Source organism: Phyllostomus discolor, chromosome 1, assembly GCF_004126475.2.
Source record: "Phyllostomus discolor isolate MPI-MPIP mPhyDis1 chromosome 1, mPhyDis1.pri.v3, whole genome shotgun sequence".
Lineage (NCBI taxonomy): Eukaryota > Metazoa > Chordata > Mammalia > Chiroptera > Phyllostomidae > Phyllostomus > Phyllostomus discolor.
The window spans coordinates 81763319-81889334 of NC_040903.2; the positions used below are offsets into that span (position 1 = coordinate 81763319).

The window sequence follows — 126016 nt, forward strand, 5'->3', positions numbered from 1 at the left end:
AAACCTACTTTTGCCCCTCCCTGTATGTATGTCAACATGTACACACCTAAAATTACCTGTGTATTCATAAATATACATATATTTGAGTTTATATTGATGTTTTCACTTGAATCCTGTGCCATGGGGCATATATTTAGATTTTAAGAATGGTATTTTCCCTATCCACAGAATAAATTCATTTAAAGAAAGCAAAAAAATTTTTTTTAAGATTTTAATTACTTCTTTTCAGAAAGAGGGGAAGGGAGAGAGAGGAACACTGATGTGTGAGAGAAACATCGATCGTTGCCTCTGGCATGGCCCCAACCAGTGACCTGGCCCATAACTCAGGCCTGTGTACTGACCAGGAATCAAACTGGTGACCTTTTGTTTCTGAGGCCAGTGCTCAATCCACTGAGCCACACGAGCCAGGAAAAAAAGCCAAAAAGTTTTTAAAGCCAACCCCCAAAACTAGTTTTAGCAAATCTTTGTAAGAAATGTGATACTGATATTTTAAAATAATAAAACTACATTGCTTTCAAATAATGTATGTCTCTTCAGAATCTTTTGACACACTTCTTCCAGGAACAGATATGGCTGTATTCATTTCATTATGAGGTCAAAAGCAAATTAAGCACATTTTAGGGAGCAGTCTTTCCTTCACAGAAGCCCTAACTAGACTGGTAATACTAATTAAGAAGTTTTTGTAACTTATAACTAATTCTTCCTAATTAAGTACAAAGTGCTATTTCTGTCAGTATTTATAGAAGTACAAGATTACAGGGTCATTATTTTATCCTGGTACAAAACAAGAATAACATTTAATAAAATGAAGACAGTGGAGTCTTTGTGTAAAAATCTGTTTAGCAGACTGACTAAAGGAACTCTGTGGAGTAGAATGAGATGGATCAGGTAAGAGCCACCCACACGCACTATATAGCTCTGTTCTAAAATTTGTAGATATTACCTGCTGTATATTTATTCAAGCTTGTGTAATGACTGGCTGTACTTGAAGTCCCTTCAATTTGCGATTTTTTTCTCTCTGCTTAACCTTACAAATGGCCACCTGCTCAAATCGTAAGTAAAAGTGTGAGAATGAACCAGTGCTATAAACACATGAAAAATAATTTTTAATAAAAAATAATGAAACCTGGATCAATAGTATCATCTTTGCAGACAAGCCACAGTTAAGTTTGTTTGTTTGTTTGTTTGTTTGTTTGCCACAGCCTTATTAGGTTTCCCCAAAATTTTTTAAAGCCTTGCTGGCAACTTTTCAAACATTTCTTTGTTGGCTCTCAAGTTTTAAGTGTAAGAATTAGAATCATAGAAATTTATTATTTCTATAATTTATGTAGGAAAAAGCTGAAGGTTTAGTGAGGTAACATTGAAAAAAAGACCAAAGTTTAACGTTTTAAAATTACCTCTGAATTTAATTTTGGTCCATAGATTTCACTCCTAGGATAGGTGACAGTTGGCCTTCGGTTTCAGTGCCTTCCATAAAATTGATTGCTTGTATTATGGGAAGAATCAAACCATCCAGTTAACATTTGTGAACCCTGAGAAAGAAGATACCTACTAGGAATGGCTCCTGGCATTTAACTGGGTTTAAATTTTTTTAAAAACAAGCAAAAACACAGTCTAGTGGCCTTTCTACACAGGGGTCTTTCAGGCACACTGCAGTTCAGGGAGAAGCCTGCCCTAAACTGCCGTCCTGCAGTTTCTTCCTTGGAAGCCAGTCCTTATAAAGGAGTTCCTGGAGTCCTATTTCACCCAATAGGACTGAGGCTTTCCCAATCCAATTAGAGTTGTTGCTATATCCGCACCCCCTCTCCTTTTAAGCTTCTTCACTGTAACATTTGTTACAGTGGAGCTGCAATAAAAGTAGCTCCATTGTAACGAAGCAGAACAGTGCCTTTTGGATCAGTCACACTGCGTGAGGATTTGGAGTCTCATTTGCTTGAGGACAGACAAATCAGGGACCAGGGGCAGGGATGTCTGTCCATTAAGCTCCCCTTTGGCAATGAGAGGCACTTTCCCTTTCCGGCAGGAACTGAAGACTGGTGTCTCCCCGGCTGAGATAAAATACGGAGGATGCCTTGCGGGAGCAGAGTGGAACAGCCAGCACTGCGAGAAAGCAGGCCTGCACAGGGCAGAGCAGGGCGCACCTTGGAAAAGCGGAGGTGTCTAGCCAGAGAGGGGCCTTGCCCCAGGGCTGCTTCACATCCATGCTGTTTTCATAGCTGTGTGGTATGTTACAGTTGAGCTGTTTTGCACTGAATAAAGTTTCCTTCCTCACTGCACCCCAAATTGGGCATTTTTGTTGGCATTGAATTGGCAAAACAACCATTGGTTGACACTTTCAATCTTTAGTATATCTTAATTATTTTAATACTATGGATTTTGGAGTGGGGTCTTCTTTGAGAAGGAAGAGAACTTGGTAGGATTCTAATTATTTCAGGGGTTCGCAAACATGAGCATTTAGCAGAATCCCTGGAGAGCTTGTTGAAATGTGCTGCTTGGTAATAGGGAAACCAAAAGAAGGCAAATCGTGCCTTCAGTTATAGTAAGGTAGTAATAAAAATAATTTATGGAGCTCTCCACAAGCCAGGCACTGTTCTGAGTACAGTCATTTAACTCAATTGTCACAACCACCAGATAAGGGAGATATCGATCCTCTATGCCTTAACTGAAGAATTAGTAGCTAAGATAATGATTTCTGGGGAAAAAGTTTAAACCCTCACATGAGGACATGTTTATTGATTTTATAGAGAGAGGAAGGGGGGGGGAGAGAGAAACATTGATATAGGAAACATTGATCAGTTACTGCCCATATGTGCCCAGACCAGGGATCGAACCCCCAACCTAGGTATGTGCCCTGACCAGGGATGGAACCTGCAACCTTTTTTTGGTGTACAGGACAACACTCCAACCCACTTAACCACCCAGCCTGGGCAATTTTTGGAAATATTTTATGCGTTTAATGAAATGAACAGTAAAGAGCATGGGGTGAGTAAAATCCTTCTCCTTTGATTTCATAGTCCATGTAATGAGCAAGCATGATTTTTGAACCACAAGCACATATGATTATCAAGTTAGATTTTTTCTCCCTAATAATGTGGTAACATAGAGGACAGACTGACCCCTTACTTATTTCTTAAATATCCCTTATAGTTATTTTAACATATTAGAAATCGTGCCTTAACACATTTTTTCCCAGTGTGAAATTGGTTACTTTTTAAATGATAAGGCCCAAAAGACTTAACAAAAGACCACTTTTTCATTTGGTCTTAAGGAGTTTTAATTGAAACAAATTTACACAATAACTAGTCACCCAAGGAGGTGCTCGATTGAAGGCAACATTGAGTTCTTCATCACACCGATTTGCACACTGAGCAGCATTTTATGTGTGAGGACAACATGCTTTGACTCAAGGCAATCCATAATCTATAGAACCCCAAAGTTCTGGCTCCTAGTTTCTGCATGATCCCTTCCCCAAATTAGCTTTTTCAAAAATGATGACAGAGACTTAACCAGGCAGTTAATCACAAGGGTTTGTGTGAGGAGCCAGGGCTAACAGAAGTTGTGTACTCTGTCATCTCATAACCCTACAGGAAGAACTTTGTTTGTAAAGAGCTCTATGGTTGTAACAGCCCCTCTCCCTAACTTTCTCTTCTCTAAGTTCCTTCTCCGTCTTGGTCCAATCCAGAATGTGCCTGTGGCTCACCATGTCTGTATGCCTCAGACTGAATTTCTTTATTTTTCCCAAATAAAATCTTTTGGTGACAGGATAGTCAACAGCTTGTTCACTTAAAAATAATAACTCAAAGTGAGAGGCAACAAGCATTTATTTGAGATCATAGAATTGCAATCAGGAGCATAGATTCAGTCGGAAACCCAAATTGTGTTCCAATTTCAGGACAAAGGCAATGGCATTTTTATGAGAAAAAGGAAGAAAAATAATTATATGAATAGAAGGAAGGACTTTTCTATTGGTGTTACCAAGCTGTATTACTTGTTAGCTACATAGGCGGTCTTCATTTTATTGCACTTTGTGTTACTGTGCTTCGCAGATACTGTTTCCATCAACATCAAGGCAAGACACTCCACTAGCGAAAAGATTATGACTCACCATTTCTCTGGTTATGGATTTTAAGGAATGTCCGTAACCATCAGTCTTCATGGTCAGGATACCTGCTTTCCTGGTAGCTTTACAGTTGTTTATAAGACAATATTATTTTGCCTAGTTCAAACTTTGCAAAGGTTGTAGGAGCAAGACATGAAAACCGCTCCTCTGGAATGGTTGCTCTGTTCTATTTTAAAATGATTGCCCTTACGTTTGGCAGCTTTTCACTAGCTTTACCTACAAGAGCCAGATGTGAAAATCCTGGCCTCTAGTTTACTTTGGCCCACATCCCCTATGCAAGCAGCGTTTAACATGAATTATTATAAATCCTATAAAATAACTTGCTAGTGAAAGACCTACACGTTGTCAGCACACGGTCAGTGCCAATTCAAATGCCAACAAGATCAGTGTGGTGAAGAAGGAATCTTTAGTGCAAACAGCACAACAGTTATACAACATGTCACTGCTGTGAAACATCTCAATAGTGCAAGAGCACCTCTGTGAAAACAGAAGGGCTGCGAGGAGTCTGAGGTCTGCACCGCCCTACTCCATCACTGCCTTCTGTTTCAGCCAAGGCAACACAGCCTCAGGTCTTTGGTGTAATGCCAAACACCTGAACCAGCTGCTGGGAGATGGCTTACATAGACAGAAGTCCCCACCTCTAGCCCCTGATTGGTCAAACCTGTGAGCTCCAATTGGATGAGCAAAGCCTCTGTCCTGTTGGTTTAAACAGGACGCCTGCTGGCTCTTGCTGCTCTTTGCTACAGGCAGGTTACTTAGCAGGGGTGTACGACCTGAGGCATTGCGGGGGCCCACGCTACTCAAGAGGGCTTTGAATGTGGCCCAACACAAAATCATAAATTTATTTAAAACCTTTTTTTTTTGCTCATCAGTTTCATTAGTGTTTGTGTATTTAATGTGTGGCCCTAGACAACTCTTCCAGTGTGGCACAGAGACGCCCAAATGTTGGACACCCCTGGGAGGCCTCGGCAGAAATGGCTGCTGGGCTCTGTTGTTTGGGCGCAGTTAACCACCAGGAGCCCTTCTTAGTCCTAAGGGTTCACAATCTGAAACACGAAGACACACAACATCCTTCACCCTTATGTGAGTCAGGAAGAGCAAATGTTTGGGGTGGGCTTGAGGGAGCCTCAGCTCCTTGCAGAGGATCTGACGTCGCCTGGGGCTTTCTGCTTGGGCCGCCCTAGGTCCTCCGGGTGGTGGCTGGACTTGCCCGAAAGCAAGTCCGTAGTCTCTCTGGCCCCAGGCACCCCGGACTGCGCAACCCGGCCCCGCCCCGCGGAGCTCTAGGCCCCGCGGGCTCCCGAGGGAGGGAAGGGCAGTAACCTTGCGGAGGCACCGGCGGGGGCGGAGAGGGTGGAGGAAGGGGCGGTGCTGCGGTCCGGCTCTAGGAAGCGGAGCCCTCGCGGGTGTGGACGCTGCGTTCGGGCTGCGATGAGCTTGGTACCTGGGCTCCGAGAGGCTGGCCTGGCAGGTAGGGGTTCCCTGGGGCGCGGGGTTTCCTGGCTTCGCTGGGCAGCCGGAGGAAGTGCGGGTCCTGGCAGGGAAGCGCTCAGGTCCCGTGGGGACCGAGGAGCTTTTTGCTGAGGAAAACAACGGGGGCACCTTGCCGCCGCCTCTTTGCTGGGCGGGCCCCGCCTCTTTTGTCCCACGAAGGGGAGCGCTTTCGGGGCCCGGAGCCACGTAAGCAGCAACGGGCCGATCCCTGGGTCCTGGCTTCCCCGCGCCTGGCCAGGGAAAGTTAACTCTTGGAGATTGGATCTGGTTTTGTTTTCTTACTTATAAGGAAAAGTTAAAGAGGAGGTTGCGTGCAGTAGTAGTGGAAGCCCGCCCCACAGGCCGGCCCCTGTTGTGGCTGGGCTAACCTGGAGACAAAGCCAGGCCTTGACGGGTATTGAACCCAGAATCGGAACTGTCTCCTGCATCCAGAAAACCTTCAGCTGTGGGTCTGAGTTAAAGCCACAGCTGTTTGTCTCTACAAAAGAATCAACTGCTGAACGTGTACTTTAGAAGGTTCTCCCCAGTCGCTTATTAAGTAAATTACTGATAAGGTTTATTTTTATTTTAAGTTTGTGGGGCTACCAGTTCATTCAGAATGCCTTTATTTCATAGCTTTTTATTGTTTGCTGCACAGAACAAGCCTTGCCCCAAAGGCAAGTTGTAGAAAGTCATAATAAGGTCACTCAAGGAGTGGCTTTGCCCTAGGCAGGCAGTGCAGGGTCCAGTGGCCATTTCCATTTTGGAACCTGTGGTGGAGGGTGGAAAACCAGGGCAGGGATCCCCGATGCCCAACTATTAGGCAGAGCACCTCCTCATCGGTTCTTCTGATCACATTCCTTCTTCAACCTCCTCCCTACCCCCGCCTTTTTTTGTTCACCCCATCCTTTTCCAGTTTGTTCTAGGCTGATGGGGATTACCCATTATAGGATTATTTGTTCATAGGGAGTATGGGTAAAATTTCCTAAGTATCCCAGTAAATAAAGGCAGTGGCAATAGATGATGAAGTTTGGAGAAATGGACGCTTAGTTTAGAAAGGTAGAGATGGTCTGTCTCTGGTGGCAGAGGGTTTAATGCAGTGACAGAGTGCAGAGACTGGAATCCACAGGCGACCTGGCTTTCAATGCCAACTCCACTGCATGTTCTCAGGCTTCAGGGGGCTGTGGAGCCCAAGGAGAGAAGGCATCAAAAGGCCAGGCCATCAACAGGTGGAAGCTAGTAGGATTATGTGGAAAGATATCAAATAAAGAAGAGAAAGGAGTGACTTGTTTTGTAAAATTTAAATTAAGGAGCAAAGAAATGTGAAGAGGTGAAGAGTCAGGTTTAAACAGAATGCAGATGAATAGGAAGCTATAAATATAGGTTATCTCCTTTATTAAAATTTATTTTCTCACCCTGGCTGGTGGTGCTCAGTGGGTTGAATGCCAGCCTTTTAACCAAAGGGTCACCAGTCTGATTCCTTATCAGGTCACATGCCTGGGTTTCTAGCTAGGTCCCCACTAGGGGGCCCTCAAGAGGCAGCCACACATTGATGTTTTTCTCCCTCCTTTTCCCTTTCTAAAAATAAATAAATAAATTTTTAAATAAAAAATTATTTTCTCCATGTCAACAAAGCCATTTACTCTTGACTAATTTATTTGTGTTCGTGCAGTATGGTACTTCTTAAAGTACAACCTTCCTGAGAGCTTGTCCTCTTGGTACATACAGCTTAGAGTGACTGACAGAGTCATGATGTATTATATCTGAAACCTGGATAAAGTTTATCAACTCCAGTAAAGTATTGGAACTTAGGTTCTGTCTCCATGGCTTTCTGTTCTGATTCAACAGATTGCTAGATTAGACTGGCAGCTGGAACTGGTCATTAAGTAGTATTGCAGGATTCAGGGTGTATGTTTATATTAGAGGGAAGGTTGGTGTTGGCTAGGATCAGGACTAAAGTTTTTAGACTCCAAAATAACAATAACAGCAAAACGCTTTTCAAAAATTCCTCACTGAGAATGCCTGATCTGTTAACTTTGAATGTCATTTTAAACAGATTATCTTGAGCTACTTAAAACTAGCTATCAAGTGTCGCAGGTTTGATTCCCAGTCAGGGTACATGCCTGGGTTGCAGGCCATGACCCCCAGCAACCGCACATTGATGTTTCTCTCTCTCTCTCTTTCTCCCTCCCTTCCCTCTCTAAAAATAAATAAATAAATAAATAATCTAAAAAAAAAAAAACCCTAGCTATCACTCCTGAAAACTAGCTATCATTCCTAAATTGACAGGACTTGATTACGCAAGGGTAGTATTTGGTGACAACCCAAATGCACTCTGGAATTATACCTGGCTAGGAGGAACTGTAAAGCTCCTTCCTGGGACCATAAAAAAACAAACTTTAAAGACCTAATTGAGTGTATATCTCCACCAATACTTTCATTTTCAAAGGCTTGATTTAGTTTGGTGAATGGCCATTTGTCATAGCTTCTGACAGGCTCACTTCAAGCTGCCTTAGGCTTACTAGCCAGTTTGGTGCAAAAGCTAGAAGAGGTAAGCTCCCGGTCTGCTACTACATCTTTGTGCAGCACAGAAGAGACTCAGTGCTCTCCAAATTGTGCAGGCTTTTGAGGGGCCAAAGTAGTGATTGGCTCGCAGACAAGGATTTCATGTGTTTAGGTTATTCTGTTTCTTTTTAATATAATTACTTTAAAGTTAAGGTGATGAAGTTATTAAAAGGAGTGAGATTGTGGAATGCTTTTGAAAACAAAGAGAGAAAATCGCTCTGCTGCCTCAGCAGAGCAGTATGGGGAGTAGGAAGTAACCCCACAGCACAGTGTGTGGAGTAGGAAGTATTCCAGGCAGGAGAGTTGATGGGTTAAAGAGGTGTCTTGGATACAGCAGTATGTGGCATAGGAAGTAACCTGCAGTGCAGTATGTGGAGAAAGAAGTACCCTGTTGGATCAGTTTATGGCGTGGGAAGTATCCTGGTAGATAGGAAGTATATATAGTATATATATGTAGAGCAGCATTTGAGTAGGATGTGTTCCTGATAGAGCGGTAAGTGAAGAGAAGTGTCCCATTAGACCAGTGTGTGCTACAGGATGTATCCGTAGCAGAGCAGTGGGGAGTAGGATATCTATAGTAGAGTATGTGTGGAGTGGCAGTATCCATGAAGTGCAGAGTGTGTAGTAGGAAGTATTACTCATAGAGCAGCGTGTGGAGGAGGAAGTGTCCCTGGTAAGCACTGTATAGAACATGGAGTATCCTGGTAAGAGCAGTGAGGAGAGGGATGTGTCCAGTTAGACCAGTGTGTGAAGTGGGAAGTATTCTGGATAGAGCAGTTTTTTTGTAGAGTAGAGCTGTGTGTGAAGTAGGAAGCATCCCAGTGGAACACTGTGTGGAGTAGGAAGTATCTGCCTTAGAGCAGATTGTGGATTGGAAAGTGTCCCGGTAGGGCAGTTTCTGGAGTAGGAAGCATGCTCAGTAGAGCAGTGTGTGGTGTAGGAGCAGTTTGTGGATGGTGTAGGACAGTGGGACGGTAGACTGTATGAGGTAAGTCATGTGGGAGTTGGGAAGAATGCTGGGTATGCTGTGGACAAAAGCAGATAGAGCAGTGGGGAAAGTGAGAAGTATCCTTGGTATAGCACTGTGTGTGAAAGGAAGATATTTCCGAGTAGAGCACTGTCTAGTGGGAAGAATTTGTGCAGAGTAGTGTGTGCAGTTGAGAAGTATCCTTGGGTAGAGCACTGACTGATATTAATCATCTCTATAGAAGGGTATGTGCTGTATGGAAATATCTCCAGGTAGAGCATTGTCTTAGTATGAAGTCTCCCAAAAGAGTAGTGTGTGGAGTAGAAAGTATTCCAGTAGAGCTGAGTACGGAGTAGGAAATACCTCCCATAGAGTGGTGTATGTGGAGTAGGAAGAATCCCAGTAGAGCAGGGCGGAGGGTAGGAAGTGTTTCAGTAGAACAATGTGTGCAGAACAGTGCGTGGAAACCTTGGGAAATGGAGACCATACATTAGAGGGGTTGCTGTCGACTTCCACTCGGTGGTGTGAGTGAAAATTGCCTTGTCAGAAATGTAGATTGTCACCTCTCCCAGGACTCTCTTTCTCTAAATCTGGCTTAGGATCCAGGGATCTCATTTTATCACCCAGGCTAGGAATTGATGCAGAGGTGGAGAAAAACTGATTTAGGGGCTATTGGACGGGAGGATGCCTTAGTGGGGTCTTGCCTGGCTCTGAATGCTGGGTGAATTCCAGGAGGAATGGGCTGAGCGCGACTGGTGAGAGGCACTTGGGTTGGATTCCACACCTCACCCTCACTCCCAGGGTGGATTTTGCTGGTGAGGAAATAAGAGGTTAGAATAGTCAAGTGTCAGGGAGGGGGTATGGAGCAGGAAGGAACACTCTTGGCTAGGAGGTAATGGTAGAAGCCTATATTGTAGGGCCCATCCTTCTTCCTGAAAGACCTCAACCGAGGTGCATCCCGCTGTACTGTTAGTACTTTTGTTTATTCTTTACTTTCTCTCTCCCCTCCAAACTGTTGAGTTTATCAAGTGAAAACAAATTATGGGTATATGGAACATTATTGTCGAAGATGCTAGACTTGCTGTGCTGCCCATCAGCCATGCGTGGTTATTTAAATTTCAATTAACTGAAATGAAATAAAATTAAAAATTGAGGCCCTGGCTGGTGTAGCTCAGTGGATTGAGTGCAGGCTGTGAACCAAAGGGTCGCCAGTTTGATTCCCAGTCAGGCCACATGCCTGGGTTGCAGGCCGGTCCCCAGTGGGGGCCATGTGAGAGGCAACCACATGTTGATGTTTCTCTCCCTCTCTTTCTCCCTCCCTTCCCCTCTCTCTAAAAAATAAAAAAATTTTCTTAAAAAAAAATTGAGTCTCTCAGTTGCAATAGCCACATTTCAGGTGTTCAAGAGCTTTATGTGGCCAGTGGCTACCATATGGGACAGCGCAGTTATAGAACAATTCCACGATCACAGAAAGTTCTATTGCACAGCACCGTTCTAGGGAATGGAGATGGATTCAGTGAAAGGTTGTCCAGAGGGCGAGGAAGTCTGATCGCAAGTCGGGAGCAGAGGGTCTCCAGTATAGGGTTGTAAGTGCAAATGTGTTAATCAGGAGATTGAAAGTCTAAGCCTTTGCCCTGCCCCTTCCCTTCCTCCACCCAGACTTCAGCCTCTTCCCATAATATCCATGCAGTGTGTTTCAGTTCTCCTGAATGACTTAATTTCTTCTGTTTCAGAGAACATTTACAAAAACATTTTGATTTGAGTTCCATAACCAAAAAAACTGTTACTCTAGGCTTATTTTGCAAAGACTGCATTTGCATATATTCTCCATTTCTGTTTAATGTTCTTTGCTATTTTTGCAGGTAAGAGTTGGAGGTGAGAAGGAATTAGGCCATTACTTTTTAGTTCATTTGTTTATTATTAAGCAGTTCCCTTCCTTTTCCCTTACTCTACTTTTTATATGCCAGAACAGAGAGTCTTAGGCATCCAGATGGGAGTCTTTGTTGTGTTTCATGACCATAAGTCAAAAAGTAAATTAATTAACACAAATGAACTTTTTTTTAATAGGTGAGGAACAAAATATAACCGAAACAGATGCCTTCTATAAAAGGTAAAAATATGTTCTTTTCTAATAAAAGTCTCTTCCTATGGAGGTCATCATCAGATTATAAAAATCAAAGCAAGAAAGGGGCCAGGAACTGGAAGGTGGAACTGAATATGTCAGGCTCTAGCGTTTGGAGAGTTAATTTGAAGATAATACAGATTATTTCCTGCCCTGGTTGTGAAAGGACCAAGAGTGATGTTCAGAATATTTAAGGGTTGGTGTGGCATGGGCCCTAGTGCTAGAGGTGGGCCCCGAGCAGGCTGCTGTCCTTGGTGGCCGGATCAGGGAGACCTGGGGGAGAGATACCCCTGTAGGTGGATTGTGGTGGGTGCTCACAATGGCTGCTGTTTACCAGCTGGTGCGGGAATACTTCAGGGCTGTCCCTGCTGGCGTGGCGAGAGGCTTCCCTGGTGCACACCAGCGCCGTGGCAACCTGGCAGAGGAGGAGGCAGCAGCAGGCCTCCCTGAGCTGTGAGGAGCTCATCATTTAATATGACTTACACTGATTGTTTTTTAAATTTTTCATTAACAGTGAAATGTTTGATCCAGCGGAAAAGTACAAAATGGACCACAAGAGGAGAGGACTTGCGTTAATCTTCAATCATGAGAGGTTCTTCTGGCACTTAACGCTGCCGGAGAGGCGGGGCACCAACGCGGACAGGGACAATCTCCTGCGCAGGTAGTAGTTTTATCTGCAGGTCAAGGTGATGAGATATTTAAGTGATAACTGCTTATGGAAGCTTGTCTATGCTGGAGAAATAACAGAGCAAGAGTATTTGAGGTTGAGCCTCAGTTGGGCACAGCCTCCACCCCTAAGAACTTGCCTGAGTTTTTTTCCTGACCCTGTTCTATTCAGTGTTGACAAGCTCTGTATTGTTACAGATACACAGTTGACTTGAAAACTCAGGGGTTAGGGGTGCCGACCGCCCACACAGTCAAAAATCCACGTCTAACTTTTGACTCCTCCAAACCTAAGTTGTCCCTCAGTATCCACAGGGGATCAGTTCCAGGACCCCTTTGGATACTAAAATGTACAGATGCTCAGGTCCCTTGTATAAAATGGTGCAGAATGTAGATCAACTCTTAGTCAGCCCTCTGCATCTGCAGACTCTCAACCACAGATCGAAAACAGTACAGGTAGTTATTGAAAAAAATCTGTGTAACCTGCATCCTTGCAGTTCAAACCCTTGTTGTTCAAGGGTCACTTGATTTGCATAGTAGACCCAATATTCTAACTTGAGTCAGTCGTCATTACTAGTCAGTCCTTTCTTATCATGGGTGATCCGGGAAAACCGTCATTGTCATATTTGATTTTTCTTTTCCCCTAAAGAAAAGACAGCTTCTGTGTTATAAAATGCATATAAATTCCTCAAGTAGGATATGTGACAGCTTTCAGTAACTCATAAGCTAATACACAATTTAATCTATCACCAGGTTGTCAGATCTGGGATTTGAAGTGAAATGCTTTAATGATCTTAAAGCAGAAGAACTGTTGCTCACAATTCATGAGGGTAAGTAGTTTTCCTGTTCATTGACCTCTGATGGGATTGAGTATTTTAATTATCCTATCTGAAAAGACAGGTTGAAATAGTTAACTGTGCTGTGAAAAGTCTTACCAATTAATTTGGTGTGGGTTAGAGGTTTTTGGTTGTGCCTGTCTGCTTATATGTCACCCACCAGATTTAGAGATCCTTGCAAAGTATTATGCTTCCAAAGTGTATATTTAGCATACCATGAGTTGTAGCCCATTATTCTAGAAATGAATGAAATGACCTTTTCATTTGTCAATTTAAAGTCTAAAATGCAAACACTACATATGCTGGGCAGTGATTTTTTAATTGACTCCTTCCACACCCAAGATTTTTACTGACTTCAAAATACTGTTGATTTACATACATTATCTCCTGATTTCTACATCACCATGCAGTCGGTATTTTAACAATTTATGTTTATCATAATAATCACTGCATGCCATAGATTTTCAAGTCTTTTGCTGATGGACTATTATAGTATTTATACAATTTAAACTTTCTTCAGAACTCTTTTTTTAGGTATAATTGCTATGTAACATATTAGTTTCAGGTATACCACATAATTGCGAAATGTCTAGTTCCCCATAAGTCTAGTTACCACCCTTTTCCATACATTGTTACAGCATTTGTTTTCTTATGATGAAGACTTTTTTCTAAAAAATTTGATCCTGAAAGAGGACTTACTCTCTCAGCAGTTTTCAAGTATGCAACACGGTATTACGAACTGTTGCTCCCATGCTGTACATGACACCCCCATGACATTTTATATCTGGAAGTTTGTGCCTTCTGACCCCCTCCCCCGTCTTGCCCACTTCCACCCTCCTGTTTCCTCTGGCAGCTGCAGTCTGTGCTTCATGTCTCTGAGCTTGGATTTCTGTTTAGTTGGTGGTTGGGTTTTTGAGATTTCAAATATAAGTGAAATCATGTGGTATTTGTCTTTCTCTGATTTATTTCACTGAGCATATTTATTTCATTTTACCCTGTAGCTCCATACATATTGTTGCAATGGCAAGATTTTATTCTTTTTTTATGATTGAATAACATTCCATTGCACATATATATACACCACAATTTCTTTATCTGTCCAATCATCGATGGCCACTTACATTGTTTACATGTGTAAGTTGTTATAAGTAATGCTGCATGAACACAGAGGTGCATATATGTCTTTTCAAGTTTGTGTTTTCATTCTCTCTGGATAAAGACCCAAACATGGAATTGCTAGATCACATAGTACTTCTATTTTTAATTTTTGGGGGGACCTCCACACCAGCATTCTTTTTTAATCTGTTTATGATTTTAATTTTAACTGGTTGCTTACCAAGGTTTTTTATCTTACTTGCTCATAAGCTTTTGAGGACATCAGTCTCATGTCTTAATACTCTTTTGGAAGCTCCAGCTGCTGTATACACATATTAAAGGTGCTGCATTCATTGCAGGTGCAGCGACACATAGGGAATTGTTAAGTAGCAGTTTCTGGGTCTCTCCGGGCTGCTCTGAGAAGCTCTCTGCTAGTTTCAGACAACTTTTATTGCCAAAATGACTTGGATGTTGAAGGGGGGTCCCCATAATATCCCTTAATGTTTTACATGTCATTTTTCTGTGTTTTAGAAAAACTAATGAAATCTGTTCAAACTCTCTTACTTTGAACTTTAATAGTTTTGATTTAAAAAACATCATGTACAGTATGGTATAAATTATTTGACTAAAATAAGTTGTGTTCCATTATAGCCATTTTACATTTACTATAAGAATAACTAATTTTCTCCCTCCCCCAACAATATGTATTACTTTACTATCACTCAATAGAATTTTAATATGCAGATAATAAGCATCTTATTTTAATTTCTGTATGAATTTTGGGGCCTTTATAGCATCAACGTCTAGCCACCTAGATGCCGATTGCTTTTTGTGTGTTTTCCTGAGTCATGGCGAAGGCAATCACATTTACGCATATGATGCCAAAATCGAAATTCAGACACTGACTGGCTTGTTCAAAGGAGACAAATGTCAGAGCCTGGTTGGAAAACCCAAGATATTTATCATTCAGGTAAGACTGATGATGTTGTAATCTTAATTATAAAGCCCAGGGTCTGTACATGTGATCATTAACAACTAAATCTAATTTCAAAAGTAACTTTCTCTAGTACTAGAAAGGCCCTGATTTCTAGCAATTTGAATTATTAGTAGTAATTCTTTCTTAACATAGAGAATAAATAAAGATTCTTGGTGTCTTTATTGCCAGAGTTGACATTTGAAATGACTCAAAATTACTATACCAGTGCGCTACTGCCTGGCCCAGCATGGTGTCAAGGTGGAGCCACCAGAGAAAGTACCTGCTGAGTGGAGAGTACAGTGCAGGGCTGCCGGCCCAGGCTGGGGGAGGTTCTCTGGGAGCTGCAGGGCGTGTAAGCCGGTGGGAGGGATGCAGGCATGGAGAGGGCTAGTCCTAGCTCGCTTCATCCTTTCACATCCTCCCTTAAACAGAGATGCTCTTTCCCCCTGCCAAACTGGTATTGGGATAAAAACATCTTTATATCTAAATAACATCACCTAGTACATCATAAGAATTTTGAACAAAAAAGAAAATTCTTGAAGTTCTGATGTTGGAGTTTGGTATTTCCATGAATGGCATAGAGCACCACGACCACATTCCACTTCCTGGTGTAGAACATTAAGGGGAAGGGAGTAGGGGGTCTACAAGAAAAGTTATGGATAATTCTGTGGTTTCTTGTTTGGACAACTGCACTGGGCTGTCCATGGGACATGCTGTGGAGGGACAGGCCTGGGACCTAAGAGGGGCAGCCTGGGTTGGAGAAGTAAATTTGAGAGTAGTGAGGAGAGGGGTGGTGACGGAGCCATGGGAGCGAATGGGTTTTCCCACGGCAAGTGGAGCCTGAACAGTGAGTGTAAAACAGAACTGAGGGACGCCGGTGAGGAACGAGCAGAGGACGGTTGCTGAGGAGCGTGGCCCAGAGAAGTAGAAAAATAACATGATTGCGTCATGAAAAAGGGAGGGGGCAACACTGTCAAAGACAGAGGATTGGAAATTACTAATGAGCCCCTCTGGAGGAAGGCCACAAGGGAGGGAGATGTTTTGCTAAGTTATTTCTCTGCCTCAGACTCTTCATCTTTGAGACGGGGATAAAATAGCACAGCCCCATGGAGTGGTTCTGAGGATAAATGAGCCGGCCTACAAACGAAAAACACTAAGAACAGTGCTTAAGCACATGGCAAGCCCTCAGGGGCTGGGTCTTACTCTTATTGCAATTTGGTAAATGACGGCCTAGGTTCCAGGTGTTATACGTTATATTTAGGAAGACAGTAGAAAGTAAAGTCTGAAAATAAGCCTGATAATTCTTTTTTTACAAAATATATTTTATTAGCCCTGGCTAGCGTAGCTCAGTGGATTGAGTGTGGGCTGGGAACCAAAGTGTCTCAGGTTCGATTCCCAGCCAGGGTACATTCCTGGGTTGCAGGCCATAACCCCCAGCAACCGCACATTGATGTTTCTCTCTATCTCTATCTCCCTCCCTTCCCTCCCTAAAAATAAATAAATAAAATCTTTAAAAAAGTATATATATATTTTTTATTGATTATGCTATTACAGTTGTCCCAATTTTTCCACCTTTGCTCCCCTCTGCCTGGTAGCCACCTTCCTTCCAGCAGTCCTGCCCCCTTCATGCATGTCCATGGGTTGTGCATGTAAGTTCTTTGGTGTCTCTGTTTCCTGTACTATTCTTAACCTCCCTTGTCTATTTTGTACCTATCAATTATGCTTCTTACTCCCTATACCTTTTCCCCACATTCTCTCCTTTCCCCATCACAGCTGCAAATGATCTTCATATCTATGATTCTGTTCCTGTTATGGTTGTTTGCTTAGTTTGTTTTTGAGGATAGTTGTTGATAGCTGTGAGTTTGTTGTCATTTTACTGTTCATAGTTTTTGATCTTCTTCTTTTTCTTAGATAAGTCCCTTTAACATTTCATGTAATAATGGCTTGGTGATGATGAACCATTAATTTCTTTAGCTTTACCTTGTCTGGGAAGCACTTTATCTGCCCTTCCATTCTAAATGATAGCTTTGTTGGATAGAGTAATCTAGGTTGTAAGTCGTTGCTTTTCATCACTTTGAATACTTCTTGCCAGTCCCTTGTAGCCTGCAAAGTTTCTTTTGAGAAATCAGCTAATGGTCTTATGGGAACTCTTTTGTAGGTAACTTTGCTTTTCTTTTGCTGCTTTTAAGATTCTTTCTTTTATCTTTAACCTTTGGCATTTTAATTATGATGTGTCTTGGTGTGGGCCTCTTTGGGTCCAACTTGTTTAGGACTCTCTGTGCTTCCTGGACTTGTATGTTTATTTCTGTTGCCAATCCCTTTGCCAAATGAGGGAAGTTTTCTTTTATTATTCTTTCTTTTTCTTTAAAGGTTTTATTTATTTATTTATCTTTAGAGAGGGAAAGGGAAGGAGAAAGAGAGGGAGAGAAGCACCAATGTGTGGTTGCCTCTCACCCACCCCCTACTAGAAACCTGGCCCACAACCCAGGCATATGTCCTAGACTGGGACTCGAACCCATGACCCTTTGGTTTGCAGGCTGGCACTCAATCCACTGAGCCACATAAGCCAGGGTTCTTTCATTATTTTTTCAAATAATTTTTCAATTTCTTGCTCAGCCTCTTCTCGTTCTGGCACCCCTGTGATTTAGATGTTAGTACATTTGGAGATGGTCCAGAGGCTTCTTATCCTATCCTCATTTTTTTGGATTTTTGTTTCTTTTTGCTGTTCTGGTTGAATGCTTATTTCTTCCTCATGTTCAAAATCATTGATTTGAATCCTGGCTTCCTCCTCGTCACTGTTGGTTACCTGTAGATTTTTTCTTAATTTCACTTAGTGTAACCTTCATTTCTTCCTTTATGTTGTTGCCATACTCAAAGAGTTCTCTGAGCATCCTGATCACCAGTGCTTTGAACTCTGCATCTGATAGGTTGGTTATCTCCATTTTGTTTAGTTCTTTTTCTGGGATTTGTTATGTTCTTTCATTTGTGCCTTATTTCTTTGTTTCCTCAATTTGGCAGCCTCCCTGTGTTTGCTTCTGTGTTTTAGGTGGAGCTGCTTTGACTCTTTGTATTAGTAGCATGGCCTATTGTAGAAAACAACCATAAGTTGTGTGGGGCGGAGCCTTAGGTAAATGCCAGGGTGGGGCGACCTGCTTCACCACTTTGTGGCTCTGTGTGGGGGGCAGGGCTGGGAAAGGGGACAGTGATACTGCCTGGCTTCTGGAGGTTTGCCTGGCACTTGCCCGATTTCCAGTCACTTCACCCACTCCCTATATGCTGACTGGTGCCCTTCCAGCTGTTGCCGTGGTGCTGAATCCTAGAGGGGGTGGGTTTCTGTACACTCTAAGACCATGTGAGCCCTTTAAGTAGAATCTCCTGAAAATCAGGCAGTTTCTTCCACCACCCTAACCCCCACTGGTTTTTACAGCCAGAAGTTTGGGGGATTTATCTTCCCAGTGCTGGAACCCTGGGCTGTGTGGTCTGGCCTGGGTCTGGGATTGTGCTCTCCCAAGGTATCCCTCCCGATTTTTATTTACCACACATGAATTTGGGACCACCCATCTCCAAGTCTGCACCCCTCCTACCTGTCTGGATGAATGTGGCTTCTTTAAGTCCTTGTTGTCAGACTTCCATACAGTTTGATTTTCTGACAGTCCTGGGTGTTGTTTGTTTTGGGGTTTAGTTGTAATTTTCTCTGTGGTTTCGTGAGGAGGAGAAGCAGGTCTGCCTACACCTCCACTGGATGAGAAGTCTGAGCGTTTTAAATGAGATTAAAATCTCCCTGTAAAAATAGGATAGTAGTGGCCTTGTGTTTATCTGATAACTGAAATCATTCAGGATTTCTTTGTTCCTTATAGAGCTTGTAATTCTTTCATCATTTCATAACTGATGGATGTGCTTATAATACTGAGCAGTCTGTGAGGTCACTGTGTTCAGTTTACTACGGCTCACAGAACAATGTGTGCAGATTGGGTGCTTGAACAACAGAAATTTATTTTCTTACAAGTTTTGGAGACGTCTGAGATCATGGTGTTAACAGGGTTGGTTTCTACTGTGGCCTCTCCCCTTGGCTCATAGTTAACTGTCTTATCCTTCTGTCTCCTCCTGGTCTTTCCCATATGTGTGTCTGTCCTAATCCCTTCTTATAAGGACACTGGTCACAGTGGATTAGGGGCCACCCTGATGCCCTCATTTTACCTTAATTATGTCTTTAAACACCAAATCTCTGAATACAGTCACATTTGAGGTACTGGGTGTTAGAACTTCATTGTATACATTTTAGAAAGGGAGGGACAGAGTTGACATTAGCCTTTGTGTGAGTCAGAATTAGCAGATAAGAATGAGACCTCACTTCCAAGTAGGAGCAAAAGGAAGAAGGCGCATTGATGTTTGTCTTCTCATGTCAAGTGTCGTCATTCTGATGTGTATGGCAGCAGGTAGGCAAGGAAAACCCAATCTGGGAACCTCTCCGATTAAACAGAAACATTTAGGCAAATACCATAGCTTTTTAAAAGAAAGGGTGACTCTTGGTGCTATGATATCCTTTATCTATAAGGAGTTTTTAAACTACAGAAGCTTTGTCCTCTATGGTGTACCTTTCAAACAACAGGATTTAGTTTACAGTTGAGGATGCCAATATTTTTAAAACATTGAAAAATGTAAGTAGGAAAAAACTGTCAGCTTTAGTCTTAACCTGAATGCTTCGTTTTTAAAGTGCCTATAAACTGGCTTCTGTGGATGTTAACACAGAGGTGGACTGAATTACACATCCGCTGTAAGCGGTAGGCGTCAGGAAGAAGAGTAGGTGCGTAAAGGAGTGGCTTCTCTCCCTGTCTCGTAGGCTTGTCGGGGGAGCCAGCATGACGTGCCAGTCATTCCCTTGGATGTCGTGGATCATTGCACCAAGCCGGAGGCCAACGTCACCGAGGTGGACGCAGCCTCAGTTTACACACTGCCTGCTGGAGCAGACTTCCTCATGTGTTACTCTGTTGCAGAAGGTGTGTGGGTGTCCAGTACACACATGGAATGGGCTTTCCCAGCCAAATTCCTGTAGGTTTCACCTGGGCTCCATGTGGAGCCGGTCTTTCTATTAGGACATGGTGATTTGGTCCGGAAGCTGACAGGCTTAGAATAGATCCCTTGGATCAGACAGCACAGAGAGAAACGTGAAGATGTGAAAATACCTTATAGAGAAATCACCCTTGAGAACTAAAAGTTTAAAACTACAAGTCTAATTGTACTGAATATTAGCAGCCTACTAGGAATTACTGATGGTGATAGTGTCATCATTGTCATACTCGTGGGAAGCTTTGTTGAAAAGATTTGATGATGATTGTTCTTTGTTTTTTTTTGCAGTAAGTAATTTTATGTTTTCATTCTTTCTGTTCTCTTCTCAAAATCATTACTTGGCTACAATTATCTTAGAAACTTTTAGGTAGTGGAGAAAACTAAATAAAATTAACCCCATTTTTATTGAACTCTATAGAATGAATCCCCTTTCCCGTGATAGCAGTCAGCAGAGGAAGATGTGAAAACTGTATCTTGCATAGCCCTTAGTCTTCTCCGAGGCTTTATGAGAATGTATACTTCTGTAACAGTGAATTGTACAGGTGTTTCCAGTCTCAGTGACTGAAAGCCAGAAAACTTCACTCTCCTTTTTCCTCCTGTCTTTTTTAGGTTATTATTCTCATCGGGAAACTGTGAATGGCTCTTGGTACATTCAAGATTTGTGTGAGATGCTGAGAAAATTTGGCTCCTCCTTAGAGTTCACAGAACTCCTCACGCTAGTGAATAGGAAAGTTTCTCAGCGCCGAGTGGACTTCTGCAAAGACCTAAGTGCAATTGGAAAGAAGCAGGTCCCCTGCTTTGCCTCCATGCTGACTAAAAAGCTGCATTTCTTTCCGAAATCATCATAAGGCTATTTTGTTAGATGTATTTCTATTCAAAATAGATTTCCCTTTTTTAAAACAATATAAATATCACTAGATTAAAGCTTATGGTATAGCAATTTAAAATGTTTTAAGGTTTATTGAAAACTTTTTTTAAAACAAGTTCACATTGGACATGGTGAAAGGGTGTGATAGATATAGAAACAAAATCCTCAGGGAATTACTATTAAAAAAAATCTGTAAGCATTTTAATACTTGATTTTTGTAAGTTGTGAGATTACAGTAAATATCTGGCTGATTTAACTTGTCTTTTGTAAAATTTTTAATAAAAGTTTTTTTAAACCCAAGAAATCGTTTTCCTTTTATAATTAATATTTTACCAAATTTTCCTAATTCATATCTTTATTCATTATGTGATTTACAGACTTGTTTTTGTCATAAATTCATCTACATATGAATTGTCATTTTCATATGACTTTAACTCTGACTTAAAATAATCAGCCTTTAACAACTATTACATGGCATTCCAAAGAAGAAATAGAATAATAAATTCTTCATCCGATAGGCTAAACACTGGCGACATTTCATTCTACCGGGATCTTTTACGTTAGGTCACTGCTTGGTGCCCAGCGGCCATCACGCCCACTCTCAGACTGTCCTGCTCATGGAAAGGTAGGTGCCCCTTGTAAGGCTGTGGCGGGGGCTCTGCTGCCGGTGGAACACTTCACCTTCCTTTACCTCTCCACAGATGTCACTGCTGCCGTGCCTCTACCTTTAAGAACTAATGACGACAAAAACTCTCCCATTCAACTTCGGAACATTGGCCTGGACTTTTAGGTAGAGGTTATACAGTTCTGATGAGCTAAGAGAAATTAGCTGATGTTGTTAAAAAGCTCTAAGCAAAGTGTTTTTTTCCTTGAATGTGGTCAAAGGGTGTATTTGAATAAAATCCTCTTGTTCAGATGTAGTGACCTTGCTATCTACGAATATGGGCACCAAAATGACATCATATCTGAGACTGGAAACAATGGGGACACAGTCGAATCCTGCATAAAACAGGTGTCTCAGAATAATACAATCCTTTTGTAATTAACGTGGAATGTGTTTGGATTCCTTTAATTTTATTTTCAATCCATTTGGACTTACAGTTTGGAACATGAATAGAAAATCATATGCTGTTCATTTTAAAATAACTGATCTCTGAAGTTTCAATGTAAATGGCATGTGCCATTAGAAGAAACTACATTTTAAATCTTAAGAAGGTCAGAGTGTCCTACCTGTTATCGCTGAGTCATTGTCCCCTCAGTACTCAGAAATCAGTTTGTCATAAAGTACAGTGTGACACACAGCTCCTTCTCTGAAGAATAAGAATTAAACTTTTTTTTTTACTTTGTAAAGTGGGAAGATACAAATCAAAGGAAGCTATCTTTACTTGAGAATTCATATTTCATGTGACTAATTTTCTGAAGCCCTAAAAACATAGGTGTACTCTTTGATACTTGTCTAGTTCAGGGGTCATCAAAATTATTCTGCAGAGCCAGACAGTAAATATGTTAGGCTTGGCGGGCTACAGTGTCTCTATTACAACCAGTCAGCTCTGCTGCTGTAGTTTTCCTTTATTTTTTAAATTATATTTTATTTATGCTATTACAGTTGTCCTGCTTTTTCTCTCTTAGCCCCCTGCCACTCAGCATCCCCACTCCCTCAGGCAGTTCCCCCACGATTGTTCATGTCCATGGGTCATGCATGTAAGTTCTTTGCCTACTCAGTTTCTTATACTGTACTTCACATCCCCTTGGCTATTCTGTAACTACCTATTTGTACTTCTTAATTCTCTCACCTCTTCACCAGCCCCTCCCATCTGGTAACTGTCAAAATGCTCTCCATATCCATGATTCTGTCTGTTCTTGTTTGCTAAGTTTGGTTTTTAGATTCAATTGTTGATAGATATGTATTTATTATCATTTTATTGTTCATAGTTTTGATCTTTTTCTGAAATAAGTCCCTTTAACATTTCATATAACAATGGTTTGGTGATGATGAACTCCTTTAGTTTTTTTCTTGTCTGGGAAGCTCTTTATCTGCCCTTCGATCCTAATTATAACTTTGCTGGGTAGAGCAATCTTGGCTGTAGGTCCCTGCTTTTTATGACTTTGAATACTTCTTGCTAGTTCCTTCTAGCCTGAAAAGTTTCTTTTGAGAAATCAGCTGACAGTCTTATGGGAACTCCCCTGTAATGTCTTCATTCTCACAGGTCCCAGAACCTTTGGGATTTCCTAAGTGTAGAAAGTGATAAAGGTGTTTTGTTATGTAAAGGAATGACTTTTGGACCCACCCCAAGGGTGGGGGTTGGTTGCTGGAAGAGGCTCCCTAAAAACCCAGAGGACAACTTATTTGGCCTTTTGGGGGAGGGCTTTCACACTGGAGAACCAGAAGGCTTCTAGGTGCCACTCTCACCCGGAAAGCGAACAAGGCCTGGGTGGGTCTGCCTCAGGCCCACTGGTAGGGTGTGGGTCTTGACTGTGCAGGGAAGATTTCACAACACAGTCCGAGGCAATTTTGAGAGTGTTTATTAAAGCTGGGGACAGTGAAACAAGGGAGGGCTTAGGGAGAAGCAACAGAGGAGCCTCAGTGGTGCTCTGCTTCGGCTCTGTAGGAATGTTACAGGACAGGAGCCAGGGCGGGGCTGCTGCCGTTAGCTTGTGGAAAAGTCAGAGAAAAGGGGTAGGCCCAGGACGAGCTGCCGCTGCCCATTGCTCCCCCAGTTATAAGTGGGGTCCTTTAACATCCAGGAGAGAAAAGATGCACGCCTGAGAGGGGAGCAAGGCACGGGCAGGCTCCCAAGATCGAAGTGCTTGAGGGTTCTCATCTGTTTTCTAAAGGTGGGAAGTTTAGAGGACGATCTCAGTAGAATATTTATCAGATCTATTCTCCAGATTTCAACCACCCTTGGGTGTGATTGGCACAAATGGCACTAATTGGATTTCTGCTATCTATCTCCCTAAGTGGGGTGATTTAAGCTATTTACTCTCTGGGTGGGAAGAAGTAGAAACCATTTCGCAAGCGTCTTTGTTTAGGAAAGATAGGGTTTTGCTATTTACCATGTGGCTGTCAACTGCTTGGCTGTTTAATTGTCTCCATTTCCCTACTCCACTTGTCTTGGCTTACTTACCTGTCTCTTCACCATGCTGGGCCCCAAACTCCATGAGGACAGAGCTCCTTGGTGTGGACTTCAACCCATATATCTATTCATCTGGCTGTTGATGTGTAACCTTTAATATCCTTTTTAATAAATTGGTAATTTAGTGAATAATTGGGTTTTCCTGAGTTGTGTGAGCTGCTGTAGCAAATTAGTCTAACCAGAGGAGGGGTTTGCAGGAACTTCTGATTTATAGCTACTTGGTCAGAAGCACAGGTGATCATCTGGGCTTGCAAACGGCATGTGAAGCAGAGGCCAGTCTTGTGGGACTCTGCCCTTCTTAACTCATGGAGTCCCATTCCATCTCCGGGCAGATAGTGTCAGAATTGAGTTAATTCTCAGAAACCCTGCTTTTGTTCGAGAATTGTTATGTGGGGAAGCATGTGCACATGCACTGAAATTGAGGTCTGGGAACTCTTTTCATTTCTTGTAATACTTACCCTGGTGATATTCATTACAAAAGCGTATTAGTGCACACTCTTAGCAATAAAACACTAATATATTGCTAACTCAGAATCTCCGTGTTACAGAGATACTGATACAAACAGCAAGCGATCGCTGTGTTGTAGTTAAGGTATAAGGAAGTCTGAATCTGACTTGACTAAAAGAAATATTCCGAAAACACTGCGGGCCTTCTGTTTGTTTTAAGCACATCTCTGATATCAGGATGCCATCCTTACCCTTGTCAAATGCTGAACTGGTGAAATCTTAGGTAATAGATCAAATACCATTAGTTGAAAATTTATAAAGATCTGTGACCTATAATGAGTTGATGGTTAAATGTTCCAACTATGTGCACTTGGGCAAGTTAACCTCTGTAAGCCTCAGTTTCCTTATTATTAAATTGGAAAGCTACCCCCCAAAATAGTGACCTCGGCCCCGACTGGTGTGGCTCAGTTGGCTGGGTGCTGTTCCACAAGGCAAAAGGTCTTGGGTTCAGTTCCTGGGTTGTGGGTCTGGTCCCCGGTTGGGTGTGTATGAGAGGCAGCTGATCCATGTTTTTCTCTCACATTGATGTTTCTCTCCTTCCCTGTCTCCCTCCCTTCCCTTCTCTTTAAAAATAGATAAATAAAATCTTTTTTAAAAATAGCTACCTCATAGGATCATAGGTAATAAATATGTAAAGCACCTAGTCCAGTATTTGACAACATATGATAAATAGTATCTATTTCCAGAAATATTAGCTAAGATGAAACATTTCAAATGACATTTTATAACAATTTTAGCTATATTTAATGATAAAAGTCTTCCAACTACTATGTATTTAAAAACTAAATGTACAGTGACAGATGGTTATTAGACTTATTATGATCACTTCATAAGGTAAACATTGAACTATTATGCTGTACACCTGAAACTAGTGTAATATTATGTTGTAACTAAAATAAAAACAAATTTTTTAAAGATTTTACTTCTTTATTTTTAGAGAGGGAAGGGACAGAGAAAGAGAGAGAGAGAGAAACATCAATGTGTGGTTGCTGGGGGCCATGGCCTGCAACCTAGGCATGTGCCCTGACTGGGAATCGAACCTGCGATGCCTGGTTCAAAGCCCACACTAAATCCACTGAGCTACGCCAGCCAGGGCTTAAAAACGAATTTTTAATGAAATTAATGACAAGATAACTTGAAATGAAGGCTAGGAACGAGGGATGCCAAGCATACCAACCATTTCCCCGCCTCACAGGCAATCAGCACTGGCCAGGCCGATGAGGTTCTTAGCCTGAGCGCCAAACTGCACCAGTGGCCGCTTTGATTTTGGTGGATGCAGCGAAGCTCCTTCTAGCATTAAACCTCAAGAAGCAGTGAAAAGCCACAAACCAAACATACCAAATGAGAACTCCCAAAAATATGTGTTTGGCAAGCATTTTTTTTTTAATTAACAAAAGATACTGAAACAGTCAAATTCAAATGAACTATGAGACTCAAAAAGTTCCAGTTTCTAAGTCACAAAATCAACACATAATGGAAAAATTCACTGACATTTAAAAATGTAAGGTTAATTCTTTTCATTGAGTTCCTCTACTTGTGTTGGCAAATATAGAGAGCGACGTAGCCGGTTCAGGGATTCTTTAGCCTGTAAACGAGAAAAAGGAAAAGTCCCTGATCAGAGAGCAGAGGAGACACACCAGCATGCCTGCTGGAGCAGACACGTCTCCTTAGGTCAGTCCATACCCTCAACTACCAGTGGACAAATGCCCGATGTCTCAATTTCATGGATCCTTTCTTAATATAAAAGGCAAGTGTAAGGTTTCTAATACATCCTTATAGTTCTTGCTACGTTAGTTTCCCCCTTTATAATGATTTTTCCGGTTCAAATTAAAAAAAAAAAACAAAAAAAAAAACAACCCCACTCTGTGACCTGTCAGCTTCTCCTTTCTCAACTTTATTACCTTAAAAAAATAATACTTCACAGATTGCTTTTTTATGTCTTAAATGCCCAGTGCTATACACTAGTTGGAAACATTCCTTAGCCTTCCTGGGTTGGATCATGCAATTGAAGAGTATCCCCGAATTTTTTTAAAAAATGCATCATTGTATTTCTCCTAAATACTGAATATATGAAATTTAAAAAAAATCTTTTAAATCTCTTTAACTCCAACTTTTGGGTTACAAATTTAATTTTAGTTATTTTTTTTTAAATTGAGGAATGGGTAGTTGAGAAGGTACAGATATCAAAAGCTACGATGATTACTGGCTAATAAATGAGTATACATTGAGCAATGGAAGATATTTTTACCAGAACATTTTTTCTCATAAAATTACTATGAAAAATTAAAACTCTAGTTACATGCTGAGAAGTCACCATATGAACAAGCTCATGAGTCCGTGGGGAGACCCGAGATAAAAGCTGCCTGAGAAACAGGCCCCGGAGACAAACTCTCGGTTTCAGACCCTGGTTTCCCCCACTTTCCAACGGTGTATAACCAGGCAAGTGACATGAAGCACCTCCAGCTTCTTATATGACAGACAAAAGATTAAAGGAGGAATACCATATTGATTTTTCTATTTTTAAAGAGAAAAAACTTGCAAATGCCTTTAGAGAGCTTAAAATGATCAGTGTCTACTGTCCTAAAATTCTTTGTTTTTGATAGGTTACAAATCTGCAAATGAGCTTGATATTGGATTGTTCTCCTGAAAAACAAACACTCGCCTGGAAATAGATTGCTACTGAAAACTATTACTTTACTATCTCAAAGTCATTTAACACTTTTTCACATACACATTTAAAGCTATTGCCACTTCAAACACAGAAGACAATAAAACAGTAGGATAGGGAATTAGTATAAGATTAGTCAACTCTTTTACTGAACAAACCACAGTACATGGAAAATTTAACCTGTTAGGATAAGCCACCAATTATATTTCCTTGATACTAAGTTTTGGCTCCCAAAGAAAACCAGCTATAAGATGCTGTGTTTACAATAAAGTACCTTAGCAAGATCTTCTTTTAACTGGTTGTATTGCACCACATCAAAATGCTGTTGCTTTGATTTCTTGTAAAAGAAGTGAAGAAATTGCCTACTCTTAATAGCTGAGTAAGTATAATCCTAAAAAAAGAAAAAGAGAACATGTTTTAAATGAACCTAATGCCTCCACAAGAAAGATACTTGCCTTAGCAACACCAAAACAAAGGCGGGTGAGTGAAATACTTGCAGTGGCTACCAGAGCCGGCATAAGGCAACACAAGTACCACGTTTAGTCTCTTAGTCTCGGCTGAGATCAGCTGCTCCTTTCAAAAGCAAACAAGCCAGGAAGAGCAATCACAAACCGGGACAGAAGGAAGAAAGGGGGAAATGGAGATTTTTGGCAAAATAATCACAAGATAAAGCAAAAGTTACTGGGTGTTTTTCAATACAAATTCAGTTTTATTTATAAATGAGGGAACAAAAGAATGTAAATTTGATGTGTTGATCTCAGTGGAGGAATCTGAGTTGTAATATTTATTTCTCTATAGAAGTTACACGTTATTTCTCTGGGCTGTCTATAAATCTCCATCCTCATGAAAACAACAATGAAACTTATTGGCTTATAGAAACCAGAGAGCAGTAATTCAGTAACTAAAAAGGCTTTATTGCTTATTAGTTGACCCAGATAAGGAAATATTTGCAGATGTTCTGACTTACTATTTTCCTAACAAACTACTCACCTGTCGAGTGACTATAAAGTATGCAAAAAAGACCATGGAATTTGCAAATGTGATGAAGTATGTGACTGGTTCCATGATATCCCAGGAGTACACCCACCAGGTGAGCCAGGCCAGCGCCCCGCCCTGGACGGACAGCAGTGCTAATCCAGCCCACAGGAGTCTTCTGGTTCTGACTTCGGAGCGAGCTTCAATTCTAGCTTTCATCTGAGGAGAAAAACAAAGGGTATTAGTTCAGTTTATAAGAAGAAAACAAACAACAATAATGGATATCTGCGTTACTTTAAAAAGGTTGATTTATGAAGAAACAATTTAAAAACATCCATTAATGAGTGATCACCTATTTCCAAATCAGTTAATAAATCATTTTTATATTATAAAGGCAATGCCTTCTCATGAAAAAAAATTTAAGTAGAATAGATGGGTACACAATAAAAAACACAGAAGCTCTGAGACCTACTTAAAGTCACAGGCTGATTTTCTTCAAAACAGCAATTTCACTTCTGGGAATCCATCCTGCAGGTGCTCTTGCTCACGTGTGATTTACACTAGATTCAGTTTTAAGAGCAAAACACCAAAATTGTCCATATATCCACGAAGCTACTGTGCAGCTGTAATGAAAACGCTCTCTATGCGCCCATTCGGTGACCTTTCCAGGACACAGGCACGCCTCGGCGTACTGCAGGTCAGACACAGCCCACCCCAATGAAGCGAATACTGCAATCAAGTGAGCCACACAAATTTTTGGGGTCCCAGTGCATGTGAGAGTTATGTTTACACTATACTGTAATTTATTAAGTGTGTAATAGCATGATGTCTAAAAAGCAACATACATACCTTAATTTAAAAATACTGCTCATGCCCTGGCTGGTGTGGCTCAGTGGACTGAGTGCCAGCCTGCAAACCAAAGGGTTGCCAGTTCAATTCCCCGTTATGGCACATGCCTGGGTTATGGGCCGTGTCCCCAGTTGGGGACCTGGTGAGGGACAACAAATCTATGTATCTCTTGCACATCGATCCTTTTCTTCCTCTCTTTCTCCCTCCCTTCCCATCTCTCTAAAAATAAATAAAATCTTAAAAATAAATAAAATTAAAAAAATACCACTCAAAATGCTAACCATCATCTAAGCCTTAGTGAATTGTTATTTTTTTTGTGGGTAGAGGATCTTACCTTCAATTTGGAAAAAAGCGCAATATCTATAAAGCACAAAAAGTGGACAGAAATAAAGTGAAGTGGGCCTGTGCACTGCTAGTGAGAAAAGGTGAGAACTGTGTGTAACCGCCCATGCCCTCTTCTGAAAAAGGGAGGAAAAAGTATTTGTATTTGTACATAAAATCTGTCATGGTTCACAGTTTAGAGCTATGGTACTAGGAGGGCAGTGGGAGAAAAACTTTCCATGGGACACTTTTTAATTTTTTATTCTTAATATAAATAAATATAGCACCAAATTTTTAAAAAGTAAAGAAAAAATTAAAATGTAGGTATATAATCCAACAAATAATATAAAAAAGTCCCTCTCTCAGCCATCCCCTAAATATCCTAAGAGTTAATCACTATTAAAAGTTTCTTCTCTCGCTCTGGCTGGTGTAGCTCAGTGGATTGAGCACGGGCTGCAAACCAAAGTGTCACAGGTTCGATTCCCAGTCAGGGTACATGCCTGGGTTGCAGGCCATGACCCCCAGCAACTGCACATTGACATTTCTCTCTTTCTCTCTTTCTCCCTCCCTTCCCTCTCTAAATATAAATAAATAAAATCTTTAAAAAAAAGTTTCTTCTCTCCTGAAATTTTCCACTCATATACAAAGTTATAGTTACCCGCCTATATTTAAAAATCACAAGTGGAATCACAGGTTTTAAAACTGCCATTTTTTCCTTAAATTAAAAAAGACTCCACTACCTTCTCCTGTAAGTTATTTTTTTCTCTGTCACTGATTAACTCCATACGTTAGGAAGCCGTCACTAACTTTCCAGCTCTGATTCTGTTCAGCAGAGCTGGGGCTGCGGCCTGTTCTCTGAAAGGGAAAGGGTGGCCCAGCGCAGCCAGGGCATCCCCGCATACACAGCCCTCGTTTACAAGGTGCTTCTGCCCGGCGGCGGCGGAGAGGAAGCAGGGCACAGGGTGTAAGGCGGCAGCTCGAGTCAGACCACCGGAGTTCGAGTTCTGGCTCTACCACATACTAGTTTTGTGCCTCTGGTGTCTTAGTTTCCCCACCTACAGAATGAGGGAGATAATGGTGGCGCACTCGTGGCTCACCGTGAGGGTGAAAGGAGAAAATGAGTAAGGGTAAAACATTCAGAAAATGCTCACATGGACAGTGCTCCACAAAACCTGGGTATTATTTTCAGACTCAGCTGTGAGGCTTCCTAACCTGTTCGAGGGGCTGCAGCTGTCCCTTCAGGTAGTCAATCTTCTCGAGTAAACGGTGCTCTCTCTTTTTATGGATCTCGTCTAAATGCAACGCTGTAAACAGTCTGTGAACCAAGGATTTCATGTTTTCCACTTCAGTAGTGTGCTCACTACTCAGTTTTTCTGAGAAAAGACAAAAGGGAAACATAAGGCAGTCACCACATGTTTTCCTCCAGGGTCTGTAAGCCCAGGGAACCAAATCTGATTCCCCGTGGCTGGTTAGCCCTCCCTGCTCCTCTGGACGCACTGGGTAAGGGCATTTCTTCCCGCCTCAGGTGATTCCCCAAGTCCCTCTCATATAAAGACAATCTGGAATGATAAATTATCAGACAGTAGGTTTAAAATTACATTTCTGTCTTTTTTCTTTATATGACTTTTGCTCTTTAAAATTTTTCATACAGAAGGAGTAAGGAGAATATCCATTTACCAGAACCCAACTGAATAAATATCTCATCTTAGTTTGTAACACAGTTTATGTTACTTTTATACCTGAGTTCCCTTTCCCCGCCCTCCAACCATTTATCCAAAAATTATTTAGGGATCCACAGGGGAGGGAAGCTGGTGTGCAAATATGTAAACAAAAGTATACTATACATTTGAAAAGCAATTGAAATGGAAGTTCTTTACAAGGCACAGATCTGAAAGGAGGTTCAGATCGACAAGAAAGGGGATCACCACTTCTGAGTCTTTCAAATAGAATTCTTTTGATTATGGATTTCTCTCATCCTTTCCCCTGTGGATTTATGAATTCACATGATATTAGGCTGTCATGATACCTTCCTGGGGGTCATACCTGGTCCCCACCCATGGAACAGAACTTGAGGGAAGGGGACAGGTGAGAGGAAAGGAAGATGCACCTTCCTGTCAAGCAGCAGCAAACAATGCAGACAGAGATCTATGATCCTGGAGTCAGTATTAGCCCAGTGATCTTCCAAGTTTTGCCAGCAGTTCTGAAGTTATTTCTCTTCCACTTCCGCCCACTTCTTCAAGACTTTATTGTGGTCTTTAATCCTTTCTACATTCTAAGTTAAAGCTGCCTCAAAGAGGTAAAAACTGGAAGTTCCCTTCTCAGCTTCTGAGATTTGCAAAACAGTCAGAGGTTTGGATGGACTATATATTGACATTTAAATGGTCTCCACACAGAAGAAAGGTATATAGATGGGGCACAATTTTGTCAAAAGCTGTGGAATATATCAAAGATAAACAAAGCCAGACATCAATCAAAATGGTAAAGACAGATTTTATTCAGTAAGTATTGCAACAGGGAAGAGGATCCAGCAGGAGCTGAACTCAATTTTAATTTGTCCACAGGTAGCTGGGCATTTTAAGGGGGGTAGGGGGGGAACATCAGGGACTTAGGCAAAGTCAGGGAAGTAGAAATTTACAAAAACTGAAAATAGGTTTGGGTTACTGAGACTAGACCATTTCGTCGATATGTGAGCTGACCTAACCCAGAAAGGTAACAACCAGAACTGCAATGGTGCAAGTCAGAACAAGGGGCCCACCAGGCTGGGAGTGAGGGCAAGAGTGACCCCCGTGGATGTCCACATTGCAGAGAGGAGCCAGCTCTGGGTGTAGGAGGCTGACACTCCAAAGTAGTAAAGAAAGGATTTACAAATCACAAGCTTTCTAAAGTGACTGCTCTGAGAAGGGGCTCAGGCCTATCTGCCTATTGCCAGGTTTTCGCTGGAACAGCCGGTAAATTCCCCTGCCAGTGCTGAGCTTTCTCAGGCAAGCATTTTAAGGGGCCAGGAGTCAGCATCCTAGGGACATAGCCTTGAGCTGTTGGAAACTCTGCTGGTGTTTATTTAAGTCCTGTAGTGTGGGTGGTTGGCGTGTGGCGTAAACAAATTCGATTGTGCTGAGAGTCCACAGTTTTTGCCCGCCGAGGTGAGGCCTCAATCATTAGGAAGCGGGTTCAGACAAGCCTGCCTGACTGAAGTCTGGTCAAGGACACAGTCTTTGTTAAGTGACACAAATTGTTCACCAAAGTTCAGTGACAGAAACTTTGGCGATAGTCTCTCAGAAATGTGGGCACTGCAGAATTCCTAGGTCGTATTACCAACTGAAACGTTTGTCTCTGGTATCTCCTAACAAAAGCCAAAATGGGGAAGAATTATTTTCTTTTTCTTTAGAAGCTGTTTATTCCTTTTACATGTGCCTTCCATGTGGATTTTATTTTCATATCCTGAATTTTCAAATCCAGATTTCACAATGCTTTAGGAAAGAAATGGAATTTAAGTACATTTTTTTAAAACTGCAAATTTATCATTTTATAAACTTCACTTTCCATTCACCTAGTAGGATTCCTGTCATTTTTCCTCCAATAGTGCCCACTGCACCCTGCTAATCTGATTTAAATTGTGGGGCTGGGCAAGTCTGAGTCAGGGTTCAGTGAGGCACCCCCAGGGCAGTGCGCTCAGGGACCACCTGTCTGCAGGGCAGGCCTCATTCCTGTCCCGTACCTGTTTCGGCTCCTATTGCCTAATACATCATGTACAGATTTCAACAAGACTACAAGGCAAGGTAAAAGGCAAGGAAAAACACAGTGTGAAGAAAGAAAACAAGAATCAGAACTAGAATCCGATAAGGCAGAGATTTTGGAATTGTCAGACCATGACATTAAGATAAATATGATTAATGTGGTAAGGGCTGTGATGAAAAAAGTGGACAACGTGTAAGAACAGATGAGTAATATAAACAGAAAGATGGAAATTCTAATAAAAAATCAAAATTGACTCTGGCTGGTGGCTCAGTTGGAGCATCATCCTGTACATCAAAAGGCTGCGGGCTGGGTCCCCAGTCAGAGCGCCTACGGAAGGCAGTGGGTCAATGTTTCTCTCTCACTGATGTTCCTCTCCTATGTCACTCCTCCCACCCACCCCTGCCACCTTCTTCTCTCTCTAAAATCAATAAACATATCCTCATGTGAGGACTTTTTGACAAATCAAAAACAATTGCCAGAAACCACAAACATATCATAGAAATGGAGAATGCCTTTGATGGGCCCAACAGTGAACTGGACAAAGGAGAGGGAAGAGTCAGTGGGCTTGCAGATATGCCTACGACACTTCCCAAACTGAAGGACAATGGAAAAGGAGAATGGGAAAAAAGGGACAGAATATCCAAGAGCTGTGGTACAATTACAAAAGGTAATTATAACATGCAACATGGCAGTACCAGATGGAGAACAGAGAAAGGAACAGGAGACCGGCAATTTAAAATGACTACAATTAACATGATAAGGATTCTACTAAAAAAGTAGATAGCATGCAAGAACAGATGAGTAATAAAAGCGGAGAAATATAAACTGTAAGAAAGAATCAATATGAACTCTTAAAGATCAAAAACACTATCAGAAATGAAGAGTGCCCTTGACAGGCTTATTAAGTAGATGGGACACAGCTAAGGAAAGAATTTCTAAGCTTGAGGATGTGAATAGAAATTTCCCAAACTGCAAGAGAGAGAGAGAGAAGACACTGAACAAAACAGCAGGATATCAAAGAACTCTGGTGTACTACAAAAGGTGTGATATACATGTAAAAGGACTACCAGAAGAAAGAAAAGAAAGGACGAAAAGGAAGGAAGGAAGGGAGGGCGGTAGGGAGAGAGGGAGGGAAGGAGGGAGGGAACATATTTGGAGCAATAATGACTAAAAATTTCCCATAGTAATGCCAGACAACAAACCATAAACAGTTCCAGGAAGTTTGGAGAATATCAAGAGGATAATTGCCCCCAACTTCCCTAACCCAGGCATATCATATAAACTGAAAAACATCAAACAAAAAATCTTGAAAGAAGACAGGAAAAAACATCTTACCTATAGAAGAGCAAAGATAAAACTTACATCTGACTTCTCCCAAGAAATTATAGAAGCAAGAAGGGAACAGAGTGATATATATACAGTGTTTAGAGAAAAAACTCACCAATATAGTATTCTGTATCCTTCAAAAGTGAAAGGGAAATGAAGACTCTCAAATGAAAAGAAATAGAGGGAATTCATTGCTAGTACATGTGCTTTGCAAGAAATGTTAAAAGATCTTAAAGGAAGGAAAATGATATAGAAAGAAAGAAAAAATCTACATAAAGAATCTACATAAAGAAAGAAAGAAATCTACATAAAGAAAGAAATTCTACATTAAAGAAAGAATGAAGGAAGACAAAATCAAATTTTTTTCCTTTTTCTTATTCTTAATTGATAGAACAGTTTTTCAAAAGAATGATAGTAAAAATGTATTCAACAATTATAGTTTATATATAAGGGAAATGAATGACAAGAAATGGGAGAGAAAGATCAGGAATATATGGTTATTATAAGGTGCTTGCAATGCTTGTGAAATGGTATATATAATGTTATTTTGAAAGTAGGCTTGGATTACTTGTAAATGTATATTGCAAAACCTGGGGCAACCACTAAAAATATTTTTAAAATAAGTATTACTGATATGCTAAGAAAGAAAATAAAATAGAATCATATAGAATATTCAATTAAAATCACAAAAAGCAGACACATGGATAAAAAACTAGGGGTGGGTGGAAATGGGGGAGAGGAGAGGAGGGCTGGGTGGGTGGGCTGGGAGTAAAAGATAAAAAATTGTACTGCAACAATAATTAAAATTCAAATAAATAAATAAATAAAATCACAAAAAGCAGCCCTGTTTTGCTGTGACTCAGTGAACTGGGTGCTGGACTGAGAACCAAAGGGTTGGCGGTTCGATTCCTAGTCAGAGCACATGCCTGGGTTGTGGGCCAGGTCCCCAGTGCAGGGCATGTGAGAGGCAACTAAGTGATGTCTCTCTCAAACATGGATGTTTCTCTCCCTCTTGCTCCCTCCCTTCTCCTGTCTCTAAAAAAGTAAATAAAATCAATAAATCAATATCTTTTAAAAAAGGACATAAAAAACAGACCACTTGAAAGACAAAATTAGAAACAAAGAATAATGGCAACAAATAGGAAACAGTAATCCTCAATAATATTAGCATATTGAATCCAACAATGTATAGAAAGAATTATACACCATGACCCAGTGGGATGTATTGCAGGTATGAAAGACTGACTCAACATTCAAAAATCAATTAATGTAATCCATCACACCAACAGGATAAAGAAGAAAAATCACACGATCCTATCAACAGATGCAGAAATTGAAAAAATCAGCAAACTAGGAATAGAGGGGATCTTCCTCAACTTAATAAAAAAACATCTAACATAATATTTAATGGTGAGAAACTCGAAGGTTTCCTACTAAAACCAGGAAAAGAGCACAGTGTCTTCTCTCTTTTCAAAATCGTAGTAAGGAAGGGAAATGAAAGACACACAGATTGAGGGGAAACAGGCAGGTGAACCAGTACAGCAGAGGCTGACAGCACCTGAGACCTCGGGTCAGGGTGGCAGAGCAGGGAAACAGCAGGGAAAGGCTGTGCTCGCCTCGTGCCATGACCACATCAGCATTAAAACTGAATTGTAGGACAACCTTGAAAACCACCTGATGACTAGCTGAACAGAACTGGAAGGACTGAAAGAAGCCACGTTGAGACTGGTAGGAGGAGTGGAGACACAAAATGGGCTGGTCCCACATACATGTGTGTCAGTTAAGAATCAGGATGGTTCTCTCAGCTGCAGAGGTCCCCCTGGAGGAATGAAGTCCCAGTCCCACAATGGGCTCCCCAGCAACCACAACATCTGGCTGTGAAAATTAGCAGGGATCCTATCCAGGTGAGACAGAGAGCTGCTGTAGACCAATATCATCTTAAAGGGCCAGAGCACAGACTCACTCACTCACACTTACCCTAAGCTCCTTTGCTGTCCCTTTGCTGCCCCAGCCAGGGACTTACCAGAAGGAACTGTATTGACTGGTTTAGGGCAAGGGCTGGAGGGCCAGCCCTTTTCAGGACTTAAGTGAAACATTTACCTTGTTGAGTTCTCCCCAGACCCAGCCTGCAGGCACAGGAGGTCACTGAATCTGAGTCTCCATCAATCTGGTTAACACCACTCGCCCCACCCTGAGGTCCCACCACAACAGCCACAACAGCCACATCCCCTCAGTTGCTATTCCTTACAAGCGGCCAGCAGCAGCTGGCTTTGGAAGGCTGTTTACCACTTGCTAAGTGGCACCAAGCTGAGCTCTAGTGGCAGTCAACCACAGTTAATAGCATAGCCTCTTCCAAGTGCCTCTAAACTCAGAGCAGGCAGCTACCAACCACAGATAGCTTTGTAGCTCCTATCAGATGGCCCCAGGCCAGGCACAAACAGCTGCTAACCTGGGCCTGCCCTGGGCCTGCCCTGAAGCCTCTCCCAAGAGGTCCCAGAACCAATACACCCCATGCTAGCTCCAGACCACACCAGAGTACCACCCAATTGGCTCCACAAATAACACACCAAAACGATGGACTGGCATGCAGAAGGGCCCAGCTAACGTGAATCCCATTCCGTGGGGCCAGCCACCATAAAACAGCTCATCCATGTAGTCATGCTAGTCCTCACAGCCAGTTAGCCTGAGGGTGAACTGCACCCACTGACAAGCTGACAATAATCAAGGCTTAACTAAAACAGGGGAACACACACAACCCACACAAGAGACACCCGTGGAGTACCTAGCTCAGGTGAACAGAGAGATTACACCACTGGGTTCCACATGATATCCACTACATAGAGCCACCCTGCCAAGACTGGTAAATGTAGCAGCTCTACCTAATATACAGAAACAAACAAGGAGGCAGCTAAAAGAGAGAGACAAAGAAACATGTACCAAATGAAAGAACAGGACAAAACTTCAGAAAAAAAACAAATAAAACTAAACAGATGGAAGGCAAGCAATCTACAAGAAATAGAGTTCAAAACACTGGTTATAAGTTGTTCCATGAAATTATGGGGAAAGTAGATGAATTCAGTAAAAACTTTTACAAAGATGCAGAAACCATAAAAAAATCAGAAATGAAGAATACATCAGATAAAATCAACAGCAGATTAAATGAAGTAGAGTACTGGATTGGCAATCTGAGAGACAACATATGGAAGAGCAAAAAAAAAAAGAAAAGAAAAGAATTTTGAAAACATGAGGATACTCCAGGGATCTCTGGGACAACATCAGTCAAGTACAATAACATTTGCATCAAGAGGTACCAGAAGAAGAAGGGAGAGAGCAAGGGACTGAAAACTTATTTGATGAGATAATGATCGAAAACTTCTCTAAGCTGGTAAAGGAAATAAACATACAAGTCCAGGAAGTGTAGAGTCCCAAAGAAGATAAACCCAAGATAGCCACCAAGATATATCATAATTAAAATGCCAAAGGTTAAAGACAAAGAGAGAGTCTTAAAAGCAGCACAAGAAAAGCTGTCAGTTACCTACAAAAAAGCTCCCATAAGACTGTCAGCTGATTTCTTAAAAGAAACTCTGCAGGGAAGAAGGGATTGACACCAAATATTCAAAGTGATGAAAAGCCAGGACCTATAAACAGGATTAATCTACCCAGCAAAGCTATCATTTAGAACCAGAGATATAAAGAGTTTCCTGGGCAAGAAAAAGCTAAAGGAGGTCATCACCACCAAATCAATATCACAAGAAATGTTAAAGGGGCTTCTTTAAGAAGAAGAAAAATATATATGAATAATAAAATAGCAATGACCATATACCTGTCAATAATTACTTAATGGAAAGGTATTAAATGCTCCAATAAAAAAACAAGGGTAAAAAAAAAAACAAAGGTGGCAGAATGTACTAAAAATAAGACTCATCCACATGCTGCCTAAAAAAGACCCACATCATATCAAAAGACACACACAGACTGAAATCAAAGGGATTGAAAAAGATATTTCATGCAAATAGAATAAAAAACTCTGGGTTAGCAATACTTATATCAGACAAAATAGACATTAAAATAAAGGCTATAAGAAGGACATTTCATAATTATAAAGGGATTGATTCAACAAGAGAATATAACCCTTGCATACAGTTATACATCTGACATGGGGGCACCTTAATATATAAAGCAAATATTAACAGATATGAAGGGAGTGACAACATAGTAGGGGAATTTAGCATGCCATTAATATCAATGGAGGATCATCTAGAAAGAAAATCACCAAGGAAACAGCAGCCTTAAATGACACACTAGATCAGTTGCATTTAATTGATAATTTAGAAATTTCAGCCCAAAGTAAAAGTAGAATATACTTTCTTTTCAAGTGCACATACAACACTTTCCAGGGTAAACCAAGTTTAGGCCACAAACAAGTCTCAGTGAACTTAGGAAGACTGAAATCATATCAAACATCTTTTCCAACCACAGTGGTATAAAATTAGAAATCCATTACAAGAAAATTACTGAAAAACATACAAACACATAGAGGCTAAATAGCATGCTACTAAACAATGACTGGGTTAACAAAGAGATCAAGAGAGAACTCAAAAGATACCTGGAGACAAATGACAATGAAAACACAATGAACCAAAATTGAAGGAAGACAGCAAAAACAGTCCCAAGAGGGAATTTCATAGCTATACAAGTCTATCCCAAGAACCAAAAAAAGCTCAAATAAATAATCTAACTTTACACCCAAAGAAACTAGAAAAGACCAACAAACAAAACCCAAACTGAGTAGAAACTGAGAAGGAAAGACATAATAATAAAGACCAGAGCAGAAATAAATGAAATAGAGTCTTAAAAGGTCAATGAAACCAAGGGCTGGTTCTTTGAAAAGATAAACAAAACTGACAAACCTTAAGCCTTTAACCAAACTCATCGAAAAGAGAGAAAGGGACCTCATCCCAGGGCCACCTCCCTTCCATGCTGTTTTCATAGTTGTACGGTACCATGATTGAACTGTTTTTCACGGAATACAGTTTCCTTCTTCACTCGCCCCAAACTGGGGACTCCTATTGGTGTTGAATCAGTGCCCACAACCATCAGTTGACACCTGCACAGAGCAGGCAAAGCTGCATTTCTACTAGTGCTGTGACAGAAGCCTCTAGAACTTACTGTCCTTGTGCTGTGCAAGCTGTTTCATTGTCAAGAGCTCATCTTTTAGAGAAACTGCACAAAGTCTCGAAGGGTGGGGGATTTCTCTGAACTACTTTGCTCTAGAAACATTTAAAAATAATAAATATCCTTAGAAAAAGAGAAGAGAGGATACAAATAAATCAAATCAGAAATAAATGAGAAGTAACAACTGACACTGCAGAAATATGAAGGAATATAAAAAATGCTATGAACAATAATATGCCAACAAACTGGACAACCTGTTCCTAGAAACATATAGTCTTCTGAAAAGACCAATAACTATATTAACAAAATCAAATCAGTAATCAAAACACTCCTGAAACCAAAAATTCTGCACCAGATGGCTTCACAGGTAAATTTTACCAAACATTCAAAGAAAAACTCACACTGTTCCAACAAATTTAAGAGAAGGGAAGACTCTCATGCTCATTTTGTGAGAGAGCCCAGCATTACTGATTCTAAAACCAGACAAAGAACATCACAGGCCAATGTCTCTGATGAACATAGATGAAAAATATCCTCAACAACATATTAGCAGACTGGATTCAGTAATACATTAAAAAGCTCATACACTATGATAAATTGGAATTTATTCCCGGGATGCAAGGTTGGCAAAATAATTAACATGATACACAACATAAACAAATGAGGATAACAATCATATGATCATATTAACAAATGCAGAAAAAGCATTTGACAAAATCCATCACCTATTTATGATTAAAAAAAAAAAAAATCCTTTCAGCAAAGTGGGAATGGAGAGAACATTCCTTAACATAATAAAAGCCATATATCACAAACCTACAACTAACATCATAGTCAATGGTGAAATGCTAAAATCATTCTCCTTAAGATTAGGCAAAAGACAAGGATATCCACTGTCACCACTTTTATTCAACATAGTATTGGAAGTCTTAGCCACAGCAATCAGACAAGAAGAAGAAATAAAAGCCATCCAAATTAGAAAAGAAGTAGTAAAACTGATATTATGTGCAAATGAAATAATACTATATACATAGAACCCTAAGGACTCCACCAAAAAAACCTATTTGAACTGATTAATTCAGTAAAGTAAACAAAACAAACAAACTCATAGATATAAGGAATATTTTGATGATTGCCAGGTGCCAGGGGTTTTGAGAGATGGGTAAATGGAAAGGGATGAAGAAGTACAAATTTCTAGTTATAAAAAGTCACAGGGATGTAAAGTACAACACAGGGAATACATTCAACAATATTGTGTTAACTATGGTGTCAGATGGATATTAGACTTATCAGGCTGATCAGCTGTTAAGTTATATAAATGTCTAAACACTATGTTGTACACGAAAAACTAATGTAATATTGAATGCCAACTGTATTTGGAAATAAATATATACATATGTTTACAAAAAAAGGGAAAAATAAAATTATCTTTGCAGATGATTGCTTATGTAGAAAATCTGAAAGAATCAATAATAAGAAACTCTCCAGGAACTAATAAGCAATTATTACAAGACTACAGAGTACAAGCTTAATAAATAAAAGTCAATCATTTTATTATATCCAGCAACAAACAAGTGGAATTTGAAATTAAAAACACATTACCATTTATATTTTCACCTAAAAATTGAAAACGGTCAGGTATAAATCTAACAAAATATGTACCAGATCTCTATGATGAAAGTCTGACAAAAGATATCAAAGAACTAAATAAATGAAGAGCTATTTCATGTTCGTGCATAGACTTAATATTGTCAAGAAATCAGTTCTTCACAAATTTATCTATAATTCAACACAACCCCAATCAATATCCTAGCAAGTTATTTTCTGGACATCAATAAACTTATTCCAAAGTTTACACGAATAGTCAAAAGACCCCGCACAGCGAGCTCAGTACTGAGAAGAATCAAGTCAGACAATTGACGTTGCCCAGCTTGAAGGCTCCCTGTAAAGCTGCCATAGTTGAGAGTGTGTGGTATTGGTCAGAAACAAAAACAGATCAATGGAACAGGAGAGAGAACCCAGAAACAGACCCTCATAAATACAGTCAACTGATCTTTAACAAAAGGGCAAGAACAATAAGGGACAAAGACAGTCTTTCAACAAATGATGCTGGAAGAACTGTGCCTCCACATGCAAAAATATGAATCTAGATGAAGATCTTACACTTCACAAAAATTAATTTAAAGTAAATCACAGACTTAAATGCATCGCGTTGGCCAAAATGTTTATTTGCTTTTTTTCCCGTAAGATGGTTCTAGTAGCACTTAGTTGTCTTTAGCTTCACTTAGAAACAATTTTGTTCGGTTGTATTGTGACAGCTGTCATATTGGTGTGCATTTTTTAAATAACACCAAAATTGATGAATTTTTGTGTAACCCTTTTAATACTGAAGATGGAAAGAAATATACAACACTTTCAGCATATTATGCTTTATTATTTCAAGAAGGTAAAAATGCAATTGAAAGGCAAAAAAAGATTTGTGCAGTGTATGGAGAAGGTGTTGTGACTGATCAAACATGTCAAAAGTGGTTTGCGAAGTTTCACACTGCAGATTTCTCACTGGAAATGAGATGCTTCATGGTCGGGTAGGTCAGCTGAAGTTGATAGCAATCAAATCCAGACATTAACTGAGAACCATCAACATTATACCATGTGGGAGATAGCCAACATGCTCAAAATATCCAAATCAATAAAATCATTTGTAAAAATAAAAAATGTATCTTTTATTTTATGGGAAAAATGATACAGACTTTTTGGCCAACCCAATAAAATACAAAACTATACGACTCCTAGAAATAATGCAAGAGAAAACCTAGATGACTTTTAGATACAACACCAAAGGCACAATCCACAAAAGAAATAATTGAGAAGATGGACTTCATTAAAATTAAAAACCTGTGCTCTCAGAGACAATGCTAAGAGGATGAGAAGACAAGCCAGACATTGGGAGAAAATAAAAAGAGAGATATGATAGTGAACTGTAATCCAAAATATACAAAGATGTCTTTTTAAATCAACAATAAGATAATAGACAACTGGCTTAAAAAATGGGCCAAAGACTTGGACACCCCACTAAAGAAGATATACAAATGGCAAACAAGCATTTGAAATTATATGTCAATAAGCAACTGCTAATTAAAACAATGAAATATGACTGTATTACCTATTAGAATGGCCAACACCCAAAACACTGACAACACTAAATGCTGATGAGAATTTGCAGCAACAGAGCTCTTGCTTGCTGTTTATAGGAATGCAAAATGGTACTGTCACTTCAGAAGAAAGTTTGTCGGTTTCTCACAAAACTAAACATACTCTTACCATATGACCCAGCACTCATGCTCCTCAGTATTTACCCAAATGAACTAAAAATTTATGTCTACACAGAAACCTGTGCACAGATCTTTACAGCCACCATAATTGTCGAAATTTTGGAACATCCAAGATGACTTTTGGTAGGACAGTGGATAAATAAACTATGATACAGACAATGGAATATTACTCAGCACCAAATTAAAAAAAAAAGGCTATCAAGCCATGAAAACACATTGAGAAAATTTATATGTATGGTACCAATTTAGGAAGGCCAATCTGAAAAGGCTACATATTGTAAGATTCCAACCATATTAACATTCTGGAAAAGGCAAAACTATGGAGACAGTAAAAAGATCAATGGTTGCCACTGGTTGGGGGTTAGGGCAGCAATAACAGGCAGAACACGGAAGATGTTTTGGGCAGTGAAACTATTCTGTATGATACTACAATAGTGGATATATGTCATTCTACATTTTTCAAAGCCCAATAAATGCACATCAAAAGCGAGCCCTAGCCCTGGCCTGTGTAGCTCAGCTGGTTAGAGCATTGCCCTGTAAACTGAAAGGTCATGGGTTCAGTTCCCAGTTGGGGTACAAGCCTAGGTTGCAGGTTTGGTGTCTAGTCAGGGTGCATTCAAGAGACAACCAATCAATGTTTCTCTCCCACACTGATGTTTCTCTCCCTCTCTCTCTCCTTCCCTTGTCCCCTCTCTAAGATCATTAGGCATGTCCTCGGGTAAGGAAAAATAATTGAGCTACAATGTCAAATATGGAGAGTGACGAAGATGTGCCAGGGCAGGTTCATGGACTGGAACGAATGAACCACTGTGGTGCTTGACAGCAGCGAAGGCTGCGGGGGAGGCGGGCAAAGTGTAAACGGGAACTCGCTGCTATCTGCTCAATCTTGCTACAAACCTAAAACTGCTCTGAAAAATAAAATCTATTTTTAAAGAAAGAGTTAGGAGCTGTATAACAATACACACCTGAGTTCATGATTTTCAGGTCTACTTCTTAGCCTAATAAGTCAGGTTATAGTTCCTACAGTGAAGTTTTAAAAGTCTAAAAAGAGTATACGAGACTAAAAGTCCTGCTACGTACCTTCTACTGATCACTTATACCACTGCTAAAAAAATCTTAAATATGGTCATTTGGTTATTTTAAAAGATTCGTAAGGCCTGCCTGCTCCCTGTACAAGTGAGCTAAAGGGCGATGTGAAGGCAGTTGCACAGCTGTGTTTCTTACCTTTCTTGGGGCACTGTACATCATAGGTTATTGCATTAATGACAAGTTTAAAATCATTCATTAGCAAAGTTTCCATCAAGGTTGAAGCTGCAATCTTACTGCCATCTGAAAGAGACAATATAATGCGAACATAAGTCCTTGTTTTAGAACAGTAGGAATCTCTTTCCATATAGACAAATACTCTTACATTATAGATAAAAACCCAGGTCTTTACAGTACAGTAGTGGACACCTGCCTTTTGGGGGGCTCCCTAACCCAACACTATTTGCATTGGGAGGGATCCTCGCTTATTGCTCTACCATCCATTCCGCTGGACCAAGCAAAGCAGGCGGTGCTTCCTCTCACACACTGTCCGAGCTGGGCTGGGGTCCAGACTGATGACCCTGGCAAGGCTGTATCTGTAGACAGTCTTGCAAAGACTCAGGGGAGGTGGGAACTCTTCACAGCAAGGCCAGAGCAGTTGAGATGGCCGTTTTGGGGTGGGGATGTAGCAGCAGAGCTCATCAGGTGGCAGCTGGTCCTGGGCTAACCTGATCTCTGCTGTGTCCTCCCTCGGTTCCTGCCCTCTTCTGAGCCTGGCTCTCTGGCAACCCCAATCTCAGAGTCTGCTGATGCACTCCTCACCGGACTCCATTTGTGCTGCTTACAGCCAGGCCCAAATGGTATGTGTAGGTCAGTTGCCTCCTGCAGGAGCTCCAACTGGGGATCGAATCCAAAACCTGAGCCATGCAGGCCAGGGCCAGGTAGTACCATTTCATAAAGCCTGCCTTTGTGCCCTGGCCCGTTGCTCAGTTGGTTGAAGCATCATCCTGACTGACCAAGGTCACAGGTGGATCTCCAGTCAGGGCCCGTATAAAAATCAAATAATGAATGCATAAACAAATGGAACAACAAATCTATGTTTATCTCTCTCCCTCACTTCCTCCCTCTAGAGTTTAAAAAAGCCTGCCTTTCTCTTACTTTTAATTACTACAGGTGACTGATTTGTGTTGCTTAAAACTTGGTGGCAAACAGTACCACAAACCACCACACGCAGGGCTCTCTCCCTTTCTAGCTTGGTAAAGATAAATAGAGGCAGAGCTGAGAAAGATGAAAGGCGGGCATGGCAGGGATAGTAATAAACATAATTAAAGCTAAGGGATAAATCTGAATTTCTGTAGTTTATTTTATGGAGGTGGAGAGGGGTAGGAGATTCTGACAGTAATTACAAATATCCTAGGAACATTTCAGGAAGAAAATCTCTTGGAAAATTTTAACCTCAGTGTGCTCTGCACAACTTCTCATATGGCCTAGTTTATGTTATTATATTTTTGAACTAAACTTTAATTTAACCCAGGTGTAAAGAAAGCAAACTCACTGAACAGTAAACGAAAGGGTGGCACTGTGTAGGGGTTTCTCTTTCTATCATTACTCCTTCAGAAGGGTACACTTATAATTATGTGATATAAAGTGCAGAATGAGTATTTTCTCCTGGCCATTTGCTTGGTCACACCCAACTGGAGCTCTCTCAGCTTCATGACTGGGTGAGACGGCAGTAACAGGCAGTAACACTGCCAGCGAGATCAGGCAGACTCCGGTTGCCTCCCTCCTGTCTGGGTCTCTGTAATTCTTTTGTCGAGTCTGCACCTGGGTCTGTTCCTAGAATTTGGCTGTTTGGGTTCCTGTTCATCAGCTGGGGTGAGATCATCTTCTAAGGAACTGCCAAATAATTCAACCCACACCACAGGCAAAACAGTGACAAGCTTGGAACACTCTTTTCATGCCCGAATTAAAATGCAGGCAAATTCCACCCACAGAACCTCTTTTAAAAAGATCAACAACACACTAATCATTTTATCTGGCTTTGCAAGTGTCATTTAAAATTTACACTTACATGACTTCAAACCAACTCCTTAAAATATTGCTATGAAAAGGAATTTAACTGTGTATGATTTCTCAGTTGAAGTACTACATCGTCCTTTATACTATGTAGGAACAGCAAAAGGCTGACGTGGAACATTTTGAAGGAGCTAATGATTAAGTGTTGAAATTTTTCACCGATTCTTGAGCAAATATAGATTTAAACACCAATGAAGTGTTTTAATCAATCCCAAAGCCCCCTTTCTCTAAGATTTCTAGTCTTTTTCCTGTGTGCTTTACGTTTCAAGGCTATTCAAATTATTTTTAGAAAAAAGCAGAGTACACATCCATCAATGCTTTAACCTCTCTTATTTCATTCATTTAACAAGCCCTTACTGAGTACACACTACCTACCAGGCAAGCACTGTGCTCAAGGTTTGCATCTGCCTGTTCTCAGAAGCTTAGGAAGGCAGGCTCTGGCCCTGGCCCTGTGGGGAAGGCCCATGGGTGTTTGGTGCTCCTGTGGCTGGGGGTTGGGGGGATGTCTGTCTAGTCCAGGGATGGAATATTAGGCCATTGTGGTCATCGGACTAAAACCCTATTCTCTGGTTCTCATTTTACCAGGAAAAAAGCTCCCCTTCAAGTTAAATCCAAAGTCCAGGCAATAACCTACAAAGAGGCTTTCCCCACTCTGTCCCTCCCCTCCTACTTCCATCCAGCTCCCTCCTTTGCAGCCACAGAGGAGCCGGCTCCCATCTCAGGGCCTCTGCCTGGGGAGCCCTCTTCCCATCTACACGGCTCTCTCCCCTCTGCCAAGCACCTCCCCGCCACCAACACACAGGCTCCCCCCACTCCACCCTGCTCTATTTTTCCTCCAAATAACTTATTATCTAATAATTTATATATTTTATTTCTTTATCTTATTTTTTTCCATTTAAAATATAAGCTCTATAAGAGCAGGAGCTTTTCTTTGCTCTACCTCTAGCATCTAGAACAGTGCCTGGCATGTGTTAGGTATGCAATAAATATTGGTTGAGTAAATAAATTCTTTAACCTCCATTTTTTCCCAATTTCTGTATCTATCCTTCATGAGTTCTGAACTTGGATAGGAAAGAAGGTTTATTTCCTTTTCAAAACTGCAACAGTATTCAACTTTTAATAAGCTTATTCTAATTGAGTAATACTACCATGAAATAACAATACAAATTTATTCATTTATTTACATGTGTAACCTCTGTACACTGGGCTGGGGTAAATGCTTCTTTGTCTATTTTAGGGGTAGTAGGTCTAAGGCCATGTCAGACCACAAGAACATAAAAGCTATATTTTAAATTCAAAATTTCTGAATGATTAACCACCTCTGCTAGTATTTAAAAATATGTATATTCTTCCTGAGAAACAATTCTGTCATAAAACATACTCTACTGAAATTGCTTTTTAACAAAGATAAATGAACTACTTGTATATTTTAATTGTTCACTGGATATTTCAATCATTGGAACACATTTTGTTTTTCAATCATTTAAATACTGCTGAAAATTACATGCTGATGACTGTGTCATTAAAATTTTCTCAGGGCCCTGGCCAGCACAGCTCAGCTGGTTGAACATCATCCCACAAAGCAAAAGGGACAGGGCACATGCCTGTGTGGGTTCAGTCCCTTGTTGGGGCATGTGTGAGAGGCAACCAATTGATGTTTCTCTCTCACATTGATGTTTCTCTCCCTCCCTTCCCTTCTTCTAAAAAGAAATAAATATTTTTAAAAATTCTTTTTCCTCAGGGCTAAGTTTATGAGATAAGTAACTGAAACTTGCACTTATTTTACTCCATTAATTTGTTTTCAATGGAGTTAATGTTTTTAATATCACTGAGTATAAAAAATTAAGGTCTCAATGAAGACTAACCATTTATTATATAAAGAATTTAAAAAAACAACTTCTTTCTTAAAAATTAAAGAAGCAAAACAGAGGTTTAGGAAAAAAGAAAAAGATGAAGTTGAAAATATACATATATACCTGCTGTGAAGATGGCTGTGTTTTTGACACCTTTATCTTCATTTTGTATGTCCTGAAGAAACGAACCAACTGTTGTTAGCATTGGTTTGACCACGAATTGACAGCGCTCTTTCCTGGATGGCAAAGTGAGGGTTATCAAGGGAAGGCCGTGTCTGTAATTAACTGTTATTTCTGTTAAGAAAAAAAAGACAACACAGAACTAAAATTTACTTTTTATAAATATAACTTTAAAATACATAAATTCTAAAAAGAATGCATAAACATGTAATTCATAAGTCCCTGAGTTCCTATGGTCATTTGCATGGTTCCTACAGTGCCCTCATCGAACTACAGTTTACAGATTCCCTCCCACGCTATGAATTTTGTCATGGCTTATATCGCACTTGGTTACAATCACCTTAGAGTCTTCCTGGGTAAAGAGTACATTTCTGAGGGCGGAAACTGCTTCTCATTCATCTGTGCTTGCTCTGATTGCTGGAGTGGGTGTTGGCCAGAACACATCAGAGATATTAAGGGAACAGAAAAGGAAGGAACTGAATGGGGTGGCATGGGGTAGGGGAAGGCAAGAAAAGTCTGTTTTGCTCAAAACTCACACTTCTCACTTTATTTGTAAGAACTGAAATAAATTAGCATAGGAATCAAGGAAGTGCTAAGAAAGCTTACCATCTGGTGGCACCACTGTACTGTAAAGATGTGATTGATGGCATTTCAGATTTCCACACAGCTTCACACACAAAACCTGTAAGGAAGATTATTTTTTTCTTTTAGAAAAAGTGGGAGAGATTGAAATAGGTGTCTTTACCAGGAGATTCCTTTTAACCTTACATGGAAGCACAATGAAAACCCCAGCTCCCCATAGGTCCCTGGGTAAGTCCCTACTACAGAAGCTCACTAAACCTTCCTGGCTGCACGTCAGGGTTTGAGAACACCTGAAAATCCTAGAGTTCTATGAGGATTTTAAAATTTGCTTCTTCCTTTTAGGAGATTACCTAAAATAAATGGATACAAGTATATTCTAGATGCTTGCTTCTCAAAGCATGGTTCTTGGGCTGGCAGCCTGAGTGAGCCCTAGGAGCTGATTAGAAATGCAGAGTCAAAGGAATTAGCTCCATGGTCAGGATAGGGGGAACTCAAAAGTTACAGATTTTAGCCTTTGCTATATTTGATGGGCTTAAGTGGCTCAGAAAGTGGAGAACTGTCGTTCCAGGAACTGCAAGGCACTGGCGACGGGATTCCAGGAGGCTGATAGCAACTCAGTCTTGGTGCCCCAGGGGGTCTGGAAGCCACGGAGCCATCATGTTTCAGGGAGGGAATGCAGGAAATGCAGATAAGGAATTGTTGATCAACCGATAAAAATGGTAAATATCATCATTGGACTGCAACTCTTATTTAATTAACCTTTTCCCCAAACCCCTGACACGCCTTTTCTTCTCCTTATGAAAAGGTCGGCTTGAAATGAGTTGTCAAGACAGTTTTTGAGGGTACATAACCCACCGTCTTCTCAGAGCACAGCCATCTAAATAAAACACCCGTAAAGACTCCATCTTTGTCTCTGCTCATTGGTGACAGGCAGTGTGAACGCTGGCCTTTCTGGTTTCTGTCACAACGTGGTGGCTGTGTTCACTGCTATAAAAATGAAATAGATGCTGACTCAAATCACGTTCCATTGCGCTCAAAATCAAAACAATCCCATCAATAAGAAAAACAAAACATCCAAATACATACTTCTAGTATTAAACATACCTAGGCAATTAGTTTCAACAAAACATCACCTGTCACTTTAAGGCTATTCATTTGAATTTTATTTCTAAAAATACAACTCACTACTAGATGAGAAGAAAAAAGCTGATTACTGTATTTTTCGGTCTAATAAGATGCACCCCCAAATTGGGGAGGAAAATGGGGGTGTGTCTTATAGTCCGAATGTAGCTTTACATTTATATTAGTGAAGTATTATGTTATTTATGTTATTAAATATTTTACCACATTTTTTGCTTCAAATTTTTTTCCCTATTTTCCTCCTCTGAAACCTAGGTGAGTCTTATGGTCTGAAAAATATGGTACTTAAAATAGCTACAACTCTCAGTAAATAAATTTATGTAGAAGTTCTAAAAGTTTAATAATGAATATTACAATATTATTTATTACTTTTAGTAAAACTACATGAAACTGAGAAAAAATGTATCCATTTAGAAACATATCAGAATTCTCTACCAAAATACACCTTTTAAAATGAATGATATAAATGATTCTCCATGTATATAGGGTGAATATAAAAATGTGGAGGTAAGAGTCCCTCGCTTTATTTCTCCACAGTACCGTATGTGTCCCCTGAGTAAACACTATGTGTTGTGACAGGGACTCTCTTCTTGACCAAACTTTAGTCAGGGTCCTGTAAGCTTCACTAATCCCCATCCTCGGGCATGTTCTACAGGAGCCCAGTCTTAGCAAGAATCCTGTGTCAAGCTGGTTTAGCCAGAATCCCCCACCCTCGATAATTGATCAAATTCATCATCCTTCACCATCTGCCAAGTATTATCTGATCACCTTAGTCTGCCTTCAACAAGAATCCTGTGAGGTCAGTTTAGCACAGAATTACCCTATCCCCTTAGTAATTTTCTATCCACCACCCCCCACTCTGCTCCAACAATATGAATCCTCACCATTCCTTGTTGTATTTGGGGTTGAGTCCAATCTCTCTCTCCCCTTGCAAAACTCCAATGATGTGGTCCCCCTGAATAAAGTCTACACCCCCTATTCATTTGTTGTGAATAACTTTTTCTTTTAAATTTTATCTATTGATTTTAGAGAAAGGAAGAGAGAAACACTGATTTGTTGTTGCACTTATTTATGCATTCATTGGTTGCTTCTTGTATGTGCCCTGACCCGGGATTGAACCGGCAACCTGGGCATATCAGGATGATGCTCTAACCAACTGAGCTGCCTGGCCATGGCCAAATAACTTTTTCTTTAACAATGGCTTGATGTATATCCTCCCAGACTTTTTTCTATCTACTACCACCTTTATATATGAGTTAAATTCCATGCCAGAGTCTGTATAATGCTAAAGACAGTTAATGAGTCAGGTTCCTAGATATCAATAATGATAACTCCTTACCATAAAGTACTTATCATTTAATGCACAGATGAAGTTCTGGTCTACTATCAAGGAAATCATTTTAAGATGTACCCTCCTGACAATCAGGAAATGCTGAAAGAAGACTCAGTGGCCAGAGAAAATTATCAGGGCTTTCTCAAATATTTGCGTGTCCAATAGTCACCTGGAGGGCTTACCTAAACACAGACTCCTGGGCTCCACCTCAGAGATTTTTGTTCTAGTGAGTGTGAGGTAGGGGTGTGAGAATTTGCATTTTTAGTAAACCTCAGGGTTATACTGAAGTTGCAGGTGTGAGGACCACATTATGAGTAGCTGACCCTTGACGGCTTTAAAGGCACTTAAACATTTTTAATTCCAAATTTTAGTGCTAGATTAAGGGTTACAGCCTTCAAGTGATACGCAGTACCAGTCAAAAAGATGACTTAGGCTATTCTTCTATCATTGTCTTTCCTAAATAAATTCTAATCACTTCACACCCCTGCTTAAAACCCCTTATGAAGTAGAAAGAACAAAGACCCTAGAGTTGAAAAAAGGGAATTCTAAATTTAATTTAGCAATTAACAGCCAAGAGACCCCAAATAAGTCCTAGGAGGAACCACTTCAGTTTTCTCAAGGGTTAGGTGGGGATAACAACACCTGTCTTGTAGAGCTGATGCCAAGATTAAAACAAAGCATTAAGCAAGTGTGAGGCACAACACAAGCCTATGGGCTAACTCAGCTCTGCAGCTTTATCACTTTCTGTTCCCAGCAGTAGGAACTTGGGCCCTAGGCAAAGGAGCTTTGTGTCATTAAAGTGCTTTATTTACTTATTTCTGCCTAACAAATTCTGTCATTCCCTTGAGGTTCAGCTTGAATGCCGTTTTCTCTTCTTGAGGATCACGATGGTCTAGTGGAAAGAACACAGGCTTTGCAGTCAGAGTCCAGTTGGAATTCTGGCTTCAAGCTACACCAGCTACACTGAGATCTCTGCCAGCCAGAAAGTTCAGAAGAAATGGGTTGTGAGAAAAAGAAGGGAACATGTTTGGTGGGACTGGGGGCAAGGGGCAGGGAGCCAGGGGAAACTATCAACAGGGAAGAGATCTGTTCGAGCATCAAAGTAAAACGAAGGCAGCCATTAGTAAAAAGGAGATGTATGAGGTCTGTCTGGAAACAGTATAGCCATTGTTAATATAATGAGAATGGTTTACAAGACATAATGTAACTGGCAGCCAAGGAGAGTGGACTGGAATGCACATGTGTGAACAGTGACAACTTCACGGTACTAGTCAGTGGGGGTGATAGACGCCATTGAGTGAGCATGTGTGCTGTGTGGCCATTGCATTCAAAATGACTGAGCAAGCAGAACAACAAATCTGCATCAAATTTTGCATGAAGCTTGAACATTCTATGGAAACCATTCTGATGATTGAGAAGGCCACAGCTATGGGCAACTGCTTGATTGGCAGCCTCATCATGACAACGTGCCTGCTCATGCATCACATCTTGTGCAGAGTTGTTTGGTGAAACATGAAATCACCCAGGTGACTCAACCTCCCTACAGCCCAGATTTGGCACCCTACAACTTCTGGCTTTTCCCTAAACTAAAATCACCTTTGAAAGGGAAGAGATTTCAGACCATTGATGAGACTCAGGATAATACAATGGGGCAGCTGACGGCAATTAGGAGAACTGGGAGGTCCCAAGGTGCCTACTTTGAAGGGGACTGAGGTGTCATTGTCCTAAGTACAATATTTCTTGTATCTTGTATTTTTTTCAATAAATGTCTCTATTTTTCATATTATATGGCTGGATACCTTCTGAACAGACATCATATAATGATCACATACTAGGGCCAATTAACAAGATCAGGTTGCTTCTAAAGCTATATTATAATTTAGATTAAATACCTTTATTATTATTTTCCAGTCAAGATTAAGGGATCCCTGTGCTCCATGCTCCAAAACAATAAATGTATTTCCATGTGCCGAAAACAAAAGAGAGCACAGTGTGATAAATGAGCTCAGTGGACAATCAAGGGGGTTCTGGGTCCTGCAGAAAAAAACATGTTTCAGTGGAAACATATGTATAGTCCATGGCACACTTTTTTTTCCAAGTGATCACCATTTTATCTTGTTCATTGGTTTCGAGGCATTTGCAACTATTTGTAAACTGTAGGTAACTCATACGTATGTAAATTCTATCCAACTGGGTAGTAATCTGAGTGACTTTCCCACTCAGTGACTTCCCACTGTGGAATACCAGTTTCATCCCTTTGCATTTCATCTTAACATTCTTTTCTCCATATAAACCTGTACATGTATATTTTTCCTTTTAACTGGATATAACATGTGCTTGGTTCCTTCCTGTCAAATGTGGATGAAAAAAAAACTTCTGTAAAAAAAAAATCTAACATAAAGTAACCTGAAAGGGTGATCTGATCATAAATTCCTACCTGAGCAGGTCATGGTGGGTAGTCTCGCCCCAGGCCTATAACTTCCCCAGTAAAAGATAGTTATCTTTGCTGTAATCAAGCCCTGTCCATTGTTCATGTGCATCTACTTTAATATACCTTGAAATGCCTCTTTTCTAGACCACCTTCCAAAGAGAGCACAATCCTGTTAACTCTCCTGTAATCCAATCACAGAGATTTTCCAGCTTTTCATTCTCCCACTCCTGTAATCTTCCTTTCATTCCTTCCTTAATTCCAGATGCATAAAAGAAGCTGCAAACTCACTCTGGGAAGCATTTTTCTCAGTCTGTTGAGATTTTCCTTCCTGGCAGGTCCTCTGTTTGGCTCAAATAAACTCTTATTAATATTTTCTACAGGTTTGAACATTCTAACCTTAACAAGGTTAAATACATTTGAAATTCTAAAATATTGGGTTGGCCAAAAAGTTCATTTGTTTTTTCTGTAAGATGGCTCTAGTAGCACTTAGTTGTGTTTAACTTCATTTGATGCAGTTTTATTAGATTGTATTGTGACAGCTGTCACATCAGTGTGCATTTAAAAAAACATCAAAATTGGTGAATTTTTGTATACCCATGTTAATATTGAAGATAGAAGAAAGTAAGTCACGTTTTTGGCATATTATGCTTTAGTACTTCAAGAAAGGTAAACAGGCAACTGAAACAAACAAAAGATTTGTGCAATGTATGCAGAAAGTGCTATGACTGATCAAACATGTCAAAAGTGGTTTGTGAAGTTTTGTGCTGGAGATTTCTCAAAGGACATTGCTCCATGGTTGTGCAGACCAGTTGAAGTTGATAGTGATCAAATCAAGACATTAACTGAGAACCATCAATATTATACCATGTGGGAGATAGCTGACAGACTCAAAATATCCCAATCAGTAAAGTTACTGGTGAAAATGAAAAATGTATCTTTTATTTTATAGAAAAAAACACACAAACTTTTTGGCCAACCTAATAAAATATTTAATACATGTTCATTATTATAACTGCATGGGAGTCATGATTTTACCTTTTTCTTTCTTTTTTTTTAAGATTTTATTTATTTTTTTTAAGACTTTTTCTGAAAACTATCTTTTAATAGTCCAGAACAGAAGAAGTAAATACTAGTTTGACTCTTTTGGGGTAAGAGAGACTAGAAACTGCCCAGGACAGGATCAAGCCAACCCTTCCAGTGATTTGATGACGTATTTGGGATCTCTCCAATATCACTGTGAGATAGGCCACTAAGCCAGGACAAGTGGACTAGGGAAACTGAGAAAGCTGAACAAACTGGCTGAGCAATTTATAGCCAGATACAGAAGGTCACCTTCCTAGAGAGAACATCTAGGCCTCAGCTGCATTTCAGCTCCAGGCCCAGAAAAGCAGCAAAACTAGGTGGGTGATGCCGGCACCAGCTGCAGTGACTGATGACCCCCTGCCCTGTCACTGACCAATCAGTGGAGACCAGGACTCTGAACAGGTCCACCTGGAAAACTGATGACTATTCTGCTGAAACCCTCCCCTAAGACTGCCACCTGTAAGAGAGGTAAAAACCTCAAGACAAAGGACCCAGAGAGGACTCTCCCTCTGGGGAGCAGCCTGTGCCATTCCCTTCCCCACTTCTTCCCCTACAGGCACGCATCTCTTAAACTCTAAGGGGCCCCAGGAGACTTGCAACAGAGGGAGCAATGGGCAGTCAGCTCATCCCAGGCTAATCCTCCAAACCTGTCCCCAAGAACCCCTTTTCTCTGACTTCCCAGTGAGCTAAGGCAGCCCAGCCTGGGCTCTCCTGTTGCCTCTTCTACTCTAGGCCCTTCCTTGTTTCACTGTCCCCAGTTTCAATAAACATACCATCACAGTCACCTGGACCCATTTTGTGATTTTTTCCTGCATGAAATCAAGAACTCACACTAGGCAGACCTATTCAGGGCCAGGTACTGTCTGCTGCAACATTCCAGGACAGGACCTTAAGGTGTCAATTTAAGAACCAATTCTGGGCTTGGGCCACAGGAGCCCAGTTGGAGACAATATAAAATTACTAGCTAAAGGAGCACACATAGAATGAAATGGGGTACTTACAGCCTGCATAAAAATTCTAATATACAAGGAATTAAGTGCTAAGAAGAAACCAACACATTCATTTTGAAGATTAATTCCACTTAAGAAAGATAAAAATAAGAGCCATCCAAAACTGAATCTAACATAGATTATATTTAGGGTCTTCAAAGACATAAAAGGGATGATATGTTTCTCGGAAATGTAAACAAAATATTATTATACTAAAATTAATAGAATTGAAACAAAAATTAGTTACTATGATCAGCTAATTAGCCTTCTTAGAAATGAAAAAAGATCTACATACACATAAAAATCCCGCTTAGATAAATTCCTGACTGGATGAAGTAAACAAAAAACGAATTTAATTAGACAATATTTCACCCAGGGACAGGGGAGAAAGATACAGAAACCTTCAGAATCCAGAAAAACAATCACTTCTCATACATTTCTGGCAAGGATGTAAAAGGATACAACCGTCAGGAGAATGTTTGTCAGTTTCGCATAGAGTTAAACAAACACCAGCATGTGACCCAGTAATCCTCCTTCTGGGGGCTTACCCTAGGGCAGCGATTTTTAACCTTTTTCATCTAATGGCACACACAAACTAATTCCTAAAATTCTGAAACATACCAAAAAATACATTTTCCCCTGGCAAAATATAGGTATAATTTTGACTGATTTACCCAAAAAATGATAATAGTAGTAATTACATGCCCTTTTTGCTCCAAAGTGACTTTTTAAAAAATCAGGTGCCTATACTTGTACATAAGAATTTCTGGTATCAGTTCTGGATGGTGTGGCTAAGTGGGTTGAGCACCAGCCTACAAACCAAAGGGTCACTAGTTCGATTCCCAGTCAGGGCACATGCCTGGGTTGCAGGCCAGGTCCCCAGTTAGGGGTGTGCAAGAGGCAACCACACATTGATGTTTCTCTCCCTCCCTTCCCCTCTCTCTAGAAATAAATAAATAAAATTAATTAAAAAAACTAAACAGAGAGAAAACACAAGATTATTTTTTTAAAAATTTCTGGTATCAAGAATTAACCAATCAGTTGCAACCTTATTATGCAGTGTGAGCAACAAGATGCATGACCTATATTACATGACCTATATATTTATGGTTGAAGACAGGGCATTCATACCCGTAACTGTTTTGTGTTGGCTATTGTCATTTTTTATTTGTTTTAAAAATTCTTGCAGTAAACCAGTTGAAAATTGCTGCCCAAGAGAACTGAAAACACACTCACGTGACCTGGACAAATGTTATTTTATTCCTTTCACAGGAGACACACTCCCTGGGAGGCGGGGGTTTGGGTTTGATCACTGCTGCTGTCCTCTGCAGCACCTGGAATAGTACCTGGCACATAATACAGGGGCTCAGAATGTCATGGGTGTTAAATGAACATATGAATATCTTCAAGGGGCTAAGGAAAAACACCAACCTAGAATACTACGTTCCCCAAAATTACTTTAGGTTGAAGGAAATAAAGAGATTTTCAGATATACAGAGGTCATAGCTTCTTTCCTACATATATATCTTTGTTAAGGAACTTGTTTAGGAAGAAAGGAACTCCACTCAAATGGAAGCAGAATGCAAGAGAACACTGTTATGGGCTGAATTGTGCCCCTCCTCCAAATTTATATGTTGAAGTCCTAACTCCCAGTATCTCAGAACCTGACTGTATTTTAAAGAGGTAATTAAGTTAAATCAGAGCATATAAGTGGACCCTAATCCAAATGGCTGGTGACCTTATGAGAAGAGGAGATCTGGACACAGACAGGTGCACACACAGAGCAAAAGACACTTGAGAATGCAATGAGAAAATGACCATCTGCAAGCCCAGGAGAGAGGCCTTAGAAGAAACCAACACCGCCCACAACTTCACCTCATACAGACTTCCTCCCTCCCTCCCTCCCTTCCTTCCTTCCTTCCTTCCTTCCTTTCTTTCTTAAAAGATTTTACTTATTTATTTTTAGAGAGAGGGGAAGAGAGGGAGAAAGACAGGGAGAGAAACATCAATGTGTGGTTGCCTCTCCCGCACCCCTTCCTGGGGACCTGGCCCATAACCTAGGCATGTGCCCTGACTGGGAATCAAACTAGTGACCCTTTGGTTCACAGGTCAGCATTCAATCCACTGAGCCACACCAGCCACGGAGGACTTCTTTCTCAGAATTGTGAGAAAATCAAATCTGTTTCAGCCACCCAGTCTGAGGCACTTTATTAATGGAAGCACTAGGAAACTAACACAAACACCAAAGCTGTAAAATATGTGGGTAAATAAGCTAGTTATTGTTAAGAAACTTTAAACCAGTTTGTGTGTTAAAAATGAGTAGAAAAATGCCAAACAATATTTGGTACGTTATATTCGGTGAATTCCTACAACATGTAAAATCATGTTCAGAGGGAGGTGAAAGATAATGACAACCTTGAGACTTTGTTAGAAAAGCTGTAATTAAATACATGTTTATGTTAAACACTTAAAGGAAACCACTCAGTCTGCAGTTTCTAAAGTGGTAGAAAAGAAGAAAGAATAAAACAAACCATTTCATGGAAAGTAGAAAAAAGAAGCAAAAAGCCCCATAGAAACGAAAAAGTATAGAAATGTAGTAAGAGTCCTCGTGGAAATTTGGAGAACAGAGAAAATAAACATCGAGAATCCCACCAACCTGAACTCTTTCATGCCAGCCTTTATTATATATTCACATAATCATAAATCCATTGATAGATGATCATTAATGTTCTATAAGCTACCTGGTTAAGAGCCTCATTATTTTAAGTTATTTTATTTAAATAGCTCTATAACCACATAGCCTGTGGGTATACCAGAATTAACTACCTATTGTTGGACATTTCCATTTTGTATACTACTTCTACATTTTTTTTCTGGTCAGAAAGAAATGCACAGTCATTTTAGAAAATCCATATATCACATACACTCGAAATAAAAAATAAAAGTCACCAATAATGCCATCATTTAAAATTATTACAGTTATCAGTGATGTATAGCATCCAGTTTACTTTCTTTTTAAAATGTTTTAAATAAATTTTATTTATTTTAGATATAGGGGAAGGGAGGGAGAAAGAGAGGGAGAGAAACTTCAACATGTGAGAGAAACACCAATCGATTGCTTCTCACACGTGCCCCAGTGGAGACATGCCCACAACCCAGGCACGTGTCCTGACCAGGAATCAAAGCAGCAACCTTTCGCTTTGTGAGATGATGCTCAACCAAATCAGTCACATCAGTCTGGGCCAAATTTTTATTTATTGATTTTAGAGAGAGAGAGAGAAAAACACTGATTTGCTGCTCCACCAATTTATGCATTCATTGGTTGTTTCTTGGATGTGCCCTGACCACGGATCAAACACAGAACCTTCATTTATTGGGACAACATTCTAACCAACTAGGCTACCTGGTGAGGGCCTCCTGCTTTATATCTTATGTACTGTACTCAACTTTTTACCATCATGGTTAAACTGATTCTAAATATTTTTGCATACAAATCTTTGTTTGCATTTTTTCCTTTAGAGTAGACTGCAGAATAATTGGATCATAAAGTAATAATAATTTTAGGATCCAGAAAATTTATTTTCAAACTTCTTTGGGGAATATTTCCTTTGCTTCATGTTGCTTTACTCAATACAACCCCAGACTGGTACTAGTCTGAACCCAAACAAACAGATCTTCATAAGGTTCAGAATCAAACGATAAGACACATCTGGGCACTGCTGGAGCAGCAGGCTTCCTGCTGGAGACTTACCCCCAGACAGGCCACAGGTCTGTCAGCCCAATACCTGTTGAGCTGAGATTTCTTGTTCCTGCACAGACCTGAGCCTCTCCTTTGCTCCTTACATTGATGGACTGGTAGACCAGTAGACACAACTGAACTGTCCCTGAGGCCTGCTGATTCTAATATTCCACACAGAGCTCTCCAATCCAACCTCTCTCCTCAAGCTCCACCTCTACTGCCCTAGCTCAGACCATTGCCACCTCACCTGAATCACTGTAACAGCTTCCTCACTGGCTTCTCCACCTGTCAATTCCAGATGAACATTTATTCCAATCTTCTAAAATCACATAAAGCAAACTATCTCTAGGTCCAAAGACTGATATTTACTCCCTCTTGCAAAGAGAACCAATTCCAAATAAAACTTTTTATGAGTCGACTCTGTCTACTTCTCCAGCCTCACCTTACCCCTAGCACCACCTACCTGCCAATCCTGTATTCATTCCAGAGGTGTAAAACATACTGCAGTTTCTTGAAAATGGCACATTGTTGCATACTTCCTCAGCTTTGTAGTGATTCCCACCTTGCCTGCAAAAGCCTGCCCAGTGTACGTTTGTTGTGTGGGCAACTCTTTCTCTTAACTCTCATCTTCCCACCATAAAACCCATAGAACTCTATGTGCTAGTTCCCTTTTGATGAACTCTTCTGATTTCTAGATTTACATTTTAAATCTGTCCAAAAGAATTGCATTTTGTAGCATACACTAGGTGGTTATCTTAATACTTCAGTCTCTCTCAGGGGCTACATGAATCATCACTGTTAAAATAAAATTTTTTGAAAATTAAAGATGGGATTACCTTTTGATCCAGTAATCCTATTGCTGGGACTATACCCTAAGAATACTGAAATGCCAATTCAAAAGAACCTGTGCACCCCAATGTTCATAGCAGCATTATTTACAATAGCCAAGTGCTGGAAGCAGCCTAAGTGCCAATCAGTAAATGAGTGGATCAAAAAACTGTGGTACATTTACAGAACAGAATAGTATGCAGCAGAAGGAAAGAAGGAACTCCCACCTTTCCTGGCAACATGGATGGAACTGGAGAGCATAATGCTAAGTGAAATACGCCAGGTGGTAAAAGACAAATACCATATGATCTCACCTATAAGTGGAACCTAATAAACAAAAACAAACATGCAAAATAGAACCAAAGACACTGAAATAGAGAACAAACTGACAGTGACCAGAGGGGAGAGGAGAAGCGGGTAATGGAAAAGAAGGGGAAGGGATAAGTCAAGGAACATGAATACAGGACTTATGGTTATAGACAATGGGGTGGGGACTGACTATGGGAGCAGGGGAGGTGTGGGCGGCAGGGCAGGGGAGAGCAATGGGGGGAAAGGCGGGACAATTGTAAGTGAGCAACAATAAAAAAATAAAATATTTTTGAGATCATCTAAGGCCAGGGGTGTCCAACCTTTTGGCGTCTCTGGGACACATTGGAAGAAAAAGAGGTGTCTTGGGCTATAGAGTAAATACATTGTGATACATAATCACAAAAAAATCTCAATGATTTAAGTAAATTTAGGATTTTGTGTTGGGCTACATTTACAGCTATCCTGGGCCACATGTGGTCCGCTGGCCACAGGTTGGACACCCCTGATCTAGGCAGTTCAAGAAGAGTAGTTCATCCGCAACATGACTAAAACAAAACAGAAGCAGAAGTAATGCATACAGCATCCAGCCAGTAACCGACACTAACCTCCACAATGAGTGCCGTGTCTCAGCCAGGCCACGTTTACCTCTTCTAACTCCACATTTAAGCCAGTCATTTCCTCACTCTCTGGAGACCAAGCTCAGCAGGACCTCTGAAATCATATTCTTGTAATATTTCTTTCATTCTGCTTTTCCTCCTTCTCTCCTTTTTTCATTTCAACAAAGAAATGCTTTCGAGAGCAAATAATGAAGGGTCACAATCCAGAGAGACGATATTGGACTAATTTGCTTGTTATAAAAATTGAATATTAGAGTATGTTGGCTTAAAATACCTTATTTATAATTAACAAATGGGAAGTCAGAAGAGTTCATCAAAGAGAGCTACTACAGAGCAGTTTGGATTTTGTGTTTTTTTTTTTAACAGAGAAGCAAAATAAATGATAAAAGCTGAAAGCTCAGTGTGAGGTTCCACAAAAGCTCACAACACACCACAGGGTGGAAGACTAACGAACCCAAGAACAAGCTTCAAAGCAAAACAATGATCTAACCATGGGGTTTACTTGCTTGGTTCACACATTCCATAGAAGAAATCTACATTAGGTGGTACACAAAATAGGGTATAAAATGATTAAGGTTTTATTCATTTTTAGATTTATATTTTACCCATTTCCTTCTTCAACATTTCTTCTGCATTCTCATTCCTTCTTTCTGTGTTACATTTTGCTCACTGTGGCTTTGAATAATGCTTTCAATGACAGCCTATGTATGGGTAGTAAACCCTCAATCTATGTTAATAAATTCAACAATTTCTGTCCTTTTCACAGTTGAGTTTAATCTATTTACATTTATTATTTCAGATAAATTTCAAATTCTGCATTTTGTTTTGTGTTGTCTATTATTATGATTCTCCTTTGTTTCTTTCTTCTTTTTTGTCTTCTGATAATTTAACTAATTGTTTTTTATATCCTTTTACCCACTCTATTAATTTGGAAGTGCATGTGTGTTTCTCTATCCTTTCAACGTTTGCCTTGTACATTCTGAGCCATTCTTACTTGGCTCAGAGTGTGAAACTAATTTCTCTACCCCACTACTGAACAATGATAAGGATCTTGGACTGCATCAGTCACAATTAAGAAGGAATTATTTCCACCTTATTTTTTAGAACACCCCAAATTGCCTTCATGACTACCATTTTATATAGTTATTGTTTCTTAGATTCATCTATAGGATTTCCATTTCTTCTTATATCCTACTTTCTTATGTGTTCAGTTTTATTCTTCTAGAGAAGAACTCGCAATAAGACTCTTTCTCAGGCTTCATTTTGTTGAAATGATAGTTTACTGGATATACAGTTCTAGATCGATTGTTATTTCTACTCAGAACCTTGAAGACATTCCTATGCCTTTTGGCCTCTATTAATACATCTTCTGTAAATTTAAAGATTTTCTCCCATCTTTCTGTTTCTGGGGTTCTACAGTTTTCACTAGAGTCAGGTACAAATTTAATTTTGTTTTCTTCTTAGAGCTCATAAAATCTCTTCATGCTAAGGATTCATTCTGAAAGGGCACTCGTGGCCCTGACCCAGGTGGCTCAGTTGGTTGGGCATGTCCCGCACAGTGGAAGTTCTCCAGTGTGACTCTAGGTCAGGGCTGGACAGGGTGCACATGAGAGGCAATGCATCAGTTTTTCTGTCTCAGATGTTTTCTGAGCTCTCCCCATTTCCACCCCACTGAAACAGTGAGCGCTAATGAATTTTTATTGTTGGTTTAAGCCACTAAGTTTCCTGGTGATCCATTATGTAAGAATTTAGACTTCTTGCGGTTTTAGATTAGACTTCAAGAATTTACTTTATTCCTACTCTAAATCTAGGGGTCAGCAAACTACGACCCATGAGCTAATAATGCTTTTCTTTCACATTTTTAAAAGGTTGTTAAAGGTGTGCTGACATTTGCTTTAAACAAACTCCAATAGTGGAGGGAGGTGCGGTTTCAAGTTTGTCTCAGCCTAAGACAAGACTTATCTAGGCTGAGGAAGAGTGGAGGACTTAGGAAAGGCTTCTTTCTCCAAAGAATGAGATTCAGGCACCTTTGCGGAGGTTGCAGCTATTGGTTACACAAAAAACATGCAGCTGCTGGTGGCACAGGAACTGGCAAGGGAGCCCCAGCCAGAGCTGGGCTACAGAAAGGGCCTGCTGTTTGTCATGGCTGGAGCAACCTGGAGAGCAGCTCTCAGTGAAGAATGCAGCTGAGGCCCTTTCAGGAATCAGCAGGTGCAGAGAAGAAGGCCTGAGGGTGTTAAGTTGGTGTGTGAGGACCACAGGGTTCTTACGCTGGAGAAAGGAGAACCATAAGTGGGAAAGGAAGTACTTCTTGTTGCCATCACCTGGCAGCGTCTCCCCACTTCGTCTACCACAACAACGAACAGTGCACCAGCTGGCAAAAGGGAAATGTCTACAGGGTCCAATTCCAATATCACAGAGCAAAGAGGGGTAGTGTTGGAGCTAGATATAATAAATTTATAACTGACACTATACTTCCTCTCTCTTTCTCACCCATTTTGTCCTGCATTTTTAAAAGGAAAAACATGTAAGCATGTGTTGTGTCCAAAGTATATGATGATATTCAACATTTACCACTATATATTTAGTAAGCATGCCATAGGCACTCAATTTCATTCTATTCTGTAACATTTTCTGAGTAAAAGGGGACCTATAGTGAGTTGGAGTTTCACATTCCTATCTAGTTATCCAATGTTGGAAAAGCAATAAAAAGGAAGTGTGATAGATAGAGAACAAATTCCTAAATCCCAAAGCATAAGAGATTGGGTAGGTAATACAAACCAGAAATGTGTTATTCATCATCAAAAGCCACAAGTCACATGCCTAACTGTGTGTGCCTTCAGTTGCTTACTCAGCAGAAATTACTTATACAGCATGCTTCCTCTGACAGAATATCCTCTATGGTAAATTATGCCAGCTTGGTCCCATCTGTGAGGCCACCAACCTCTACCCAGAGACTGAATATTCAAGCAGAAAGGATAAGGAAGAGAACAAACTGTTACAAAAAGAATTAAAAGAAATTCTATGTGCTCTAAAATCTGCGAAATGGTGAAGCTTAGTAATTCTTCAAAAAACAAGCTAGCTCATTTAACAAAAGAGCCCAGGGGAGGCAGTTCATGTCGTGCAGAGAAAGAGGGAACAACGCTGGCAGCTGAAAATTATATCTTCTAACTGAAAATAGCCTTTAAGGAGAAAGTTTTTAGAAGATTCTTTTTAAATTTGTTAATGGGGGAAAAAAAAAGCTATGTTGCCCAAATCAAATTTCTAGTAAACAATCTAGGCTGTAGAAAAGCTCTAACTGAAGCTCTTAAAAGTTCTCGAGCCCTGACTGGATGCTGAGTTGGTGCAGCGTCGTCCCGTACACCAAAAACATTTTGGTTTGATTCCTGGTCAGGGTGCACACCTCGGTTGCAGGTTCAATGACCAGTCGGATCATGTATGGGAGGCAACTGACTGATGTTTCTCTCTCTCCCTCCTCCTCTTTCCTCTCTCTCTAAAATCTATTATAAAAAAAATATCCCTGGGTTGGGATTAAAAAAAAAGTTCTCAAGAGGGTGAATTTTAATTTAGGGGGGTCAAGAAAAAAAACTGGATCTCAGTTTCTCTGAGACTCTCCCAAACAGGACCCGCAAGTAATCCTCCAGCAACAAGGATCAGACTCTTGCTCCCAGTGTTTCACACTTTGCTGGGTCTACGCCTTTGCCCTCCGTTTGCTTCGCCTCCAATGCCCTCTTCCTAGACTTTACCCCATTAAAATTCTAGACACAAAGCACAACAAGGGTGCAGCAGTTGGAGCCAGACTGCCTGAGTTTGAGTCCCGCTTCTATCTGCAGGACCCTCACGGAGGTTCTTAGCCCCAATGAAAGAAAACAATTTGGCAGAAGAGCAGAGATCATTTCCCCTCCATATCAGCCTCTCCTCACACCTCCCCATCTCAGTAAATGGTCCCGCCATCCACTCAGCCGCTCAAGTCAAAACCAAGGAGTCCCTCTTCATTCCTCCTGCTTCTCATGCAGGGGTGAGCAAAATGATTTACAGTTGTTTAATGGAAAATAATACAATAATTAATAAACAATAATACAAGAATTACACAAGTTGTGAGTTTCATGTACTCACAACTGTAAACCTACTTCTGCCCACCACTGTACATACACTCCCTCAGCAAGTGCTATCAGCTTTACTTCCAAACTGGCCAAACTCTTTCCACTGTCACTACCCTTCTCCAAGCCATCAGCATCTCTCCCTGGCTGCTCTTAGTACCTCCTAAACTTTTTCCAGGCTTCCACTCCTGCCTTTACAACCTATTCTCCATAATAGCAAAGTGATCTCCTAAAAGCATAACACAGATCTCGTTACCCCCTTGCTAAAACTTTGCAGCCTATTACTGCACTTAGAATACATTTAAATTCCTTTCCTGTCTGGCCTCTTCGGACCTCTCTGACTTCATTCTCTATTCTTCTTTCCTTCACTCTGTCCTCCACAGGCACATGGGTCTCCTCTCTGTCCCTGAAATAGTGCACCAATCTCATTCCTGTCCAGGGACTCTGCACATGCCACAGCCCCTTGCGTGGACTCTGCACCTCTGGCTCACCATCGCATGTTGCCTCCTCAAGCAGGTCTTCCCATCACTGTAGCCAACACTGTTCCTGCCACACGACTGTCCCATATTCCTGAGTTTTGACTTCTTCCTAGTTATCTTAATCTGCAATTAAATCAGTTATTTGTCTATTCACTTTTTTATGAGAAAGTTTATTTGGAATGTTACAGAAGTGGTAGAAGTGAACCAGCTCCGGAAACAAGTTACAGAAGAAAAAGAAGGGTCCTTGGAGCTCAGGAGAGAAAAAGGCACAGGTAAGGCACCTGTGGAGAGGGAGGAGGGAAGGAAAAGGCGTGGGCACACTCCCGGGAGGGAGAGCATGCCAGGTATTCACTTCTTTACTGGCCTCTCACCACTAAAGTGTCAAGGGAGGAGGGGTCTTGACTCTGTGTTCTCTTGCATTCACCACTTTATCTCCAGCACCAGCGACCATGCCTGGTACATGGCCGGCACTCTTAAAAATATCTGTTGAATTTATGAACAAGTACCATACAATGTGACGGCTGTTCTCACCAAGTTATGAAGAAATGCTATGGGAACACAGGAGGAAAGCACTGGGAAGGAAAAGGCTTTCCTTAATCCACTTAGGGGTGGCCCCTGGATGAGTCTGAATATTAAACTGACAAATATTAAGAAGAGAAAAACATACAAATTTTATTTAATTTTTACATGTGCTTAGGAGCCTTTGCAGAGAATGAAGACCCAAAGAAGTGATCAGAGTGGGAAACTTTTATATTTTTTAGACAAAGAAACAAAAAATCTAGGAAGAATTGACAAGACAAAGGGGTTTGGGATGGGGGTGAAGAAGAAACTAGGAAGATAAGGATTAGTTTAGAAGGTTTTGTTAGTATAGATTTCTTGCCTCCAAATTCCCAGTCTATGCTGCACAGGGAAGATACTTTTCACATGGGAGTTTTATGACCCATTTCAGAGAAAAAAGAGGAAGGGAGGAAGTAAGCATTACCTTCCTGCTTCTGCCATTAAAAACTAATTCCTTCATTTTAACATATTTAATATGGTAAGGTGCCATATCTTGGAGATAGTGTGTCCTAAACCTGTCAACTAAAGGCTGTAAAAGCCAACTGAATGTCAGCAGAAGCTCCCAATTTGGGATGCAATGAACAGAAAAAGACTTTATTCGGTGTAAAGAGAACAACTGTGAGACAGGTTCGCTGTAGAACAGCCCAGTCAAAGCAAACATGGGTGAGGCAGCTCTGTCTGCTCCAGAGAGACAGCTTCAGTGTTACAGCTCTAGCTGTGGCAATGCAGCCTCCATAAAAAGGGAAAGTACACTCTGGTGAGGCAGAAGTAAAGCTGGCTTATATACAGAAAAGTGCCCACCCCCAGTCCCTGGTTGTCCATGATCATGCAAATAGAGATGCCACATCCTCAGTTTGATTGATCTAAAAAGCACTGTCCTAATTGGTCAGGAGGAGCCACTCTGATTGATAGGTGCAGATGCTAATGAGAATATAGCTGCACAATTCCAACTGCATGAAGAAAGTCTCAGTTCCACTGGTTGGATTGGCTCAGAGAGCAGGTGCATAGTGCACAGGCTGACAGCTCAGCTGTGTCTTTCCCCTGATAGACAATGTGCATGAGAGGCTTCTGCAAACAATGGCTGCTAGATTCCACTTATGAATTTGGGCCTGATTAACCACAAAGAGTCCTTTTTCGCAGGTATTTTCTTTATTGGGGTCAATTCCAACATCCAAAGCATAGGAGTGGCAGGAGAAGAGGAAGAGCAAGAAATTGAAAACTTATTTGAAAAAGTAATGAAGGAAAACTTCCCCAAGCTGGCAAAGGAAATAGACTTCCAGGAAGTCCAGGAAACCCAGAGTCCCAAAGAAGGGACCCAAGGAAGAACACACCAAGGAACCGTCATCATTAAGTTACATAAGATTAAAGATAAGGAGAGAATCTTAAAAACATCAAAAGGAATGGAGATAGTTACCTAAAAAGGAGTGCCCATAAGATGATCAGCTGACTTTCTCAAAAGAAATCTTGCAGGCAAGAAGGGGCTGGAAAGAAATATTGGAAGTAATGAAAGGCCAGGACCTACAACCAAGATTAGTCTATCCAGCAAAGCTATCATTTAGAAGGGCAGATAAAGCTCTTAGAGGGAAGAGCTTCCCAGATAAGGTCAACTTAAAGGAATTCATCATCACCAAGCCCTTATTATATGCAATGTTAAAGGGACTTAATTAAGAAATAGAAGATAAAAACTATGAACAGTAAGATGACAACAAACTCATAACTATCAACAACAGAATCTAAAAAATAAAAACAAACTAAGCAAACAACTAGAACAGGAATAGAATCATAGATATGGAGATCATTTGGAGGTTATCAGCTGGGATGGGGAGAGGGAGAATGAGGGGAAAGGTACAGGGACTTAGAAGCACAATTGGGCAGGTACAGAATAGACAGAAGCACGCCAAGAACAGTATAGGCCATGGAGAAGCCAAAAAACTTACATGCATAACCCATGGACATGAACTAAGGTGGTGCAACTGCTGCAGGGAAGGGGGGAACCGGGCAGAGAGGGGAGCAAAAGGGGGAAAATTGAAGCAACTGTAATACCATAATCAATAAAATATACTTTAAAAATAAAAATAAATATTTTAAATAAAGCAATGAATGGGTCAACAACAAGATCAAAGAAGAAAATCAAAAGATACCTTGACACAAATAAAAATGAGGGCACAACAATCTAAAATCTGTTGGACGTTGGGAAGGCAATCCTAAGAGGGAAATTCATAGCACTATAGGACTATCTCAAAAATAACAACAACAACAACAACAACAACAACAATAAACCCGAAGAAAAAGCACAAGTAAACAATCTAACTTCACACTTAAAGGAACTTGCAAAAGAACAACAAAGCCCAAAATGAGTAGAAGGAAGGAAATAATAAAGATCAGACCAGAAATAAACAAAATAAAATCTAAAAACAGAAACAAAAGATTAATGAATCTAATAGTTGATTCTTTGAAAACAAACAAGATAGACAAACTTTTAACCAGAATTATCATGAAAAAGAGAGATAGGGCCCAAATAAAAAAAATCAGAAATGAGAAATAACAACTAACACCAATGAAATACAAAGGACTGTAAGAAAATATTATAAACAACTATATGCCAACAAACTGGAAAACCTGGATGAAACAGATAAACTCCCACAAACATACAATCTTCCAAAACTAAATCAGGAAGAATCAGAGAATCTGAACAGACAGATTACACCTAGTGAAATGGAAACAGTAATCAAAAAACTCCCAACAAATAAAAGCCCTGGACCAGATGGCTTCACTGGTAAAGTTTACCAATGATTCCAAGAACTAACACCTCTGCTTCTCAAACTATTTCATAAAATTCAAGAGGAGGGAAGGCCCCCAAACTCATTTTAATGAGGCCAGCATTAACCTAATTCAAAAACCAGATAAAGACACTACAAAGAAAGAAAATTATAAGCCAATACCCCTGATGAACACAGATGCTAAAATCCTCCACAAAATATTAGCAAACCGAATACAGCAATGCATCAAAAACATCATACACTATGATCAAGCGGGATTTATTCTGGGGATGCCAGGTTGGTACAACATTTGCAAATGAATAAATGTGATTCACCACATAAACAAAATGAAGGATAAAAACCCCATCATCTCCCTGGCTGGCGTAGCTCAGTGGATTGAGCATGGGCTGCAAACCAAAGTGTTACAGGTTCGATTCCCAGTCAGGGCACATGCCTGGGTTGTGCCCCCAGCCAGGCCATGGCCCCCAGCAACCACATATTGATGTTTCTCTCCCTCTTTCTCCCTCCCTTCCCTCTCTAAAAATAAACAAATAAAATCTTAAAAACAACAAAACAAAACCAAAAAACCCCCCATGATCATACCAATAGATGCAGAAAAAGTATTTGATAAACTCTAGCACTCGTTTATGATGAAAACTCCCAGCAAAGTGGGATTTGAGGGAACATACCTAAACATAATAAAGGTCATGTGTGACAAGCCCATTGCCAGCATCATACTCAATGTGCAAAAAACTACAAACGTTCCACTTAAGACTTGGAATAAGACAGGGATAGCCGCCTTCACCTCTCTTATTTAACATAGTACTGGAGGTCCTAGCCACAGCAATCAGACAAGAAGAAAAAATAAAAGGCACCCAAACTGGAAAGGAAGAAGTGAAACTGTCATTATGTGCAGGTGACATGATACTGTATATAGAGAACCGCAAAGATTCCACCAAGAAACTATAGAACTGACAAATTAATTCAGCAAAGTAGCAGGATACAAAATTAATATCCAAAATTAATATCCAGATGTGTTTTTACATGCTAATAATGAACTAACAGAAAGGGACACTAAGAAAACAGCTGCATTCACAATTGCTACCAAAAGAATAAAATACCTAGGAATAAATCTAACCAAGGATGTAAAAGATCTATAATCAGAAAATCATAAGACACTGAAGAAAGAAATTGAAGAATATACAAATAAGTGGAAGCACATACTGTGTTCATGAATAGGAAGAACTGACATTAAAATGTCCACACTACCCAAAGCAATCTATAGATTCAACACAATACCTATCAAAATCCCAATGATGTATTTTACAGAACTAGAACAAATATATCAAAAATTTATATGGAACCACAAAAAGCCCCGCATAGCAACAGTGATCCTGAGAAAGAAGAACAAAGGGAATCATACTACCTCTTATTAAACTATATTATAAGGCCATAGTAATCAAAACAGCATGGTACTGTCATAAAAACAGACATACAGATCCATGGGACAGAATAGAGAGCTCAGAAATAAACCCACATCTTTATAGTCAATTAATATTTGTCAGAGGAAGAAAGTACATACAGTAGGCTAAAGATAGTTTGTTCAATAAATGGTGTTGGGAAAATTGGACAGATACATGCAGAAAAACTAGACCGCCTACTTATACCACACACAAGAGTAAATTCAAAATAGATTAAAGACTTAAACATTTGGCCCCAAATGATAAAATCCCTAGAAGGAAACTTAGGCAGCAAAATCTTGGACATTGCTCATAGCAATATTTTATAGGCTATATCTCCACAGGCAAGGGAAACAAAAGAAAAAATAAACAAATGGGACTACATCACACCAAAAAGTTGTTGCACAGCAATGGAAATCATCAACAAAATAACAGACAATCCACAGAATTGGAGAACATATTTGCTGATACATCTGATACGGGATTAATATCCAAAATTTATAAAGAAAGTATAAAACTCAAAAAAAAAAAAAAAGACCCTGGCTGGCGTAGCTCAGTGGATTGAGCACGGGCTGCGAACCAAAGCATCACAGGTTCAATTCCCAGTCAGGGCACATGCCTGGGTTGCAGGCCACGGCCCCTAGCAACCACATATTGATATTTCTCTCTTTCTCCCTCCCTTCCCTCTCTAAAAAAAATAAAATAAAAAATTTAAAAATCTAAAAAAAAAAAGACACATTTGCAGGAGTTGAATTTCTAAAAAAAAAAAAAAAAAAGTACAAAACTCAATACAAAAAAACAAACAACCCAACTAAAAAATGGGCAAAGGACCTGAATAGACACTTCTCCAAAAAGGGCATACTGATGGCCAATAGACATATGAAAAGATGCTCAAAGTCACTAATTATCAGAGAATTGCAAATTAAAACCACAATGAGGTATCATCTCCCACCTGTCAGAATGGCTATCATTGATAAATAAACAAACAATAAATCCTGGAAATTATCTGAAAAAAGAGAACCCTTTTGCACTGTTGGTGGGAATGCAGACTGGTGCAGCCACTGTGCAAGTCAGTATGGAGATACCAAAAAAATTAAAAATGGATCTGCCTTTCGAACTAGTGATCCTTCTTCTGGGAATATATTCATAGGAACACAAGACACTAATTCCAAAGAACATACGCGCCCCTACATTCATTGCAGTGACACTTGGAATTGTCAAGATATGAAAGCAGCCCAAGTGTCCATCAGTAGATGAATGGATAAAACAACTATGGGACATTTACACAATAGACTACTACTTGGCTAAAAAAAAAAAGAAGAAGAAGAAAACTTGACCCTTCATGATAGTGTGGACAGACCTGGAGAACATTATGTTAAGTGAAATAAACCAGCCAAGGAAAGACAAATACCATATGATTTCACTTACATGTGGAATGTAATGAACAAACTGAACTAACAAGGAAAATGGGGACATATTCACAGATGGAGAGCAGGATGACAGCTCTGGGAAGGGGAGGTTAGGGGGTAGAGGGATTGAGCAAAAAGAAAAAAGGACTCATGGACAAAAGTGTGGTGACTGCTGGGAGGTGGGAAGTAAAAGGGGACTAAATAGTAATGGGAAAAAATATGATAAAAAATACCAATGGCATTTTTCACACAACTAAAACAGTCCTAAAATTTATATGGAACCACAAAAGACCCCGAATAGTCACAGAAATATTGAAAAAGAAGAACAAAGTTGGAGGTATCATGCTACCTGATATCAAACTACTTACAAGGCTAATGTATCGTGCAGAAATGTTGCAAGGTAGGTGGAATGAAGGCTTTATAGTGCTTTGAATTTCTTAAGAACAAGAGTACATGAATTTAAATTGGCAGTATTGAATTATAATACCATAAGAGAAAGGAACATAATGTTCTATAGTAGCTGTACACAGAAGAAATGAAGCAAAGTTTATTCCTCCAGACTTTAAAGTAAGTAATAAAATAAGGGGCAGGGTACATAAACAGAGCATTATCATTTTATTCTAGTTTCTGCTTTATGCCTAATCACAAATTAATGTCCCTACCAGAGTTAAATCACAATGAGATGACATTAGTGTACTTGTATTGTACCTCTGTAGTTGATTCATAGAAAACATGAACATAAAAAGTGTGGATTATATGGCATTATTAATAAATACATATTTCTCAATACAAAAGGAATATGTGCTTATTGTAAACAAATTAAAGAATTGGAGGGAAAAAACCCATTCTCCATGTTTTCCCTCCTTTCCCACAACCAATGGTAACATATAATAATACAAAAAAAGTAATAAGAAATATACAAGCTAGTATTTTTGAAATTTGGAATGAAATGTGTAAGACAGCCAAATTGTTTATTGGCAAAAAGTGAATGGATGAAACTAAAAAGTTAAGGAAAATCTACTGGGAGTAAAGATCTTAGAGGAACTTCAGGATTTTGAAAAGCAATTTGTGACTTCATGAATGTTTCTTTTTTTAAAAAATTACTTATTTCTTTTTAGAGAGAGGGGAAAAGAGGGGGAAAGAGAGGGAGAGAAACATTAATGTGTGGTTGCCTCTCACACGCCCCCTACTGGGGACCTGGCCCACAACCCAGGCATGTGCCCTGACTAGGAATTGAACCAGTGACTTCTCATTTGCAGGACAATGCCCAACCGAGACACACCTGACAGGGCAAGGATGTTTCATTCTTAATAGACATGCCAGTATGATTTAAAATTGAGAATTCTCTGAGGCATTTTAACAAACAGTTACTTTGTTAAAATGTGCTTCAATCACTTCTAGCTTAAGTCCTGTTTATGTCTCTGTGGATAGACTTGCAGCACCCTAAACTTAATTCTGCACAGACCTTATTACCCACTACTGCAACTGTTTATTCACCTGTCTCACAGAATTGGGTTGTGGTATCTTGTTTACCAATATATTTCCAGGGCCTGATGCATTATATAGCAAATGTAATAAACACTGAGTAAATGCTTTTGGAAGAAACTGAGAGAGGACACAGTGAGACAGTGCCTTCATTCTGGATGGACTGTGATTTTTCCATTGGGTAATAGAAAAAAAATCTTCATTTAGGTTCTGCTCTAGCCTTTTCCTTCATGAATTTTTGAGAATGCTTTGGTTCGCAGAAGCTCAGAAAGGACTGAGTTTTTAACCTTTGTCTATGGTTTCAGTTACAAATGAATGTCCTAAATTAGAGTTCCTATTGGACAGTGTCTTACCTTTTGAAGAAAACCCCAAATGAAATTTAGATGTTTGAGACCGTGCCAGTACTGACTTGTCACACTGTTTACACTTAGCATGGGATTATATCCTACGCCAATGCCTTCTTGACTAACTTACAGCTCACACTCATTGCAAATTCCTTCTAGGAATTTCTTAGAGAAAATGTACAGGAGAAAAATTCTCATCACAATTTTCTTCTCCAGTAATAAGCTATCAGTTTTAAAAAGAGCACAAAGGCTTCATAGAAGAGATTTAGTAAACTTAAGATTCAGAAATCATGGCTGTATTACATGTTATATATCAATTGCAATACAGATAAATAATTATAATTCTGAATACTCAGACTTATGAAAAGTCCTTTGAAAGCCAAGAGTTTTCCCCTGTTATATTCTTTCCCTTTTTCTTCTTCAAGTAAGCCCTTTAACAGTTGTTGCAGTACTGGTTCGGTGTTAACAAACTCCTTTAGCTTTTTCTTGTCTGGAAGCTTCTTATTTCTTCTTTGATTTTTCAATGATCCCTTGCTGGATAAAGTAGCCTTAGTTGGTAGGTCCTTGCTTTTCATCACCTTGAATATTTCACTCCACTCCCTTCTGAAATGCTTCTGTTGAGAAATCAGATGACAATGTAATTGGTGCTCCCTTGTAGTGTAACTACCTGCTTTTCTCTTGCAGCTTTTAGGATTCTTTGTCTTTAATCATGATGTCATTTTAATTATGATGTGTCTTGGTGTAGGCCTCTTTGGGTCCAACTGGTTTGGGACTCTCTGAACTTCCTGGACTTGTGTGTTTTTTTCTTTCACCAGATTAGGGAAGTTTTCAGTCATTATTTGTTCAAATATGTTATCAATTTCTTGTTTGCTCTCTTGTCCTTCTGGTAGTCCCATAATGTGGATATTGTTATGCTTCATGTTGTCCAAAATGTTTCTGAAGCTCTCTTCATTTTTTTAAATTTTCTTTCTTCTTTTTGCTGCTCTGTCTGCCTGTTTTCTTCTACCTTGTCTTCCAAATCACTGATGTAATCCTCTGCTTCATCTGACCTACTCTTTATTCCTTCCCTTGTATTCTTTACCTCATATTGTGTGTTCTTTATTTCTGACTGGTCTTTTTTTTATGGTTTCTGAGTCTTTCTTCATGTTATTTAGGATCCTTATAATCATTACTCTAAACTTTCTGTCTGATAAATTGCTTGCCTCCATTTCATCTAGTTCTTCTTCTGGAGAATTATCTTGTTCTTTCATTTGTGGTGTGTTTCTTTGTCTTCCCATTTTGGCTGCTTCTTTGTGTTTGTTTCTATGTATTAGGTAGATCTGCAAAGACTCTGGTGTAGGCCTGTGTCAGGCACTGCTTGTGACTGGCCCTGGTCAACCTGTTTGGAGTTACCAGCAACCCACAGCTTGTCACTTCCTCTGCTTGGCCTATTTGTGTACAGAAAGATGCCACTGGTGTTTTGATAGAAATTGCATGGAATCTATAGGCTGTTTTTGTAGCATGGACATTTTAAGGATTTTCATTCTTCCTGTCCATGAGTACAATGTACCTTTTCATTTATTTATATCTTTAATTACTTTCTTTAGTGTTTTATATTTTTCCAAGTACAGGTCTTTGACCTTCTCAAATTTATTTCTCTTTTATTTATTTTTGGATACAATTGTAAATGATTGTTTTTGTAGTTTTTCTAATAGTTAATTATTGGTTTATAAAACTGCATCCAGCCCTGGCTGGTGTGCTCAGGTGATTAGAGTGTTGTCCTGTACTCCAAAAAAGTTGTGGGTTCAATCCCTGGTCTCTGTATCTCTCTCTCCCTTCCCCCTTCCTCTTTCTGTAAAAGCAATGAAAAAATGTCCTCAGATGAGGGTAAAAAATGCAACCAAGTCCTGAAAATTTGTTTCATATCCTGCTAACTTAACTAAATTCATTTACCAGTTATAATAGTTTTTGGTAGAATCTATATAGTATCATGGCATCTTCAAACAATGACAGTTTTACATCTTTCCAATTTGAATGTGTTTTATTTCATTTTCTTGTCTGTTTGCTGTGGCTAGGACTCCAATACTATTTTGGATAAAAGTGGTGATGGTGGACATCCTTCTCTTGTTTCTAATCTTAAAGAAAATGCTTTTAGCATTTTATAATTGAGTATAATGTTAGCTGTGCATTTGTCATAAATGGACTTTATTATATTGAGGTGTGTTCCCTCTATGCCCACTTTGCTGCTAGTTTTTAACATAAATAGATGCTGGATTTTAAAAAATGCTCTTTATTCACCTACTGACATGATCATACGATTTTCATCTTTCACTTTATTTATGTGGTATATCATGTTAATTGATTTTCAGATATTCAACCAGCCTTGCATCCCAGGAATAAATTCCACTTGATCATAGTGTATGATCTTTTAAAAGTATTGCTGAATTTGGTTTGCTAATATTTTGTTGATAAATGTTGGCATCTACTAATCAGGTATATTGGCTTAGGCAGGCCTTATTCTTGACCTGTTACTGGGGTTGATGAACCAGAAGGAATCACTCTGTAAACCTCTGCTATGGGGTTCTAGAATTTAAATTTATATTGGTGTTAGAGGTAATCAAGGCATCTGTCTGGCACTTGAAGGACCTATACACAAAAGTAAAGTAACAGCCCTGGCTGGTGTGGCTCAGTTTGTAGGAGCATTCTCCCATAACTAACGGGTTATGGGTTCATATCCTGGTCAGGGCACATACCTTGGTTGTGGGTCTGTTTCCTGGTCTGGGCATGTACCTCCCTGGTTTGAGCATATACTAGAGGCAATCAGTTGATGTTTCTCTCTCTCTCTCTCTCTCTCCCTCCCTTCCTTTCTCCCTTTCTCTTTCTCTAAAAGCAATAAAAAAATGTCCTTGGGTAAGGATTAAATTTAAAAAAGTAAAGGAACAGAATGTTTGGGGCCCAGGCCAGGTAGCTCAGTTGGTTAGAGCATTGTCCCAGTATGCTAAGGCTGCGGGTTCAATCCCTGGCCAAATCAATCAACCAGCGAATGGATAAATAAGTGGAACAACAAATTGATGCCTCTCTCTCCCCCTTCCTCTCTCTCTAAAATCTTAAAAAGGAACAGAATGCTTGGTAGCTGACCATGAATTTACCCAGCAGTGCCTCTAACACTGACCTCAGGGACATCGTGTCATTCCTAAAGGACTCAGAAACTATCTGATGAGAAATAAAATATGAAGTATTTAAAGGCAGAGCTAACTTAGGCAGGCAGGAATGGGCATCTAAACTTCACTTAATACCTATGTGATCTAGGTATATTAACTTCTTACAACCTCCAGTGTCCTCATCTGAACCCTGGAGATAAACTCACAGGAGAATACCCAACTCACAGGCCGACATAAGCATTAAAGATGATTCAGCATGTAAGTACCTTAGCACTCAGCAAGTGCAACATCATCACCATCACTCTATCATTATGATTGTTGTAATTTCTCAGGCAGAAGCAACATGACCCCAAAACACAATCAGAGACTAACTCCAGTGATAACCTAAAAGCTTTGATAATTTCAGGAAGAACACCACAACACAGAAAGAGATCCAATTTTCAATAATGGATTTGAAAACAATTGGGATTGCTGGTGTATCTGAAGTCAGTTTGAGGAGGGTAATAAGTGGGTCTTGTAAGAAGCTTATTATTAAGTTGGCAAGTTTCTTTGCTGCATTTAAGCCATCAGCAAGAAAGAGTGTACAGTAAAATATCATTATTTTAAGTACACATTAAAACAATGCAATTATTTAAAGACTAATAGTGTTTACTAGAAAAATTACACCCTCCGGCAGGTCATGTGACATGTTATTTCTGCTATAGTTCCTACTTAACTTTGGCCCAGTGGATTTATATATGTGCTAATCATAATTTGTTACCAGGCTATTTTCTCACTTGCTATTTATTTAGGTAACAGTGAATATGAATTTAATAAGAAATACAGTAACCAAAAAAATCAGTTATTACATGAGTTTTGGTGTGGGTTTCTTAGAAAGTACAGCCAAAGAAAATGATCTGGGTGTAGTAACTTATTTTGGAGGTGATTCTATGGAGTGAGAGAATGGGAGGCATGAGATGGGAAGGAAGAAAAGCTAATCTGAGAGCATTACTGAGTTCACTGCTATAGACAATAGTACTTATGAGAAGCATTCAGAATATCGCCCAGAAATTTCCACCCGCTAGACAGGAGGCTACAGCATTTATTCAGCCTGGCTGGGAGTTACCCTTGGGGTTCAGGGGAGGTACACTGTCTTCACTGCCCTCTTGCCAGGCTGCACCTGGTGCACAGGCTCAGCAAACTCCCTAGCTCCTGTGCTGCTGAGAACATATTAGAGCAGAATGCAGAAAGACTGGGCATAAGTGAGTTTGAGACAGAGCACCAGCAGTGGAATGTGAGTCTGAATTTGCAAGAAACTATCCATCACAGCTACAGCTGAAATTAGAGGTGGGCAAAGTGAGTGTGCAAGGACCAGAGGCATCTGCTACATATACAATACCAAGAAGTTACATGTGCAAACAAGTCTTCCCAGGCTTCTCCAGGGAATAAAGTGAAGTTACCCTTATCTTGGCCTTCCCTAAATAGTTTTGAGGGCATCTTTACCTAATGCAGGTATAAAACAGATCAAAAGTAAAATAAAATCTTTGCATATACCTTACTATGGGCTCAATAGTATCTAATTATATTCTGTCTCTACAAAGAGATTAATGCAACATTACACCAGCAAAAGACAGGAAACAACCCAACTATACAGTAATAATGGAAGGGTTAAATAAATTACAAATCTGTAAAATATGATTATTATGCATCTCTTAAGACAGTTATCAAGAAAGTATTAATGATACAAAGAAAGACTTGTGCTAATGATACTTTGAAAGTTAGATCTAAAACTACATAGTGTTACTGCATTTCAGTAAAAGTATACATAAGTAGTCTTCAAATTTATTACATTTTAAAACCAGCACTTTCATAATTATACATTTTCATTTCTAAACTATCTTTATACCAAATTTGGACTCCAGAGCACAGTTAACCCACTGTGATTTGCTTCACCACCTTCTGCATCCATGTGGAAACGTGGGAAAGCCTTTTCTGGTTGTTGTATTAACTTGTGGGAGCTATAACACATGGCGGGTAAGGCCAGAGATGCTAACCATGCTGCAATGCACAAAACACAGCAACAAAATTTGCCTCACCAAGATGCCAAGAGTAAAAATTACAAGCTAAGGAACAAACACTTAGAATGATCTAATGCCAGACAACAGCTCAGTTTTGAAGCATCTGTGCCAGAAATTTGAGGTTGATTTGGTATACTAATTTGCATATGTCACTATTTTATAAAATTTAATTGAGATGGGTACATCTTAATGTTAATCACTAGTGTTACAAAGCAGAAAAACTGCAATAATATGGTTGGGAGAAAGAAGGCAATCAACACAAATGCAAAGAAGGGTGAAATTTTAATATGAAACTGTATTTATACAATTGAATATGTATTTACCAACTGAATAGCATATATTCAGCTATGAATCAAAAGAACAAAATTAAGGACCATATTCCAAATACTAGAAAAGCATAATCACAAATTATGTCTAAAAATAAAGTATAATTTGCAAGTTTATAACATGTTCTTAGTCCTTGGAAGAGAACAAATGCCCATAAAGTATACTGCACACATTTGTATTTTTTACTTTGGTAAGCGTTTTTAAGAACCATTATGTGCAAAGATGATTTTGCACAAAGAAAAGACTGGAAGGAAAATATTAAAATATTACTATGGTTATTTCTTAGTGGTGGAATTATCAGAGGTTTTCATTTTCTCCTTTACTGAAATTTTGGTGGCTTAAATGACAGATAAGTCTGCACCTCCCTCAAGAAAATCTGAAAGTCAGCAATAGGCTAAGCCAGACATATTTAAGGTAAGTGTCAGGTCCAAATGAAAGCAAAATAAAGCTAGGCTTGATGAAAGGAAGGACAATAACATTTAGAGCTGTGTTATTTCCTCATAGTGGGCTATTCTTTTGGGTAATAAGTGGCTGAGCAGTGAACTGGCCCCTTTGTGTACTGTACTAGAGGGAAGGTATTAGGAAAAACTTAAGTGCAAGACTTTCGAGATGCATAGAAATAAAAGGTACATTAGTTAGGATTAGTTTAGCATACATAATAAAAGGCTAAAAGTCTGTTCCACTCCTACTTTTTTAACAATACAAATCTTATTTTAAAATAATAACATCAAATCCTATATTCAGTGTAGCCAAAATAAACAAACACCAAATTAAAATATGTACACCCGCACACCCACACACACACACACATATGTAAGAAACAAGTGCAAAACATGCACTGTTCCACTACTAATTAAAACAGTAAAAATTACAGGTAAAATTCTCTAGCCTAAGATAGTTACAACTTAGCAAAGCTGATTACTTTCCCAGGAAATAAGTTCATTAGAAAGGCAATTTAGAAATATGCACTAAAGTGGAAAAACAGGTATCAAAATATCCACTTATTTATTAATTCCACAAATGCTTGCTGAGTGAGAGCTACAAGGCATAGGATCTATCTCTCATCATTTTATATGTATCCTCTGTGAACTTAAATTTTTGGTCTATGCCCTCCCTGTGGACATGAGGGCACAGAGGCGGTGACAACTGTGACTCCCTGATCAGCAAAACTATGTGACTGAGAGGTGTCCCTAGTCCTCTCCCTCAGCACTACATATCGAGAGTGACCCTTCTCAGATGTGTCCCCAGAAGACAAAGACAGCCTTTCACAAATAAAGGGAGATTATTCTTCTTTGAGGTATATACTTGTCCTAAAACCACCTTCTTTAAAGTACATCTTTGTTTTAATTTGTTGAGACTTAGCAAATAAATTATATCTGTGACAATCATATTGTCCAGGATTTTATACAATGCCACATCTTCAAGTCTCTTTTCAGTCAGTCAAATTCCCCATAAGAACTTCTTCTAATGAGCTTGAAGACTGTAAGCCTGGGAGCTGACAGGGTTACAATGTGGATAAAGATGCCGGAGTCTCAATTTCAGTTAGTTAACTTTCACTCAATCCTACTGTTGTCTTCCATCAAATATGCCAGCTCTCCACTGCGCCTGATGCCCCCAAGCCCCAATAAATACATCTCTGGGATTCCTTCCAGGTGAGGGAGAGGGGACCTGCCCAGGTGTGCAGGGTAGGGGAGTTTGGGGTCTAATAGCTTAAACAGATCTTCAACCAATGCTCACGTTTACAGCCCACCATTCACCCCATATTTACAGAGAAACTTGTTCCATCAAATCCTAAGGTTAATGGTATAAATTAGCTGTTTCTTGCTTTCCCTTTGACTGTCTAACTATCAGCTTTCTGAACTGTGTATTAGCTGGAGTTCAACCAAAGAAGCAAACCACTACAAGTGTGTGTGTCACTACGCAGAGATCGTTACACGGATTCAGCTTTCTGCAGCTGTGGTAACTGGCTGAGTGGTTTCTGTAAGGCTGTTGTCTTCATGTCTGATGCTGGAGCTGAAGTCCACAGGGCATGCAGGCAGGGCAGGAAGACAGATACAAAGTGGGGCAGAGAAAAAAACAGGCTAAAAACCACAAGCACAGCCTGGAGCCCATGAGGATAGGCTGAAATCTGGGTCACTTTCTGCTGCCTCGGATATTGATGACATGAGGATGCTGCAGAAGCCGGAGCCCTTCCTCACAGAGCTAAACATACACATCTGGCCCAGGAGTCAGAGAAGATAAGAAAGATCCAGAGGAAGATGGAGCAGTCGCAGGCCCAGCTGCTGCTGCATGCCAACGAGGTGTCATCGAGGTGTCATCGTATCAGCAATGAAGTGTGTTGGGGGCAGATAATCAGGCTGTTCAGTTTTACAGGCCTACGGATGAGGCACTGTACTCGAACGCCTGGACATGATTCAGAGGACACACTTCTGGACTTTGAGCTGATGCTGTAATGGGATGAGACTTTTCAGGCCTTGGATGGGGGTAAATGTATTTTTGAACGTTGGAGGGACATAAATCATTAGGGTGGACTGTTGTATGTGATTTTAAATTCAGTCCTCTAACACGAGGAATCCTTGATTGTGATGGTGAATACACAAACCTACATGTGATAAAAATGTACAAACTTGTATAGAACTAAACACACACCTACATACACACAGATGAGTACAAATAGAAATGGGAAATATGAATTAGGCTGATGGATTGTATCAATGTTAAAAACAACATCCTAGTTGTACTATTACACCAGTTTTACAAAATATTACCTTCAGGGGGAAAATAGGTAACGTGTACATCAGCTATCTCTGTATTATTTCTTATAAACTACCTGTGACCCTGCAATTATCTCAACATTTTAATAAAAAAGAAAAAGATGGCCCTTTGTGATCCTGTTCCTGGCATTTCTACCCCTGTGGAAGCTATGAACAGGACCCAGTGACTTGCTTCTAATAAATAAAATATGGTAGAAGTGATGGGATATCACTGCCATGATTAGGTTTCAGAAGACTCTAACTTCTGTCTGCTGGGTTGGCTCTGGCAGCCTCTCAGCTAGCATGCACTGATGAAGCAAGTTGCTGTGTTAAAAGAAACCCACATGGCAAAAGATGAAGGGTATTCTCTGGGCATTAGCCAGGGAGGGATGAGGTCCAAAGCCTATTCCCCTGCGAGAAACTGAATCCTGCTTTTTTTTTTTTAAATCCACCACTAAGTGAGCTTGGAAGCCTTGAGACACAATGATAGCTCCAGCCAACAACCATGCCTGCAGCCTGGAAAAACTCTGAAGCATGCCTGGATTCCTGACCCATGGAAACTGTGTGGTTTTAAGCCACTAAAGTGTTGGAGAATTTTGTTATGCAACAATACAGGCTATTTGTCCCTCTTTTCTAGATCCAGTGTTTTGTTGCCGGTGTCTCTTTTCCTGATTTCTTTATTCTTTTCTTTTAAAGATTTTATTTACTTACTTTTAGAAAGAGGGGAAGAGAGGGAGAAAGAAAGGGACAGAAACATCAATGTGTGGTTGCCTCTTACATGGCCCCTACTGGAGACCTGGCCTGTAACCCAGGCTTGTGCCCTGACGGGGAATTGAACCAGTGACCCTTTCGTTCACACGCTGGCACTCAAACCACTGAGCCACACCAGCCCAGGCTGCTTTCTTTATTCTTATGGGCTTATCTCTCCTTTTACTCCCTTATTCTTAATTTGTTAAGAGTTCAGGAGGAAAACCATATGTATTTCTTGAACCTACTATCTTTTACTGGAAGTCAGCCTCAAATCTTCAGCCTCAAATCTATAAGAAACTGAATGTTTGTGCTCCACCTCCAGTCCATACACTGAAGCCTTAACCCCCAGTGTGATGCTATTAGGAGGCATGGCCTTAGGGAGGTCATGATGATGGAGCCCCCAAAATGGGATTCATGCCCTAATAAGAAGAGGAAGAGACACCAGAGCTTCCTCTCTCCCTGCCCCGTGAGGATATGGAGAGAAGGCAGCTGTCTGAAAGCCGGGAAGGAGGCTCACAGCAGGAATCAAATCTGCAGCTCCTTGATCTTGGGCTTCCCAGCTTACAGAACTGTGAGAAATAAATGTCTGTTGTTTAAGCCACTCAGTATACGGTATTTTGTTTTAGCAACCAGAAAAGACTAACATAGCACAAGGCCAACAAATTAATGAGAAAAAAGATTAACGAGCAGTCTATTTTAAAGGACAGTAATTCTATTCTAAAAATTTCATGTCATGTGTCTAGTCAAAGAGATCAAGAGAAAGTCAGCTGCAAAATGCACCCTTTTCATTTTAATCACTTGATCAATGCAGCATAATCGGAGGACTTTTTTTCTATAGCTTTAGCTAGCAGTGGAATTTAAAATGCCCCAGTTTGCCATCTGCTTCATTTTCACCAGCATGAGCAATACCAGTAAAAAGAAGTAGCCTTCAAAGCATCAGCCCTTTGTTAACAGAGAAAAAAATTAATAAATGCCTAGGCTGAGAGTCTATTTGAGTCACAGTGAGGTTTATCCCTAATTTCAAAAAATTCTCACTCATAGGATATATAAGCAACTAAATTACCCCTTTTGCTTCTCTATTAAGTCATTACTTTAAAAAAAAGTGAGATATAACGTCAGAATGATGTCAGCATCTGGATGGGGAGCTAAGACTGTCTTGAATATCTCAGTCTTCCTGTAAACATCCCTAGCCTCCTGAGACATGGAAATAAATAACATATAGATATAAAGTTTGCTTTCAATTCACTTAGATGTCTTTTCCTCTTCACAAACCCTGAGGATTATACCTACAGCCATTTGTCTAGCATATTGGCCTGATTGGGAAAGGATGATAAAACTTCTCTTGGGCCTCTGCACTAACTTCATAAAGAGCCAGGGAGGATGAAGAGCCATCTCCACATCCCTATGGCTACCTCCCTAGGAAGTCACAGAAGTCCAGAGCTTGAAGATATTTCCTAGGCATAAAAACCTGAAGACAAGGATGTTTATCTGGCCTCAGAAAGATGCATTGCATTCCAAAAGGTTGGGTAAGAGCCCAGGATCCTTTCCATCCTATCTCAAAAGAAAGAGCAAGGCCTACTGAATCCATTGCTCCCTTCTCCTATAAAAAGGAAAAAAAATACATTGTTCTCTGTCTCTTGTCTATGGGGTAAAACCTGACACCTGCACAAAGAACTCCATGAGCTCTCTTCACACTACCTGTGGGTCCCGTTATGGGGACCAAAGCTGCAGTGGCACTCTAGCTGCTGGTCTGCTTGTCATCAACAAAGCACTCTTTTCCCTTACCCAGAATCCGCCTCTTTCTACAATGTTCACCTACACACACAGGCATATCTCATTTTACCATGCTTCACTTTACCCTGCTTCACAGATGTTGAGTTTTGGGGGTTTCCCCCCCACAAATTGCAGGCAAGTCCCTCCACCAGCAAAAAGATCACAACCCATTTTGCTGCAGAATCAGACCCACACTACTGCCAACATATGCCTGTAGGCACATAACTGTACGTGCAGGTGAACATCTCAGATGCCTCACAGTTCTTGACAAACAGCAGAGAACTGCAGACATAGAGCAAACAAGCAAGTCAGAAAGAGAACATCCACGAGGGAGCAAACGAGACCTCAATATATTTAGTGTTACAGGAAAAGATCTCCTCAGAGGTGAGGGATGCATATGAGATCATGAGATTAAAAGATACAACTGAAAACAGGTCTCAAAACTCCCCAAGTTCCCCTGTGGAAGGATCAGGGAGCCTCAATTCCAGCCCGTCCTAACTAGATCTTGTTCTCAAAGCTAAGATCAGGAATCAGAGTGTGTCTCGGGCCCTCTCAGACCTGTTCCTACCACTAGGTGATAGGGACCCAGGGATGTCCAAGGACTTAACCTAATATTTCAGCCCCAAACTGATCACTTTTAATTCAGTTGGGCTCCCCCAAGCATCAGATAGATGACTGTGCTAGACTGATCTCTAAAATAGCTTTTAATCTATGAACATACCATTTTACTGCAATAGCACAGAAATGTAGAAAGTGGGAAATGGAGGCTACGTGGCATCAGGGTGAGGGCTGGGACATATCACAGGCACCGTGCACTAGTGAGAAAAGGAAACGGCTACAGGAGGTACAAAGGCTCAGACTCCGAGTCACCTAATTGCATCCTTACTTTTCCAGGTGAGAGCTCCAGGGCCCCAAAAGGTGAAAGAACTACTAAGGTGACACCAGCAAGTGGCAGAACTAGATCTAGAATCCAGATCTCTTAAATGGCAGTATAGTAACATTGCTATTTAATCACCAAAAATCTGCATTTTCTGCAGTGGAGATGGGTTGTTCATCGCAGCCTCAATAACCCACCCCTAAGCCCTGGCCCCATGTGCATCTACAAGACACCTTCATGCCAGGAAAACACGGCTCTGGGTACGACATACATTCCCAACTATAAATTAATGTTAACATGGTTTTAATAGGAGGTCTAAGTTTGGCCAGAACAGCTCAGGTCTCCCTAGGGCCAGCCCAGCCAGTGAGCTGACAAAGTTAAGATCTTTAATCCTCGAGACCACTCCCAGGAGTCACCAGAGAAGAACATACTGAGGTACAGCCACCTAGACTGCCATTCTAGACAGCATTCCTTCAACACAACTATACTATAAGACCTTAGATATTCTAAAAACACATATTTCAGGACTAAAAAGACTTCAAAGAAAAAGAGTAAAGTCTACAAAGCTGTTTTCTATAGGTGTTTTCCATAACTCCCAAGACTTTCCTATTACATAAGACATAGAGCTACAGAGGTCAAAGAGGATAAAGCAAAGCTGGGAGGGATGGTAGGGTTTTGAATGAAACTACATAAAACAAGTTTCAGCTGATTTGATATTCAATCCCAAGCAAAGCTCAGCACTTAAGTAAAGCTTCAAATTCCAATTCTGTTCTTGGCCACAGAAAATGATTAGATATCCATCACTAAGAGTACTTTCTACTTTCTTCCACTTTCCTTTTTTTCCCCCAAATGAAGTGATAGCTGGTCCTTTTTTCTTTTTTTGTGATTTTTTGGAAAACATATTAAAAATCAAGGACATTCAGTGGTTTTTCATCCAAAAATAAAAATTAATCATTCTTCAGAGATGAGAAATGCCCAGCCTGTTTATTCTGACAAAACTTAGGCTGACAAAGAAGAGCTACCTGACTATATATATTCTGAACAACTGGATACATAATTGTCTACTGAAATACTGTGACAATTATTCCTTTCAATGCCAATTCAGAGAACAAATAAAATTAACCATTTGGCTATGAAAAGAAAACTGCATATATGTATTGTAAAAGTAAAAGGAATTCAATGAGAGAAGTGTTGGTTTGAAGTTCTCAAACAAATCTCCTGTTTAATTAGGCCTCACTGACAACATGGAAAATCAAAGCCCTAGATCACAATTAAGAGAATTCACCCAACTTTCCTAAGAATTAAACTCACTCCAGAAGATTCTCATAGGTACTTCAGTAGCAGTCCTCCTCCTCCACACCGGTCCTTTGTCCCAAACCGGGACACCTGGCCTTGGGGTTCCCTTCCGCCCTCACTTCAGGCTGAGCTGCTGTCTTCAGGAGGCACTCTCTTCAGGGACTAGTTAGGGGCTGCCTTTCCCTCCCTTTTACTGCCAGCGGCTAGCAACCTGACCGTGTGCCCCACAGCGCCTCCCACAGTTCTCTGGAAAGCTTAGGAATCTCACACAAATCCAACACCAGGTAGAGAGCTGTGACATTCCTGAGGAACCCACGCAAGCTGGACCCACTGTAAAACTATCTCTGTGTATTCTAGGCTTGAGCAATTGATTAAAGATATTGAAATAATGCAGACAGTTTCCTCATTATTAGAAATGTAACCTTTAGTGTTGGATTAAAATATAGTTGGTATCAAATATGAACTTCTGGCATATGTTTGTATATAAAATATATACAATGTGTGATAAAACATATCACAATAGTAACATATATACAAGGTGGACCAAAGTAGGTTTACAGTTGTCAGTACATGGCAGTGTTTATTCTTGTATTATTTATTAATTATTGTATTATTTTCCATACAAACAACTGTAAACCTGATTTTGCCCCACCCTGTATATATATACATTTTTTCCTTCTTACTAGGTTGGTCTTCTGAGAATGCTACAATTGGTAGTAAGAAGCACACCTAGCCACTAGATCTTGGTTTCTAAATACTATTATCTACTAACGGAAATCTGGGCTCTTTGAAGAAAAAGCAAATTCAAAGGTTAGGGCAGGAAAAATACAGAATGAGCCTGGAATATCTTGTACATAAAATAAGGAAGTGCTCAAAGAATGATAGAGAAGGCACCAAAACAAGTTAAAAGTCACACTGAAGGGGCTCTCACTGGCCAGATCTAGGACAAAATTATCATTACAATAAATAATGATAGTAAGAGATTATAACCCATTTAATAAATAAGAATCAATGGGCCCTGGCCGGATGGTTCATTTGGTTGGAGCATCATCCCATACACCAAAAAGGTTGTGGGTTTGGTTCCCAGCCTGGGCATGCACCTGGGTTGCAGGTTCCAAGTTTGGTCAGGGTTTATACTGGAGACGGCTGTGGATGTTTCTCTCTCATATAAATATTTCTCTTTCTTTCTCTCTCCCTCCCTCCCTCCCTCCCTCCCCTAAATCTGTGAACATATCTTCCAGTGAGGATTAAAAAAAAAAAGAATCTATGACTTCCCACTGATATTGCATTCACAATTTTTTACGATTTTGGAATTGCAGATAACGGATTGTGCACCTATACAGAAAAAGAAAGTAAACCATATTAGATAAACTCCATCTAATCACAAAGGGTTTCCAATCAGCCATGTTAGTACCACACATCTATTATGAAAGAGGAAGCAACAAGAACAACAAAAGCAATCTGAGGTAAACAAGGATAAGTCAGAAAGAAAATAACAAAACCTCCCATTAATATCTTCAGAGGTAAGAGAAGACATGACATCAACAAAGCAAGAACAGGAAGCTATACTTTTTAAGGGAGGAAATTCAGCAAATAAAGGAGACCTCTCAGAAAATAAAAAAAACATTAAATAGGAGAAAAGGAAAACTTCAAATGAACAGTTAAAAGATCAAGAAAATTGTCCAGTAAGTACAAACAAAAGACCAAGAAATAAAAATTAAGAGAGAAAATAGCCCTGGCAAGGTAGCTCATTTGGTTAGATCAACGTCCTGACATGACTAGGTTGCATGCAGGTTTGATCCGGGTCAGGGCACATATAAGGAGCAACCAGTGGATGCATAAATTAGTGAAGCAAGAAATCAGCATCTATCTATCTATCTATCTATCTCTATCTTTCCCTCCCCATTCCTCTCTCAAAATCAATACATATTTTTTTAATTGAGAAAGAAAAGACTAGAACAGCAAAATAAAGGATCATTTCTTGAGGTCCACTACCTAAATAAATAGTTCTAAAAAGCTCAATCACAGAAAAAAGAATGGAGAAAATCAATTAAACAAAAATAAGCCCAGAGCTAAAAGCTACTGTATCAAGTAGCCAACACCATGATGAAGACATCTTTATGAAAATTTTGAACACAAAATTTCTTTGGAGGGCAAAGAAAAGGTCCAACAAACTTCCAAAAATTAAAAATTAAAAACAGATTTCATACCAAGGATCAAGAATCAAAATGGCATTGGACTTAACTATGGAAGCTAAAATTATGAGAAATGTCTCTGAAATTGCAAGGAAAATACTCTCCTATCTAGAGTCCAACCTGCAGCCAATGTAACCAAACTACTCGATGAAACACATTCAAAACATATATCACTCATATATGTAGTACCCTTCCCCTCAATCTACTGGAACAGGTGCTCAACCAAAATGAGTGAACAAAGCAAGAAAACTCTCTAGGTACCAGGATCCAACAGGAGAGAGATCACAAGGCACCCCCTACTGGGGACCTGACCCGCAACCCAGGCGTGTGCCCTGATTGGGAATCAAACTGGTGACCCCTTGGTTCATAGGCCCATGCTCAATCCACTAAGCCACACCAGCCAGGGCAAATCTGAAAAATCTTTTAATTCTCAGTTGTTTATATCTCGTTAGATTCCTGGTGGTTTACCATGAGTCACCAAGTAAAATTGAACAGCAAATAAATTAGTAATGATAACTCTGAAAATTAACTTTAAAAGAGCAGTGTTAAAATGCAACTTTAAACATGTCATTTTTTAAAAAGAACAAATATAAAAGGGTGTTTCCTAAAATAATTAGATTATCAAATGTGAAATTCCAAGAAAGAAAATTATCTGAATCAAAGGGGTATAATTTAATGTTTTTCCTGAATTATCTGAACCAGTTCAGAGTGTCATCTTTCAGAAAATGTTAAGTCCACTCAAGGATTTAAGAAATTGTATGTGAGAATTTGGAAGGTAAATGAAAATTGTTATGTACAATGGTACTGCTGCCTTATGGAATATTATACAACCATTATAAATTGTTTATTAAGAGTTTTACTAATATACTAATAACTGCACAAATCTTTCAAAAACTTTGACTACTTTGGTATAATTAGTTCAGTATAAAACATCAATATTTTTGTGATGTCTTACTAAAGATTAGCAATATTCTTTTTTCTAGTACTTCCAAAGTTTTTCATATTGAGTTCCTTACATCATATGAAATTAATTTTTGTGAATGTAAGAAGTACAAACTTACGCTTCTTTATTTTTCCAAATGGTTAACAATTATCCCAAAATCATTGACCAAATAATTGACCCTTTTCTTACTGTCTTTCATAATATACTAAATTCCTATCAATATATAGTCTATTTCTCTACTCATTCTTCTGTTCCCTGATCTATATATATATATCCCTAAATCAATACTACAGTGTCTTAATTAGGGTAAGTCTCTTCTGTTTGTTCTTTTCCAAATTTTGACTATTCTATCCTTCATCAAATAAATTTTAAAATTAGTTTATCAGGTTCCATGAAATATGTTATTGCACTGATATTACAGATTTATTTATTGAGCATTCTTTATATCCCATTCAGTTCCCACAGAAATATGGAGTTACCAAAAATGACACAATTTAAAACAGGTGTTAAAAAGTGGGCCCTGGCTGGTGTAGGTCAGTGGACTAAGTGCGGGCCTGTGAAACAAAGGGTCCCTGGTTCAATTCCCAGCCAGGGCACACGTCTGCATTGTGGGCCAGGTCCCCAGTAGTGAGTGTGCAAGAGGAAACCATACATTGATGTTTTTCTCCTTCTCTTTTCCCCTCCCTTACCCTCTCTAAAAATAAAATAATAACATCTTAAAAAAAAATGAAAGCCAAGAATTGGCGGCATGGGCTTTGGAAGGCTATCATGGCGAGGCATAAAAATGTGCCTTTGTCTTCTCTAATAGGCACGACAGGAAAATAGGTCAGGATGACTTACTTTGCACTTATTACCTAAAAGAAAGGTTTCATTTTGTCAGGAGAGAAAATTGTTAGAACTGAAATAAGAAATGTAATTCTTCATAAGGGGTAAAAATAGCAGATGGAATCTTCAACTGGGGGAGGTGGGGGTAAATAAAGATTTTCTTTCACTTGGCCATTTTCAATATCAAACTTTGCTAAAAGCTGATAATTTTAGCATCAGGGTGCAAATATGAAAAGCTCAACAGAAAACAGAGAAACGTTTAGCTGAAAGAGTAAAACCCATCTGAGCTCAGTGACTCAAACACCAAGTTCACTCTCACTGCAGTCCACAGCAACGTACTGGTGGCTCCCCAAGTGAACAGAATGAGTTACCTGACAACTTGCATGACCACAGCAAAAATGAGAAACACTTCTATCAGCTGCAAAATTTCACCCTCACTTTGATGCATCATCCTTTAACATGAGTATATTTAAAGATGAGAAATAAATGATACATTTTTAAAGATGTATTCTTGCCCGTTCAGCCACAATTCCACGCTGCCTATAGGTAAGATATTAAAGTGAAGAGGCCATCACAAAATTGTAATTAGGCTTCTACAACTGTAAAGGTGAAGGTTACTGCTAAACTGAGTAGTTTTTAAAAACCAGCTGCTTAAATGGCAAGCAAATGAACTTTTGAGATCTGCCCCTCAGGGGGACTCTTTGCAACTCTTTACAAGTTTTTATACTTGAGATCATTTTACAGCCACTAACCACTTAGGATTCTTCTTCTAATTATTTCAAATCTACAAACTGAAATGGGTAACAAGTTTTCATTTCTACTGGGATAATTTTTTCAGTACAACTTTTAAAAAGCAAAATTACTACTTATAACATCTAAGAAAAGAAACACTTCAGAATTTAATTCATTTACAAAGCTTCCAGCACAGGCTTATACCTACTATTTTTATATGTACTCATTTCTTAGAAAAACTTAAGAGTATGATCTCTAATTATATAACACTCAAAACACAGCTTTATAAATTAGTCATTTAATCACTGTTTTCTTATTAAAATCTAGAATATATCTTTTAAGAGAATACTCTCTTTTCCCATAAACTTTGGTTTCAAGCTATTGTAAAAGTAATTTTTTTTAAAGTTGATGTGTCTTTAAAGGGACTTGGTTCATTATTTCTTCTCTGATTTGCCATTTTCAGTCAGTGTTCAATTATCATTTTTATTTTGATTTAATTTCTGAATAAATTTAAAATAGAATATAATACATAAATCTCTTCTTTGAGGCCATGGTCTGGAATTCTGCACTGACCATCACTGCCTTTGAGTGAATTGAAAAGGCAGGTCCCCGCCCTCAGATACATGTGTCATACATGTACCTGTCCATAATGTCTCCAAAGTAAATGCCCCCTCTTACATGTAGCACCCTTTAATAAGCACAAAGCTCACAAGACTCTACATGGTGATCCTGCTTTGCTTTAAATGTAAGGTTTAACCAGAGCCCCAGAGTCCCAACTAAAATATGCTTATGGAGGAAAAGGTGAAGTCAATCAACCGCTTACTTTATATTTTTAATCCAGAACTACGCATTTCAAAGTACAAAAGTGTCACACAGGGTCCCTGACCTCCGAGAATGTTGAGTCTAAGTGAACTGTCAACCAATGGCTGTTGGGGTTAATTCAACGCCAACAGTAATGGCCAGTGTGGTGCAGTGAAGAAGGAAACTTGATTCAGGGCAAGCAGCCCAGCTGTGACATAGCGGGGCCGTGCGACCAGCATGGCTGTGGGACAGCTCGATAGTGTCCCAGCTCAATTACGAAGCAGCACAGCTGAGGAACAGTGTGGCTATGAGGTGGCTCTGGGGCGAGGCCCGTCTTGGGCTGGACAGCTCTGCTCTGCTCCTCACTTATCTTCTCAAATTTCAAGAACTATATTAAAATGGGTTATTTTATGAGTACTTAAAAGAATAGCCTTAAAATTTCAGACACTGGACTATTTTCTTTGGTGGGGGAGGAGAGCCATGTATGTACTAGTTGAACTATAATTTTGCTATAACCTTCCTCTAAAATATCATGCTGACCCAAATTGTCTTTTGAAGTTCCTTGACCAATATCTTGGGATTATCTGAAATCGCTGACTGACTCTGCAAAGAATTAAAGTCTCCTTTAACTAACCGATGCTAATTTACTTAATTTCCTCTTTGAAAGCCCACTGCATCTTTTGAAGGAAAAAAATAAGGCAGTTCATTTGGACCTTTATTCAGCCATTTATTGATCTGGAAAAAACTTTTTAAAGGTTTTAGGAACCTACACTAACATCATAAACAAGTTTCCACATGAAACTAGTATGCTAGGTCCTCTTTGTGGTGCATTAAAATTTAATCTCATACCTCTTAACAGAATTCAAGTATCCATTTCAATGACTATGAAACAATCAAGTGTGTTCAAAGGTCTTTTTCAACTGAATCAGCATAATCAAAGCCTGAAAAGATGTTGTTTTATATTTTCTTTTCAAAGAGAGAAGACACATCAGCAATAAAGCAGAGCTGCTGGGAGCGCAGGCCTGAGAGGTGGTGGGCCTGCTCTGAGGCTTTGCTGCCTCATTAGCTGCTCAGGAATGGCTACCGTGGGCGCCTGCCTCCCAGGGCTTCGCTGAGGGGGCTGTAAGATAATAGAAAAAATGTATATGTTTACATAACATCTCTGCTTCTGGTTCCCGCACAGAGCCCCCCAAACCCTCGTAATTTCCTAAGTGATAAGAGCTCGGGCAGCATCTCTTGTTCTGGTGCGGCAACTCTGGGTGGGCTCCTGGATGGCAGCTGGTCCCCGGAGAGACCAAGCCATGGTTAGAAGCCTAGAATTTCAGTCCTACCTGCCCCCAGCCTCCAGAGAGGGGAAAGGGGAAGAAAGCTGAGTTAATAATTGATCATACCTATGTGAGGGGAAGCCTCTGTAAAGCTTCAAAAGTACAGAGTTCAGAGAGCTTCCAGGCTGGTGACCACAGCCACACCGGGAGGGTGACACACTCGACTCCATGGGGACAGAAACTCCTGTGCTTGGGACCTCCCCAGTGCCTTTCTTCAACTGGCTGTTCATGTGTATCCTTTATCATAGACTTAAATAAACTGGTAAATGTAAGTAGATGTCTTCCTGAGTTCATGACCAGCTCCAGCAAATTAATCAGACATACAGTGGGTGTCCTTGAAATCTCTGATCTATAGCCAGTTGGTCAGAGCACAGGTGATAACCTGGGCTTGCAGTTGGCATCTGAATGTTATGTGACATGGAGGGCGGCAGTCTTGTGGGACTTAGCCCTTAATCTGTGAGATCTGGCCCTGCCTCCAGGTAGAGTGTGTCAGAACTGAGTTAAAGGATGCCCAGCTGGTGTTGGAGACTTAACTGTTGTTGTAAGGAAAACCACCACACATTTGGTGACCAGAAGGGTCAGAAGTGAGCGTGAGTAGTAGTAAAGAAGACTCACAGTGAAGAAGCACACAGTAGGGGAGAACTGGGTATCTCCCTACAAAGGAAGGTGGAAAACCGAGTTCTTCCTTATTACAGAGACTGAGTGAGGTAACTAACTCAGCATCCAGCATAGGCTATGTATTAGCTATCATTATGTATATTAAACGAAAGGAGGGCTGACTTCAAAAGCTGCTGGTATACAAAGGAAAACAGTACTGAGAAATTTGGCTTTGAAAAAATTAGCCTCTTCATTAAAAATGATTTAATAAAGTACCTGAAGTCTTAGTCTGAATCCGTAAGATGGAGAATTCTGCAATTTTAGTTTTAATGAGTGTGAATGTTTAAAGGAACAATAGGACCTGATTTCTGAGTGACTATCTGGCCAGGCCTTCCCCCTAAGGTGGCCTTTGGCCCATTAGCCCCCAACTCTCTCCCCAACTCAGCCCAGTGTCCCTGCACCATCCCTGTGCTTCCCCTGCACCCCCACCACTGTGAACACTCCTTTATATATAAACTCTCCTCTAATTATCCTTATCTGAGTGACCCACCTGTGTCCTGCTAGGACTCAATTGTAGAATCACTTTGACTCTCACTAGCAGTCTGGAAGAGTTCTTACATCATGCCATGCTTTACGCTTTGAATACTTATTACCTGTTTTTCCTTGCAAATTTGATAAGTTAAAAATGGTAGTGATATCTATTGCAGTATTGTCTTTGCATTTCTCTGCCAGTGATACTATTTTTCATGTGTTTATCAGGCATTTTTAGTTTCCTTTTCTGAGAATCATTTATATTCTTTGCCCATTTTTCTACCAAGATCTTAGTGGTTTTCTTGAAAGTTTAAATGATCTTCACATATATTTGTTATATGGATGAAAGGAACAAGCTTCTCCTTGACTTAGTTTAATTAAGCAAGAATGAGATTTACTCGAAGGACAGGAATGTCTCTCATGGAGCCTAAACGGAAGGATCAATGAAGCTTCAGGAATGGACTAGAGCTAGGGAGTGAAGAGTCATGTTGAGGCTGCAAAGTCCTCTTGATCCATATTTCATTTCTCCTTTCCTGACATGTCAGTATCATTCTGCGTTATCACTATGAAACAATGTGCATTGCTTCCTGGTCCATATGGTAGAAAATGAGAACTACCAATCAGCTCCAACTACACACCTCCACTCTTCAAAAGAGCCATCAAGAGAGATGGCAACCCTAGACCCAATTCCAAATTCCCAGGTCAGGGACAGTTGATGAAAGTCATGTCCCACTAAGATGGCCAACTTTGCTGTAACCATGTGTTTAAGGGTAAGGTTACCAAAAAAAGCAAGATGACTAACAGAGACCACAGAGGTGTTTTCTAAAGTTTTAAAACCAAGAACATCACTATGCTGAAATACAACAATAATAGTTGTAATGGCCACTCGTGTGCCTATGAAAGACCTTTTCTACTGTCTAATAGCTTTAAATAAGCAGGATAAGTATAAATATTAAGATATTTCATCCTGAAGCAATTCCAAAGGTCCATTAAAGTAATGTAATTTCTGTCCAAGAGAAGGTCATACTTTGATACTTCCACATTAACTGCAAGCATAACAACTGTTGATCACAGTGCTTAGTCACTGGCACAAACTCAGACTTCACTAATTAAATGGTGGCATAATCCCGCTAAACAGAATAAACAAATGAGACCGCCTGGATTCATTGCAGTGTGAATCCCACATGTGGAGCACCTGTGTTTAAGCTCAAATGAACAACAGTTATGAGGAGCACACCTGTGCCACTTCCGGGCGAAGCCTCACGGCAAACATTCTAAACCCAAACCTTTACAGAAAGAATAAAATCACATAAATAATACTACAACACAACCTTTTGGCATCTCTGGGCCACACTGGAAGAACAGTTGTCTTGGGCCACACATTAAATGCATTGCAACACACAATCACAAAAAAAATCTCATAATGTTCTAAGTAAATTTATGATTCTGTGTTGGGCCACATTCATAGCCATCCTGAGCCGCATGTGGCCCGCAGGCTGCAGGTTGGACACCCCAAACAACTCAAAGTTTTTTCTCAGTGAGGGAGGCAGACAGTCAGGGGTAGGCAGAAAGGGATGTACAGCAGTGGACTAACTTTCAGCTAGCCAGTATGAGTTTATCGCTCTCCAGACTTCAGCAGTGTCTGACTGTGGCAGATCCAAGACCGAGTACCTAAGACACCTCACAGCACGTTAAGTGATGAAAGGGACCTTAGGTCACCCTAGCTGACTCCCATTTTTGATCTAGACCTGACCGAGGTCCCCACAACCCTACTTCAGCCCGCCTCTTGGCTTCTCAGTAATCCACCCCGATCTTCCTCTCTGTTCACTCTGACTTTCTCCTGTAAGTCTCAGATCTATTTTTTTTTCCAGATCTCTCTGACTTAGTTCTTCCCCTTTGCATTGGATCCTCTCTTCCTGGAACATTCAAGTGCTGTTTCCCTGATTTCTGGTCTAGGCTACAGCACTGTATCAAAATGACCACTCCTCCATCAGTGGCCCTGCTATGGTGTGGCCTCTGTCTCCCATCCCACTGTGGCCGCCCCAGGCTGGCCGTGCTCATGAGCGCAGCCGCCACTTCCAAGTGCTGCACAGGTGCTGCCTCGGCCTTCCTGTGATGGTTATCAATTTACTGCCTGTAAGCTCCAAACTCACCCTTCCTGACTTTTCTGTGCACATTGGTCTGGGCCCTTTGAATATTTTTCCTTTTCTGGTTGGCACTAAAGTTTTGTTAGCAGAGAGGGCGCTGGAGGTATTGAAGGAAGAAACAGTTTTGCTTTCTGCTTCCGGTGTGTTCACTGAGCAAGCTCCTGCAGCACGGAGCCCTCCCCAGTGCTTCTCTAGCTTCTGCCTCAGTTCTCCTAGTACCTTAAGAGTCCTGCGTTTTAAGAAGTAGTCTACCCATTGGTGAATGGCCAGAATATATTCAAAGGATTTCTTAAATAGAGCAGTGTGACAGGAGCCACACTGGTGTTCTGGAAATCCAACGTTCATAGGTGGTGGCTTGTGGATCAACTGGAATTGCTGGATTCTTTGCACATGACGAACTTTCGAGCTACAATTTACTCATCCTACTTTTTTTCTTCATTAAGGGAAACTCTGGTCCTGGCTGAGTGGCTAAGTCGGTTGGAGTGTCGTCCCATGCACCAAAAGGTTGAGGGTTTGATTCCCAGTCAGGACACATACCTAGGTTCCAGGGTGATACCAGGTCAGGGTACATACAGGAGGCAATCAGTCAATGTTTCTCTTTTTCTCTCAAATCAATAAATATATCCGCGGGTGAGTATTTAAAAAAAGAGGGGGTGGGAAGGAGGGAGGGGGAGAGAGAGAAAGAGAGAGAAACTCTGCTTTCTGTAGCAATGCTCAATTGGTTTTCTCTTACTGTTCTTACAGCCATGGTGACACATGCTTGCCAAGGCCAGGCTAATCGGCTACAGTATGGAATGAGCATAATAAGCCTCCAGCAAAAGACAATTCCACAGGGCCTAGCATGACCTTATTTGTTTGGACCTTGCCAGGCCACACACAGACACAGTTCATAATATCATACTACATTCATATTACTGATAATATTATATATTTCCAATTATATATATTTCCTATTACAGTGGTACTTCGGTACTCATTGTTAATTTTTCCAGAACTTGTGACAAATGTCGAAACCGACAAGTACCGAAAGATGGAGCATTTTCTTTTGCAGGGTAGCGTCATGACTCATACAAGTTCTAGCAAGAGTGACAAGTCCTCAGCAAGCTCCAAGTGTTGAAACATTTTTTTCTCATCAAAATGTGCCAAGTATAGGGTTTGACGACTTCTGAAGTCAATGAGTACTAAGGTATAACTGTATATATATTTTATATATTACTATATATATAAAATAGCCCTTTGGACAACTCTTTCATTAAAGTGTTATTTATGTTTCATAGACAATTACATGTAGTGTCCAAGTTCGAGGAATGTATTTATGGCAATCTAATCATCCCATTATATAAAACAATAATTATACTGAAGCACATGAAAAGCATTGGAGAGGAAAAAAATTCTAATATCTCGAAGTCAATCAAAGTTGTGCATTTAAGACTGATCAATAGTGATATCTAAGCCTGACAAATTAAATTTTAAAAGCCTGTATATAAGCCATAAGGATTTAAGGCACATTTTTTTCCTAAAGCCGAATTAGCATCTTTTAAGCACCCTAAGTATTAATTTTTCCTTTTAAGACCTTATTTGTAACAGGCTAGCCTACAAAATGCCACTAAATTCATACACTAGATACACATGATATTTTTTTAACTTCTACTTTGCTCCTTTAGCTATTAATCACTACAATTTCTCTAAAGGAAGTCCTTTCTTAGAACCACATCGTCAGCATCTTCTCTCAATAATACTTCTTTTCCTCCTGATCAGGTGTCATTGCATAAACTTGAGTTCTGGCTTCAAATTCTAATTGAACCTTTAGAATTTATTTCTCTCTCTTCCACTGCTGAGAGTGTACAAGTGAGACTACACCCTTCCTATCAAGTTACAGCCCGGAGGGCAGCTCATAATGGGCCCAACGAGGTGTCAAATGTTCCTATTCCAGCCCAAATTAAAAATGCCACATTCTCACCATTTCCTTTTTAAATTTTCCAGAAAGAAATGAAGTTTCCCTGTTTCCCAATATCCATTGGTATGGAACACATATAAGTGAAGCTCAGTGGAGCCTTGGAAATTAAGTGCCCACAAAAGAGCGAAACTGTCCTGTTTTTGGCCAAAGGGACAGAGGCCGAAACAGCTGAAGTCCACTAGCATCCATTCTCCTCTTCCACAGTAATTGGGTTTTAGCTGGAATGCGGCTCCCAGCTAGGACAACATCTCTCGGCCCCCTTGCAGCTAAATGTGGCCATCCGGCACATCCAGCGAAAGAGGCAGTGGAACATTAGCATGCAATGTGATGCGCTATAGGACTTCCAGGCCTAGCTTGTAACACCTTGTAAGCCTAAATGTACATTCTCGGCTCTTTTGACTTTGGAAGCATATGCTGGAGATGACAGAGGAACTGGTCAGCTTGGGTCCCTCAATGACTGTGTGGAGTAGAGTTGCTGCTGATCTAAAAAGGTCACCTCAGAACGCTTCCCAAGAGAAAAAATACTGGCTTAAAAGAATCTGGAAGCGTAATTATTGTTGAGTCTTTTGTTTCAGAGGAATAGCTTACTCTAGCCAACAGAAATAGCAGAAAATTCCTTTTAAAAAAAGGTTTGGTAAAGGAAGAGGGAGGAAAAACATATATACACTAAGATGCTGGGTTCAGATGAAAGACAATTTGTATGAGGGTCTAATGATTAATTACAAAGAGAAATAAACATGCTGAAACACATGCCTGTGCCAGGGCACTGCCTCTCGAACATTCCCTTCCTGAGTCCTCACAATTACCCCCACCATGTCACTTGTCCCACAGTGATTAGAACTCACCACAGGGTTCTGATTGCTCCTCTGACTTTGGGCAGCAACTCATTACCTTAGTCTCAGCCTTCCCATTCTCTTCCTTCCCTCATCCCTGTCAGGCACTGTGGTCCCATGGTTATGCCCTAATCTGCTGTACTCCTGAAACATCTTTATACCTTCCTCTTGTGTTTCCATCGTACCAGCTGTTGTTATTCCAGCTTCACACACAGTAACCATGGCTTCGTGACTGGTCCTCATTAAAGCGCTCACTTCTCATGCCCCTCTACGTGCATTGCCAGTTCCAGATTCATTTTTTAAAACAGAATCCATTACTATCACCAAAATCTTGATCCAAAGTCTATAGACTAGGGTTGGCAAACTAGGGCCTATGAGCCAAATCTGGCCTACTGACATTTTTGCATATCAAGTTCCTTGGAACACACACAAGCCCATTCATTTCCATTCTCTATCATTGCTTCTGGACCTTTATGAGAGATGTTTACCAGCACCAGGTCTAGAACAACATCATCACTCATAAAGGTGGTGACAGCTACCTTCTTAGGCCTCATCATTTAGTTCCACTATAAGCAACTGTATGGGCAGAATAAGAAACACAAAGAACATTTCCAGTCAAGATGGTGGCATAGGTAAATATGGCTCGCCTCCTTGCACAACCACATCAAAATTACAACTAAACTATAGAACAACCATCACTCAGAACCATCAGAAATCAAGTTAACTGGAAGTCTCACAACTACAGAATTAAAGAAACCACATCCATCCATACTGGCAGAAGGGGCAGAGACACAGAATGGGCTGGTCCCATATCTACATGAGGCGGATAAAAATTCAGGGAGGATATCTCTAGGGCAAGGAGTCCCAGTCTCACACCAGGCCCCTCAGCCCATGGTTCCAGTTCCAGGAAGGTAAGTCCCCAAAACTTCCGGCTGCAAAAACTATCAGGGATTGAGTCAGTGGAAGAAACTGTTGGAGTCCCAAGCAGTTCCTCTTAAAGAACCCACACATGGACTTACTCAGACTCACACCCTCTGAGCTCTGGCACCCGGGTAACAGATTGATAGGCACAAGCGGCATACAGGGAGAAACTGAAGTGTCTGGCATAAAGGCAAGAGCTGGGGACAGCTTTCTCCCAGACAGAAAGGCAGGCAGAGGCCACGGTCCATTTTCTAAAGCCTCGCTCCATGAAGTCACAGAGCCAGCAGGTGGGTACCATAACTGAGATCCCATCAACCTGGCTAACGCTGTTTGCCCCACCCCGGACATCTCTGAGGCTGTGTCATACCCAACTTACGGGCCTACTCAAGCTATGAAAGTTGGCTTTTCCATATGAATGGCTGGTCTTGGCTCATGCTTCAAAACTTCCTAAATCCTCTCAAACAAGCAACAGCTGGCCTCAGCAAGCCACCAGCTCTCATACCTCTTGCTAAGTGGGCCCAGTGCCAGCACTAGCAACAGCCAGCCTAGATTCACAATTTGGCTTCACAGTCCTGGGAATCTCAAAGCCCAACACAAGTAGCAACCACCTCAGATTGCTTTATTGCTCATGCAGGGTGGTCCCAGGGAGAACACAGTGGGGAATCACATTGGCCTGTACCACCCAGGAAACCGTGCATCCAGTGGACAGCTACAGATCACATCAGAGCACCACCACCCTGGCCCTGCACAGCTGATCCTCCCTGGAAGGTGGAAATTGGTATAAGCGGTCACAGCCAATCTTTGCAGCTGACTGGACTGGGTAAATCCCTCCCATTGACCTGCCAACAGCAATCAAGGCTCAACTACAAGAGAAGGGTGTACTCAGCCCACATGAAGGGCACACCTTGAGTACTCAGCTTGGGTGATAGGGGAGGAGGCAGTGCTGCTGGACCCTATAGGACACCTACTACATCAGGCCACACTTCCAAGACACAGAGTCATAGCAGCTCTACCTAATACACAGAAACAAATACAGAGAGGCTGTCAAAATGAGGAAACAAGGAAACATGACCCAAATGAAACAGAATAAAACTCCAGAAAAGAACTAAACAAAATGGAGATAAACAATCTATCAGATGCAGAGTTCCAAACACTGCTATAAGGATGCTCAATGAACTTAGTGAGGACCTCAATGGCATAAAAAAGATCCAGTCAGAAACGAAGGATACGCTAATTGAAATAAAGAACAATTTACAGGGAAACAACAGTAGAGTGGATAAAGTGGAGAATCAAATCAATATGGAAGATAAGTAAGCAAAAAAAACAACCAATCAGAACAATAAGAAAAAAGAATCCATAAGAGCAAGGATAGTGTAAGCAGCCTATGGGACAACTTCAAGCTTTACAACATTCACATCACAGGGGTGCTAGATGGAAAAGAAAAAGAGGAATTGGAAATCCATGTGAAAAAATAATGAAAGAAAACTCCCCTCATTTGGTGAAGGAAACAGATATGCAAGTCGAGGAAGCACAAAGAGTCCCAAATGAGATGGATGCAAAGAGGCCCACTCCAAGACACCTTATAATTAAAGTGCCAAAGGTTAAAGATAAAGAGAGAATCTTAAAATCAGCAAGGAAAAAGCAGTTAGTTACATACAGGGGAGTTCCCATAAAACTGTCAGCTGATTTCTCAAAAGAAACTTTGCAGGCTAGAAAGGTTCAGCAAGAAATTTTCAGTCATGATAAGCAGGGACCTACAGCCAAGATTGCTCTACACAGCAAAGACATCATTTAGAATCAAAAGTCAGATTAAAAGCTTCCCAGATAAGAAAAAACTAAATGAGTTCATCATCACCAAATTATTATTACATAAAATGTTAAAGGAGCCCTGGTTGGTGTAGCTCAGTGGATTGAGCGTTGGCCTGTGAAGCAAAGGATCGTGGGTTCAATTCCCAGTCAGGGCACATGCCTGGGTTGTTGGCCAGGTCCCCAGTGGGGGCCACATGAGAGGCAATCACACATTGATATTTCTGTACCTCTTTCCCTCCCTTGCCTTTCTAAAAATAAATAAAATCTTTAAAAATAAATAAACATTTAAAAAATAATAAAATGTTAAAGGGAGTTATTTAAGAAAAAGAAGATCAAAACTATGAACAAAATGACTTAAAATACATATCCATCAACAATCAAATCTAAAAAACAGACTAAGCAAACAAGAAGAACAGAAACAGAATCATGGATATGCACAGCATTTTGATGGTTGCCAGATGGGTGGGGGTGTGGGGAAATGCGTGAAGAGGTGAGGGGATTAATAAACACAAATAGGTAGTTACAAAATATCCACGGGGATGTAAAGTCCAGTCTAGGAAATGGAGTAGCCAAAGAACTTACTCCCATGACCTGTGGACCTGAACAATAGTGTAGGGATTGCCTGAGGGAGTAGGTGGTGCTGGGCAGAGGGTGACAAAGGGGGTATACTTGGAACAACTATAATAGCATAATCGATAAAATATAATTAAAAAAAAGAAACACAAACACATAATATGCCTGAAAATATAAAAGATATAAGACACCCACACTTCAGAAGTTAGGAGAAAAAATGGGGGAGGCTGGCATGCTGGTGAGCTCGAAACACAAAAAGCCCTGATACAAGGGAGAGCATACCAGTGCCAAATGAAGAGTGAAATGAGTGAAGCATACACACAGATGCAGGGAGGAAATCTGATTTCTATCTAGTAATCAGGAAAGCATTTATTTATGGAAGTGATCAATTCAAAGCTAGACTTTAAGTGGAAATAGAATTGGTGCATGACAAGTGGAGGCAGCATGAGGTAAACTGTTACGCTCTGGAAAGCACATTATGTCCATGTATTTGGCTGTTGTGCTGTTTCATGCACGCGGTTTCTGTAGCATTGTTTTCTGAGAGCCTCCCAAAGCTTCCATGTCATAATGTCTCTGCTCTTCTGCTTTAACCTCTCCAGTCAGAGACTTTTGGTGGGGCTGGTCCTCCACTTGACATAATAAGGCACAAGCCAACCTGCTTTTAAAAAGAGACCTGAAGCCCTAACCAGTGTGACTCCCACTGTGACACTCCCAGTGTGACTTTGTGGGGCATCGTCCCACAAAGCCAAAAGTCCCCAGTGTGATTCCTGGTGAGAGCACATGCCAGGGTTGCAGGTTCAGTCCTTGTTTGGGGCATGTACCAGAAGCAATAGATCAACATTTCTCTCTCACATCTATGTTTTTCCCTTCTCTCTCTCCCTTCCCCTCTCCCTAAAAATAAATAAATAAAATCTTAAAAAAAGAGACCTAAAAATACATGGGACTCAAATGAGGGATATGTTTGCTTTTCTAATAGGTAGGCAGTTGAGGGCAAGTAAGACGACAGTAAGGTCATCCAGGGATCTGGGGCCCTTCTATCTAGTTGTTCCCCCCTCACCTAGAGGGCTGTATGCCCCTGCAGGGTCCAGCTGGCTCACTTCTTCCACACATGTATTCCAGCCCACGGGTGGGAGAAAAGGGTGCAAGGGAGAAATCACGTTCCTAATTAAGGACGAAAACTAAAAGTTGCACTTCCGTACTGTGGAGGATATCCAGGACTTGGTCACATGCTGGCTGCAAAGAAGGCTGAAGAATGTAGCACGTAGGATTGGTCCCACACACCGGAGCTAGAATATTAGTTACGCCTCAGAAAGTAAGGCTGGACCTAACAGGATTTCATGTGTCTTTCAACATAATCCATCCCCAATCTAATTTGTTAATGTAGTATCTCCCAAATTGTACTGTGAGGCTACTTTTCTGGGTGAAGTTACTGGGAATACTTTAGAATAAAAAAGGTCTGTGATCAGCCTCTTTCTTACTCCTAGATTGTGCCAATGCCCATGAGTTCCTGGAAGTCTGTAGTAAAGAAATCCATTTAATTTGGTGTGGCTTAGTGCAGAACTATTCAAATTAATAAGAACAAGATATTTTGTTTTATCTGGAAATAATTCTTTACAGGATAATAGTTTGTGACAGAATTTAACTCAATAAACATAAGTCCTATAAGATTTTAAGACACTGTGTTTCAAAAATTCTAATCCAAGTCAGGCCAAAGAGTGCCCTTCATAGGGAATACTTCCTGCAGCCTGATCAGATTGATCAGAGTTCTTACTAGACCCCCAAATCTGATCTGGGCTCCACTTGGTGTGCTTATGCCCAGTCCTCCCACTGAAATATGTCTGCTAAACCTTTACCCCTTAGCCTCTCAGAGCTTGGTTGAAATCTCACCTCTTCTCAACTCTTCAGTGTAAAATAATGTTCTTTCCCTGAATCGTTTTAGTATTTATTGTCTCTGATATTTATTTGATCCTCATGAGTCAGCTGGAAATAAGCTTTCAGTCTTATCATGAGCCACCACAATTCCTCCACTGGAATCTCAGGCTTAGATAAAAGGCAAAACTCCAGCACCAAGCCCCGAAAAGCAGCAAAACCAGACAAAAGATACCATGGCTGGCACCAGGACCAGCTTCCCTGACTAATGACCCCCTGCCCCGGCACCGACCAATCAGTAGAGAACTCAACCCAGAAAGGACACAACTGGAAAGCCGATGAATACTCTATTGGGATCCTCCCCTGACACCTCCAAATAAATACCCTCAAAATAGAGGACCCAGCCAGGCTCTCTTCGGAGCACACCCCCATTTCTCCCCTCCTCCAGGTACATTTTCCTCACCTCTAGCTTTCCTAAACTCCAAGAACCCTTCTTTTGCCTCTGTAACTTGTTTCCTAAGCCTGTTTCTTCTATGACTCACTTCTCTGTGACTTTCTAAATAGACTTTCTCTTATTAAAAAAAAAAAAGGCAAAACCCACCCTTGGGGAAAGAAAACTGTTGGCAATTAAAATGTCACAGGCTAGGACTTAGCTATGAAGAACCCAAAGCATGAGACGTAGCATCCACATGGGAAAGCAGAGCACCCTAATCAGGATGGGGAAAGAGAAGCCAAACTTCCCATCAAACCATGTTTAGGAATCAAGCCGGAACCAGCTCCTGGAGTTGGTGAGGGTGGCAGCAGCACACATAATGGCAAAGGCTCAGGTGACAGCTGGAACCTCCATTACCATCCTGCTTATCCATTTTGCCCCCAAAACCTGAAATATTGGCACAATGGCCACAGGCCCTGATGAGCCTTACAGGTTTTTAAGAAGTCCCTATTCACATTCAAAAGCCTCAGATTTTAGGCTGTAAAACAAATAAATGGCAAACTCTATATGGGATTACTTATCCAGTATCTGAACATTCAACCACACTCAACAAATTTTGTTGTACACCCTCCTTAAGGGCCACCCTTGACCCATTCCCAAGCACTGGGGCCCCAACAGGTGATCATTTCACTGACAGCCGCTCCATCCTCCAAAGGATAGTACGCTCTGCTTCTGGATAGTAATGGAGGCATTATAACAGGAAAAGACCTGCTGTTTCCTAATCAAAATTTATAATCATTTTGTGGGGCGGAGTGGGGTGGGGCAGTATTTTACAAAAGGTTAACTTTATATTTTGCCCAGAAATTGTATCTTACAAATAAGTATTTTTATAATTGATTTTGAAAATGTTCTGAATTATTTAAGTTTTAATGATTAAGCTTTTAGTACTAACAGATAATTTCTGGCAATCACAAAACAACACTGCACGAATGTAGAACCAGTCTGATCTAATGCTCTGAGAGCCCCATTTAGAGAGCCCTTGTCTGTGGAGAGAAGTGTCGCCCGCCTTCCCATGCAATCATCCTGAATCAACACCGCACTTCAGAATAGGCCAGAAGGTGCTCATCCAACATCCTGTCCTTACAGAATCTGTTTCGTTACATTATGGTAATTGTGCTTCCAAAAATCCTGAGGTGGAAATACAGCAATTAACCAAAATATGATTTAAGATTACTGCTTTCTTTTCATGAAAAATACAGTATGTATACAGGTGATTTTGGTTAACTTTTAAAAAATCTCCAATTATTCAAGGCTTATATCATAAAAAGTAGATTAAAAGGCTTTAGGTGATCCCCTGGCTAGATTAAGTGGAAAAGAGGAAACTGAGAAGGTAAGACCTGAAGAGAACACACCATTGAGGAAGTCCATATAATATTGGAGTCTTCATGATCCATTCATTCATCCCTCTACCCAACAAGCTTTTCTTGTGCAGGGCCTGTGGCAGGGCAGAGGCCATCAGAGAAGGGGAGAAATAGGGCTGGGAGAATGGGGGTGGGGGATCACAGTAGCACAGCTATGATGCATGGTAAAATGAGGTGAGCGCTGAAGTGCTGTGGGAGTGAAAAAGAACGTGCAACTCCTGCTGGCCTCAACCTACAGAGACCTCATCAAAACTGGGGTGGGGCGGGGTGAGGGTGAGTGGGCACTGGAACTCAGCCTCGGAGCAAGAATACAATTCAAGAGGGTGACCCAAGGGAGACAATGCCGCCTGGGAACACCATAAACACTAAGCGGAAGGGGTGAAAATACATGACCAGCCATGGGAGGAGGTACCAGTCCAGCAGGGCTGACTGTTTGGGATTCAGAAGGCATGGGACAGAGGGTGCACCTGGAGGGCTGAGGCCAGGACAGGATTTCTGAATGGACTGCAGCGCATTCACCTTGGCTTCACTAATAGCAAAGCTGTAACGGGGTTGCGCAAGGTCAAAAGAAGCCATGCCTTCTCCTGAAAAGTAAAAATTGCTTTATTATACATTATCTGAAACACTGTGAAAGCAGACTTACAGAAAGAAGTTATCAGACTATAAAATGTTACAAGTATATCCTCCAGCAAGGCTTAAGTCAGCCAATGCCATGTTGATCTGTTTGTGAAGCGTTTTCTAAAAGTAATTTTTTTCCAGGTTTATGGTCACATTACTGTCAGTCTCTCTAATAAAAATGCATGCTTCTATTCTAGCTGCATTACCGGCAGAAAAAAGCAGTTATTTATCAACACCTTTCAAAATCCTCTCTTTAAGTATCCTACACAGACTAAGAGGAAAATGCTATATCAAAGACAAACAAAATGTTTAGCAAAAAAGACAGCCAAACGTGAACATGAACACACAAACATACACACACACACAAAGAATCAGGAGAACAAGAGGGATTTGTCAAACAGAACGATACCTTCTTCCTTCCTCCAGACACATTCACGGCATTCATTATTCACTGTTGTGCCTACGAGGCTGAAAATAAGCTAATTCATTTTTAGGTCCCAGAACTGTGACGTGAGCAATGCATTCATTATAAAAATATTCCTACCACATCTCTCAACAATAGCTGAGAATTCTCAGTGGAGTTGAATATAATAGGATCACCACCTCTGTCTATGGCAGTTGTACAAACCACATCATCTACTCAATCTTAATATCTTAAAACTCATACTGTGGGCTGATCCTTGTCAATGTTGAAGACTTCTCCTCCTAAAATTTGACACAATATGCTTTGCACGCCTGTCAGTTTCTTGATATGAGATTTAATGTTTCACCTCACTCTTTGTTTCTGCTCACAGGCTACAGATATTTCAAATGTGGTTCCATCTCTTGCCTTTCTTTTCATTGTTCCCTATTTCTTGCCCTCAAACCTATTCAGAGAAATTCTCTGCAGTGGATGGTGTTTATAGTGCAGATTTCATATATCATCTCTCATCAATATTCTAAATCCCAGACAAAAATCTAATTATCTATCCCCAAAAGAGCTGTCAAACAAAAGCTTAGACCTGTAATTAAGGTAAAAAATTATTTAAAATCAAATAACACCATTTTTGAGTTAACAAAATACTGTAGGAACTCTCAGAATAAAGAGATTTATAGGCCTTGGCAGTTGTCCCAAACTGTATTTTAACTCAGGTGGGGACATAGAAACAGGAAGAGTTAGGGCAGGTGAGGGTAGTAAGAAGGGGAAAAGGAGGGTGAGAGGGGAGTGAACAACTTCAGCACCATCACATTTCCTTCAGAGAGCCAGCATCAAAATTAAATTCTTACAGCAAGTCGATCCAGTGCCATCAATACTTGGCACTTTCTATGGGCAAAACACCAAGGAAACTACTTGAGCAAGAAAGAGACTGGCTTTCCACACTTTGACCTGCAACTACTTAGAATATGTTTGCTCAAACACCAAAGAACTGATTTTTAAAATGTCTTAAAATCTTCTTCATGTATCACTTTTTCCCATTAAAACGCAATTACAGAAAAATGGACGATGACACAAATGGAGGGAAAAATGAGGGCAGAGAGGTGAAACCAGGAGTACGGCAAACACATCAAATGCATATCATAAGGTCTCTCACAATTTTTAGAAGGTGCGTCTAAGATTTGACCCCTGACTTCCTGGCAGCACGTGCAGAGAGAGAACACCACTGCCTTCACTGTCTGGACAAGAAAGCCCACATCCGCTCAGGAGAAACTCAGCAATTCTGATACTAGACAGCAATTCGTCCCACAAGTCCTTTTTTAAAGGGCACCTTTTAACTGTCCCGTTTCACAGGGATGTTTCTTAGGAGGGATGACGATGTGGAAAATTCAGTGAAAACATTTGGGTGGGGTCCAATACTACACAGTCGAAAGACGTGGCTCAGAGAACAGAGAGCTGGCATGTTTGGAAGCCCAGGAAAATTAATAACTGTGGTAAATTAAACAGGATCAAGAAAGAAGACAGTTCTAGAATATGTCTTGTATAACGCTGTTTTACTATACATTGGTATGCAACCTGTAGGTTAGCTCAAAGTGTGTGTTATGTCATAGTTTTAGGGTTCTGATGCTAGACACTCTCAGATCAGCAACATCTCACCGATGGAAACACTGATAATAACAGGAGGAGTATTAGAGTGAAACTTAATCTACTATATTATGACCTGCTCACCCAATCAAATAAATTTTGATTTCTTTTAAAAGGAAAAAGTTATTACAACCACTAGGTAAAACTGCCACTCTACTGACCATCTAAGATCATAACAGGATTTTTCAGCCATTAAGAGAACCAACCTGACATGGACAATACTGTATTCAACAGCATACTTATATCCCCTGGTAAAATAACAAAATGGCAATTTTATACATAGAAAAGGCTTTTGAGACCAATTAGACAAGTGCCTTTCTTTTCTTTTTTAAATCATTTTTTACTGTTTGATTACAGTTGACTTAAACAATATTGTACTAGTTCCAGTGATTAGACATTACATTACATATGAAGTGGTCATCCCAATAAATCTGCAGCCCATCTGACACCACACATAGTTATTAGAATATTACTGACTACATCCCCTGTGCTGTAGTTTACACCCCATGACTATTCTGTAACTACCAATTTGTACTTCTTAATCCCTTCTCCTTTTCACCCACCCCCCCAAACCCTTCCCATCTGGCAACCATCAAAATTTTCTCTGTATCTATGAGTCTATTTCTGTTCTGTTTGTTCATTCATTTTGTTTTTAGATTCAACTGTTGATAGATATATATTTATTGCCATTTTTATTGTCCATATTTTAGATTTTTTTTTCCTTTTCTTCTTCTTAAAGAAGACCCTTTAACATTTCGCATAACACTGGTTTGGTGGTGATGAACTCCTTTAACTTTTTCTTGTCTGGGAACCTCTAAGTCTAAATGACAGCTTTGCTGTATAGAGTAATCTTGATTGTAGGTCCTTGCTTTTCATCTCATTGAATATTTCATGCAGGGCTTGGCAGTGCCCAAGTGAGGCCAAGCTGAGAACCAATGCCAGCTGCTGCTAGTATCAGGGCTGGAGCCACTTAAGGAGAGGTATGGGCATGCCGATGCCAGATGCTGCTTGTTTGAGAAATTTTAGGGCACAGGTGGCAAACACAAGGCCCGTGGGCCAAATCCAGCCCTCCACCTTGTTTTACTTGCCCCACACCTTGTGTCTACCCAGCAGCAGCGCTGAGCTCCTTGCTCCTAGCTAAGGAGTAGTCACATTTCTACAATTCTAAAATTACATTCGGCCCTTTGAAGGCAACCGGGAGGCTGATGGGGCCCCTGGTAAGAATGAGTTTGACACCCCTGTTTAAGGGAAGTACTAAGCATGAGCCAAGACAAGCCATTTGTATGGAAAAAATACTTGAAACATCTTGGGTAGCCTTGCAACTTGGTGGAGTGGGGTGTCAGGGAATCACCAGCTCAGAGCAAACAGTCATAGACAGGTTGATGGAGACTCAGACATGGTGCCCACCTGCCAGCTCTGTGGGGCAAGGTCTCAGAAAAGAACAATGGCCTCTGCCAGCACCCCTGTCTGGGGGAAAGCTGCCCCTCCAGACTCTCACCCTGATGACAGACACTTTATTTCTTCCCCATGTGTCCCATGCTTTTTTGAGCTTTTACCCTAGTACTGATGCTCAGAGAGAGGGACTCTGAGTAAGTCTGTGCATGGGCCCTTTAAGATAAGCTGCCTGGGACTCTAGCCCTCCATCTCACTCAGCCACAATCCCTGCTGGTTTTTACGGCCTGAAGTTATGGGGACTTCTCTTCCCGGCACTGGAACCCTGGGCTGGGAGCCTGTTGTGAGGCTGGAATCCCTCCTTTCTCAAGGGGGGCCTCCAGAGCCGAGCTATCCCTCCCAATTTTTATTTACCACACATGGGTGTGGGACCAGCCATTCTGCATCTCTGCTCCTCCTGCCAGTCTTAATGTGGCTTCTCCTTTATACCCTTAGAGTTGTAGGCCTCTGTTCAGCTAGATTTTGGGGAGTTCTGAATGACAGTTGATCTGTAGTTTAGTCGTAATTTGACCAGGTCCTTTTGTTCGCAAATCAGGTCCAAATAGACTGAATGACTTGGCTACGTACACAGAGCTAGGCGGTGGCAGGGCCAGTCTGAAACTCGGCGTCCCAATTACATGAACACCAGCTAACTGAGATGCTCATTTCTCTTCTGTGATGTAAACATATTTAGTTCATATAGCTATTAAATCAACTAATGCTAGCTTCAGGTTTTCTACCTTAAGTCTCATAGGTACTTCATTCAACAAATACTTATCTACCAAGATACCAAATGGTTTCCTAGCTTAGTTTGCCGCACAATAGCACTGATACTGTTAAACTTCAATAAACGGTAAAACCTAAAACAAAACAAAACAAAAAAACCTAGTACTCATACCTAAGTGTTAAGAGGATGGTAATGTTTAATATTTAATAGACAAGCCTGTCTAGAATTACTTTGAGACCACAGCATGAAATGCCTTTTCTATAGTGTAAATACAATCACCAATATACGACCAATCACTCCCCTCAGGAGAGAGAATACAATATGCCAGTTACAAGCACTAGACAGAATGGTAGGGAAGTGTCACACAAGAGTGACGTGTCTATGCAATTCAAAAGCTGAAAACAATTTGTGAATTAACATTTGGTGGTGGGACCTAAAGCAAAACATGTTTTGTTTCTAGAAGTTTAAAAAGGTATACTTAAACTTCTCTGCAAAGTACACTTGATTGTTTTAAGTTTTTAATATAGCTTATGTAGGGACTCAAATGCTATATGGGGTGCTTGAAATTGCATCAGGGAGTTTCTCAAACAGCAAAAAAACTAAAATTAAGAAAGCTGCAGTCAGGACAGGGCTTTCTATGGGAGAGCATTCACAGGGGTCATAACCACTCAGAGCTGAGCCCTGGAGGATGGGAAGACCAGCAGAAGCCACAGATTACCCTGACAACCGTGCTGACAGGCACAGGTGCTGCCACCAAATCGTGACCATGGACACTAGGCCAGCCTTGGTCAAATGTAACACAACATGTTCCTGCTCTCTTGTGCTCCAGATGCAATATGCTCTTTAAAATGCAATTTTGCTACACTAACAAATCAATTTCAAACTTTTCCCCCCACAAAAACACTGGTGTACCTACCATACGAAGGGCGAAAACTGTATATTTTTCAAAGTTACTAAATTCCTATAAGGCACACTCATAATTTCAGAAAAGGCCAAATATAATCGGGAATGCTGACTTGAGATACTATTAATGACAACTCATTGCAAGCTGTCAGGTTGCAAACATCACTGGTCTTTTCCCCACTGTTGAGTGTGCTATGGCACTAACCTAGATGCTGCATCAGGCGGGAAATGGGGCGAGGGGGAAGGGCTTAGACTGGTCATTTGAGAAAGGGCAGTTTTGGGTTCCATAAGTATTCTACTCAAAATCTTAGATGTAATAAAAAACCAAATTGTTCATTTATGTTTATATAGTGTATGGTGAAGGGTATTCCTTGTATTGTGTTGTTTTACTGTTTGGTATGTCTTTGACTGTAGAGTACTACACTTATAAAAGTACAATTTGTGGAAAAAAGTACAATTTTCCACAAAAGTGGAAAAGCATATCTCTCCAACTACCCTATTAAATCTACCATTTTACATTTTAAGAGGTTGCACCCGTTTTCCTAGGTATTAGTTACATAATACTCTTCTCTTCCTCATTCTCTTTCAAACATAGGAAAGGCATTTTTAAAATGCAATGAAATATTTCCTGCATCAATCCAGTCTCTGAAGCCCTGGGATAGTTGCAGAGAAAAAATAAACAGGAAGTGAAAGTGAAAAGACTATGGCATTGCTTTCTGCTTTTCTTTCAAACTGCACAGCTAAAAGATAAAAAATATTTTTCTCTTTGACAACTGAAACTAATTAGCGGGTGGGGATGGGGGTTATAAACTACAACTCAAAAACTACGCTCTTCGGAACCACACACGTGGAAGGCTCTTTTGGAAAGGCTGTCTTTACTTAGTGGGCTGAGGTCGGGCTCCTTCTCACAGTCCCAGTGACACGCAGCACTGTCCCCTGCTTCCTGTGTCTTTTTCAGTGCGCATTCACTCTCCTCCCTCCTCCAAGCAATGGTCCACGCAGTCCACGGGGCCATTGTGTCAGACCAACTGTTACTCACAGCACACGCTCATGATTCACCCCACTCGGCTCCCGGAGCAAAACGCTAGTTATTCTTCCCTCTTCCAGGGAGGGGAGGGCCTCGCGGTTGTCAGGATGGAAACGTCACTCCGACCACAGTCCACACTCGAGCAGTCAGTCCTCTAGGCTTCATCCTTAGCCCCCTCGGGCATTGACCTCCCAGGTGGGGCACAGCGGGCTCTGAAACTTAACTCCGGGTCAGGGTCCGGACACGGAGAAACCCCTCACGGGGTATTTTGCTTTTCCAGGGCCGGATGCCCCAGGGTCCCCGCATCCCAAGCAGGCCGAGGTGATGACCCGAGCGCCTCCTGACCCCTGGCCTTTCCTGACATCGGCCCCGGGAGCGACCTCGGCCTTGCATCGCTGCCCCGCGACCACTGTCGGGTCCCCCAGAGCGCCAAAACGAAGTGAACTTCCCGGCCACTCGGCTTCCATTCCACAGAAGTGGCCCCCCAAACTTTTCCAGCCGCCGCCCCTGACCCCTAGACCCCGGCAGCGGGGCCGGCTGTCTTACCTGGGGCATCAGCGGCCGCGGCCCCGATCCGCCCGCGGTGCTGAGAAGCGGCGGCCGCCGCGGGCGCCAAGACCAGGGGCCCCTCAGGAGCATCATCCTACCTCCAGGTCCGCGGGCCTTTTTGGCGTGGGGCTGCAGCGAGCTCGCCGCGGGCGCCCCGCCTCATCCAAAGTCGCCCGCCTCCCCCTTCCCCGCCCCTAGTTGGCTGGGCGGGCTGGAGGAGGGTGTGCCGCTCTTCCACTTCTGGTCTGTGCACACGCCCCAGCGCGACACGGTTTTCTCTCCTCCGACCAAAAAAAAAAAAGTGGGGAGGGGGAAGAGGAAGAGCGCGAGGACTGAGCGCCTTACGCACAGCAGGTTAGGTTTCGAGGGCCGCGCGCAGCCGGGCTGCTTCCCCTCCTCCCGCGGAAGCCCCCGCAGGAGTCAGTGGCAACCCGCCGCTTGCACCTGGCGAGCGGGAGAGCTCGAGGTCGGAGCCCGCTGGTAACTTAGTGCTCTGAGAGCGGCCCTTCAGCTCTGGCCACTTATCTCAGTTGGTTCGAGCGTCCTCCGTCGGGATACGCCGAGGTTGCGTGTTGATCCCGGGTCAGGGCATATGCGAGAGTCAACCAGGGAATCCCTGAATGGGTGGAACAACAAATCGAGGTTTCTCTCTGCCTCTGTCTCTGGCTGTCTCTGTCTCTCTCTCAAATCAATAACTACGGGGGGGGGGGGGGGGGGGGGGGGGGGCGGGGGGGGAAGAAATTTTAAGAGCGAAAAAAGGGCGGGGGACGTCAGAGGTCTGTCTGGGGGTTGGGCCCCTGGGCCCCTGGCTGACCTCTGCTACTAGTGACCACCGGGGGGCGATCGGACCGTAAGCCCGAAGCCCATCTCTAGGAGGCCCATCTCTGCCTGGCCTGAGGAGTCCTACTCGCCACATGGTGGCCCACCCCTAGCTCTTTGGAACCGTCCCACAACCTAACTGGCTTCTCTTTTAAAGCATGCTTTTAATCGTTAAAGAACTGGAACTTAGTCTTCCCAACACCTGGAGAGTACAATGCTTTTAGAGACTTTTTTTTTAAAAGATTCTCACCTGAGGAGATGTTTCCATTGATTTTAGAGAGAGGGGAAGAGAGAAGAGAGAGAGAGGAAGAGAGGAACATCCACGTGAGAGAGTAACCTCGGTGATGCGTGGAAACTGAAACCCAGGTATGTGCCCTGACTGAAATGGAACCCAGGACCTTTTGGGATACGGAAGGAAGCTCCAACCAACGGAACCACTTGGCCAGGGCGCCTTGGAGACTTTTTGTTTATAAAACAAATAAACATCAACCATTTAAGAGCAACCTAATCTAAGCCATCACATAGTTTACTTACAGTAAGTTGTTACCTAAAACACACGAGGCCCGGTTATATTTGAATTTCAGATCAACAACTAATAACTTTTTTTTTAGTGTACATATGTCCCAAATATTGACTGGGTCACACTTACTCTTTTTGAAACAAAATATGAAATATTTGGGATATACTTATACTAAATTATTTGTTGTTTATCTGTAATTCAAAGCTGACAAACACTGCAACAAGTAGCAAATCTCTCCTGATGATGATCTCTTTTCTTTATTGAAAAAAGATGGTGGTTTCTGTGACAGCAAAAACTGTCAACTCAGAGACAGAGTCACTTATGTTAACTATCATTTGCATTTCAAAATACAATTGCCCTGGGCAGATAGTGACACAGTAAACATTAAGTCCACATGGGAAGGTAGTTTACCCAAGTACTTCCCTTCTATTTTAGCTAGTGCTCCAAATGAAAGAAATGAGTTGTATGTTGACTATCGTGAATAATTCTGAAGTGAACAGTGGGAGCACAGATAAATTTGTGAGATACTGATTTCATTTCCTTTGGATATATACCCAGTAGTGGGATTGCTGGATCTATGGTAGATCTATTTTTAATTTTTTGAGGAACCAACATAGTGTTTTTTTATGTAGTTGCTGCAATTTACATTCCCACCAACAGTATATAGGGTTCCCTTTTCTCTAATAGGTAAGATATGGAAACAACCTACGTGTCCATCAAGAACAATGGATAAAGATGCGAGATAGCTCGCTCACACGCTCTTTCTCATTCACTCTCACCCTCTCTCACCCCATGCCTACACCATGCCTTCTTCCCTCCTTTCTTCCCCCTTCCTTCCCTCAGGCACATACCTTTTCTTCCTCTCTCCTAAGCTCCAAGGGCCCTTCTCTTACTTCTGTAACTTGTTTTCTGAGTCCACGCAGCCCAACTGGCTCACTTCCTCCACCTCTGCAAAGATAAAAAACAAACAAAAAGAAAATGTGATATATAACCATATATCCATTATATGTTATATATTCTCTATTATCATATTATATGCTTTTACATACCATACATATATACCATGGGATATTATTCAGCCATAAAAAGAAGGAAATCTTGCCCTGGCTGGTGTGGCTCTGTGGACTGAGTGCCAGCCTTTGAACTAAAGGGTTGCGTGTTTGACTCCCAGTCAGAGCACATGCCTGTTTCCAGCCAGGTCTCTGGTAGGTATGTGTGAGAGGCAACCACACATTGATGTTTCTCTCCCTCTCTTTCTCCCTCCCTTCCCTGTTCTCCCTAAAAAGAAATAAATAAAATCTTTAAAAATAAAAACAGGGAAATCCTGCCATTTGTGATAGATAACATGTGTGAATCTGGAAGTCAGTATGCTAAGTGAAATAAATCAAACAGAGAAAGGCAAATACTATGATCTCACTTTTATATAGAATCTAAATAAGTCAAACTCATAGAACCAGAGAATTGAGCAGTGGTTGCCAGAGGCTAGGAAGATGAGGAAAATGGGGAAAGTTTGATCAAGGGATACAAATTTTCAGTTATAAGGTGAATAAATTCTGGTGATCTGATGTACAGCACAGTGACTAAGTTAATAATACTGCAAAATATATTTAAAATGTGCTAACAGAGTATATATAAACTGTACTTACTACACCCCCCCAAGAAATATATGTGAGGTGATAGGAGTGTTAATTAACTTAGTTGTGGTAATTATTCACTATCTATCTATCTATCATATCAAGGTATCACATTGTACACTTAAAATATATACAGTTTTTATTTGTCAAGTATACTTCAATAGAGCTGGGGGTGCAGAAAGAAAAGCATTTTATTAGAAAGGAAATGAAGAGGAGGAGAAAATGTCCATTTTGGAACACAGAATCTGCCCCTACACATCACTGTGATTTTTTTTTTTTTTGGCTACATTCCCTTTAATTGCCTTTTCATAGGATAACAATTTTATAATACTTTCTATAGAGGAAATAGAAAAGATAACTGTCTTTTCTGCAGCATGTTTATTTGTTTTATGTCATTGATAGTTTAGAAAAGTGTTTCTAAGCTTTATCACTCATTATTGGTAATGTTGTGTCATTCTGATAACCATTCTTAAATTTGAGGAAACTTCCATCAAGTGCTTTTCATAGCTGAACAGTAATATTTGAAAGAATATTCCACAAACTAGTTTCAGGGTCCTTTTATTTCAAATGTCATTTCTTTTAAAAGAATTTATTTGCCCTAGCTGGCGTAGCTCAGTGGATTGAGCACGGGCTGGGAACCAAAGTGTCCCAGTTTCGATTCCCAGCCAGGGTACATTCCTGGGTTGCAGGCCATAACCCCCAGCAACCGCACATTGATGTTTCTCTCTCTCTCCCTCTCCCTCCTTCCCTCTCTAAAAGTGGGTGAATAAAATCTTTAAAAAAAAGAATTTATTTTATTTTCTATTTTAGAGAAGAGGGAGGGAGGGAGGAAAGGAGGAAGAGAAACATCTGTGCGAGTGAGAAACATCGATTGGTTGCCTCCAATACTCACCCCAGCCAGGGACCAAACCCACAACCCAGGCATGTGTCCTGACTGGGAATCAAGCTGGCAACCTTTCAGTTTGCAGGACAATGCCCAACCAACTGAGCCACACTGGCCAGGGCTAATGGCATCACATTTTCACTAGCCACATACTTCGGGTAACTTGGCACTGTATGTCATGTTCATATTGCAGTACAATATCTGGCCCTGCACTTTTGGGTGACAGCACTTGGTAAGTTTGTCCAATAGGTGATAGGATTATTCTTGGAAGCCATTCCTACAGGAGCATGGCTACCAAAAATTTAATAATACATGAAAATGACAGTAAGCCTCATAAAATATGCCACTAAACCCAAACTAAATGTATCTCCAACTCAACTTTCTTTGCTGGATCTTGAAAATGGCCATGGCCACTCAGCCACCAGATACATGAGGTGGGTTTGGCAGAGGAGTGGTTGCACAAGAAAAAGACTCGGGTCTTAATTGATTTCAGTTAAAATATTTTACTTTCAGAAATATTTTAAAAATATCACCAAGTGAACACAGTGCTGGGAACACCCCCTCCAAGTGCCTTGGAAGAGGCTTGAGCAAGTGAAAAGCCCTGAAGCTTAAGCTAAATCACTTTGCTGACACATAATTCCTCAATAACTGCTATTATTACTACTCCAAACTGTTCTGTAACACTTAGTACCTGCCTATTTCATAGCATGTATCACATTTTGTTTATTTGCACTTATGTCTGGCTCTCCAGCTAGATTATAAATGCATAGAAGCATAACAACATTCACATCATAGAGATACCAGAAGAGGACAAGAGAGAGCAAGGGATCAATAACATATTTGAAGAAATAATTACCAAAAACCTTCCCTAACCTGGTGAAGAAAAAGACACACAAGTCTATGAAGTTCAGAGAGTCCCAACAAGATGGACCCAAAGAGGCCTGCACCAAAACGAATCATACTTTAAAATGGCAAGCTTAAAGAAAAGGAGAGAATCTTAGAAGCCACAAGAGAACAGCAGTTAGTTACCTAAAAGGAAGCTCCCATAAGACTGTCATCTTATTTCTCACCAGAAACATTTCAGGCCATAAGGAATTGATACAAAATACTCAAGGTGATGAAAAGTCAGGACCTACAACCAAGACTACTTTACCCAACAAGTCCATCATTTAAAAGTGAAGGAGAAATAAAGAGCTTCCTAGACAAAAAAAAAAAAAAGGTAAAGAGTTTACCACAAAACCAGTATCACAACAAATGTTACAGAGATTGTTTTAAAAGAATAAAACAAAGAATATAGTTAAAAATAAAATGGAAATAAACACGTGTCTATCAGTAGTCACTTTAAATATAAATGGCTTAAATGCTCCAAATGCTCCATATCCCAAAAGAGATAGGGTAGCAGAATGTGTAAGAAAACAAGACCCATATATACGCTACCTCCAAGAGACCTACCTCAAAACCAAAGATGCACACTGACTAAAAGTAAAGAAATGGAAAAAAGTATTTCATGGAAATGGGAAGGAGAAAAAAGCTGGGGTAGCAATACTTATATCTGAAAAAATAGACTTTAAAACTAAAGCTAAAGTAAGAGATACTACATAATGATAAAAGGAATAATTCAATAAGAGCATATAATGCTTGTAAACATTTATGCACTTACCATAGGAACATCTAAATATATAAAGCAAATCTTGATAGAAATAAAGGGAGAGACTGACAGAAATGCAGTCATAGTCAGGACTTTTAACACCCATTTGACTTCAATGGATAGATCTTCTAGACAGAAAATCAACAAGGAGACAGCAGCCTTAAGCGACACACTAGATCAAATAGATTTAACTGATATGTTCAGAGCATTTTATTCCAAAGTAGCAGATTATACATTCTTTTCAAGTGCAGATGGAACATTTTCTAGGATAGACTGCATGTTAGGACACAAAGCAAGTCTCAAAATATTTAGGAAGATCGAAATCATATCAAGCAGCTTTTCTGACCACAATGTCATGAATCTAGAAATCAATCACAAGAAGAAAACTGAAAAAAAAAACACACGAAGACATGGAGGCTAAATGACTCGTTATTAAACAATGAATGGGTCAACAATGAGATCAAAGAAATCAAAGTATACCTTGAAACAAATGAAAATGAGAACACAGCAATCCAAATCTGTGGGACACTGAGAAAGCAATCGTAAGAGGGAAATTCATAGCATTACCAGCCCATCTCAAAAAACAAACAAACAAAAAAGCTCAAATAAATGATCTAACTTTACACTTAAAGAAACTTTAAAAAAAGCAACAACGCCCAAAGTGAGTAGAAGGAAGAAAATATTAATGATCAGAGCAGAAATAAACCACATAGAGTAAAAAAATATATAAAAGATCAATGAATCCACAATATGGCTCTTTGAAAAGATAAATAAGTTGATAAACTTTTAACCAGACTCATCAAGAAAAAGTGAGAGAGGGCCAAAATAAATAAAATCAGAAATAAAAGAAGAGAAATAAAAACTGACACTGAAGGAATAAAAGGACTGTAAGAAAATATTATGAACAACTATACACCAACAAACTGGACAACTTGGATGAAATGGATAAATTCCTAGAAACATACAATCTTCTGAAACTAAGTCAGCAAGAAGAATCAGAGAATCTGAATAGGCAGATCACAGCTAGTGAAATTGAAGCAGTAATCAAACACTTGCAACAAAAAAAGCCCTGGACGAGATGGCTTCATTTCTGAGAACAAACATCTCAGAACACCTTTTCATATCAAACTATTCCAAAAAAAAAAAAATCAAACAAATAAGAGGAGGGAAGGCCCCCAAGCTTGTTTTATGAGGCCAGCATTATTCTAATTCTAAAACCAGATAAAGACACAGCAAAGAAAGAAAATTATAAGCCAGTATCCTTGATGAACATAGATACTGAAATCCTCCACAAAATATTAGCAAACCAAATACAGCAATACAGCAAAAAGATCATACAACATGATCAAGTGGGATTTATTCCAGGGATGCAGCACTGGTATAATACTTGCAAATCAATAAATGTGGTACACCGCATAAACAGAATGAAGGATAAAAACCCCACAATCCTATCAAGAGATTCAGAAAAGACATTTAATAAAATCCAACACCCATTTATTATAAAAATGCTCAGCAAAGTGGGAATAGACAGAACATAGCTAAATATAATAAAAGCCCTGTATGAAAAACCCACTGCCAGCATCATGCCAGCAATGGGCAAACCCCAGAACTGTTCCCCTTGAGATTGGGAACAACACAGGGATGTCTACTTTAGGCTCTCTTATTGAACACGGTACTGGAAGTACTTGCAACAGCAGTTAGACAAGAGGAAGAAATAAAAAGCATCCTGGGAAGGAAGAAGTAAAACTGTCAGTATTTGCAGATGACATGATACTGTACATAGAGAACACTAAAGAATTCACCCAAAATACTAGAACTGGTAAGTTAATTTAGCAAAGTAGCAGGATATGAAATAAATGTCCAGAAATCAGTTGTATTTTTATATGCCAATAATAAACTATCAGAAGGGGAAATTAAAAGAACAATCCCATTCACAATTGCTTCAAAAAGAATAAAATACCTAGGAATATGTTTAAACAAGAATGTAAAAGACATGTACCCAGAAAATTAGGAGACACAGAAGAAAGAAATTGAAGAAGATACAAATAAGTGGAAGCATATACCATGTTCATGGGTAGGTAAAATTAACATCACTAAAATGTGCATATTACCTGAAGCAATCTATAGATTAAATGAAATTTTTATCAATATACCAATGACATATTTCATGGAACAAGAACACATATTCCAAAAATTTGTATGGGATTATGAAAGACACAGAATAGTAGCAACAGTGATGTTGAGGAGGAGGAACAAATTTGGAGGAATAACACTAATTTCAAGCTGTACTATAAGGTCATAGTAAACAAAACAGCATGGCACTGGCATTAAAACAGACAGATCAGTGGAACAGAGTAGAGAGCCCAGAAATAAACCCACACCTTTATGGTCAATGAATATTTGTCAGAGGAAGTAAGCCCATACAATGGGCTAAAGGTAGTCTCTTCAATAAATGATGTTGGGAAATTGGACAGATACATGCCGAAAAATGAAACTAGACTACCTTCTTACACCACACAGAAGAATGAATTCAAAATTGATCAAAGACTTAAATGTTGGACTTGAAACCATAAGAACCCTAGAAGAAAACATAGGTAATAAAGTTTTAGACAGTGTTCATAGAAGTATTTTTTTTTTTCAGGTATATCTCCCCAGACAAGGGAAACAAGAGAAAAAATAAGTTGGACTACATTGAACTAAAAAGTTTTTGCACAGCAAAGGAAACCATCAGCAAAATAAAAAGACAACTCACTAAATGGGAGAACATACTCACCAAAACATATGTAAGGGTAAAATCCAAAATTCATGAAGAACTTATGACACTCGACACCAAAAAAACCCCCAAATAATCCAATTAATAAAAGCACAAAGGAACTGAGTTGACATTTCCCCAAAGAGGGCACAGAGATAGCCAAAGTGCATGTGAAAAGATGCTCAACATCACTAATCATCATAGAAATGAAAATTAAAACCACAATGAGTTATCATCTCTCACCAGTCAGAATGGCTATCATCAATAAATCAACAAACAAGTGCTGGTGAGGATGTGGAGAAAAAAGAATCCTTTTGTACTGTTGGTGGGAATGCAGACTGGTGCAGCCACTGTGGAAAACAGTATAGAGTTTCCTCAATAAATTAAAAACGGATCTGTCTTTTGACCCAGGAATATAACTTCTGAGAATTTATCTGAAGAAAACCAAAATTTAATTTGAAAGAGGTCTGTCCAGAAGGTGTCCAGCCATGTAATATGAGAAATAGAGACATTTACTCAAGAAGATACAAGATACAAGAAACATTGTACACGGGACAATGATACCTCAGTCCCCTTCAAAGTAGGCACCTTGGGAACTCACACAGTTCTCTCAGTTGCCATCAGCTGGTCTGTCATTTTTTCCTGTACCTCATTGACAGTCTGAAATCTCTTCCCTTTCAAAGGTGATTTTAGTTTTGGGAAAAGTCAGAAGTCACAGGGCACCAGATCTGGGCTGTAGTGGGGCTGAGTCACTTGGGTGATTTGATGTTTCACCAAAAAACTTTGCACAAGACATGATGCATGAGCAGGATGTTGTTGTCTCAAACCTACCAATCACCAGTGCCCAGAACTGCAGACTTCTGAATCATCTGAATAGTTTCCACAGAGGAATGTTCAAGCTTCATGCAAAATTTGATGCAGGTTCATTGCTCTGCACACTCAGTCATTTTGAATGTGATGGCCACACAGTACACATGCTAACTCAGTGACACATACTGCCCCCCGTGACTGGTACCGTGAAGTTTTCATTGTTCACACATGTGCACTCCAGTCCACTCTCCTTGGCTGCCAGGTTACATCAATGTCATACAAACCATTGTTGTTATATTAACAATGGTTGGACTTTATCTGGACAGACCTCATATAATTATCACTGTTGCCTGCTGTGTCAGGTAGTTTTAAGTACTGTTCATGTATTAATTCATTTAATTATTATAAGAATCCTATCGTAGATAATACTATTAATCAGCCATACAAAAAAGAAAATTTTACCTTTTGAAAGCCTGAATGGACCTGGAGAATATTATGCTAAGTGAAATAAGCCAATCAGAGAAAGACAAATACCATATGATTTCACTCATATGGAATCTAATGAACCAATTGAACTAACAAGGAAAATAGAGACAGACTTACAGACAGAGAGCAGGCTGACAGCTCTAGGTGAGGGATTGAGGGCTAGCAGGACATAGCAAAAAAGAAAAAGGACTCATGGACACGGACAACAGTGTGGTGATGGTGGGGGCAAAGTGGGTGGGTGGAGGTGGAAGGAAGTATTAGGGGAATGAGTGGTAATGGGAAAATACAATAAAAATAAACTAGTTTTAAAAATTGTCAGAAAAAAATTATCACAATGATGTGAAGGGACAACCAATCCTTTAAAATATTTAATTTTTATGGGTTTGTGCCTTTATAAAACTTGTTATTTGTGACTTATTTTCTCATTCTAAATATCATTGCCATGCCAGTTTTGTATTCTTAATTTTTATTTTTTTTCCTTTAAAAGGGTTGCCCAAGTGATATAAACTTCAGGGCCCATAAAACCTGGGCCTGCCTCTGGGAGTCAGGCATAAGCACTTTGTGTTACCTTGTTAATCAGCACAAAAACTGTATAATATTAGTTCTCTATTAAAGATAAAAAAGCTGTATGTTAGTAGGTTAAGTAACTTATCTAAGTTACTCACATAGTCAGAATTCAAGCCTAGAATTATATAACTATGACCCCAAGGTTTTAGCCTTGACCTTACATTGCCTATCTCCTCTTTCTTTTTGTTTTGGAGAACAATATTTTATTCTGAAAATAGATCTTGGCAACAATGAAGTACCAGAAGTTGGTCATTATAATAAAAAGAAAAAGAGAAATTTGCTTTAATTTTTTTCTGAAAAATACAAAATAATCACTGTAATATACTGTTGACTTTCATTTATCTGTATTTAAATTATTCATTTTGTGGATTATCCAAGGAAAATTTTAAATCATTGATTGGATTCTACCTAATGTAAACATACATCTGGATTGCTTTTATATTCAAGTAAATATATTCTCCAGGAATGTAAACAGTTGAACATTTGCTGAAGTAAACATAATTAGGAAGATATATTTATGCTTAGGAAATGTGCTCCAAAGCAAAATGCTGGTTTGCATCCCTGTCCCTCAGTTTTCTGCACCTAACCAAAACAAATAAAACAACTCCACAAAACAAAAAACTGAGCATATCAATGTACTGGTATACAAAAATACAAATTATGAACATATAGACACAGAAAAGACATAACTAAATTATTTCAAACCCAAAGTACAGGGAACTTTAAAGGTATATAGTGACATTTTGTACTTAAAAAGTGGTTTTATATCTTCAAAGTACTACAGAAACAAGTACTCAGGAAAATTTCAGGCCTATTTACAAAGTTCTGACTGAGTTGAAGTGATGAAATACCAAGAATTCAGAGGACCAAACAACTTAAATGTGAAAGGCCCCCATTACTATAAAATATATCTCTAAGTGTATTTCACAGAGATGTGAGAGTAGTTGAAAGACCAGGTAGGGCTGAGTTAGTGGCCTACAACTTAACTATCATCCCACATCTTTTTGCACACTAATGTAAATACATGTGTTTTATAAATTTTCTCCATACTGCATGTGTCACATACATCCTGTCACGTCCACATTTTAGATAACTTTTATTATCCATATTCATCATATCAATTGACCATAATGCACAGTGAGTAGAAATGTTCATTTTATATAAAAATTCTTGATGTATGATATTCTCTGTAAAATCAAATGCTGATCACAATCTGAAAAGGTAATTTAATTCCTATTAAATGTAGGTGCATGTTTATTAGGACATCTTGGCCCATTTTTAGACTATTAGAAATTGGTGTGATTTACTTTGACCAATCTAAGATAGAATTAGTGTCTTAGTATTTAGCATGCCTAAATACCTCTTTTGTCAAAACTTAACCCTGAGCCCTTGCTGGTGTGGCTCAGTGGACTGAGTGCCAGTCTGCAAACCAAAGGGTCGCTGGTTCGTTTCCCAGTCAAGGCACATGCCTGGGTTGCAGGCCAGGTCCCTGATTGGAGGCGTGTAAGAGGCAGCAGATCCATGTATCTTTTGCACACTGATGTTTCCCTCCCTCCTTTTCTCCCTCCCTTCCTGTCTCTCCAAAGATAAATTTGGTCTAAATAAATAAAATAAATGAAGAAAAACTTGACCCTGAGTTTTGAGTGCTGGAATACAAACTGTAAAACTGAAAACACTCCCAAATATGTTGGTTAATATTGTTGTGCCTACAATATTGTGCATTTTCTGTCCAATTACGTAATATATCCGAAAGTGCTTCCCCTTCAGCAGAGGAGGAAGAGGAGTAGTCTGAAGATTACCCAAATAAGGAAGCAGCAAGTTTCCTGTTCTTAACGATTCTTGTTTTAAAACTTCATAAGATTGTATTCCAAAATACAGTAGTATTTTAGTGAAAAAAATGCTGTTTCCCCAATTTTTAAATAAAGTCAACAGTGCAGAAAAATGCAGCATTTCCCTCTTGTAGGTTAAGTAGGGAAATCCCTGGCTTGATAAACGTAACACTAGTCTCTGGTTCTGACTAGATAGAGTTCTTTTCTTAATTTTAATTATATTTTATTCATTATAATATTACAGTTTTCCCGTTTTATTCCCCTTTGTCCATCTCTACCCAGCAACCCCACTCCCACAAGCAATCACCACACCAT

The 126016-nt window shown here is 40.2% G+C and overlaps 2 protein-coding genes across 4 annotated transcripts; one reads left to right on the forward strand and one right to left on the reverse strand.

The window, feature by feature from the left end:
• The first annotated feature begins 5450 nt into the window (after positions 1–5450).
• On the forward strand, positions 5451–20858 carry CASP6 (caspase 6). 2 transcript variants are annotated; one of them, XM_028506514.2, is made up of 7 exons: positions 5451–5591; positions 11193–11235; positions 11762–11908; positions 12664–12740; positions 14636–14811; positions 19658–19814; positions 20494–20858. In XM_028506514.2, the coding sequence occupies exons 1-7, from the start codon at positions 5552–5554 to the stop codon at positions 20730–20732; spliced, it is 879 nt and encodes a 292-aa protein (XP_028362315.1). In that variant the 5' UTR covers positions 5451–5551; the 3' UTR covers positions 20733–20858. The 2 variants fall into 2 exon arrangements, with proteins under 2 accessions (XP_028362315.1, XP_028362316.1); XM_028506515.2 differs by lacking the exon at positions 11193–11235 and having other exon boundaries at positions 5486–5591.
• Positions 20859–25753: 4895 nt separating this feature from the next.
• Positions 25754–114031, reverse strand: MCUB (mitochondrial calcium uniporter dominant negative subunit beta). 2 transcript variants are annotated; one of them, XM_036025404.1, is made up of 8 exons: positions 113751–114031; positions 48516–48591; positions 47853–48023; positions 43999–44103; positions 30419–30579; positions 28149–28255; positions 27336–27452; positions 25754–25978 (listed from the first exon to the last, which is right to left on the reverse strand). In XM_036025404.1, exons 1-7 carry the CDS (start codon positions 113844–113846, stop codon positions 27353–27355), a joined length of 816 nt encoding a protein of 271 aa, XP_035881297.1. In that variant the 5' UTR covers positions 113847–114031; the 3' UTR covers positions 25754–25978; positions 27336–27352. The 2 variants fall into 2 exon arrangements, with proteins under 2 accessions (XP_035881297.1, XP_028362852.2); XM_028507051.2 differs by having other exon boundaries at positions 28052–28255; positions 113751–114025.
• Between the last annotated feature and the right edge of the window lie 11985 nt (positions 114032–126016).

Coding starts and splice junctions, on each gene's coding strand:
- CASP6 (XM_028506514.2), top strand. CDS start 5,552: ATGAGCTTGGTACCTGGGCTCCGAGAGGCTGGCCTGGCAG. Junction 11,236..11,761: donor ACAGATGCCTTCTATAAAAG/GTAAAAATATGT, acceptor TTTCATTAACAG/TGAAATGTTTGATCCAGCGG. Junction 14,812..19,657: donor CCAAGATATTTATCATTCAG/GTAAGACTGATG, acceptor CCTGTCTCGTAG/GCTTGTCGGGGGAGCCAGCA.
- MCUB (XM_028507051.2), bottom strand. CDS start 113,846: ATGATGCTCCTGAGGGGCCCCTGGTCTTGGCGCCCGCGGCGGCCGCCG. Junction 48,592..113,750: donor CGCGGCCGCTGATGCCCCAG/GTAAGACAGCCG, acceptor TCTTCCTTACAG/GTTTTGTGTGTGAAGCTGTG. Junction 27,453..28,051: donor ACTTTATAGTCACTCGACAG/GTGAGTAGTTTG, acceptor TTCTTTTTTTAG/GATTATACTTACTCAGCTAT.